Raw genomic sequence first — 128,000 nt, 5'->3', positions numbered from 1 at the left:
CCGGGGCTAGAAACATACCAGGAAAACATACACACGAACACGCGTTTAAACGTCTGACGCGGTGTCAATGAGATGATATTTCCTTGTATGGAATTTTGTTTCCTTCCACTGTCAGCTGATCGAAGATGCGTATGAAAATTTCGGGCGTAAATTCTCAGTGAGACAGTGGAACGAATGAGTGTGGGGAATAATGCAAAAACCAAATGTTCCACGTGACGGAGTGTCGGTTGCATGTAATTAAGTTTGGTTCATTTGTCATGAACTGCAGGGCCATTGGTGGTTGATTTTGATGTTGTCTCAATATCTTGCGCTGTCAGTAAAGTGAGTGTGAGATTTTGCAACTCTGCTAGGACTGTTCCCAACATGTCCTGACATGTTTGCTTTCCGAGCTAAGCGGAAAGTTTTGGCAATGTGACGCGAGCAAAGCAGAAACGTATGCCCCGCCCGTTCGCCATCTTCGTCTCAATGATAATGAAGGATTTTTTGTATGTTTATAGAAATGAAAAGAGAAAAAAAAAAAGAAAATAGAAAGTAGTCTACATAAGTTTGAGCACGCGCGCGATAATGTAGCCATGTGAAATCTGAATTGTGATAGCGATTGGAACATGGTAGAGTTTGTTCTTATTGTGGAATTGGATATGTTAGTTTCGTTGCACCCGTGGCCGAGTGGTTAGCGTCATAACTAACATGCCGGGTGTTCGGGTTCGATTCCCGTTCTGGTCGGGGGAATTTTTCGTCAAAGAAATTTCCTCCGACTTGCACTGTGATCACGCGTATTCTAGAGCTTGCCACTCAGAATGCATTCAAGGCGTGTTATTTGGCATAGAAATCTCAACTAAGTACTAATAAAAATGACGCAAGTAATACTACGTTGAGACGGCGAAGTTCCTCTAGGAACGTTAGTGCCATTGAAGAAGAAGAAGAAATTTCGTTAAAAAGAAGCACAGCTATGATTGGGGTTCGTTTAAGATCGAGGGAACGACTGTTGTCAAGTAAAGAAGGCTCAATAGCTATTTCTGAAGGATCAAGCAAACAACCGTCAGAATGAAGGGATAGGCTACAACCTGAAATTCATCCAACGGGTCAAATGTTCGATTAATCTGAAGAGTTAATAGTCTGACAATTTTGGCAGTCAGGTTACAGTGAACTCAGAAGATGCTATGGGATAGCTTGACGGGACAGCAAGCGTTTCTTCTTGAGATTTGACTGAACTGAAAGATTTGCTGTGACTTCTTACAAACATGTCCGAAGAAACTTTTGAATAGACGAAGCTAAGTGAAATAACGATATCATAAAGAGGTGATTTCATATCTGCAAATTAAATCAGTTCGTTTTTATTTGTAAAACTGGTTATGTATTAATTATTTATCAACTAGATAAACGACCAACTTATTTATTAATCACCACCAGCCAATGCAACTGGAGAGAAAGAGAAGAAAACTCTGTGTATATAGTGTGTACATATTTGCATTTCTTTGATTCATTCTCACTCCATATCCAACCACCAACAAGTGTAGATGTTATTTCATATTAAACCGTGTCAAATAAAGTTGTAAAAAGCCAAAACCATCAACTAGTTCTTTAATTAGCAAATCATCATCCTGATTCCACCGGAGAACCAGCAACCATCCAGAAGGAAGTGCCAAAAAGTGATACATTCCACTTGCGATCGAGGTGGTTTTGTTAACGTGCTTGTGGAACCAATCCGTCCTTTCAAAGAACATGAAAGTGTGCTAGTGTCCTTGCACAAGAGCTTGAGCGGAACGCTCGCTCCCCCACCATCATCTGGCACGGCCTTCACAAGTACCCAGGATGTGTCGTTTCTGGGTTGCTTTTTAAAGTGGTCTTTTAACGGCGGCCCGACTGCGAAGGAAGGATATATAAAATAATTATATTTTCAGATAACTCTATGGTTCGATGTGTGGCACCCGGATGCGTGAGCGTTCGGTCGTTGATACCGGGCTCGAGTCCAACTCGAATTATGAAAACATATACCACAAATTATCATTCCATCGATCCCCAAGGGATGTGACTTTTCAGAAGAAATGGCTTCGATTCTTTGAACAGGACCTAAACAGGAATACTAAAAACATGTACATTTGCTCGCGTCACTTCAGTCCAGATTGTTTCATTCATGGATGGAAGCTTGGAAGTATGTACATTATCGTCGAAAACTGATACAAACGGGTAAATTCGAACAAATCTATATTATAGTTGCCATTATTACACAAAAATGATTATTTTTAGCTGTTCCTACTGTCAGAAAGGCCAACGGTTCTCATGCCTTGGGAAATAAAAACGGACGGCTCGCCGAAAGGTGTTGATTGACATCGAGCAATACTAAAAAATCATAAATCATCTATAACATCCGCGGAATTGGTCCAGTTTTCTAATGGGACGAAATATGACTATTCCGAGAGAGATATTCCGTAAAATTAAAACGGGAGCAGCACTATCAACATCTCTAATGAAAAACCCAGTGATTCTGCTAGTTCTGATAGCTTAATTCAGGCACTGCAGGTATCGTAGAGCTACAGAGAGCTTCAGGAAGCTTAACTCTGAATTACCGAACCACAGTTTCCCCTAGGTTTTGATTAGAAAAAAAAAATCTAAATAGATTTTTTTTTCGCAGCAATGAATAACTGTATCCATTTAGCCAAAATACAAAAGAAATAAACTTATTTAGACAAATTAATTATACCGCTCCATAATACTTGCAAAGCTAACACGTCACAGCCTCACTGCTACTGATGCACTAGTCAGTTCAGACTACCTGGTCATAAACGCACCCTGATTTTCAACTGAATATCATTTCAGTTCTGCCGTTTTTTTTTCTCAAACATAAACACGAGGCATCTACAAAAAATTAGATCCGTCAGTGAGCATCGATCACACGGAATTCACTGGGCAAAACGGTTCACTTTAATGAAGAGTTCAGTGACCAACCGTTCACTTAAGTGAACTAGTTCTTTTGAACAGTTCACTCACTCCTTCGTACATTAGAGGGATATGCCAAAGCAAGTATAAAAAACTGTGAGATGTTATGGAGGACTGTTCTGTTCATTCATAAAATGCTCTTTTTTAGCAAATAATTATATGTCCGAATTTTGTTAAAAATATCTTAGAAGAATAGAAAATCAAACTATGATTTTGAAATTTTGATTTAGTTTGAGCCGTGATTCATTCTTTCCAGCACAAACTAGCGCTGCGCTGCTTTTCTTACGATGTTTTTCAATAACTGGTATAGCAAAACTGTACCCAAACGCAAACGGCTTTCTCGAAATTATCGAGCACAATATGATATAATATAAAAACAATTCATATCAGCGACACAAATATTTTATATGCTGTTGAAAAAGACTGTTTGAATCGTTTCGCTTTTAACTATGGGTAGATTCGCATATCTTACAGATATATTTAGCCTCGACTTAAAAATATGAAATTAAACCTTCATTTGATAAATAATCGAACAATCCAATTTAAGAACTACCGTATCCTGAAATATTGCGTTTTATTTTGAAAACGATAATACCGACATCTTATTTTTGTTATTTCATGGGACTACCGTTTGTTTCCATTCGTTAATTTGAGGACTATTTACCTTGCAGCAGAATTAATCTATCACTCGTTCGCTCGCCTTCCTCTTATAACTGGATCACCATACACGGTTCGTTCTGCACAGCTCAGCCAGCGGTCATCGTACACAGTTCGTTCTGAACTGGTTCTGAACTGTATACACAGTTCATCGTTCACCGCACACAGTTCGTTCTGAACTGAACTGTATACACATTTCAGCCAGCGGTCTTCGTACACAGTTCATTCTGAACTGGGTAAGGGGCTGTCCACATACCACGTGGACAGAAAAGGCATGATTTTAGACACCCCCCTCCCCCTCCGTGGACAAGCGTGGACATTCCTTATACCCCTCCCCCTGTTGTCCACGTGGACATTTCTCCAGTTTTTGGAAGCAAATCAAGACAATCCTATATTTTTCGCTCAAATCTAATTTCAAGTTTGTTTCAATTTTCTATTACATGTTTTGTTATTAGTAATGATAGCCTTGTTAATAGTAACGATTTGTTTTAAATTCACCGATTTTGATATCAACGCGCTGTTCAAATCGTCTAAATGTTGTAATGTACATATTCCTAGTTTTGGATTGTTCAACACACCCGAAATGTCACTCAACCGAATAAACGTTATTTGTATTGACTGCATTGAACTTTGTGCTTCGTTATTGGGAAGGGATAATGACAATGGATTGGTGGATTGAACACACTTTGAAAATAAAAATGATTAATTAAAATTTACTTCTCCGTATCAAATATCTATTCTATGTCATTTTAAATTATATTAATTCTTGAGTGGTGAAATTTTTTTATGGAAGGTTATGTCTAATCATGATTTTATATTATACATAATGATCAATTTAAGCGGTAATATAGTAGTTAAGACGGGGTCAGGAGTACGTGTAATTAACCAAGCAATCAAATAACACCAAGTCAAAATTTCCATTCATTTTTTTTAAATTCTAAAATGAACGTAATATGTCTCAGAATCCATTCATGATCGCGGATTGCGAAATATTTTCTCGTTTTACAGAAATCTTAACAGTTGATAATCTGAAGATACATTATCTGATGAGTAAGGCGGGTGGAGTCTTAGAAGTGCCCTAGAAGTGTTCTAGATCGTTGATTTTAATACGTTCAGCTGCGAGCAGTACTTGTTGGAATTAAACGAGACTAGTTGCTTGGTAGAAGCTCATAATGCAGATTTCCTTCCAGTCCTACCAGATCCAGAGAACCTGCTTCGGGGTTTTATTAACTTGTCCAATATTTTTTAACTCAACATTATTGTGAATGATTTGCTCGTCACAATTTGCTACAAATATGTATTTTTGTGCTCCCGTGGCCGAGTGGTTAGCGTCACACATTATCATGCTGGGGGTTCGAGTTCGACTTGCACCGAGGTCACGCGTATTCTAGAGCTTCACACTCCTGAATACATTCAAGGCGTGTTCTTCGGCATAGAAACCTCAACTAAGTACTTTCTACTAATAAAAATGACGCAAGTTATACCTACTTTGAGAAGACTAATGTTCCACTGGGTGCCATCCAAGTCAAGTCATGCATTTTCGTTGCGTTTATGAAACAAATCGTAGATTGAGATGCGTTCTTTCAAATGTTTTTCGATAAAATAAACCCATATTCCGGAATCCGGTCGGATTTGAAATTAGTGCAATATTGCGTTCATTCATCTGATCGAGTCAAATCCAAACGGGTTGTGCAAATGTTGCAACCTTGTAACCCACTAGAAGGGTATTACAAAAATTACCAGATATCAATAAAGAAAAACATCATTGCAAGAAACAGATGGAAGAATTTGTTGTTCGTTTCAATTTTCGGAAAACCTTGGTAGCTCTCGGAAAATATATACGAAGCCGTTTTGTCGTCAAGAGCAGAAGCTGAATCGAAACCTGCACATAAGTCGTGATTTTTCATACTACAAAAATTCCAACATTTTTTGTGTCTTTATCCTGACGGAATACATGATCCTCCATTACAGGTTGGAATAAATTGATCGATGCCAGTTCATGTGCGTTTTTTTTTTCAAAATATACATCTCCGGGAGGAAACCCAGCCATATGAAAAAATATGGATGTCTGACCGGGCAGCACTCTCAGGGAACACTGTCTTTCTATTGTTGAATACAGAGTATTCAGGGTGGGCGTATATTTAAAAATACCTTGTAAATATAGAACAGATCTTATTAAATTTTGACTTTAAATAAGGGACTCAGAATGAAAGGGGTGTAAGTGATTTGATCGATTTCTCTTCAACAACTTTCTCTTTAGTAAATAACTCAACTGCAAAAACGTTCCAATCTGAGTTTGCTTTAGAATCCGATAGGTGAGGCTCTGACACATTGTCAAATACAGCTGGGAATGTGCTTGCTGCTAAGTTATGACCAAAAGAAAGAGTCGATGTAGAGAAATCGATGATGTCACTTACACCCCTTTCAATGTACTTTACGTGTCCACGTGGACATTATCTGAACCTCCTCCCCCCTCACCGTCGACAAGCGTGGATATTTTCGTAACCCCTACCCCCCCTAAAGTTGTCCACGTGGTATATGGACAGTCCCTAAGCAGTTCATGTGAACTTTTGCCCAGTAAAAAAGAACGACCGTTCGTTCACTCTTTTTGATGAACTAGATGTACAGTTCATGAACGGTTTACCCATCTCTACACTGAACAATGATGTGAGATGAACTAAGCTCACAAAAAGTACCGAATTTTACATTTTTTTTCCAACTAATACACTTAAATTCCACTGTTGAAATTTTACCACTGTTTTCAGTTTGTTCATCAGCAGTTGTATGGTGACACGAACCGTCAGATTTTTTTTCTTTCTGTATTACTAGCGACTTTTAACACTTGGTTGGTTCGTCACTTCACTTCCATTTTGGAAAAATGTCGGGAGTGTGAATTGAACTCGTGACCTTTAGCGGGAGAGGTAAAGTGAGAAATGGCAAAAATGTTTAAAGTACATCGGAAAATTTGCAAAAAATTGTTTTTAACTGGAAAAGTCGGAGGATGTCGGTTTTATTCTGATTTCCTCTAATCTTTATTCCTACACACACTTTTCGAACGACCCTCGTATGGGGCTGTCCACATACCACGTGGACAACTTTAGGGGGGGTAGGGGTTACGAAAATGGCCACGCTTGTCCATGGTGAGGGGGTAGGGGGTTTTGATAATGTTCACGTGGACACATAAAGTGTATTGAAAGGGGTGTAAGTGACATAATCGATTTCTCTACTCTTTTGGTCATAACTAAGCTGCAAACACATTCCCAGCTGTATTTGACAATGTGTCAGAGCCTCGCCTATCGGATTCTAAAGCAAACTCAAATTGGAACGTTTTTGCAGTTGAGTTATTTACTAAAGAGAAAGTTGTTGAAGAGTTGAAGAGAAATCGATCAAATCACTTACACCCCTTTCATTCTGAGTCCCTTATTTAAAGTCAAAATTTAATAAGATCTGTTCTATATTTACAAGGTATTTTTAAATATACGCCCACCCTGAATACTCTGTATTCAACAATAGAAAGACAGTGTTGCCTGAGAGTGCTGCCCGGTCAGACATCCATATTTTTTCATATGGCTGGACTTCCTCCCGGAGATGTATATTTTGAAAGAAACGCGCATGAACTGGCATCGATCAATTTATTCCAATCTGTAATAGAGGATCATGTATTCCGTCAGGATAAAGACACAAAAATGTTGGAATTTTTGTAGTATGAAAAATCACGACTTATGTGCAGGTTTCGATTCAGCTTCTACTCTTGACCACAAAACGGCTTCGTATTTATTTTCCGAAAGCTACCAAGGTTTTCCGAAAATTGAAACGAACAACAAATTCTTCTATGAGTGGCCGCGGGCCGTATCTGTGGAGATCTGCTTCTTTCAATGATGTTTTTCTTTATTGATATCTGGTAATTTTTGTAATACGCCTCTAGTGGGTTGCAAGTTTGCAACATTTGCACAACCCGTTTGGATTTGACTCGATCAGAAGAATGAACGCAATATTGTGCTAATTTCAAATCCGACCGGATTCCGGAATAAAGGTTTATTTTATCGAAAAACATTTGAAAGAACGCATCTCAATCTACGATTCGTTTCATAAACGCAACGAAAATGCATGACTTGACTTAGATGGCACCCAGTGGAACTTTAGTCTTCTCAACGTAGGTATAACTTGCGTCATTTTTATTAGCAGATAGTATTTAGTTGAAATTTCTATACCGTAGAACACGCCTTGAATGTATTCAGGAGTGTAAAGCCCTAGAATACGCGTGACCTCAGTACAAGTCGAACTCGAACCCCCAGCAAGATAAAGTGTGACGCTAACCACTCGGCCACGGGAGATATTTGTAGCAAATTGTGAAGAGCAAATCATTCACAATAATGTTGAGTTAAAAAAGATATTGAACAAGTTAATAAAACCCCGAAGCAGGTTCTCTGGATCTGGTAGGACTGGAAGGAAATCTGCATTATGAGCTTCTACCAAGCAACTAGTCTCGTTGAATTCCAATAAGTACTGCTCGTAGCTGAACGTATTAAAATCAACGATCTAGAACACTTCAATGGCGCTTCTAAGACTCCATCCGCCTTACTCACTACTTACTCACTCATTATCAACTGTTAATGTTTCTGTAAGACAAGAAAATATTTCGCAATCCGCGATCATTAATGTATATGAATGGGTTCTGAGACATATTACGTTCATTCTAGAATTAAAAAAATTGAATGGAAATTTTGACTTGGTGTTATTTGATTACTGTTGATTACACGTAATCCTGACCCCGACTTAACTACTATAATATTACCGCTAAAATTGGTCATTATAATATAAAATCATTATTAGACATAACCTTCCTTAAACATTTTTCACCACTCGAAAATTAATATAATTTTAAATTACATAGAATAGATATTTGATACGGAGAAGTAAATTTTAATTAATAATTTTTATTTTCAAAGTGTGTTCAATCCACCAATCCATTATCATTATCCCTTCCCAATAACGAAGCACAAAGTTTAATGCAGTCAATACAAATAACGTTTATTCGGTTGAGTGACAATTCGGGTGTGTTGAACGATCCAAAACTAGCAATACAGGGTAACTTCGATAAAACGTACATTTCACTTTCAAAATTGTACGTTGTATCGAAGCATAATAAACAACTCACAAACGTAGTCTATAATACATTATTGTGTAGCTGTTTTAGCAAAGTTAATGAATAAATTCAATTAGAAGCTGTAGCCAGCCTTTCTCATGGTGTTTCCCTTCGTACTGTTGATTATTTTTTTAGAATCCGGAATCACAAAACCAGCTGTATTTCGGGATTGATTAAATGTACAAAACATGTTTTAGCATCACAATACAGATAATTTATTGTTCTTTACATAAAAAATCCTTTGCACTTTGGAAATGGTAAAATGTACGTTATATCGAGTAACGTTATATCGAAGTTCCCCTGTACATTACAACATTTAGACGATTTGAACAGCGCGTTGATATCAAAATCGGTGAATTTAAAACAAATTGTTACTATTAACAAGGCTATCTTTTCTATTAGCAAAACATGTGATAGAAAATTGAAACATACTTGAAATTAGATTTAAGCGAAAAATGTAGGATTCTCTTGATTTTCTCCCAAAAACTGGAGAAATGTCCACGTGGACAACAGGGGGAGGGGTATAAGGAATGTCCACGCTTGTCCACGGAGGGGGAGGGGGGTGTCTAAAATCATGCTTTTTCTGTCCACGTGGTATGTGGACAGCCCCTATGGTAAATTAATTATATTTTGTGCTGCTGTTAGTTCGTTTTCGTGCTAAACGTTTCTGAACATTCTGAAGAAGTAAGTTCTCTTGATCATTTTTTTTAAGTTTCACGGAAACCGTCGCAAAATAACTAGTCGACCTCTGAATAAGCTTTGGTTGCAATACGGATATCGCACCCTGTATTTCGCCCGTCTAGCTGTTAGCCCTAGGAGCGCACACCACTACTCGTACGCGGATCTGTGTTTGACGGACGCGTCAGTGAGGTTTTGCAGAAGCTTTTCACCGACGGGAAGAAAAATCCTTGGAAAACAAAAACATCCATGAAAATCCATTCAGGAAGACACTGAAGCTGCTACGTGACCACGAGCAATCCGAGCACCAGAGGATGTCCACAGGGTAAATAATAAAAACCAAAACGAGGACTAGAGAGTAAAGTGTTGAGCGTCGTGGGCGAACGAACGAACGTACAGTGTGGAAGGTTCTTTTCGGGACACGGGCGGGTGTGCGTCCACAAGCGGGAGGACAAAGTTCAAGAAAAATTAAGGAGGCAGGACGCGAGGTAGGTCTGCTTGTATCCGCCGCTTGATGAGCCAAAGAACGAGCATTTTTGTTTTGTCTCCTTTTTTTTTGCGTTTCTTAGTTCTTGGCATCGTTGTGACTAAAGTGTGCGGTGGATGTTCACTGTCGTCATCGCCGGGGAAAGGTGGGGCGACGTATCGTGACACTTTTTACGTCTTTTCATTCGCACAGTGTGATGTGGTAAACCATCCGAGATCTTGTTTTTTTTTGTTGTTGCTGTTATTGTTATTGACAAAAGCACATGCGGGGGGAAGGAAGCGGGAGAGAGATAGCGTGCCGGATATAAATAGTCCGCGGGTGAGGATGATTCAATTACCGTCGATACATGTTACCGATTCGATTTCGGTCGCCATTCGGTGACAGCACCCCCTAAAGAGAACAGCACTGTGCGTTTTGCAAGATGGAAAACTTAAGGAAAATCATTCATTTTTCCAGAAGTCAACCTGACATCCCGAATCCGACGCAACACATCCGATCGTTGAGTGGAATCCACAGAGAGCGCAGGATGTCCGGAACGAGTGGTAAACGCAAGGAAATTTACAAATATCTGGCGCCATGGCCATTGTACTCGATGAACTGGTCGGTTCGGCCGGATAAACGTTTCCGCCTAGCACTCGGTAGCTTTGTTGAGGAGTACAACAACAAGGTGCAGATCATCAGCCTTGATGAGGATACAAGCGAGTTCAGTGCCAAGAGGTAAGTGCATTATTGATACGATGTTTTCGGATGAGATTGTATATCGATTGCATCTGAAATATGCATCGCTACGGATCAATAATCGCTGTTATATATTCGTAGCACATTTGATCACCCCTATCCGACAACCAAGATCATGTGGATTCCGGATTCGAAAGGGGTATTCCCTGATCTTTTGGCAACAAGCGGTGACTATCTACGTGTTTGGCGGGCTGGCGAACCGGACACTCGGTTGGAGTGCGTGTTGAATAACAACAAGAACAGTGACTTCTGTGCTCCGCTAACCTCTTTCGATTGGAACGAGGTCGATCCGAATCTGGTGGGAACGTCCTCGATTGATACAACCTGCACCATCTGGGGACTGGAGACCGGTCAACCGTTGGGGCGAATAAACCTAGTGTCAGGACACGTCAAGACTCAGTTGATTGCACACGACAAGGAAGTGTACGATATTGCATTCTCCCGTGCCGGAGGTGGACGAGACATGTTTGCCTCTGTGGGAGCGGATGGCAGTGTGCGTATGTTCGACCTGCGTCATTTGGAACACTCGACAATCATTTACGAGGATCCCGCTCACACGCCCTTGCTGCGATTGGCTTGGAACAAGCAGGATCCCAACTATCTTGCCACCGTGGCAATGGATTCATGCGAGGTAATCATTCTCGACGTGAGAGTCCCGTGCACACCGGTGGCAAGATTGAGCAACCACAGGGCTTGCGTGAATGGGATCGCCTGGGCGCCTCATAGCTCGTGCCATATTTGCACCGCCGGCGATGACCATCAGGCGTTAATTTGGGACATCCAGCAAATGCCTCGACCGATCGAGGATCCGATCCTAGCGTATACGGCGGCCGAGGGCGAAGTCAATCAGATCCAGTGGGGCGCCACACAACCGGATTGGATCGCTATTTGCTACAAAACAGCTTGCGAAATCCTGAGGGTCTAATCATTCCCTCCGCGCCTGGGATTCCAGACAATTTTTCTTTGTCCTTTAGTGTACATACGAAGACTGATTTGGGGCTTTTTCATTGGTACTTTTTCCCCCTTTTTTCTCAATTTGGTTCATGTTTTTTCTTTCTCGTGCAAAAATTATCACGGTCTATTCTGGAAGTGAATGATATGGGAAAGTGTCTCCTTTCATTTGTACATATTAAGTGATACATAAATTATTTTGTTTACCAACCGAAGATACACACATTCTGCTATTGTAGATAACAATATCCACGAATGAATGAATTGCAACCGGGAGATTGTGGTTTGTGTGGTTTTAAAATCATTCGTTCGTCCCAAAAGAGCTGTCGATCCGTTGTAGATTTTCGGTAATTGTGCGGAGTGCGGTCGGTCAACTGATTATTTTTAGAACGGAACAAAACAAAGAACCAAAAGCATTTATCGGCCTAGCCACTAACAAAAAAAAAATAAGAAAGAAAAAAATGAAACAATGCAGCAGCAACATTTGTGTGTTCATGTATCGGTCTAACGGAAAATAAAAAGGGCAAACAAAACTGAGATAGAGACACATTGAATTCGTTGGCCGGCGTTCTTGGACAAAATTTATTCTCCGCTAAAGTTTTTAACCATTTTTGGTTTACACGTTAGGTTCGCTGAGAGGCAGGGAGCAAATTTGTAATGGCACAAAAACAAGGAAGAAAAAGAGGAGAGTGATTGCAAACTAAATAACAAGTACTTTCAAGCTAGCATGTAAGATTATAAACACATCTGAATAGAACTAATTTAACTAAGGCATAGTTTTAACCGCATCTCTCTTAGCATCACCATATATAGTGGCATATTTGCGCCAGAATAACAGTTTACTGTGGAACGTTTGTATGACTACTAACACAGAACCATAAATCCGGATTAAATTTAATCACATAACAATCAACCATCATTTCGAAAGCAGTGAGAACAGAATAAAGGTGTAACTTGTAGATCGGTGTGTTTTGTTTACTCGATGACCGTCAATTGGTTTCGCCGATAATGTGGACATAATCGAGAGAGCACATGCGACGGTAGTGGACTTGTATACCAGACTTTAAAACCGAACAGAGCTGCTCGGGTCTGAGATCGATTCGTCTGAAACTAAATACCTGCTAGCGGGAAGTGCTGATCATAACAGAACTGACGGATCTTAGGTCTTAGGAGTTGGCAGCAACATCTCAGGTAGCTTTGAAACGTTGTGGGGGTAAATACAAACCCTCCACGACCGCATAAAATTCGAAACGACTAGACGCCCAGGGAAAATGACCACGAAGGATAACTCTGCCATAAAACGAGCCTCCAAGAAAGACCCCTTCAAGGCATCGAAAAAGATCCGGGACGAACAGAACCTATCCGTGAATTCCCAGACAGTTCAGCGGCGACTGGTGGAGCAGGGGGTAGGCGACAGAAGCCCCCGGAAGGCTCCGTTGCTGACGCCGAAGCATCTGAAGGCGAGGCTGAAGTTCGCGAAAGACCACTTCGATTAAATCGGTCCGGAGAAGAAAAAGCAGTGACGAAATATACTGTGGTCGGATGAGACGAAGATAAACCTCTGGGTGCGTGAAGTGATGCGTAACAAAGGTTACACGACCAAACACTAACCCCAGAAGTTTTTTTTATCCCATCTGTTATTAGGCTCATTTAGCAAGTCAGCTGTAACCGAGCCGAATTTATCGTGTACATTTGGGACTGGAGAGGGAGCAAAAGGTCGGTACCATGCTGCTGTGTTTGTCTTAGTATCCCATTTTGAATCACTATAACAGTTAGGTCGGGTGAACATTAGGATTTCGTCATACCTGACTTTTATGAAAACAAACAGCGATTGTGAAGCAAAAAGGCTTCGAACGACATTGCGTTCAGAACGGGTCTCCCACTTTAAAGCAATTCGAACGGGGTTAACGAGTGAGAGTTTCAACTGACCAGTCACTGAGATTGTCTTGACGCAATTACGTTGTTGCTACGCTTTGATTTAATGTTCCATCTCTACAAAATCATATTAACTCAAGGAATAATGGACGTAATCATGCCAGTCGAAAAAAGCCTTGTGGGGGAATGCTTAAGACAAACCCTTCACACGCGATTTCATATACAATGATGAGAATCACTTCCACCTGAGGTTTTGAACCGCATCTACATCGGAAACCGATTCAGCGCGAGAAACGACTTTGCTTTTGAAGTTCGTATCGAACGAAACCGTTGTGTTTGACATCTGCATAGGGTGAGACTGTTGATTGCTCGTTAGTTGGAACGAAACTGAGGATTGGAATGAAGGAAGGACTTTAAACTTTTGCAGTTCATTCGTCTCTAGCCTTGAGAAAGGCCTTGGGTTTTTTTTAAATCAAATTTCGCGCATGCTTCCTCTGCTCTCGCTTCCGTTACATCATGTATATAGTGTAATAATCGTATAAAATATGCTGGAAGAGAAGTACGTTAGTAATGGGAGGCATATTTGGTCACCTGGTAGTAGGAATAAGAAGTAATTATATCAAACACGCTGAAAGAAAATAAAATGATAAATTATGTCTATCCCGGGAAGCTGAAAGTGAATTATATGGTGATTAAAAAGATATTACTTGACTTGTGTGCCATCCCCGCAAAAATTGTATTCGAATGTCGGAAAAGAGCCTTTTTTTTACAAAAAATCAAAATCTGTGTATTTTGTTGTGAGTGTGTGTCTAAGTGTGTGTGTGGGTGTGTTTGATTTGTGATATCTAACTACATATCCGTGCTCCCGTGGCCGAGTGGTTAGCGTCATAACTAACATGCCGGGTGTTCGGGTTCGATTCCCGTTCTGGTCGGGGGAATTTTTCGTCAAAGAAATTTCCTCCGACTTGCACTGTGATCACGCGTATTCTAGAGCTTGCCACTCAGAATGCATTCAAGGCGTGTTATTTGGCATAGAAATCTCAACTAAGTACTAATAAAAATGACGCAAGTAATACTACGTTGAGACGGTGAAGTTCCTCTAGGAACGTTAGTGCCATTGAAGAAGAAGAAGAACTACATATCTAACTAATTTTTTTTTTGTTTTTTGTTTTTTTTTGATTGGCAGACTTATCTCACTTCTTAACTAGGCGAACCTAGCCAGAATTTTCACCTGCCCCCGGGCTTCTGAATGCCAAAGGGGGACTAGGCTCTGCGGAATGCACGTATCTGCATGCTCGTGCTGTTTTAGTCCTGACCGAGGAATTGTCGGACAATCGCGCAGGTGCTAAGGATGACCGACTTTTGGATGCCGGCCAATTCCTTCTCGATGTTCAACACCTTTAGCGCTTCCAGAAGTGTCTTCGGGATAATTCCAGTTCCAGAGAGAACGACTGGAACAATTCTTGGGACCTCCCTTAGCCCCCACAGTTCCTTGAGCTCCACGGCCAATGGTCGGTACTTGCAGATTTTGCGACCGTGGGTCTCCTCCAGATTCTGGTTCAGTGGAATAGCGACATCGATGATGGTGACTTTGCGGTCGCTCTTGTCGTAAACCATTATATCTGGGCGGTTGTGGTGGATCGAGAGGTCGGTCAGAACAGTGCGATCCCAGTACAGCTTGAAACGGTCATTTTCCAGGACAGGTGCAGGCAGGTACCGGTAGTTTGGTACGTTGTCTTCCAGTAGAGCACATTGGAGCGCCAGTTGTCGATGAACAATACGGGCCACGTTGTTGTGGCGCTCGGTGTAGGCTGCGTTGGCCAAAACGGGACAGCCTCCCATAATGTGCTCTATGTTTTCACCTGGTTGATGGCACATCCGGCAAATGTCATCAACGTCTTGATGCCAGACGTACCGCCTGCAGTTTCTCGTCGGCATTATCCTGTCCTGGATGGCTATCATGTCGGCTTCTACTACTGAAGAGAGTTCACCACGCGTTAGCCACAGATTAGATGCGGCCTTGTCGACGTGTGGCCGGTCCAGTTGATGGGGGTGGGCACCATGCACTGCCTTCTGCTTCCAAGCTGCAATCTTCTCCTCCACTGTCTGCAGATTGCAGTTGAGTTGGTACTCCGCTTGCGCCAAGTGCAGAGCGCTGTATCCTCTGTCGGCGGCGCAGACAGCCCGGTATAGCGCGTTTTGGTTGGCGCGTTCTGCGAAGTACTCGCGCAGTTGTCGTACCTGGGCAACACACAGTGCAGAAATGTCGACGATTCCAAGTCCCCCTTCTTTGCGTGGTAGTGAAACTCTCTCCAGTGCCGATTGAGGATGGTGCATTCCGGCCTCTTTGAATGCTTTCCTCATCCTCCTCTCAAGGTCCTCTAGGTTAGTTTTGCTCCATTTGACTACACCAAAACTGAAGGTCAGCAGGGGAACCGCGAATGTGTTGATCGCGCGTACCTTGTTCCCCGCGTTGAGGAAAGTCCTCAGGACACAGTTCACTCGACTCAAGAACTTGTCTCGCAGCTCCGTCTTGATGTCGGAGTGGCGAATCCCGGTGAGCTGTCGGAATCCAAGATATTTATAGGATTCGCCACGAACCATGTCTCTTATAAACTCGCCGTCATAGACCTCGTAGCCTCCGGATTCGGTAAGTTGTCCTTTCAGCAGGTGGACACAGCGACACTTGTCGAGGCCGAACTCCATACAGATGTCCCTGCTTATGTCTTCGACAACCCGGATAGCTACACCTAGACGCTGACGTGAATCAGCGTAGACCTTGAGATCGTCCATGTAAAAGGTATGGGTCACTTCTTCGTGGGCGCCGTCGCCATACCTTATTTTATAGCCATGACCGTTTCTATTGAGCGTCCTACTGAGGGGGTTCAGTGCCAGACAAAACCAAAGCGGGCTGAAAGAGTCGCCTTGGAATATCCCCCTCTTTATCTGCAGCGTTCTAGACTGCAACACATTTTCCCCATCACTGAGGTGCAGAGACGTACTCCACTGCCTCATCGCATGCTGCAGGAACCTAACGACGACGGGATCAATTTTGTAGAGCTCCAATACCCGGACGAGAAACGAGTGAGGTATGGAGTCATAAGCCTTCCTGTAATCGATGTAGGCCATACTTAGGTTCCGCTGGTTATATACCGCCTGGCCGACTATGGCTGCGTCGATGATGGCCTGGTCTTTGCAGCCATGCGTATTTTTCCTGCATCCTTTCTGCTCTTCTGCGATGATGTGATGCTGTTCGCAGTGAGCAGAAACTTTGGCGGTAATTATGCTGCTCAGTATTTTGTACAGACTCGATAGGCACGTTATCGGTCTGTACTTTGATGGGTTCAATGTGTTGCTGTCTTTCGGGAGGAGGAAGGTGACGCCACGGGTGGCGAATTCAGGAAGGTTGTGTGGGTCACGTAGCACCTTGTTGAAGCACTCAGCTATCTTTGGATGTGCGACGGTCAGCTTCTTGTGCCAAAAGTTCTGGACACCATCGGGGCCCGGTGCTGCCCAGTTCCTCAGGTACCGCGAGGCTTCGCGGACATCGTTCTCTCCGACGATGATAGCTGGCATCTCTCCAATTTCACCACAACTCTCCTCCTCCCGTCTTAACCACATTTGCCCGTCGCGATGTTCTACTGGGGTCTCCCAAATACCAGCCCAGAAGTTCGTCACATCGCTAATATCTGGCAAACCTTCGCGGTAGTCGGGCTTCTCGTCGCTAATGTGGTCGTAGAACGCTTTCTCGTTATCTCTGAACATCCGATTTTGTTCCTGGCGCTTTGCAGAGTCAGAGTAACGTTTCAGCCGTTTAGTTAGGACGCTCAATTGCTGTACCAGTGTGTCGAGTTTTTCCGTCAGCTGGTGAGCTCCCAGCTGGCGAAGTTCAGTAGGCCGCACGATCACAGCAACTTGGCGACATAATTTCACCGATCTGCTGCCTCTTTTGTACGCCATCAGTCTTCCAATTGCGGCGCGCTTGTTTAGGATCCGTTGCTCCAATCTCCTTCGCCATGGAGGCTCACGCCTTTCACGGAGATGTTGGAGCAGTCCGCCTCTTGGCCTAATACGGTATCCTAAACTTTTGGCGGTCGCCACAGCAGCACAGTAAACTTTCAGTTGCAGCTCCTCCATGTTCTCAGCATCAACCAAGTGCAGCGGAAGAACGTGCTCGTTCATGAGCTTTACTGCACTTGTCAGCCTGCGGGAATGCTGCAACTTCGGGATCCTGGGGCGCGACAAAGGGTCCGTGTCGCGGAACTGTGAGATCGCCTCGTCGTAATGGAAGACCAGATCGCGTAGTAGTTGTTGATCTGGCTGTGGATCTTCCGGCTCAGGGGGTTGTTGTACTGTGGCCTCCACTGGTGCTGATTCGCGTGCCCCACTCGCGAATGAATTGCTCAGCCGTACTGAACTTCGTCTCGACACATCGCTTGCTCTGCTTGTTCTGGAGCTTAGTTCTCTCTGCACCTGCTGCTTGATCTCGTCGACTTGCGTTTGGGAGAGCATATTGTTGCGTACAATCGCTCTACGCCTCGCGTTCATCGCGTTTTGGTCAAGCCTCCCGACGAACTCTGGATACGCTTCCTCGAACATTGCGAGTATTCGAGGGCGACCGCTCATGTCCGTCTCCAAAGCAGTGCAGATGTAATAGGCGCGGATCACGAATTCATTCATTTCATGTGTCCACATGATCCGTCGCCTAGTAGTACCCACCAGTGTGGACGACTGTCGTCTGACAGTCGCAACACGCCTCGTAGGCGCAGCGTTTCGTTGGTGATGTTGGTGATGGTTGGTGATGGCTGCTGTTTCCGTGTGGCGGTAGCTCTTCGGGTTGAACCCGGCTGGTGGCCCGCTCTTGCACATCGCCCTCCAGCCGCTGGCCGCTCGCTCTTACGCCCGTTCCAGGACCAGCTCCAGTTCGGGGACCCTCCTCGGGCGATCGCATTCTGAGTATTCTTCGTGAACGTAGCTCCATTTTCTGGGTGTATCTCCTTTGCCCGGGAGACAGCGGGTTGGCAAGGCCTCCATGACCCGGGAGGCCTTCCCCGGGAGAGATATAGCGCTCTGACTCGCTCGCACCCCCTCACTTAGCCACTTTCGACACCCGTTCTCGGAGCCAAGACCAGGTGTGTGTTTCCAGTTCACGCCCGATCTAAAAATGTCGTCATATGATCTTCGTGGAGGCGTGAGATAGGAACATTTGAGACCAACAGGTAGGCTCCTACCCTAGTGTTGATCCCCATTTGAGAACCTTTGTTTTTTTTTTGTTTTTGTATTTTATATGTTTATTTTTTTTTTTTTAATAAATAAAAAGTGTGTGACCTAACATATGTAATACGTTGGTAACACATATATTAGCTCACAAGCATTAGGTGTTAGTATGAATGATGTGGTTAAGTCTGTAACATATAGTAAATAATTGTATAATGGTTAAATAAGCTCCAAAAGATCCGTCTCCTTCAGGAAATGCAGTAATTTGTCCTCCTCCAAGTTATCTCTTGCTAGGGCTGTCCTTGGGTTGTCAGCTATCTGAAACTTAGTTCTCATAAGGTTGTAACGTGGGCAGACAAGTAGAAAATGTTCTACGGTCAGCCTGACGTTACAGGTACTACAAATGGGTGGTTCGGTTTTTTCAAACAAGAACCTGTGCGTTAATTGGGTATGCCCAATACGAAGACGTGTTAGACATACTTGAAAAGATCTTTGGTTTCTATCCATCCAAGGATGGGTAGTGTTTTTAATTTTTCTCAAAAAAGTATCTGCAGATGTTCCATTCGTTCTCCCAGCACGTCATCAGAGATGAGTTAACCCATCTGATTATATCATCAGATGGGACGCTTGTGCTCCATAGTTCGGATGTTCTTCCTTCTTTGGCTAGGCGATCAGCCTCTTCGTTACCGCGGATTCCACAGTGGCCTGGGATCCAGCAGAATGTGATATCATTTTGGGCAGTTTTCTCTTCAATTGCGAGTACCCATGGATGTTTGCTACTTCCGCTCTCAAGAGCAAGAAGCGCGCTAGCAGAATCGGTGAAAATAACCGCCTTTCTGTTGTGTTCGCACTTTGATGTAGCGATAAGAAGTGCCGCTAATTCAGCTGAAAATACCGAACAGATACTTGGGAGTTGGAACTTAACTTGCAGGTTATTAGCAAAAATGCCGATACCTACTTGTAAACCATCAAAGGATCCATTTGTAAAGATCTTGTGGTGAAAAAGGTATTTACTGTGGATGTGGTTGTTGAAAATGGCCAAAACTATGCTGCTGTTTTCACCAGCTCGCACAGAGTTTTTAATTGACCAATCAATCTGAGGTTCCCGTTTATACCATGGTCGAAGGTTAATAATGGGAATTGGTACAATCGTTGGAAGAGTGGTTCGGCATGTATCCTGCAACCAGTTATTCACTCTCACAAGAGAGGATTCAAATGTTGGATGTTTCTCGAGCGTTCGTATCGCGCGCGTGCTGTACAATCTCGTGAGGAACAATTTGAAGGGTAAATTGCCTGACTCAGCGAGTAACGCTTTACTTGGGCTAGTTCTAAAGGCCCCTGATGCTAGTCTTATTATCTTTTGATAGCTAGGCCTCAGTTCTTCAAGCGTTTTCCAGGTGGCACGGCTGAAGAGTTCAATACCGTAAGTAAGTTTTGAATAGACTAAGCTTCTTCCAATGTTGAAGATAGTTTTGCGGGATCCTGTTCGTACAGCTTCTGCCATATCAATCACATCCCTACAGGATACCGCGCATTTGCGCTGGTTCAAGGTAGGGTGATAAGTTATCTCCACAGGGGTTTTGTCAATTAATGACTTAATACCCAGGAGTGCATCTACATATTCCTTGTTACGAATATGGGTCACGTATTGCAACTTATTGTTCTCATCACGCTGTGGTCTCGCGTCCTTGAAATCGCGATCCGTAACAGCTTGGATGGTTTTTGATACTACAAACGGGTTTGATGGTAGGGTTTTATCATTTGATGCTTTGAGGAGTAAAATTTGAAGCTCCCCGCATAGGGGGTCAGCCCAGAGAGGAGAGGTGCGTGTGGTGGGCACGCCATTATAAAGATTTGTTGACTTACCGGCACTGCTGGAAGCCATGGTAAAGGCTGGCTATACCCGGGAGGTACAGCCAGGAAGGTTGATGTAGAGATACACACTAAAAATGGCACTAATGCAGAATAAAAAAAAAGAAAAGGCTCAACAGTTTCGGAGCTTGTTTCAAAAAAGTTTTTAAATTTCACTAGAAACACTACTATAATGTCTATGAGGTTTAAAGAAAAACTGTTATAAATATCACTAACACTATGTACTGCTGCTGGGGGGGTGCGCCCCCGCACCGGAGAAACGGTAGTGTGGGTACACCACCACTCTGCAGTCCAGGATCAAACACCAGCTGAAAATAAAAACCACCACCAGAGATAAGTAACCAGTAATAATAATGTGGGGTATATATAAGTGAGCTGCAAAAAACGCGCCAAAAACAGGGACCGACGCTAGGGGCAGTGAAAACTGCCGGTATCGAAAGCCACCAACCGTCTAGGCTATTCGGTGGCCTCCTCCTTGTCCTCGTCTTGTACACCTGCGAGAAAAAACTTTATTTAGGACTGATTAGAGCCTCAAGGAATTTCCTTCAGCATAGAACCAGCTGTGTGAGGAGAAAACTTCTATTTTTCGCTACTCTTTTCAAAGGGGCGCTAAAACATGACCGTCTCGGTTGAATGTCAGAAGCACCGTGAGGATTGGAAATTCTTAAAGAAGTCCTTAAAGTAGTCCTACATCAATACTAGTTAATTCAGGTGAAATACAGTGGAAAAATATCTTGAAACTATGGAAAAATGTTGACGATACTGCGTTGAAGTATCTTGAAAAATGGAAATCTAGTCTAGTGGAAACATCTTCTTGGATGGCACTAACGTTCCCAGTGGAACATTTGCCTTCTCAACGTAGATATTACTTGCGTCATTTTTATTAGTAGTACTTAGTTAATATTTCTATGCTGAGTATCACGTCTTGAATGTGTCATGGAGTGGCAAACTCTAGCATACGGTGACTTCAGTGCAAATCGGAAGAAATTTTTTTTAGGAATCGAACCCGAACCCCTGGCATGATGTGTGAAGTTAGCCACTCGGCGACGGGATACTCAGGAGAAACATAAAAGTATTATATTAGCCACTCCCCCACGACCATGATGTATTATAATTATTTTGATTGATGATTTGAGTGAACGTCGCCCGTAAGTGATAGATTTAGAGAAATTTAACTTTAAAAAAGACTTCGTGAAAAATCTGTCAGATTTTTATAGTTTTGGATGGAAAAAAGCTGCTTTGAGTTACGACATCCTTCATCAACTGGATATTGACGGTTTGGATTTCATGAAGTGTCGTTCAAAATCTTCAAAAAACACTTCAACCATGTTCGGATCAAATGGAGGAGTTTAGGTTTTGTTGATGAAGTAAAACAACAAAGCCATACTTACCGGGTGTGTAGACCACTCTTTGAACTTACGAGGGCAGTCCGATAAGTACTTAGCTTGCAGAAGAAAACAAGAATTTTGGATCAGTGGCGATTTATTTCTCAACATAGTCTCCTTTAAGCCCGACACACTTGACCCAGCGATGCTCCAACTTCTTTAATCCATCTGAAAAATACGTTTTCTCGAGGTCTGCCATGTAGGCTTCCGTGGCGGCGGTGACCTCCTCATTCGACTCAAATTTCTGCCCGGCGAGTGACTGTTTCAAGTATGGAAACAACAAAAAAAAGTCGCACGGGGCCAAATCTGGAGAATACGGTGGATGGGGCAGCAGTTCGTAGTGCAATCCGACCAATTTGACTGTGGCGACGGTGGAATTTCCATTGTTCTAAAATCTGCGGACACGCCCGCTTCCACACACGGTCAATACAAAACTACGAGTCCGATTCGGCTGAATTTTTTAAAGTAGCCGTTTACGAGAATGTACTACACGATAAGTAATCTCTCTTGCGATACGGACACCATCGGGCGATGAGTTTAAGCACATATCGGACCGCCCTCGTACGTGGATAATATACTTTTGTTGAGAATCCACAATGCTTGACTTTTTTTAACTGTGGAATCTATTTTTTCATTTTTCGCAGTTTCAACTCATCGCTAAGATATATTTCTAACCCACACACATTTAATGGTAAAAAAGATTATCGAGAGCTCGATGTGGTACTCATTATAATCTTTTCAATCCATGCGATCTACGATGGGCTGATTACAGTCAATAATGTTTTGTGCGATCCTGCCGAGAAACTTGTTGTAGTTTTGGCGCAGTCTAATCGCCACGAGTGCAGTTCGTTGTAATTTAATACTTTCGTCGCCCAAAGCCGAGTTTCTTGCGGGACTCAACTTGCGGATAAATCATCAAATGAAGGTCAAAAAATTGGTGGGTTATATCTATGATATAACCGCAATGTTTACGTGGGACTACCTTAGCGTAGCAATCATTCGTTTGTATTGATTAAATTTTTGATTGAATGAAACAATTCACGAATTTGATTGAATTCAATATATTTTCGATGTGAGTAAAAATATTGTATAATTCCATATAAGGTCAATTCATGCATTGTGATAGATTATGTTCTTTGTTACAAGTAAATTAAATGACAGTCCTTTTACGTTTGGTATGATGTCTAGGACAAATTATGGGAACGGAAGAATTATGAAACGATTATTTTATTTTACGTTTCTTTCTGAAGTTTGCATCTCTCAAGTGTACGTATTTCTTGAACCGCGAAAATGCTTGATTTGATGAACTTCAGGCACTCAGTTTCGATTTTGACATGTACATTGAACGCATATTGTTTAATCAATAGGCGTTATCGTAGCAAACGGTTATGAAGGTATATCCTTCAATGTAATCTTGAATAACCGAGCCAAAGCGTTGTGTTCGTACCTGCTTTTGTAATCCGTGTTAGGAAAACACTTTTCGGAGTGCAAAAAAAAACATGCGAGTGCAGAAGTACCCCCGGAAGACCGTTTTAAGGAAACATATTCTAGTTTGCACAAAGGCAAGCGAGTACAAAAGTATTTATGCATTTATTTGCTGAGCCCATTTCCCCAGATATCTTGGTTTGAAGTCTGTGTTAGGGAAACAAATTTCAGTCGGAACAAAAATGCCCTCGACTTACATGTATTTGGAATGCCAATTACCCCACGCTCCATGGATTTGAAGTCTGTGTTAAGGAAACACATTTCAGTCGGAAAAAGAATACCCCCGACTTTCATGTATTTGAGATGCGGATCTCTCCAACGCTGCTTGGGTTTGAAGTCTGTGTTAGGGAACACATTTCGGTGAGAAAAAAGTCCCCATACTTTCATGTATTTGCAATGCCGATTTCCCCAAGGCTGCTTGGTTTTGATGGCTGTGTTAGGGAAACCGTGGATCGGGCCAATCAAAATGAAGCAGTTAGGGCGTTTAGATAACGCTTAACATTTTACAATTATTCATTTGTTTAGCATTAGCATTTTGATAGAAGCGTAGAAATATTCCCTATCAATTGATGCAAACATCTTTTCGATCCAGTAAGAAATGTTCGAGTTATAAGCATTCGAAATCTTTCATTTTTTCCTGCATGTTCTGTGTTTAGGTTTTCATTTTACCCCCCATATACTCCCGTTAGACGTAGTCCCACGTCAAAAAGTTTGTAGACAGCTGATCTTGTGATAACAAAATTGATATGTGTCAAACCTAGAAGATCCGTAAAACTAACCGCAATCTGAACAGAGGTCTGCAAATAAAGAAAAATAATCAACTGACCCTTTTGTATTCTCCGATGATAAAACCTAGCTGAGTTTTGCGTGCGGAAAATGCTGACGAAAACAAATAATAGATAACATCAGTTGCATCTCGTTTTGTCATGAAGATCTCTACAGCAGTGAGTCGTCTTGGTCAGGCCTTGTTGACTAGAAGTAAATCTGTTGATTCAAGTGACAATCATTTCCAAAGAAAATAGTTTTACATATTATTTTTGAGATTTGAAAATTGAGTAAAAATCCACGATGCATCCAAATTACCGTTTTCGAATAAAACATTTCCTTTGCATAAACGTATCGCAACTTGCTCTTGGTGATAAGCCTGCAATTGTGGATTGTGCACATATAGCGTACAAGTTTCTTTTCCAGTAGTACGTACATAACTGCGATATTATCCAATCAAACTTAATATCCCTCGAGATATACACAGAACTTAGATAAAAGCAATTCATCTCTGTCTTCACATTGTTGCCGAGCTTGCACTCGCTCAGCACGGCAAGCAGTGCGCCAGCAGATCAGATGAGCGAAACCAAGAGCGAGGCGATAAACATTGATATAGAAGGCAGATGCAACAAAATACTCGTGGCTCTCGTTGAACAGAACTATCATCTTACTAGTTTATTTTTAAAAAGTCGTAGCAAATAAATGCCTTGTCTATTTACCCATCTATCTGTTAGCATTTGAATCTACTTTTGCGGTTATCCACGAATCGGCCAATGTTTGACTTCTTATGAAAATGGAAGCTGTCGGTCAGGTGATCCCGACTTAGCTCCCAGTGACTTATCGCAAACAAATAATGAGTCATGAAACACCAGGAGGGAAACGATTCGAGTCCTAAAAAATCCAGGGAGCTTATGCACAGAGTGAAAAGCGCCGACAGCGGTAAGTTAATACCCCAGGGTCATATTTTGAAGACTTCCAGTTCGCTGCAATGAAATATTTAATGATTATTTTTGACGTAGGACTACGTCTAACCGGAAGATATAGGGGGTGAAATGGAAATCTAGGCACTGAACAAGTAGGAAAAAATGCAAGATTTGGAACGCTTATAACTCGAGCATTTCTCAATAGATCGCAATGGTTTTGGCATCAATTGATAGGAAATATATCTATCATATCTATATCTATCATAATGAATAATATTTAATTTTTCTTGAGATAAATAATTGAATAATTGTGAAATATCAAGCATTGTCCAAATGCACTATGTGCCCATTTTTGATTGGTCCATTTTGTGCTCCTCAAATCGTACCGACCAAAACGGGCAACCAGAGCAGCAGCGAAATAGAATGAAGCACGATTGGAAAGGAAAAAGAAAAAAATGAACGAAACATTGGTCGCAGTCTCACACATGCGTAATTCTCGAGCCAGCCAGTCAGCTTAAAAATCCCCGCTCCGCTGCCGTAACGATCATTCTCATTCACACCACATCGGTATCCACCACATCGGTTCGCATCAAAACACTTCAACAAACCAACCCAAGCAGCCATGTCTGGACATGGCAAAGGAGGAAAAGTGAAGGGAAAGGCAAAATCCCGCTCGAACCGTGTTGATCTGGAGTTCCCCGCAAGGGTAGCTAGGCCGAGCGCGTTAGTACCAGTGCACCAGTCCACCTAGCCGGCGTTACATAGTTTCGGCCGTCGAAGTGATCGAGTTGGCTGGTAAAGCTGCTCGCGACGATAAGAAAACCCGCATTCAGAACAGAACACATTCGGTTCGGTGGACATCAAGACAACAACAGGCAGTTGCAGCGAGTGGCAAACGCAATCGCAAAACGGCAGCTGGTAGCAGAAGAAAAAAGTTTGTTTATACAGACTGCTTTGGTGGCAAAACCAGCCACCGTAAAACACGGCGCTTTTCAGGGCCATTAAACCTTTCAAAGAAGAGTTATTGAAAGTTTTTCACAATACCAATGCATTCTAAAGAGACATAATATGACATATAATATAAACTGATTTATTTTGTTTATCTTGTTCTTGAACTTATTGGTGGTTGGGGTCTTTTAAATTGATCATTCAGTTTTCACAAACCCATGCATGGTTTCCGAATTAAAAATGGCTTCAAATTACAACACATTGTATGCAGGATGGCATTAACGAATTTTCTCGGTAGCAAGAACTGCTTTCTTTGGTTGATAACTGATGTTGAAAAATGAATGACGTTACATCTGCATTGTATAGAAAAATAACTAAGGAGCAACATGAGCTATGTATTTCCTTATTCTTCTTTCTTTGTTTTTAAGAGGCTTTGATTTTTGCAGTTCATTCGCCTCTATGTATTTCTTGCTGCTCTGTTCTTATTTTAAAGGGCTTTAATCCGAAGGTCATTCGTCCATGTATTTACTGTTGGTTTTTCAGAACGCTTATAGCTCGTTTATTTCTCGACAGATCGTAGAGTTCGTCTCCAAAACCTCGGTTTTTTTTCATTTTTATTTACTTTGTTTGCGGAAACTACAAATCTTACAATTCATTCGTCTCCGAAACACGGAAACAGTTTAAGGTACGGTAATGTGCTCAATAGTGAAATATATGATAGTGAATGAGCTGATGACCACCTATCACAGCCATCATTTTGATTGTACGATATGTGCATATGTCGAAAGATGCCCGGCGTTGAACATTTAATAAGTACAAAGCCTTCGGAAAAAAATCAAGAATTAACTATAAGACAGCGAGAAAAAATTGAGAAAGTTTGTAAAAAAAAACGCAAAAACACAACACCAAAGGTTCTTTTTAGAACCCCCAACATGTTCATGAAGAGTAAACAGTAAACTAATCCATTTTTCAGGTAGATAGGTAGGTATTCACATAGCAGAAGAAAATAAAACAATATATTTAAAATATATATTTAGCAAAAGCTGTCTCCTTTGTATAGTCCTACGTCACTCCGGTTATGTCCCCGACATTACCCACCCGTCTTTTTTCGTTCTGAGACTACTTCGAACTAATTTAACTTGTCAATAACACTTCACATTAGATGGCCTTCAACTTGAACTACACGGCCTCTTCAAGGTCCCAATATTGCAAAAATTAGGCACCTAAAATAGTTGTTTACTGTCGACTTCGGCATTGAAGTTTGTTTTATACCAGGCGGTGTGGTTCATGAGGCCAATCAAGAAGTACCTTTTGTCGACTTGTTTAAAAATTGTGAATTGTGAAATAAGGGGGGTATTTTTGCAGCAAATCTGCTACTAATCGGGCTTACATTCAGTTACAGTCACTTTCGAGCGAATCAAACTGATGATTGAGAGTCGCAGTTTCGCGATCGTATTCTGGACTACGAACGTGTTGATTTCATCCGCGATCTTGGAGAGAATATCGGAAGCTGTTCAACGAACATACATACATAACCACTGCTGAAGCGTTTGCATTCGGATTTGTTCGTCGTAGCACCAGCAACTTCAACGATATCCACGCGATGAAAGCGCTATATACAGTTAGGCCTTGTTCTCACTGCAACGGGGCGTCAGCGTGGCTTGGGCGGGGCGTGTGATGCTCACGATTAATCGTGTGTGTTCTTACCGATATGTTCACACCAGACTGAGCGTGGTTTCGGCGTGTGGCTGGCGTGTAAACCAAAACACTTCACGCCGGCGATATTTTTACTTCTCCGCTTCTCTCTTGCATATGTTTGTTTGTAGTAGTGACATAATTTTAATTTTTCGCGTTTTTTTTTATTTTTACATTTTTCACCGTCCGATTTTTGTCCTGGACACGTCCAACGATGTTGGAATATTTAAAAATAAACCAATTTTCATTCTTTCATTCAAAAATACACATTGACAATTTGTATAAAACACGCCGAAGACACGCCGCTGGCACGGTGCAATGTGAGTGAATTAAAATGTCGTTGCGAGAAGTGAACACGCCCCGCTCACGCCACGTTGACGCCCCGCTGCAGTGGGAACATGGCCTTATACAAACTCGGAAACAAGATTTCGATAAATTCTCTTTAGATTAAGTACATCCGGAAAAAAATTTCGCATGTAAACGGAATCGGGACAAGCTTTCCGTGCGAAATTAGAAACCCATCGATGTGAATATTTTTTGTTTTCATTCGCGGAAGGGCTTTTGCTCATGTCTCGGGTTACTTTCATATTTAAGACGTAGAACTACGTCTTTTATTGAGGGCGTCAAATCAGAAAACAGGTCACGTTTTTATGAAATAAAGTTAACGTTATTAACTATTTTTGCCGCGAACGGATTTTGGCGATTTACACACTAAACGAATCGGAAATTCCCTAAGATTTGTTTAATATGCTGTAAATTCGAATCCCCTGGTTTGTAAACAAAAATTAACAAAAATAGTTTATGTTGTTTGTTTAGTCACCAAGAAGAAAGTAAATGTCGTTCTGGAATTTTGTATGTAATTAGGTTTCGCTTGCCAGTAGGGTGACAGCTGTGTTATCTCGAGCATGAGAAAGTAATGCAACTTTTTTCGATGTCAGTAATATTAACAGAAGAATTTATTTTTTGAGAATAGCGCAAAATGATGAGAAGTGTTTATATTCCTAGTAGTTTCAAGCCACCAATGTATGGCTCTGTATGTATGTTTGGCGCATGGTTTACGTTATACGAACGATGCCTACAGGTGCGATTCCACTGAGGCAATACTAAATAACATGTAGCATGATATTTGATACTTGCAAGTGTTGTCATTGTTGTTGTTTCCATGCGGTGAAAAAGATATATTGATGTAGTTATGAGGTATGGAATAATGGTGCTGGTGCAACATGTATATAATCGAATGGAGCCGAGTCTATGTCAATTGCGAAAAAGGCCACCGGAATAGTGTTCGAGGTAAATTTTCACTGCATTGACATGAAATAAATTGCGACATAAGTTCAGCTAGTTGTTTTGCGAGGGCAAGAATGAATCATCAATCAATTATCGTCAACTGATTCTACAATGAAAAAATCATTTCAGAGATTGTTCTACTATGCAGTTGTTTCTAAAATTTCACAGCATTATAGAATAATTTCCGAAGGTATAAACGAGCGACTTATATAAAATAACAGCGTAGTGCTACGTCAACAATGCGATCGTATCTTGGACACAACCTCTTATATTTTTTTTGTCGTGTAAAAACACCCACGAAATTTCGCTAATAACCACGTTTTTTCCCGTTGATAAAATTTTTTATCTGATTCTCAAGGACTAAATAGGTTTGAAAATTATCAAAAGATCCACGTTTCCGGAAAGCTTTAAATGCATTCGATGTTTCAACATAAAGATTAGATCACTGGCCATCCCACCATGGATTGGGAGGCATTCGACGAAGGTTGGAACCTGGAGTGAGTTTCATTTGAGCGCGAACTGCGCTGCCATAGATCAAACAAGAAAGGAAGCTATACTCATCCAATGGAGCTAAGCCATCTCTGGAATTGATGGCTAGAGCAATCGCGCCCCATCGGTGATAGAAACTGTGATCACTACCGTTGGGATCCGGGAGTACATTTCACTTGCAATCTAACGATAATGAATTCGAGCAAAGCGAGAGGTGGAGAACGCTTGGTTTAGCAGGAGGTTTAGGTACACGTGTTGTTTCTCCAGTGTTCAAATGATCATATTTTAACTGTTACAATGATCATATTTCAACAATGAAACGGTTATCGTCGTAGGAAGGAGTGAGCACAGCACAGTAGAAAGGAGTAACCACAGCTCTCGTAGATCAATACAAGCTGATAATACGGAGGCCTTTGTCTCTTTTTTTCTTTCTGTATTATAGTGACTTTTAACACTTTGGCTGGTTCATCACTTTACTTCCATTTCGGGAGAATGTCGGGAGTGAGAATTGAACTCGTGATCTTTACTGTTAGAGGTACGGATGTTATGTTCGATCGCCTCACTCCCCTGATCTTTGCATGACAAGCAACAGCTTCAATCTCTCCAATAGATGGAATGTCAATTCTAAAAAAAGAGTGGCAATTATTGATCCCCGATAGCACCCCTCCGTATTGGTTATCACGATTCATGCGTATAACATTGAAATCGTGGGGAGTCATCATTTTGAGAAACAAAAACATGTTTCTGACAGAGTAAAATTGAAGTTATGAATTAAAAATTTGAATGTATCCAATTTAGGGATAATACTGCGGCGACTCCACTGTAAAAAGTGATATCTCCGACCTTTCTATTTGAATTAGAACATCGGTGAGAGAAATAATCATTACAAGAATAAGTATCAATTGTTGCAAAAGTGTTTTTACTATTGGAAGCATTGCGGTGACAATGGTTCTGATGGTGTCTAAACATTAAAAACGTGAAGATTTTATCCACAATGTCAGGCAACTTTATAAATCCCGATTAGGAAGTTACTAATGACGAGAAAACAGGGATAATTGGGGTTTACTATCAACGAAAAAATATCTCTCAACCGATGATCACTAGGCGAGAGCAAACAAATTATGCCGGTCCGTCGATTGCATCGACTTAGTTTAAAGTGTGAGACAACCGCTAAGTAGCCTTCTCACGCCGCTCGCATTCACGCGATAACAAAATAATCTACACTCTCTACTCTTTCGCATCTTTCTTCTGCGGTTGACACAAGCGCTATCTCACAATTTGCGGCTACCAACACTCAAGTCCCAGACTCGGGAGTGAAAACGTTGGTATAAATCCATTAGTAGTAGCTAGAACAGACACAGTTCGTCGGTGATTCTCGAAGGTGACCCTGCATTTCGGAGAGCTTGAATGCAATTCTCCTAAATTGAGCTTCTGGAGTGTTCTCAAGTTGATTATTAAGCGAAATTCCTGTGGATAAAATGTGCGAACATGGTTCAAAGTGTACCCACAAATATAAGGAGTGGGAGAACAATGAGGAGATTCAAATGTTTCGCGAATACTTGCGTATTCCATCGGTGCATCCAGATGTAAATTACGGTAAAAATAGATTATTAGATAAAAACGAATAACGGCGACATCCTATTCCAGTTGAAGTAATTTTTCAATTTGTGACAGAGCTTGCATTTACTGTTGTAGACGCACTGATCTGTAGCTTTATCTCATGAAATATGTGCACTCAATCAAGATAAGTGCAATCTGTCTCTGTCTGCGCTGTATTCACCTACAAACAATTGATGATGCGCAAAGATAACTCCGAATAACAACATCCTATCTTCAACCCACACAGATGAGTGCGTCGAGTTTTTGACGCGCCAAGCGAACCTCCTAGAGCTGCCAGTGCGCGTGATCGAGGTGAACCCCAGAAAACCGATCGTGATCATAACATGGGAGGGAACGGACCCGGCCGAGAAGTCTATCATTCTCAACTCCCACATGGATGTGGTTCCGGTGTACCCGGAGCGCTGGTCTCACCCTCCGTTCGGGGCCGACATGGACCACACGGGGAAGATCTACGCTCGGGGTGCCCAGGATATGAAGTGCGTCGGAATGCAGTTTTTGGGAGCGATCCGAGCGTTGAAACGGGAGGGCGTCAGCTTAAAGCGAACGATCCACGCAACATTCGTGCCGGACGAAGAGATCGGTGGTAAGCTCGGAATGAAGGAATTCGTCCACCAGGAAGGCTTCCAGCAGTTGAACTGTGGGTTCGCGATAGATGAGGGTATTGCTGGACCAGGCGAGGAATATCCGCTATTCTACGGAGAACGGAGTGTGTGGCGTAAGTTGAGATGGCTTAGGTAGATGCGGGTGTTGCTTCTAGTTTTCGAATTTTTACAGACGTTTTGTTCCACATTTCCGGAACACCTGGCCACGGTTCGTTGCTGCTGAAGGGAACTGCAGGACAGAAGGCTCGATATATAATCGACAAACTGATGGATATGCGAGAAAGAGAGGTGAAAAAATTGGAGGATAATCCAGAACTGACCATAGGAGACGTAACGACTGTCAATATAACAATGATGTCGGTAAGTAATTTAGCTTCAAGTATTTCACACTTTTGGAAGGCATACCGATGCACCGTTTTGTAGGGAGGCGTTCAAAGCAACGTGGTTCCACCAGAGCTGATGGTCTGCTTCGACGTTCGCCTTGCGGTGGATGTCAAGCATTTGGAGTTTGAGAATCAACTTCTCGACTGGTGCGTTGAAGCCGGTGGCGACATCGAGCTGGAGTACGACCAAAAGAGCCCTTTCGTAAAACCGACCACTCTCGATGGATCCAATCGCTATTGGGTTGCCTTCAGAGACGCACTGGACGAGATGGGTATCAAGGTGAAGCCTCAAATTTTTCCTGGAGGAACCGACAGCCGATATATCCGAGGTGTTGGAATCCCTGCAATCGGATTCTCCCCCATGAACAACACCCCGGTGCTACTACATGATCACGATGAGTTCCTCCATGCGGATACCTACTTGAAGGGGATTGAAATCTACAAAAAGATTATTGCCAATGTAGCCAATGCCTAACTGCAGTGATACGATGATGGTGGTCCCACCTCATAACCCTACGAAGGTTTGAGCTGGACTATTTATCTTTAAGATAATATTAAGTTTTAACAATAGACACGAAAAACCAGTATGCAATTAAACGGACCGGTTCTGTTGCGGACATAAATTGACTATCAAGAGAACACCGAAATAGGCGAAAACTGAGGAAAATAATAATCCCAAGGCATGTCAAGAAAATTTTCAACCCGGGAAGATCCTTAACTGATCGGAAATCTAACCTGATAGTTTAAAGTTTCCACTAGAAACACTAGAACTCCGGAAAAATAGTTTTTGAGCCTCGATATTCTCTTTCCACTTTGCTAACACCAGATTCAGAGCGGTCTTATTTCGTGAGGCTCACTGTTCGATTCAATAAATTGATTAATCAGTTGAACACAGTTCACAAAACAACTGTTGAGCTTTTCTGCTATTACTTTTTTATTATTTATTTATTATTCGAAACCATCCGACAATAAGTCTTAATGGTAAAAAAAAGGAACTTAGATTGGGAAAAGCCACCTTGAGCAAACGTTAAATTCGAACTCAAAGCGGCATAAAAACCCAATATCTTTTCACAATGGTATACAAAATAAAATGACATAAAAACTAGGCGAATAACAATTATGACAATACTATACTACGCATACATTTCACAGTTGCACACAAAATATTCTAAAAGGACAATAAATTTCCACGGCGATTATATTCTAACGCCATCTGACGAATAGGTTCTTGAAGACCAGAATTAGTGCGATGCGCATCAACCCGTAGCAAATGTTGGTTCCGTCGAGGCCGAAGAGGGCAGTACAGCTGAAGTCACGACAGAACAGCAGGGCAATCAAAGCATCCCGATAGGATTTTATGGACGGTCTTAACGGTAATATCCTTGCGTCGCTGCTCGAGAGGAGCTATGCCAACTAGCTGACAAAGATCCTCATAAGGTGGCAAATTATCATAATTTCTCCAAGGCAGCATGCGGCAAATTCTACGAATGAAGCACTTTTGTATCCTTTCAATTCGAAGTATCCAGTACTCATAATGCGGATTCCAAACAACACAGCTTGTCTCAAGGATGGAACGAACTAATGAGCAATAGAGAGTTCGTAAAGTGCCAGGATCGCAAAATTCTCTACCGATTCGAAAGATTGTTCCGAGCTGACGGTACGCTTTATTGATGATGAATGTATAATGTTGTCTAAACCTGAGAGTCTAAACGACACTGGGCTGTCCAAAACAACACCTAGGTCCGTCACGTTATCACTTCGCTGGAGTGACGAGCCATTAATGCTGTAATCGAAAACTATTGGTTGTTTTTTTCGGGTAAAACTGATAACAGTGCATTTCTGAATGCTGATTGTCATATGATTAAAGCTGCACCATTCCGCAAATAAATCAATCAAGCTTTGTGTAATAGTTTTATATTCGACCACTTGGTTCAAACCCACTAGCGGGCTTGATATCAGAAACAAACAACTGTTCTCGATCATTCCAATGTATTGTTTATATAACACTTAAAAGGACTAATAAAGTGGAACGGAGTGAGTGAGAAGATGACAGCCAAACTCTGAAGTTCTGATTTATAATTTGAAAGAAAATTAAAGTGGCGACGAGGATAAAAGTGGAAAGTGAAAGTGAAAGTGAAATTTGGTAGCAGTGTTTCATCTTGTCACCAGAGTTTGGGGTAAGAGTTGTTTTTTTTTGTTCCTGCCTATATTGTTTGCGCTGCCCATATTGTTTGCGGTGCCGGCATAGTGATTTTATTAAAGTTTTATTCAGCCCTATAGCCATTTTTTGTTGTTGCTTAATTCGACGGACATTGTGTTCTGTAATTTTATTGTTTTCTGACAATTCAATCAGTTCCTTTGGAAGATTAATTTTGTTTTGTCTTTCGATTTTATCAGGCAAAATTTGTCGATTGAGCGATTTGTTGATGGTTGCTGTTTGTGCTCCTGTGGTTGCTGGTATCTGCTGCTGTTGCTGGTTTTTGCTGCTTTTGCTGAGTGTTTTTGCCTGCCCGAGCCAGATTTTGGTCGGTCGATTTGATTCTCTTTGATTGAACAACAGAAAATAAGGTACGTGCACCCATTTTTGGTCAATGATAAAAATAAAAGAAGTTCCCTTAATTTATTATCAATTTTTTGGAAACACATATATTTAGAAGCATTAATATTCAGACGTTTTGGTTTTTGCACTCATTGTTATTCATTTTATTGTACTATCAGATTAACAATGCCGCTAATAGGCTCCATTGAAGCGTATATTCCTGGTTCAACCAGTTTCGCGCAATATGTTGAGCAAATCGAATGGATCTTTAAGATTAATAAAATACCAGTGGAGGAGAAAATTGCATATTTCCTTGCGCTGTGTGGAAGAGAAACATTCAGTGAGCTAAAGCTATTACATCCAGGTGTAGATTTATCTACTCTGACTTATGAGGCCATTATTGATTCGTTAAAGCGACGGTTTGACAAGGCAGATACAGATATGTTTCAGAGATACAAATTTTATATTATGATGCAGGGAGAATCTGAAACAGCAGAAGATTTTATTCTTAAAGTAAAATTACAAGCAGAAAGCTGCGAGTTTGGTGCGTTTAAGGAAACTGCCATTAGAGATAAATTGTGGTTCTGCTGTTAGCGTTATTGACGAACAGGAATATAATAGTCGATTTGGACATATAATGCTGGAATCATACAACAATCGCCTTGCCGTTGTGGATGGAGCTAAATTGGAAGTTTTAGGAAGCATTTTGGTATCTGTAAGCATAAATGGAATTAGTGAGCACAATATGGAATTGGTGGTTTTGAAAAATAATAAGAAATTGCGCAGAATTACTCCACTTTTTGGCAGAAAATGGCTCGATTTGTTCTTCCCGGAATGGCGTACGCCATTTTCTTGTGCGAGGATAAATCAGATCTCGGAGAGGGAGATTGAAAGTACAGTGGAAAATGTGAAGAGTAAGTTTAATCACATTTTCAAAAATAGCTTGATCCTATAGTTGGGTTTGAAGGAGACTTAATTCTGAAGGAAGATAGACCTGTTTTCAAGAAAGCCTATCAAGTTCCCTTGAGGCTCAGACAAAAAGTTATTGAACATCTTGAACTTTTAGAAAGAGATGGAGTGATTAAGCCTATAGAGGCAAGTGAGTGGGCTTCGCCTGTTGTGGTTATTGTAAAAAAAGATCAAGGAATTCGTTTGGTAATTGATTGCAAGGTTTCAATCAACAAGATGATCGTATCTAATACTTATCCTTTGCCAAATGCTCAGGATCTTTTTGCTTCTTTGGCGGGTGCTAAGGTTTTCTGTTCATTAGACCTTGCTGGAGCATATACTCAGTTGAAGTTATCAGAAAAATCGCAGAAATTTATGGTAATCAATACTCTTAAAGGTCTCTACACTTATACAAGACTACCACAAGGTGCATCATCCAGCGCTTCGATTTTTCAAAAGGTTATGGATCAAATTTTGAATGGTTTACCTTTAGTATTTTGTTATTTAGACGACGTTTTAATTACCGGGATTGACTATGAAGACTGTAAAAAAAATCTTTATTTGGTTTTAGACCGTCTTTCTAAAGCTAACATAAAAGTGAATCTAACAAAATGCAATTTTTTTGTAAAATCATTGCCTTACCTGGGACACATTATTTCAGATAAAGGATTAATGCCATGTCCGCAAAAGGTAGAAACTATTCGTGCAGCGAAACCACCACGAAACGTTTCAGAATTAAAGGCATTTTTGGGACTTTTGAACTTTTACGGAAAGTTCATCCCCCATTTGTCATCCCGTTTGAGTTGTCTTTACAGATTACTGCAAAAGGAAGTTCAGTTTTATTGGTCTAGCGAATGTCAGAAAGTCTTTGATGAATGCAAGAATTACCTTTTGAATGAAAATCTCTTAGAATTTTTTGATCCAAGAAAACCTGTAGTAGTGGTTTCTGATGCCTCCAGTTATGGTATCGGTGGTGTTATCGCTCATGTGGTTAATGGTATAGAGAAACCAATTTCGTTTGCATCATTTTCTCTTAATAATGCCCAACGCAAGTATCCCATATTACATCTGGAAGCTTTAGCAGTGGTAACCACTATAAAAAAATTTCATAAGTTTCTCTATGGCCAGAAATTTACAGTTTACACTGACCATAAGCCACTCATTGGCATTTTTGGTAAAGAAGGTCGTAATTCAATGTATGTTACCAGATTACAACGCTATGTTATGGAACTTTCAATATATGACTTCGACATAGTTTATCGACCGTCTACAAAAATGGGGAATGCCGATTTTTGTTCGAGATTCCCGCTATCGGACGAAATTCCTCAGTCATTATTTCCAACAAAAAGTATTTTTAATTATTGTTGACAGCTATAGTAAATGGTTAGAATTGGACATAATGCCACAAGGAACCGATTGCAAAAAAGTTCTAAAGAGATTTACAACATTATTTGCACGGTTTGGGTTACCGGATGTGGTTGTTACCGACGGAGGACCTCCTTTCAATTCATCCTCATTCATCAAGTTTCTAGAGAATCAAGGTATAAAGGTTTTGAAGAGCCCTCCGTATAACCCGCAAAGCAACGGACAGGCTGAGAGGATGGTGCGACTAATCAAGGAAGTATTTTAAAAATACTTACTAGACCCACGGATGCAAAAGATGGACACAGAGGAAAAAGTTAACAATTTCCTCTTTAATTACCGTAATACTTGTTTGGGTAATGGTCAATTTCCTTCAGAGCGAGTTTTCACTTTTAAACCAAAAACAGATTTGGATCTCATTAACCCTAAAAAACACTACAAAAAACAATTGACTAATTCACAGCATGATGAAACATACCTTAAAGATCGAACTAATATCTCAGTGCATGATCCTTTTATAAAACTGACACCAGGTGATCCTGTATATTATAAAAACCACAACCCTACTGATATGCGTAGGTGGTTGAGAGCAAAATTTATTAAGCGGCTATCTACAAATATTTTCCAGGTTTCACTCGGCGGTCGATTGTTTTCCGCCCATCGACATCAATTACGTTTGGTGGAAGAGCCTTTTGATCGAAAGTCTACAAGAATTTTATTCGATCAGATCTCACCAGAGTGCCTAGTGAACCAAGATACCGAAAATGATTATCAACAACAGCAGGCAATTCAAAGCGACGAAGAAGATTTTTACGGGTTTGTATCGGACTCCAATTTGTTCGATGCAGCCGTTCGATCCAGCTCAACTAGTGTTCCAAACAGCCCAGTTGAAATCGAACATTCTGAACATAGCCGACAGGAAAGAAAATCCGGAACGCGAAAGCGTAGACACCCTCAGACGTCTCCATTAAGACGATCGAAACGAAGTAAGATCAGTAGTAAACGTAGTGAGTTTGTTTATTTTTGAATATATTAATACTATTGAAATAAGTGATTGTTCTGAGACATCAACGAATTAAGCATAACATTGTAGTATTTTACATTTGAATTTAATCATTCTATCAGAATCTTAAGGGAGGAGAATTGTAATAGTTTTATATTCGACCACTTGGTTCAAACCCACTAGCGGGCTTGATATCAGAAACAAACAACTGTTCTCGATCATTCCAATGTATTGTTTATATAACACTTAAAAGGACTAATAAAGTGGAACGGAGTGAGTGAGAAGATGACAGCCAAACTCTGAAGTTCTGATTTATAATTTGAAAGAAAATTAAACTTTGAAGTCTCAAACAGTCTCTGGTGGACTCAATTGGCAGATAAATTTTCACGTCGTCAGCGTAGCATAACCTTGTTCCATGAGGCAATAGTCGGGTGATGTCGTTAACGAACAGCGAGAATAGCAAAGGTCCTAAAATGCTACCTTGCGGTACTCCGGAACCATTCTGGAACCACCTCGATTGGGAGGAACCCACTCTCACGGAAATTTTGCGACCGCGTAGATATGTGCTTAGCCACGAAAGCAAACTAGATGATGCTCCTCATTTGTTGAGTTTGGCAAGCAAAATTTCATGATCAACACGATCAAATGCCGCTTTCAGATCGGTATAAATAGTGTCGATCTGATTACCCTGTTCCATAGTACGCAAGCATAGCGATGTAAATTCCAATAAATTTGTTGAAACTGATCGACCAGGGTAAAACCCATGTTGTGCAGTAGAAATGTAGCTTTTCACCCGAAACAGTAAATGATCATAAACAATGGCCTCAAGCACCTTAGAGCAAGCGCACAGGGAAGTGATTCCACGATAGTTCTCCACACTATGCTTATCTCCTTTTGACGTAGGATTACGTCTTTCGGGAACATATTGAGGTACAAATTGAAAAACGAATATCGATCGCATCGTGAAAAATGTCCAATTTCAAACGCTTATTGCTCAGTCATTTCATGACGGATTGATGAGATTTTTACACCAAAACATTGCGGCACTCTATAACAAGTTTTCACCTTGAATAAAATAATATATATCATGTAATTAACTATCGAACAATTGAAAAATCTCAACCCCTATCCAAACGGTACTGATTGGTCGAAATTGACGTCATTTCTTTTTCGCCTGCTTCGCTTCTTTCGTTCCCCGATAAGTCAAATATTTGCATGGCGAGCGAGTGGGGGGCGCCTATTTCTCACATACCAACTGATATAAAAGGACGGTAGCATTTTTGGATTTCTCATTCTCGTTCAACGCTCAGATCGGCAAACATCTGGGCTTCTAGTGTGCAGTGCTCTACAAATCAACCAACACCATACGGTGCGGCAAAGGAGAGGAAGCCATCGGCAACCAACGGTGGATGCGGTGCGGCAAAGGGAGCAAAGAAGAGGAAGCAGCGGCGAGCATCGAATTAAATCTAGTGTGCATTGCTGGTGCGCTTCTCTTCACATCAACAATTTGATGCGGCAAAGGAGGCAGAGGAGCGAAGTGCATTGCAACGCATCGTATCACACCCGCTATCCGTCGTTTAGCTCGCTCGCAAACCGATGCACAGAAGCCGATGGCGCCAAAGTCATGGAAACATCAGCGAATCCGTAAAAGCTACCGCTCCCGAAACTTAACTGCTACATCCGACTGAAACGCAGCAGATTCCGTACAACCCAATAAATCGTTCCAGTCCTTCTCAGGACTATCAATTTGTTTTGAAACAAAAGAGTTTATTTTACTGTTTTCCTCTTACCACAAAAACTATATAAAACTATGATCAAAAATACTGTTTATTTTTACATTTTCTACTAACAACTAACATGGAAGGTATCACGTCAGAAACATACGTTTCATCAACCACCTTTTACTGGATTTGGCAAAAGAAGCGAAGGACATATGCATGCATGTATATAACGGAACGCTCCAGTCATACACAACCCGTTAGGGACGAATGACCTTTGGGTTAAAGTCCCTTCAAAAACAAGAACGAACGATACACAGCCCGTATCAGACAAATGCATGAAGGAATTCTATAAAATAATATTTTTGCGGTGCCTTTGCGCCATCTACACGGGCGAGTAGCACCAAAATGCAAAGCAAAAATTGTCGAAGTTCGTGACATCTGGTAGCAATATTTTTCTTCTTTTGAATTATAGAGACTTTAAACTTTACGTTCATTCGTCTCTAGCCCTGAGAAGGGCCCTTGCGAAGAAAACTAGTTCATACTCCTAACCTGATCCTAACGTAATCCTACGTCAACTATGCGGTCGTGTCTCAGACACAACCCTCCTGTGACTTTTTTAAACACAGGGAACATAAATGATGATTTCCAACTTTCAGGAAACTTGTTCTTTCGTAAAGATATGTTGAATATTGTAGCGATCGGAGATTTTAGTGTTTCACAACATTTTCTCAATAAAGCAGCAGGAATACCATCAGGCCCAGGACAATAAGATTGTTTCAATTTGGAAACCGCACAAGCAACATCCTCTGCAACAACGGAAAGAGTTCCGACTGAAAATCCGTCGCTAGCAACGTAACGCAAAGCATTATCAGGTGGTATTGATTCCATGCTGAATACACTCAAAAAGTATTCCGCAAACAAAGCACATTTACTACTGGTGGAAGACGCCACTTCATCATTTAGGAACATAGTCGACGGCAAGCCATTCTCATTGCGTTTATTATTAACAAATCGCCAAAAATGCTTAGGGTTGCCATGAATATTACGTTCTGTGTTACGCACATAGTTAAAGTATAGCACTTTGTTGAGGGTTTTATATTTCCGACTAGCCAATTTGAAAAGGTGACAATTGTAAGCACTTCTGATTGAATGATAAGCGCGAAGGCAAGCATTTTTGCGGCGTTTTAGACGGCTAAGTTCCTGATTTCCCCATACAGGTTTACGGCGTGGACGAACCCGAGGGACATGTCGAAAGATTAATTCTTGAATCATAGCGGTGAAGTTATCAACTACATCATCAGCATCAGAACAGCTCGTCAAAAATGTCCAATCAGCATTGTAAAGGTCAGTATTAATTGCATCATAATCGCCTCGCCGAAAGTCAAACGCATTGGGATCAAATTCGTCGTTAAATAAAGCACCGATAGGCTTGTCGTATCTAACCATGAGGGGGGGGATGATGAGAGTCAATATTGCACAGCACATCAAGTGCCGTTGTCACTGAGCAAGCTAGTAGAGCACTATGATTGATACTTGTTCTGAATGTTCTTCTGAACCTTCGAATGTTATGGACCGCGATAAACAATTTTGACGTGGGACTACGTCTAACCGGAATATATGGAGGGTAAAATGAAAACCTAAACACAGAACATGCAGGAAAAAATTAAAGATTTCGAATGCTTATAGCTCGAACATTTCGTACTGGATAGGAGAGATGTTTGCATCACTTGATAGGGAATATTTCTACGAATCTATCGCAACTAACAAAATGTTGTTTTTCATTAGATAAACAATTGAATAACTGTAAAATATTAGGCGTTATCTAAACGCCCTAACTGCATCGTTTTGATTGGCCCGATTTACGGTTTCCCTAACACAGCCATCAAAACCAAGCAGCCTTGGGGAAATCGGCATTGCAAATACATGAAAGTAGGGGGACTTTTGTTCTCATCGAAAAATGTTCCCTAACACAGACTTTAAAACTAAGCAGCGAAATCGGCATTGCAAACACACGAAAGAGCCTAGAGCCGAATGAACTGAAAAGTTTAAACCCTCTTAAAGCCAAAAAGAAGAAAAAGAACACACGAAAGTAGGGGGAGCTTTTGTTCCCTCCGAAATGTGTTCCCTAATAGAGATTTCTAAACCAAGGTGCCTGGAGAAATCGGTATTTCAAATTCATGCAAGTCGGGGGTATTTTCGTTCCGACTGGAATGTGTTTCCCTAACACAGACTTCATATCCATGAAGCGTGGGGAAATCGGCATTGCGAATTCATACAAATCGGGGGTATTTTTGTTCCGATTCAAATGTGTTTCCCTAACACAGACTTCAAAACCGAGGTTTCTGGGGAAATCGGCTCTGCAAATAAATGCAAACTGCGAGTACTTTTGTCCTCGCTTGCCTTTGTGCAGAGTGGAATATGTCTGTCCTAACATGATCTTCTAAACTTAGGAACCTGGGAAAATCGTGCAGACACTAGAAGCGAATGAACTTCCCAGTTTCAAGCAAATTCGAGATTCGAGAAGTATGTACACTTTTGGGATGTAAACTTCAGAGGGAAATGTAAAATAAAATAATAGTTTGATAATTTTTTTTGGTCTTTATTGGAAAGATTTTCAGCCTTAGGCTGGTTCATCAAACGTTTGATAATTCTTCCGTACATATATTTTGTTCTAGTCATCATACCAAACGTAAAAGGTCCGTCATTAAATTTACTTGCAACGAAGAACAATCAATCACAATAAATGAATTGACTTTACACGGCATTTGTTCATTTTTTTCACTCACAGAGCAAATATATTGAACTCAATTGAATTTGGAAACTGTTTCATTCAATCAAGAATTTAATCAATACAAACGAATGATTGCTAAGCTACGGTAGGTCCACGTCAACCTTGCGGTTATATCATAGATATAACCCACTCATTTTTTTACTGTTGAGTAAGCCTCTTAATATTTTTCATAACTGCTTGCTGTTATTCTGATGTTGATCGATTTTCCTCTGAGTATATTCACAACTAGTCTTTTTCAAGGCTTGCGAATACCTGTTCCGCGCGGAGGTACACCTACTCCAATCGTTCAATATGTTTCTCGCGACTAGGTGAGACATTTTGCATATTTGCTCCAGCATTTGTCTTAACTTTATTTTCTTCACGCTTGCTCTGTTCATTCTCGATATAAACAAAAATTGGCTCATGATCCATTATTTTGAATTTGGCCTCTACCAAAGAATGAACTGTACGACACTAGTAAATGAAGTCCGATTGAGCTGATATTTTGCATAGGGTAGTTTTTCGTGGGAATAAACATTTTGGCTGCTGGAGGAAACATTCAGCCCTATTCAGCAGGGCCTGACAATTTCACTTCAATTAGCACATCGTCACTCAATAATGTGTCTATCGCTTCTCAGAACAGAACCAGAACCATTCAGGCTAAAAATATATCTATTCTCTTTTCACGCACAATAAGAAAAATATCTCGTCTCTTTCGTACATATTCCTTTCATTTCACGTTGATTCCTTTCATTCTGCAAACAAAAGCAACGTTAGAAATCGTCACTTGGAAATTAATTTGAAGCATCCATGTATTCTGGCAGTTTGTATAGAAATGAATGTTTCCTTGTTGCATTCGAAACTTATTCACTGAAACTAATGACAACGGTGCAGTGAGGGTTGTGTGGTATGCCTGCAGGAGTAATTTTTTACCGGCGCTAGTTGTCAGTGTTAAATTAGTGATGAAACGGATAGTAGTTTGGTCGGATACTGGATACCGGTCAGCTTCGAGTCCGGATAGCCGAGTATTCGACAGCCCGATGTTTGTGTTTGTGCACGTGTATTTGTGTGGGTGTTTGTGTATGTTCGCGCGTTTTTTGGGTGTTCGTGTGCGTGTGTGCGCGTGCGTTTGGGCCTGTTTTTTTTTTGCTTGCATGCAGGTGTGCGCTTTTTTTATGCGCGGGCATGTGTAGGCGTGTTTGCGCGCATTTGTGCGTGTTTGTGTGCGCGTGTGTACGTGCGTTTGCGCGTGTTTTTTTCTTGCTTGTGTGCAGGTGTGCGCGTTTTTTTGTGCATGGGCATGTGTGGGTGTGTGTGCGTACGTGTGCACGTATTTGTGCGTATTTGTGTGCGTGTGTGTGTGCTTGATTCTTTTTTTCCGTGCGTGCGTCTGTGCGCGTGTACGTTTGTGCGCGTGTATGTGCTTGTGTGTGCGCGTTTGTGCGCACCTGTGCGTCCATTTGTATGTTTGTTTGCGCTCGCATTTTTGTGCACATGTTTGTGCATGTTTGCGCGTGTGTGTGCGTGTTTGTGCACCCAATGGTATGTGTGTGCGCGTGCTTCCGGCGTTGTGTATGCGTTTGTGCGTGCGCTCCCAATTCTGCGTGGGCACGCTGAAAGCGCAGACCTAGTCGAAAATCGCGTAATTTCGAGCAAATCGCATTAAAAAATCGCGTAATTTTGAGCGTATAGCGTAAAAAATATCACGCAAAAAACGCATAAAAAAGAATCCAGCGTACTTGCAAATAACATGCTTCTTCGTAACATGGAATACATGTTTGATACAGGAAATATAATAAAATGAAGACAGCTCAAATCGGATTATTCTTTTCACCCTTAGAGAGGGTGAAAAACAGAAAGTGGGTTATATCTATGGTATAACCGCAATGGTGACGTAGGACTATCGTTGATTAAGTGATCCTTTGTTTGAAGTTGAATCTGAATCCATTCTGAATGAATGGATAAATGAATATTTGGGGGACTTCGAAAACAAGAGCGTTACGTTAGAGGTACAAGGTTTTATGAATCCAATGTTGGATACGAAAATATCCTACTGATGTGGAAGAATAATCTTCAGAAGCTATCCTGTTAATTGCGATTGATTGAAAAATCACAAAACCAAATGTATTTGGTCACAGTTTTACATGGATAGAAAACATTCAAATAAACTCTTTCACATGAATGTAATTTTAAATTCCCAGAGGAACTGACAGATTATTTTCCGGATCTTTCTCGATGCTGAATGGCATACAAACGGAAAGAATTCCGCGCGTGTGTGTGGGTGTGTGTAGCGGCTGCTTCGAGATCTTCCCGGGGAACCGTTTGTGGCATCACTCTCCTCCTGATGGATTCATGTCTGGCCTAAGGTGCACAAACAGGCTCTTGGTGACACCGTTCATCCGCGCTTTCATGATATACGAAGAGCTTCACCACAACAGCGACAACATGCTCCAATCGCTTTTCAATTAGAACTGAGTGGATTTCCGAGCGGCGCTCGCTTATATACCGATTGGTGATTTCAATAGCCTGTTTTGAAAGCAATTTTAAGACTATTGAAACAAGTTTTTGGATCAAAAAGTAACAAGTATAGAACGCGTAGACATTTTATCTTTCGAATGAAGTGTTTATCATACCATTTCGTTCAGTTGTTTAGGAGCTATTAACGCTCAAAATCTCGGTCTCCGGCGTAACGCTTTCGTTTTCGAAACTTTGATTTTACACCCCGGTATAGATATGAAAGACGTAGTCCTACGTCAAAACTCGAGAAAGGAATAGTCCGATCTGTGCCGTCTTTCATTTTATTACATTTTCTGTAACAATCATGTATTCCAAATAACAGAGAAACATGTTATTTACAAGTGATTGAAGAATTTTGAACACGGTCCGCGACGATCCATTTTGGTAAAATAAAACTTACGTTTGAAAGCAGCAAGCATCCTCTAATATGCGAAATGAAAATAAATATAACCCGTTCAAGCAGTTTTAATCGTCAGTGAAAGCTTCTGCTTTTATACTTGTAAGAGAACGAAAGAGGAAAGGAACGAAACAAAAGAATCAATGTTACTGTATGCGTAGAGAATATTTCGTTTCCACTTCACCCCGATACACTGAAATTAATCCACCGAAAATGACTGTAGAAGAAGTGAGAGTTGTATGAATAAAATTCAATCACATTTATTAGCTTCGAAAATAACTAGCCCTGCTATTCAGTATTCCGACGGATTTTAAATAATATAATTCTAACGTTTAGAATCATAAAAACTGAACATTTGGCTAGAAGTGAAATTAAATTGTAATTAGGTTTAGAGAAGTTTAGATGTCAATAATGTGGTATCCTGAATTAGAGTGTAGCTCTGATGAGGGATGGTAAACAAACGAGAGTTCAGATTGATACGGTAAAAAGATAGTATGTGAGTTATTGTTAGGCGTATTTACAGGAAAGATAAAGGGTGTGTCACATCAAATTGCATCACGGAAAAAACGCTGTAGAAATTCGCCCAGTAGACCGATCCTTTTGAAAACTTTAGACAGTAAAATAAAAACTATTAAACAACTTTTGGCATTTTCTTTTTATTCATACTTCGACCCCAAACCCGTATGTATGCACCTTCCTCTTTACCCCGTCCATAAGGTTCTGTACAACGTCTGGTTGTAGTTTTTTTTTAACAGAAATTCATTTTCTCTTGAAGTCCTCCTCCGATTTGACAACTTTTGGGTTTTTCCGGAGGGCCTGCTTCATAATCGCCCAATATTTCTCTATTGGGCGAAGCTCCGGCGCGTTGGGCGGGTTCATTTCCTTTGGCACGAAGGTGACCCCGGCAGCTGACGAAAGTCCGCTTTGACGTAGGTTTCGTCGTCCATTACCAGGCAATGCGGCTTCGTCAGCATTTCGGTGTACAGCTTCCGGGCTCGCGTCTTCCCCACCATGTTTTGCCTTTCGTCGCGGTTAGAAGCCTTCTGAACCTTGTATGTACGCAGGCTCTCCCGCTGCTTGGTCCGCTGGACGAATGAACTTGACAAATTCAGCTTATTGGCGACATCCCGGACCGAACTTCTCGGATCACGTCTAAACTGCTTAACTACGCGCTTGTGATCTTTTTCACTGACGGAGCATCCATTTTTGCCGTTCTTCACCTTCCGGTCGATGGTTAGGTTCTCGAAGTATCGTTTTAGTACTCTGCTGACCGTGGATTGGACGATTCCCAGCATCTTACCGATGTCCCGATGTGACAACTCCGGATTCTCGAAATGAGTGCACAGGATTAATTCACGACGCTTTTTTTCGTTTGACATTTTTTCAAATTTACGAAAAATTGACAGTGAAGCATGTCCAACGTGAGCTAAACACTCTTATCTGATTATAAGCGAAAGCTGAAGATATAATTCCTAAAAATTAAATTTCTACAGCGTTTTTTCCGTGATGCAATTTGATGTGACACACCCTTTATATCGGTGTTTCACGGAATATCACATTGGCGATCCTGCCATCATAAACCGTGCATGGAGAAAGTGGTGTGTTTTCAATAAGTGATCTCGTTTGTTGTGTTTTTCTGCCTCCGGTAAGTTATTTGAAAACAGCAATGATAGCGCTGGCTAGAGGACATTCCATTCTGGAAGTGCTGCTAGTATGACAAAAAACATGTTTTCAAATTTCTCAATTTCTGTTTGGCTATGTGAAAATGTCATAAAAGATAGAACAAGAAAACAAATATCATTGTTAAAATGAAGAATCTTGTGAACTGAACAGTTGGGTTGAATTTTACGTCAGATTATTTTAGGATACAATAGTTGAGACGGGTAAAGCCCAAGTCCAGCTTCTAGTTATATTAAATACTATTATTGTACTATATTGAGTCGGGTTCAGCTCAAGACCAATATTTGATTGTATTAGCGCCGAGTTTCAGCTCAAGGCCAGAATCATTGCATGCAAAACAGTTGAGTCAAGGCCAAGGCCAAGGCCAGCTTATAGGAATATCAAAATCTATAGTTTCACCATATTGAGTCGGGTTCAGCCCAAGGCCAATATTCCGTTAGATCTGCGCCGAGTTCAACTCAAGGCTAGAACCATTGCATGTGAAACAGTTGAGTCGGGTAAAGCCCAAGGCCAGCTTGTAGTAATAACAAAATTCTATAGATTCACCATATTGAGTCGGGTTCAGCCCAAGGCCAATATTTGGTTAGATCTGCGAAACAGTTGAGTCGGGTAAAGCCCAAGGCCAGCTTGTAGTAATAACAAAATTCTATAGATTCACCATATTGAGTCGGGTTCAGCCCAAGGCCAATATTCCGTTAGATCTGCGCCGAGTTCAACTCAAGGCTAGAACCATTGCATGTGAAACAGTTGAGTCGGGTAAAGCCCAAGGCCAGCTTGTAGTAATAGCAAAATCTATAGATTAATCATATTGAGTCGGGTTCCGCCCAACGCCAATATTTGGTTAGAACTACGCCGAGTTTAGCTCAAGGTCAGAATTATTGCACGTAAGTAAGCTCGTAAGCATTTCAAATTCTATTTATTCACATCACAATCAAGAAAAAAAATCTAAGACAGTCAATTAGCCATTGTCCAGCAACAAACAAAAAAAATCTTAGAATCAGTTGAAAGTATCGATACGTTATTTTCCAAATTAAAACAATAAATAATCAACAGGACGAATGATAAAAGAATAGTATTTATTTTTTTCAAAATCACGCTTCAGACATATTTCGTTTATTGATCGTTTTAGTGCTTCCGGAGGATGAGGCATATCTAGCAACTGAATAAACAAACTTTGATGATACGAAAGATGCTGCGGTAACTTAGTTAACAAGAATTGGTAATACTCCTTTCGAAGGTCTGGGCATTGCATCTATTGATTAGATTACATTCTATTCTTATTATTGTTCCTGTCGGGGGAGCATGTGGTATCCTGAATTAGAGTGTAGCTATGATGAGGGATGGTAAACAAAAGAGAGTTCAGATTGATACGGTAAAAATGTAGTATGTGAGTTATTGTTAGGCGTATGTACAGGAAAGATATATCGGTGTTTTACGGAATATCACAAATAATACTGAAATTCGATTATGATTTTGCACGCTAGAATTAATTGATGAAGAAAAGTAGTTCGTTAATTTTTATTAATTCGATTAGTTTTGGTTTCAATAGCAATCCTTTTCTATGAAGTGGATTATTATAAGAAACCTAACACCCTTCACTCTCCTGATTATTGGATTCTTTTTGACAACCAGCTTGATTCCAGGTTCATTTTTTACGAATTCGTGCATGGTGTCTAAATGGAAAGTGGCGTCAAAGTAATTTTCCAAAAGCGAGAGTTGTGTTCATTGTTGTAATTACTACCAACACAATTGATTTCGGATTTTTTGTTGTCATTCTGCGAAAAATGCTGAATAGTATAGTTTTATGAGTTATCTGTTTTGGAATTATGTTTTTGGGAGCGTTGGAGATGTAACTTTGTTAATAGGTACAGAAAAACTACCCGAATATTCGATTAGTTATTTAAATTGATCGCCCTTGATGTCATCCTACATCTTTTCGATTATTTCCCCGACATCACCCATCCGTCTTTTTTGACTTAGAACTACGTCTTTCTGGAAGGGTGCCAAATCAGAAAACAATTCACGTTTTTATGAAATAAAGTTAACGTTAATAACTATTTTCACTGTGAACGAATTCTCATGATTTCCATACCAATCGAATCGGAAATTCTCTAAGATTTGTTTGATATGCTATACATTACAATTCGCTAATCTCTAAACAGTTTAAATTCATGTAAACTGGAAGAACTTCCTTTTTTCCCATACATTCGTTCTGCCGATTTGTGTGCTAACTCTACCCGTATTTCGTATGCTTGTAACTCGAACATTTCTTAACAGATCGCAAAGAAGTTTGCATCAATTGATAGCAAATATTTCTAAGCGTCTATCACAATTAACAAAATATTATTTTTCATGAGAAGAACAATTGAATAACTGTAAAATGTCAAGCGTTATCTAAACACCCTTACTGCCAAGTTTGATTGGTCCGATTTACGGTTTCCCCAACACAGACTTCAAAAGCGATGTACCTGTGGAAATCCACTCTGCAAATATACATGCAAGTTGGGGGTATTTTTGTTCCCACCGAGCTGTGTTTCCCCAAAAACGGACTTCACAATTAATGTGTCTGGGGGAATTCGCTTTGCAAATACATGCGAGTCGGGGGTATTTTTCGGTGTTGAGTACTTTTGTACTCGCTTGTCGTTGTGCAGACCGGAATATGTTCATCTAAAACGTATTTTCAAACTGAGAAGCCTGGGAAAATCGTCATTTCAGATACTAGAGGTGAATAAACTTTCGCGGTTCGAGAACTACGTAAACATGAGATGTGCAATAATTTCAGAGGGAAATGTAAAATACAATGATCGTTTGACAGTTCTTCCGTTCACAAATTTTGGTAGTTCTAGTCATCATATCAAACGTAAAAAAATCTATAAAACCTATTACAAAAATTTCGATGCATTCTATAATAATATGCATTCTATAATGAAGTGGTAAACAAGTGGATTGTATAATATAATTGCGTAGTTCTACGTCGAAAATATACGGTCGTGTCCTAGATATAACCCCTTACATTTTTTTTCTTTTTTAACAGTCTCAGAAACACTGCAAACTGTGTACTATATGCTGGATGGTTCATGTTCAATTTCAATTTATGTTCTTTATTGGCTTTTAAACAAATTACAAACTTAAATTCAGTTGACGTGGATCCAGATGTTTTATGGCGTTGTTACATCTTGAGCATTCCTCCTCATTTTGACAATCTGTGCTCTTGTGCCCGAATCATCCACATTTAAAGCAACACAGAAAATTGATGGCCTCAGCAACTGAATACTTATTCCATTCGATGATTATTTTTCGAGCAGTAATCAGACATCCATAAGTACCATGATCTACTTCAATAACTGTATTGTATCTGTGCTTTAAACGCGGGTTTTCATATTCCGCAATAATTTAACATTTCGATTCGCGATGTCATCATTTTAACTTTTCAACAGGTCAATGAAAACATCTGAGAAATATCGATCACTCATTCCATTCTTGGTTTCGCAGGTTTAGGAGCAACGGCGTTAAACTTTTACTCTCTCTCTTGGATCCAATTTTTCCTTTTCATCGTCATTATTTTTCGAAAACTCAACTGGTGTAATCGCAATAACAGGGCAAGTCTTACGTTTCTTTCCGGGATTCGGTTTACTTGATGCGCTATTCAACACACTTGCGTATATGCTTACGTTATTTTCAACCTCGTCATCATTTACATTGTCATCAGTATCTACTTATATGGGTTCTCCGCGCTTAATCATTATTATTTGTTTCTTTCCGCTAGAATAAGATAAGATGTGAAATGTTTGCTCTTCTTTATTTCAACAACTTATCTATATAAGCCCCCACAATCAAATCCTTCTCTTCTATCTCAAAAATCTTCATCATTTCGTTGGCGATAGCTGTTCCTTCCTCGACACACTGATCCGATTTCAGCACCACCTCGAACTCCAAAAAGTGCCCCAGGCCCTCCACCTCATCCAGATGAATCCGTGTCTGTTCGTGCAGGAATAGATACCGACGCTTTTTGACCTCCCCTTTGACTCCCACGCTCTCGGTTAGAATAACTTCCATCTGTTTTGGTTCATCCAAATCAATCTTGTGATACGTTGACAGCTTGGGACCACCCTCGTCGGCACGAAAGTAAAGGATCAACTCAGATTTTTTGGTCTGTAACGGAACAAAGTAAAGCACTTTCAGTACCGCAGCGAAGGTAGATTTCCGCGACAGTTCGATGAGCCGCAAAAGCATTTCACAGAACCGATTGACGGATCCGGTCTTCCTCCACCATAATCGAAAAATAGTTCTTCTTCTGGTAGAACGTCTCGTTGGGCGAAAATTCCTATCCTAGCTGGAGGTCCCTCGATGTGGACGGAAACGGTCCGACAATTTGGATCACAGCTATGATTTAGGTAGCGTCCAATGTTCCCTCTTTTCTCTGGGTCGATGAAGGTTTGTATTTTAGTGTTCTGCGTCGGAAGTATCTCGTTTAAACAAAGCACATAATTATTTTGTCCACTGGGATCATTCAACCGATTTCGTTTCTCTGCTTCAGCTCGAGTGAGAATTTCTCCGGCATATTCACAGACAAAGCCACCTTTCGGGATTGCCAGTCGGGTAAAGAGCCCCAGTTGATTCGGAATATTAAGACTAGGTCTGATGGCGAGCTGTTTTCTTGGCCCATACTGCATCAATCGATTCCAGCAGAGTGCCGTACAACGGCACGCCTCCACACACTCGAATATAACTTCTAAATTGTCTCTCACTACAAGTTCAGCACCATTAGGTTCATAGTTGCCACCCAACAGACAAGATTCCGATTTGGTAGTGCAACATTTATTCTTATCACAATTACAATGCGGTCCGTAAACATGGTTTACAAGATGTTTCAGCTTCCGGAAAGATTCACTCCCGTCATCATCCTGCAGTTGATTTTCGATCAAATACTCCAGTTCTTCATCAGGATGTTGATAATCATCTTCCATTTCTAGCAGATGACGTTCGCCATAAATCTTCACAATACCACTTCCTCGGCCAAAGGGATCTTTCAGTTCACGCACACTAGACATGGCTGACTATGGAACCGGCTCTCAGAACTTACAGATCGCTTACCTCGAGATATCGCAGCTTCAAGCGCCCCTTCAGCGAGTTGAAGAACACATCATGCTGTTTGATTATTTCCCCGCTGGAACCGGTCAACTTTTTGGCGATATCAACCTTCCGCTGGAAGCATTCCTCATCCGAAAGACGGGCTTTAATCTCAACGTTTCGTGACGGGACATCGACGCCGGTGAACATCCTGGATGGATCGACTAATAACTGACATGATTCGAACTGGGCACTGCAAATTATGCTTACCACACTGAGAGGAATAGTTAGTAAATACGACGAATTTTTGACGTAGGACTACGTCTTTCATTTCTATACCGGGGTGTAAAATCAAAGATTCGAAAACGAAAGCGTTACGCCGAAGACCGAGATTTTGAGTGTTAATAGCTTCTAAACAACTGAACGAAATGGTATGATAAACACTTCATTCGAAAGATAAAATGTCTACGCGTTCTATACTTGTTACTTTCTGATCCAAAAACTTGTTTCAATAGTCTTAAATTTGCTTTCAAAATAGGCTATTGAAATCACCAATCGGTATATAAGCGAGCGCCGCTCGGAAATCCACTTAGTTCTAATTGAACAGCGATTGGAGCATGTTGTCGCTGTTGTGGTGAAGCTCTTCATTTATCATGAAAGCGCGGATGAACGGTGTCACCAAGAGCCTGTTTGTGCACCTTAGGCCAGAAGGGAATCCATCAGGAGGAGAGTGATGCCACAAACGGTTCCCCGGGAAGATCTCGAAGCAGCCGCTACACACACACACATACACGCACGGAATTCTTTCCGTTTGGATCGAGAAAGATCCGGAAAATAATCTGCCAGTTCCTCTAGGAATTTAAAAATACATTCATGTGAAAGAGTTTATTTGAATGTTTTCTATCCATGTAACACTGTGACCAAATATGTTTCAATCAAGTGCTATTAACAGATGGTTATCGAGTTAGCATTAACCACTGGTGGGCTTCCAGTATCGAGGAATATGTGGAAATATCTAATTGTTACTAAAAATAATCTGCCAGTTCCTCTGGGAATTTAAAAATACATTCATGTGAAAGAGTTTATTTGAATGTTTTCTATCCATGTAACACTGTGACCAAATACATTTGGTTTTGTGATTTTTCAGTCAATCGCAATTATCAGGATAGCTTCTGAAGATTATTCTTCCCCATCAGTAGGATATTTCCGTATCCAATATTGGATGCATAAAACCTTGTGCCTCCAACGTAACGCTCTCATTTTCGAAGTCCCCCAAATATTCATTCATTCAGAATGAATTCAGATTCAACTTCAAACAAATGATCTCTAAATCAACGATAGTCCTACGTCACCCTTGCGGTTATACCATAGATATAACCCACTTCCTGTTTTTGGTACATGTTACCAATTCTCTAGTCATTTTCTACCCTACTAATCATTGGTACATATTACGAAAGAAAAATGGTAGGCACAAACGTCAAACAAACTACGATTTGTTGGTCCAACATTGGTGCAATATCAGTGAAAATTTTGCTTCTCATTTGTGAGAGATAATCATCAGAGATAATAAAAATGTTTTTAATAATTATTTTTAATTTAAAAAATTCTATTTGATTACATTTAACATACTTAGAATACATAATAATAATAATATATAACTTATTCTATGAGCAGCGTACACGAGGAAAGTTTCCGTTCCTCTTCCTGCTGCATCGCTCTAGTTTGCATTATTTAGGGAGTGTCGGTAGCAACAGCCCGTTTCATCCGCATTTTGTTCTCTCGTGTCTCTATGAAGAAAAGAAATACATATGTTAATAATATTAAATATGTATATATGTAATGAAACGTAACATCAACAAAATGCTTACCTCCGAATCGCTTCATCTCCAAAATAGAAATAGCGATTGCAAAGTGCGCACATCACAGATGTTAGGTATGACAAAAAAAACAAAGTTACTAATGGTATGAAGTAAAATCTACGAATCTCTGGTAGGAACGTTCATTGTGTCTGACATCGCTTTTACGCAATTTTGGTAATATTTACAAAACATTTGTATATTCTACCAATGTTTTGGCTACTAAAGATTTGGTAGCTGCTTTTACTAAACTATTTCTCCAGTGCATACCGCAATATTCGATACAGTGCTGAAGTAGTGACTAGATATACGGGTGTAGTGGCACGCGAAAATTTTTTGGAGGAAAAAGGATGACGTCACTAATGGCATTGAAAATCAAGGTAATATGGAAAGCTCGAGAAATGTCTCACAAATTCATGATATTTCGGGCCAAAACATTTAGATAATTATAGAAGTAAAAGTGGCCCAAAATATTAGTTTTTTGACGATATTAGTATTTAATGTGCGTATACCATTGGTATAGTCAAATTTTGTACCACTGGCACAGTTGGCACGGTTGGCACAAATGCATAATTGGCATAATTGGTACGATTGGTACAGTCGATGCAGATGGTACATTAGGCAGGGATGTTTCGTTTTGTTTCGATGCCGAGATTTTTGAGTGATTCTATGAGTGATGTGACTTCGTGTGGAGTCAACGCATGAAGATGTTGTATACATTTTTTCAGCTTCAACTTTCAGGTTTTGAAGTATTCTGCGACACTTTTTTTGCGTTTGTGTGTAAAATGTGGTCCTTAAATGATTTTTAGATATTTATTTCGTTGAGAAGTTGCAGCCAAAAGAACGAAGTCACCTCAAAGGATATAGTATTGCTGTACGAATTTTTAAACGCGGTTTTCTCGAAACCATGTTTCTTCAACTGGTGGTATCGATATCTCAGGATCCACTCGACCGAATCGGCTGAATTTTTTATCAGCATGTAAAAATGAATTATCCAAATCGTTACATAGTCGTTTTTTGATATCTCATTGTTTCGATTTTTTAAAAAGCGATTTTTCAGAAAAAAGTACTCATTTTTAACAAAAAAGGCTGCCATTTAGGCAATTTTTTTTTTCAAAAACCCCTCTGTAACGCTTTAGGTATTATCCTAAAGTTTCAAAATATTCATTGGAATTCGTTTTGCGCATCCCGTTGCTTCAAAACCGATACCACCAGCAAAGTACCGATTTTCTGACAACATCTACGCTATTAGCAGCGTAATAATCGTAATCTCGGGTGCGAAAGATCCACTCGACGCCATTGATACTTGGTATAAATCAAAGTTGTTATCTATGCTTGAGGAGAGGCCCAATGGAAACCTCCATTGCGGCACTGTGTAGATGTAAAGAGCATTGTTCTGTATGTTCAACAAATTATTTTTGTGATGCATGCGAAACCAGGACTGCATTTTGAGAACTGTTTCGAAAGATATCACACGCGAAGAATTATAGCATATTTTCAATATATAAAAAACACATTAGAACACATTGTTCAATAAATACTTATCTTTAGTGAAAAATTAATTAATCTTATTCATCTAATCTCACAAAGTTATACATCACTGTTTTTCAAGTAAATATAATCCCAACCAGTGCGACATCCATGTCCAAATTTAATACGACCGCAAAAGGTTAATGGGCCCTATTATAGAAATCGAGGCGATAAGAATTTTGCTCGTTAGCTCTATTTTACTATTATAGAAATCGAGCAATTCGATAGCACCGAGCGAGTGATAGCTATCGATGCAAGTATCAGAAATTTTCGAGTTGTTTGGTTCGCTTTTTGCATATCTTTAGAGAATTATTTTATTTTGGTTTGCGTCCCTGATACTTTCCTTTGGGAAACATTTCAGAAACGCTTAAATATATGCAATTTTCAACACATGTTCGTTTGTTTTGATCAGTATTTGTTTTACGGTGTTGCCAGAATAGTCTATACAAGGTAAGTGTTCAATCCATCATTATTTATATTAACCATGTTGTAAATTACAATGCAGAATTTACTTCCAGCGCATATTTCAGTGGCTGAAAATGAGTGGACAGATAAATCACCACCAGTACGACTCGTTGAACCAATGAAAGCGAATGTAAACATTGCTCGAGTTTTTTTTTGGAGGCAGTTCAATTAGAATCCCTGTTAAGGAAAAGTGGGAGGAATTCAGTGAGGAGATTGATACACTGAGACCATCAATGTGTCTTGGTTCAGAATGGCAGAAAGTAAGTATTTCTTCTAAGATACTTATAACTTCATAAGCAAATTTTATCATATTCTTTGAATTACTATCAACCGTATTTCCTACCTAAAAATTGCTTAATCCTGCTAGCGTACATTAGTACGTGTTACTTTTGTCAGTAATTTTCTTTTTTATTGCTATTTTATACCAAACTTTCTATACCATATGCTAAAGCTGAAATGTCTTGCAAAATAATAATGATTTTTTTTAAAGTACAGATTTGGATTGACATGAGATGAAAGGTAAAGAAAACACTAGCACACAACAAGCGAAAATTTAAGGCCACAGGTGGTGGCCCAATACAATAAAGCTATTAACGCCGCTACAACGAGAAATCGACGCTAAAAGAAAATTACATGCAAAAAAATTGTTTTGCTAAAAAAAGTGGAATTCATGCGTGACTCTTTACGGAATTCATTTCATTTTCTAATAATTATATTTTTTGTAAAGCAAATTGTTCCATGAAGTCATTTTTATTACACATCCATGCATGCATTACACCCATTAAGCTTCATTCGTAGAGGGAATATCAGTTTTCTCCAAAACATAACCATATTAACACTTTTGGAAATATAGATATTTATAATTTTCATAGCCGATGTCTCAAAAAAAAAGATTTTGCATCCTTTCTATAGTGCTTTGTGAAACATTTCAAACTCATTTCAAAAATTTTCATTACTGTCACTGACATTCGAGCAGAGTAACGAATCGAGCTGTTTTCCTCGATTTCTATAATTCCTGATTTTACTCGGTGTGATAGTGATAGTGATTGTATCGAATCCTCGACTGATTTCTATAATAGGGCCCAATAATTAATATCTACGTTCTATTAAAATTGTCCATGTAACACTAACCGTTAAATTGATTTTTTGAGTTGAATAGATAATCCAATATATTTTTAATTTTCAAAAAAGTTGATTTATTTTATAAAAAAACATCACTAAGCATCGTATTTTGAACAGATAACTGGCTTTCGGTTTTCGAAAAAAGGTCAATGATTGTAGATACGCCCTTACAAAATAAATTTGAAACAAAATATCGGAAGTGGTCCGAGCAGCGACCGGTTGGTTTTACGTGTAATTGCTCTAAGTAAACTGTACATAAAGGTGATATTCAGCCATTCCATGCCAAACCGATATAGTGGCTCCCAGATTTTCGTCAAAATTGGTAGTTTTGTTCCTTATCGCAAAATATTAGATCCATATTTAGAATCGATTTAAATTATAGACATATCCAATTGAAGTCGATGTATTAGTCTTCTTTAAAAAAATATTACATTTGCCATGAAAGTGGGTTTGCTCTCGTAATAATTTATTGTATATGTTTTTTATGGCTTATGGCACTATATTCTATTATATTTTTGACGTAGAACTACGTCTTTCAGGTAGGGTGCCAAATCAGAAAACAGGTCACGTTTTCATGAAATAAAGTTAACGTTAATACCTATTTTCACTTTGAACGAATTCTCATGATTTCCAAACCAATCGAATCGGATTGGTAAGATTCGTTTGATATGCTATACATTACAATTTGCTAATCTCTAAACGGTTTAAATCCATGAAGACTGGAAGAACTTCCCTTTATCCCATACATTTGTTCTGCCGATTTGTGTGTAACCCTACCCGTATTTCGAATGCTTATAACTCGAACATTTCTTAACAGATCGGAATAATGTTCGCATCAATTGATAGGATCAATTTTGGCATTCCATACAGAGTGATCAAACTTTCTGGTTCAGTATGGGATGAAGGTGGTCCCAGTGTTCGTAATGGTTCTCAATCATGTTCTATATTGATGAGTCGAAAATGGGTAACAGAACAGGTGCTGGAGTGTATGGTCCCAGAATACAAATTTCTGTAGCTAAATCGAACTGGCCAACAGTTTTTCAGAGAGGAATAACTGCAATAATAAAATGTATAAATGTGTGCCTCAAAAAAAAATTATCGACATGCTAACATTTGCATCTTCTCAGATATCCAAGCGGCACTTTACACTCCTTAGGCCGATTACACATTATCCGGTTTCTGCCGGACCGGTCTGAAACCCGAATGGCAATTTTCGACCGTATCAACCTCTTCACGGCGCCGTGATGCAGCCGTCAACTGCGACTGCATTGTCCGATGACCGGACAAGTATTATTCGCGATGACAGTAGCATAGTATCGACGGCTGGTGGACACATCAGTTTGGGAAAGCAAATCATCCTCTATAAGATTATTAGACCTTAAGACAGTTTTAAGTTGCTCAATTTTTAATGAAAATTTTTACATCATGTTATTTCATTACTTTAAACACGTAGTACTGACCCTTACTTAACCATTTCTGTATATTTTTCTTGACATTTTCACAAAAACTCATCATTATAATATAAAACCATTATTAAACACAATTCTTGTTCAGGGGTTTTCCCTACTTGCAAAAGAACGTTTACTTCATCACATAAATAACATATTTGTTAAGAAAAAGTTTATTTTCATTCATAATTCTTATTTTGTATATGAGTTTACTGCACCTGAAAATCCATTATCACTATCATTTCCCAAAAGCGGAGCACGAAGTTCCATGCCATCAACACGAATTGACAGTTGTTTGCCATGTCTGTTAGTATTAGTACAATTCAGGCAATTTTTCGTCCCATGTAATAGTATGTGTGCGCTATTGACGTTTGTTTATTGTTTTTGAAACCAATAATAATTTTGATAATTGATAATTTGCAAGTGATATGAATGCTGAAATTTTTATTTCACTTCTTCAGCAACTACCAGTGCTGTGGAACAAATTCTGTGATACAAGTTTCTGTTCAAAGAGAAGCAATGGTCACAGGTGCACGATGTCATCATTGAGCATATTGCCACGGACTGTGTTATTAACGGTGAGTGGTGTCTTTCGACAAGCAGATCGAGTTATTCAATTAACTTCTATTTTTTTGTTCACAGGCAACATCCCTTATTTGAAATTATTCCTGAATTTCTGGGTATTCTAGTTTTACCTGACCCGGGACGCGATCAACGACGAGACCGAGGCACTCAAGTTCAAAATGTTCCCATGCCCGATGCCAAAGCATTGGTTCTGTCAGAACAAAATTCCAGCTTATCTGATTTGGTAATTCTTTGCCCCGGATCCGCGTATTGATAGCTGTGATGCGAAATGGGCTCGAGAAGCTGCCCCTGCCCCAGGAGGCATATGTTGAGCGCGTTCTTGGACGAGGATCTGCGGAAGCAGCAATGGAATAGTGTTTGAACGAATTATAATGTTATTTTAATCGTATTTTTTTATTGTAATAGTGAAATAAAAAACACTCTAGAATGTATGTATGACATACATTCTCTTGCAGGAAAATTCCATGATAATTACAGGAAGTGAACAGATTATTGATGTAAATAAATAGTGCTCCTGGCTTGTTACGGAATGTTTTTATTATTGGCTCATCAAATTGCACTTTTATCTAACCGTGTTTCTGAGACTGTTGAAAAAAAAAATGTGGCAACGTGTGAAATAAATCATGCTATTTGTGGAAGCATGGAAACAAAATAATTATGCGTATGAATGAGTAAACCACAACTGGATTAAAGTTAGTTTTTGTAAAAGTATTCTGAAGTGGGGCGGAAGTATTTACGATAGGTAAGGTATAAACGCCGATATGATGCAGTATATGCGTAATATCCGTGAGGCCTGGTCTCACTTTGACCATGCTCCTGGTGTGCCACTCCAACATTTGTCCCTATGTGCTCACCAAGGTGCACATGCAGTCAGCTGCCTGTAACCGGAATATTTGCAGCAATGTTTACCTGTTAATCCACTATATAAATAAAAGCATGTATGTGTTTGTGAGAGATGTACGGTTTTGTGTAGTGAGAAGTGTCTTTCACATTGTTATCCGGTTATCCGTCCAAACCCAGCGGCGCTTTTTGAAACCGGTCCGGCAGAAACCGGATAATGTGTAATCGCCCTGCATCATATCGGCGTTTATACCTTACCTATCGTAAATACTTCCGCCCCACTTCAGAATACTTTTACAAAAACTAACTTTAATCCAGTTGTGGTTTACTCATTCATACGCATAATTATTTTGTTTCCATGCTTCCACAAATAGCATGATTTATTTCACACGTTGCCACATATTTTTTTCAACAGTCTCAGAAACACGGTTAGATAAAAGTGCAATTTGATGAGCCAATAATAAAAACATTCCGTAACAAGCCAGGAGCACTATTTATTTACATCAATAATGTGTTCACTTCCTGTAATTATCATGGAATTTTCCTGCAAGAGAATGTATGTCATACATACATTCTAGAGTGTTTTTTATTTCACTATTACAATAAAAAAATACGATTAAAATAACATTATAATTCGTTCAAACACTATTCCATTGCTGCTTCCGCATATCCTCGTCCAAGAACGCGCTCAACATATGCCTCCTGGGGCAGGGGCAGCTTCTCGAGCCCATTTCGCATCACAGCTATCAATACGCGGATCCGGGGCAAAGAATTACCAAATCAGATAAGCTGGAATTTTGTTCTGACAGAACCAATGCTTTGGCATCGGGCATGGGAACATTTTGAACTTGAGTGCCTCGGTCTCGTCGTTGATCGCGTCCCGGGTCAGGTAAAACTAGAATACCCAGAAATTCAGGAATAATTTCAAATAAGGGATGTTGCCTGTGAACAAAAAAATAGAAGTTAATTGAATAACTCGATCTGCTTGTCGAAAGACACCACTCACCGTTAATAACACAGTCCGTGGCAATATGCTCAATGATGACATCGTGCACCTGTGACCATTGCTTCTCTTTGAACAGAAACTTGTATCACAGAATTTGTTCCACAGCACTGGTAGTTGCTGAAGAAGTGAAATAAAAATTTCAGCATTCATATCACTTGCAAATTATCAATTATCAAAATTATTATTGGTTTCAAAAACAATAAACAAACGTCAATAGCGCACACATACTATTACATGGGACGAAAAATTGCCTGAATTGTACTAATACTAACAGACATGGCAAACAACTGTCAATTCGTGTTGATGGCATGGAACTTCGTGCTCCGCTTTTGGGAAATGATAGTGATAATGGATTTTCAGGTGCAGTAAACTCATATACAAAATAAGAATTATGAATGAAAATAAACTTTTTCTTAACAAATATGTTATTTATGTGATGAAGTAAACGTTCTTTTGCAAGTAGGGAAAAACCCCTGAACAAGAATTGTGTTTAATAATGGTTTAATAATGGTTTATATTATAATGATGAGTTTTTGTGAAAATATCAAGAAAAATATACAGAAATGGTTAAGTAAGGGTCAGTACTACGTGTTTAAAGTAATGAAATAACATGATGTAAAAAATTTCATTAAAAATTGAGCAACTTAAAACTGTCTTAAGGTCTAATAATCTTATAGAGGATGATTTGCTTTCCCAAACTGATGTGTCCACCAGCCGTCGATACTATGCTACTGTCATCGCGAATAATACTTGTCCGGTCATCGGACAATGCAGTCGCAGTTGACGGCTGCATCACGGCGCCGTGAAGAGGTTGATACGGTCGAAAATTGCCATTCGGGTTTCAGACCGGTCCGGCAGAAACCGGATAATGTGTAATCGGCCTTATGCTTTCAAGTGCGGTTCAAAAATTTCCTGGGAATACATTTGCCTTAAATGAGTTTGATACAACTGTACTGGATTCCTGATCATTGCGGTATAGAGGGAAATGAACAAGCAGACGAACTTGCAAGGTGCGGCCCAAACTCACCCTTCACCGGACCAGAACCATTCTGTGGAATTCCTGACTGTATCAACACACATGTGAGCTAAAGAAATGGGAAGATCGGGAAGTGACAGCCAATTGGATGGCTGTACAACTTAACCAGGCAAAACAAAATTATCATGCCGAATATTAAAATTAATCAACAATTGCTGAGCCTTGATAAGAAAGACTTTAGCACATTCACTGGTGTTAAAATAGGACACTGTCCTAGCAAATGCCTTCTTAAGAGCATAGGTTTAGCACAATATTTGTCGCTTCTGTAATGCCGAAAGCGAAATCTTGGAACATTTGCTCTGTAGCTGCAAGACGCAGACTTTAACACCTTGATATAGTTATTCTGGAGCCCCATTTTATCAAACAGAGTATTCCTGATTAGCACCTATCTCGCCATAAATTTCATTCTACTCCTTCATCAATAAGCAGCAGATAAGCTTGAAGTGCAGTACAAAAAATGGGCTATACCGCAATAGTTCATCATAGTGAATTTCTCGATTTAAAAAAAATGTTACAAAAATCATAAAAAGTGACAAAATTGCAAGTCGAGCCGACGATAAACCCGATAGTGTACCGCATTTTCACTGTTTTATGTGATTTTTTTTATTGATTTCATGCTGAACAATTTTTGTTTACTTCAGCAAAATGTCGAAGTGCCACGTCCTGCGATGACGGAGCAGAATAATTTTAAAAAAGTCAGTTAAATGTTCGCACTTTTCAGACCACCAAATTGTTGAGACGGAAATGGATACAAAAGCTCGTCCGATACGCCAAACATATTCGTTTGTTTGCGTCAATTTTCGCCGAATTCTTTTGGGGATACTGTTTTAACCGATAATCAGCAAAGAAGACGTCTTCGTACTGAAGGTAAGTATCGAGCATTGGAGCATGATAAATGATAATAAAATGAATCGGGACGATTCGTCTTCAAAAGGGGGAGTAGTTAAGATCCCTACATTCAGACTCGCCGCCAGGTATACAACCATAGAAGCAACATAGAGCATGCTTTCCACGTGGGTACGCATTGAACAAGGACAATGCTAGGAAACAGGGTAATATACAGGTAATCCGCCTATGCTGAAAAGGGTAGATAAAGTAAAGTTTCAAGCCGTGGATAAAAATGAGAAACAATGTGAAATAAACTAGTTCTAGTCTAGAGCTCAAACTCTATCATTGTTTCATCGAACCTGAAGTCCTTAACTGGCGCAGTCGGTAGTTCCGGCTGTGGGAGTCAATGGTAATTTTGGGGTCTTAGAATCTTCGGCTTAGTCTTCGAGGGCATATCGGAGCTATGAGGAGAATCACCATGACTGTCCATCTTCCACACCTGCCGGAGTTCGAGGGAATATCGAACTAATAACACCCGGAGAAACTTACGAACAGCACCAGGCGGAACCATCACCAATTTCTCAACACGCATCGGCGTTCGAGGGAATATCGAGCATGCATATCCATCTTTCAGTTTTTGTAGGTTTTTGATTCAAGCCTGAGCACGTCAAATGGAACCATCGGTCGCATTCATCGCACGCGACTAAATCGTCCCTAGAATCTGGCTCATTGCACAAGCGGCAACTGCCATTTCTATTGATAACGAATTGATAAGACATGATAAAACTATGGAAATGGAAAATTCACACCTGTAACAATCCGGTCCTATGTCCTACTTTACTGGCTTGGGTGGTCTTAATTTTTGTTTTCCTGTAATCGTAAGCGGCTGCCTCTCCGATTGTTATCTTCGTTTTGTCGGGTCTGCTGCTGCTACTAGTACTGCTGTCAAGCGTTGGACGAATCGTGTAGCGCCGGTATTAACTACGTGAATACATGTCTCGAATGCGTGATGTTCATGAAATCGAGATACTCACCCCGATTCTGTATTCCGAACGATTCGAAATATTTCGAACGACTTGAAAAATTTCATTCTGTATTCCGTTTGAATTGTATAACATCTTTCGTTCGACGCTACTCGAATGTCGAACCCTTTCTTTATTTCGTTCGAGTGGTGGTTTTCAGTCGAATTTCTCCCGATATTTTTTTACTGCGGATTGCTAAAAAAATGTAAGTAAAGTTTTACATCGGTTGCTTTTAATTGATTTTTTATTCAAATTTCTATTCACAGGGATAAAACTAAAAACATAACAACAACAAAGAAACAGTTTGAGCGGCTGGTGCAGCTTTTGGAGAAGAACCCCGACATCGCAAAAGGATTTATACGTGGTAACTCCGGACCATTTTGGAACGATTGTGCTGCTGAATTAAACAGTTTGGGACCACCCATCCGTGACGGGTCTGGATGGAAAAAGGTATTTACTGAAACTATTCCGAAATAATACATATGTATTTCACTTTTAATGTCCGGCAGGTGTGGGCGGATTATAAATCAGCGTTGAAGCGCAAACTCTCTCACAACAAAAGAGAGCAAAGGGCAACTGGAGGAGGACCCAACAGAACGATACATTTGTCTGAGCTAGAGGAGCAAGCGGTTCAGCTAACTGGACTGTTGGAAACCGTAGAAGGAATACCAGGTTGTTCTTCACAAGGAACACCTAAGGGAAAAAACAACGAGGTTAATGCAGATGTAAGTTGCGATTCAATTGACGAGTCCGACGATGCGAATGATACGGCTATTCCTCAATGCTCCCAACCAAAGAGACCTAGGCTATCTGCCCTCAATTTAGTTCAAATATAAATTGAACAACAACAGAAATTTCACTCGGAAATGGAATCGCTGTTGGGTACCTCAAACAAAATCGACATAACCGCGAAATGGAAAAAATCGCTCGAGAGAAGCTGGAGGTTAAAAATGAATATTAGAAATGCAAATAGAACATTTTTCCGAACATTCAAATATTGCATTATAAAAATAAACACAAGATTTAGACATTAGATCACCAAATCGTATTTTTTTATTTATCGCATACAAAAAGTAACAATAGATGATAGTTGCTAGTATTGGAGAGGATGAAAATTTATTGATATGACTCATCAAAATATGCCCCCTACTGAGAGCATCCGTATTCCAAACATATATTATGAAGTGCACAGCACACATTTACAATTTGAGCACATTTTGTAGGAGTATAATGTAGTTGTCGCGCTCCAAGTAAACATCTAAAACGATTTTTAAGAACACCGATTGTTCGTTCGACTATGCCTCGACCTAAAGCATGCCTCTGGTTGAAATCGCTTTCCAAACTGCCTTCTTCCGGAGCTCTGAATGGCGTTACCAGTCATGATTCCGATGGGTAGCCTGCATCACCTGTGGCAAACAATTTTATCATGCACATCTAGGAAATTTAAACAATTTTGTTTACCCAGTATTTTAGTTTGTGTTCCGCCGTTTCGATGCATCTGCTCGAAATACGTTCGTACAGGGCTTATTCGCCATATATGGGCATCGTGATTAGATCCGTGAAAGCTAGGATCAACGAAACGGATCCTCTGCTGATCGTCACAAACCTATAATGCCAAAAAAAATTAAATACAATTTTTTTATTTATTGCATGCTGTACTTACAATGAGAACGTTCAGACTGTAGAACCCCTTTCGATTATAAAATAAATTTCGATTCTGATTAGGGGGGATTATTTTTATATGTGTTCCATCAACACACATGATTATTCCTGGAATTCCAGATTTCTCATAGAAATAAAGCTTGGCACGTCGCTGTTCATTTTCCGACATTTCCAATGATATCCACTTAGAATATAATCTTCGCTCCAGTATGTTCAGCATTTCAGATAACACCTTAGAAAAAGTGGACTGTGCCATCGCAATATGGAAATCTTTTCCCGCTCCAAGCTGGTAGTTTCCCTCAGCGAAAAATCTCAAACACGCCGCCAGCTTTTCCTTAACATGAATGCCACTTTTCTTTGTGTTGGAAAAATCGTGTTCAATTTCCCCCAAAACGTATCGGAATGCCTCTTTATTCAAATGAAAGCTTTTAATGAATCTGCATAGTAGAGGAAAATCGATAATAAAAAATCTAAGAAATTCAGAGACAAATAAATTTTACTTACGCATCGTCTGAAAGCTCCATTAAATTACCGGATGTGCACAGATTCCGTCGATTATAACGAAGTATTCCGATTTCTTCATACACTGCCAATACCGACAATAAGGCGGAATCCATTTGGCAAATTTATTTTCTCACTTATTTTCTATTCACACCGAAGAACAATTCAAATAAATTTAAATTTCAGCACCCGGCACAACTGTCTTTTAGGTTTATTTTGCTTATTTTGCCATTCGACGACATTGAGTTTTGATGTTTGGTATTTGTGAGGAAAACATATATGAAAATCGATACTTTTGTATCGTGCAGTTTTGTATGATTTTGGTGATACAAATAATAAAAGTAAGTATCAAACGAAAGGGTAATCTTCTCCAATGCTAATTATGTCAAAACATATAGGATAGTTGCGTAAGTCACCTTATGCTGAACAAAATGATGCATTCGTAATGAATATAAATTATCGAAACAAAAATTATGAAAGAAAATTGAGTTGGCTGTATTAAAAATGTATTTTACACTATAGTTTGACAAGTTCTCTACGAACTAGTGGAATAAAATTTTGCATAAATAGCGATTTATGATGGTTCCTAATATTAATATAAACTTTTCTTTTCATTTCGATTATATTGTATATGAAATAGATGTAAAGGAATGGCAATGCATATTGCAATCATTTAAAACACATATGGTAACAGTTTTCACTGACCACTTTTGAATTGAAAACAGTCTTTTGCCATAGTAATTTAAATAGTTCACAGCAATCCCACAAACAGAGCAATTGATTGCAGGTGGCAGCATCGGTGAGTCGTCAACGCGAACTGTTCGAATTTCTTTCGAACAGTTTGAAATAATTCGATCGAAACCCACACTCCGTTTTGCCTGCCAAGATCGGGTCGATGAAATGTCAACAATCGACCTCAAATGCTGCCACCTTGCAATCGAGTTATCGACCTTTCATATGGATTCATCGAACAACTTGACGCCACTTTTTCGCCAACATGTGCAAGGCGTCGACCTGCTTGCAGCGCTGCTTCCAGCACTGCTTGCTGCTTGTTTGTATTGGTTTGTTATTGAAAATGAAAAGGAAATACATTGATCGATTTTAATCATTTTATTGAAAAAAAAAAATAATAAAAAAAAACCATGTATAATAAAAATAAGGTATATAATGGAATCGGTGCATCCGGGTTGTCTGGATTGACGATTCAAATCCGACTGAGTACATTGATGAATACCTCCTTGCCCTTGATGACACAGATATGTGGCTGAGGAGGATTCTTCAATGTGCGTGAAGCACGGGATCTCCGATGGGGAAAATTGCTCGAAATACTATCGATGGCCAGGTCCTGCTGCTGTTGCTGTTGATGCTGTTCCCCGGAATAGCACCCTGGACTTAAAGGATACTGCTGCGGGAAAGCTGATGCTGTTGGCTGGTGTGACAGAAGTGGAAATAAGCAATGTGGTGATGAGGGGAATCATCTTTCTCACTCGCCGATTGATTGAGTCGGATATATTCATAGCTGAAACAAAATAAAATTATTAGTAAGTGAAAAGCAGAAATGAATTCCCTACTCACCAGTTGTATGATCCGGATAAAAATGCGAACATTAAAATATCATGCGATTACGTTCGCTAACCTCGCCTATTTTCATTCTACTATACTACGGAATCAGTGCATTCGGGTTCCTCCGGGGTGGCAATTCAGCTGAGCAAGTTGATAAATACCTCCTTGTCGTTGAGTTTTCGTATCTGAAGAGGATTTTTGAATGTGCGAGAAGCACGGAATGGGGAAAGTTCTGTTGCTGCTGTCGATGCTGTCCCCCGGCATTGCCAACAGGGGTTGGAGGTTACTGCTGCAGGAAAACGGATGTTGTTGGCTGCTGTGATAGAAGTGGAAATCCGCACTGTGGTGATGGGAGAAATCATCTTTCTCACTTACCGATTGATGGAAGCAAACGAGTCGAATGTATTCATAGCTGATAAGACAAGATAAAATAATTAATAATTAAAAAGCCGAAATATATTTCATACTCACCAGTTGTATGATCCATTTGTTTTTGTTTGAGATGACAGTTTAGCGGAGTGGAAAAAAGAACCACCAGTGATGCCATTTGGTTTGTTTAATTATTCAGTATTTTCGACTAACGAACTATCCGCGTTGGCGATATTGGGGAATAGGCATGACAGTATGGATTTGCAGAAGGAATGAATACACTTTTAAAATGAAAATTATGAATGAACATGATTTTTCCTTAATCAAATTAGTACTCTATGTAAGTGAAAATCACCATTTCCTGCAAGTGGTGAAAAAACGTCATAAAAAATATGTTTTGAGATAATTTTATATTATAATGACATGTTTTTTTGAGAATATCTGAACGTCTATAGAAAATAATTCAAATTAGGGTCATGACAACGTACTTTAAGTAGAAAAAATCATGCCAAGAAAAAAATTTCATACAAATTTTAGCAAATATAAACTGATTCGGGCCGACTAATATGATAGAGAATAGTTTGCCTCATACAAACTAATGCCGTATCCAGATATCGATACCTAATCGTCGTCATCGTGAATAGGTAACAGCGTTACGGTCGTTGTTAGGTCGATGTTTTTTTCGTCGATTGGATTGTGGGAATGAGCAATACGCCCACTCTACTTTGTTGTGCCTAATCGGTCCCAGAAAATGGTGTCGACAACGGTGCCGATATCGTGCCACTTTGCAATAATTTTGTCGATCTATCCTTTCCCACAATCCGTTTTGCCTGCCAAGATCGGGTCGATGAAATGTCAATAATCGACCTCAAATGCTGCCACCTTGCAATCGATTTATCGACCTTTCATATGCATTCATCGAACAACTTGACGCCACTTTTTTGCCAACATGTGCAAGGCGTCGACCTGCATGTAACGCTGCTTCCAACACTGATCGTCTCTTGTTTGTATTGGTTTGTTATGAAACATGAAAAGGAAAAACATTGATCGATTTTAATCATTTTATTCAAAAAAACACAAAATGCATATAAAATATAAACAAGATATATAATGCAATCGGTACATTCGGGTTGTCTGGATTGACGATTCGAATCCAGCTCCTTTTTCTCCTTGACACACATATGTGACTGAGGAGGTTTCTTCAATGTGCGCGAAGCACGAGATCTCCGATATGGAAAGTTGCTCGAAACACTATCGATGATCAGGTCCAGATGCTGCTGCTGTTGATGTTGTCCCCTGGAACAGCCACCATGGCTTGGAGGATACTGCTACGGGAAAGCCGATGCTGTTGACTGCTGTAATAGAAGTGGAAATAAGCACTGTGGTGATGGGGGAATTCATTTTTCTCATTCACCAGTTAATGGAAGCAAAAAAGCCACATCATCCGAACGGGTGTATTCATAGCTGAAATAAAATAAAATAATTAGTATTTTAAAATGTCTGCTATCTAATAGTATACCTGGTAAGAAACCACTTTGGGAGAATCTGATAATGTCACATCTTGCGTTTGTGATTAATTTCCACTTGTGGCGAATCTACACCATCAGTCTTCCCACACTGTTGATCTGGCTTAGCATCATTCAATTCAATACCGTTCGTGTCCTTACTTCGTTGGTAGAAATGTCTCAGAACGGAATAAACTTTCACTGATATGCATCTGCTCAGTTGTTCCGTATCGAAATTCATTGCTTGTTGTGCCTGCTTCTGGGCAACGTTGTCCGGATGCATATGAACTAGTTTAGCTTCCGTGTTGGACCCAATTGGGTTCAGGAATGCCGCCGGTGGCAATCTTCCAGATTCAAAAAGTAAAAACCTATATATTCCACAAACTCCACTAGAGGAAAATCTGTTGAGATGGGTCTGAAAAAAAATATAAAATGAAAAACAGAAAAAGATTCCATACTCACCAGTTATATGATCCGGTTGTTTTGGTGTGAGATGACAGTTCATCGTTGAAGAAAAAGTGATGCCGATTCGTTTTGTTAACCATTCTGTATTTTCGACCAACGAATTTTCGATGTTACGTATTTGGGGAATAGGCATGACAGTATGGATTTTCAAAAGGAATAAACACACTTTTAAAATAAAAATTATGAATGAACATTATTTTTCTCAAATGAAATTAGTACTCAATGTAAATGAAAATCACTATTGCATGCAAGTGATGAAAAAACGTCATACAAAAATTATGCCTAAAGATTAATTTTATATTATAAAGGTAAGTTTTTGTGAGAATATCTGAAAATTTATAGAAAATAATTTAAACTAAGGTCAGGAAAACGTACTTCAAGTAGATAAATAAAGTCAAGAAACAATTTTCATACAAATTCTACCAATTTAAAACTGCCTTCGGGCCGACTAATCTGATAGAGAATAGGTTACCTCATACAAACTAATGGCGTATCCCGATGTCAACATCGTACCGAATAGGCACCAGCGTTACGGTCGGTGTTATGTCGATGATTTTTTCGTCGATTGGATTGTGGGTTGTATTTGACATCTAATTACGTGCCAACACTCTGCCAATCTGGCACGACGTCGACCTATTGCAACACTGCTCGACCGGTACCGTTACATTGTATACAAAGGTGAAACATAAGAAAACAAAGTAAATAAACATTGAACCATTTTATTTTTAATTTAATTTGTACATATTTATACTGATACTATCACTATGCAATATGACTATACTATGATATACATAACTATACTACAGAATCAACGACTATACAATAAAATGTTATAGCATTAGTAAATTTCCTCTCAGCTCATGTTTGTATTGGTTCGAGAATTTACAGTATACTGATAAAACATTTCGAGCCATCATAATTCTATTCCAAGTGATTCCATCCAGTTCAATACTCGTGTAATGCTTTTCTGATTTAGACGAGGTAAATTCACACTGAAATATAAATGTATTCACAAATTGGTTCTAAAAAATTTTGTAAATAAATATTACATGTAATGCATTCGCTGAATTGGTGACACCGGCAACTGACGAAGCAGTTCAAATGTGAAAGTTAGGAAGTGGCAGAAACAATGCGGTATATTCTGAAATAAAATACACGTTAGTCCATCCTTTCATTGAATATATTTGATTGCTGTTACCATTGTTTTATGATTGTTGCCGATTCAACCTATTTTTTGTTTTCACATATGAAGAATATGTGTAACTGTTGCTTAGAGACAATCTGTTCTAGAAAAAAACATGCTGTCAATGCAATCATTAGCATATTCTTAAATATACATACCTGATTAAAGACGCGCAACTCAAAGCCACCTTATTTGAATTATATAGTTTCCTTTAATTCTTTATCCTGAATGTATCCATAGTTCCGTACAAGACGCTCGAGGTGTAAAGCAGCACATTTTCACAGCGACATAGCCGGAATAGCAGTATCGTTACGGCAATCATTGGCAGCATTACATGAAAAATATCAAGTCTCCTTATTCCTTTTATTTCGTAGACACCAAATCACGAGTGGATAACCAAATGTTGTTTAGAATTCAGTTAAAATTCAAAAAGGCGTTAAAGACAGAATACTCTTGTTTATTGTGAAAATTACTTGCTTTTAATAATTTCCCGTCCGCTCCGCTCTCATTTGTTTATTCAAATGACAGTCCAGCGTGAAAGAGAAAAAGCAAACGCCAGTGATGCCGTTTCACTCAGTTAGAGTTATCTTCCAGTAATTATGGCTGAAACTTTAGGTAGTGCCTAAGACAAGACCAGACAACTGGCTTCTTACTCTTCTTCGTCATCCAAAAACGAAGCCATGACATGAAGATGCCAGAGCTGCCAAATATTATAAAATATCGGATTTTTCAAATTTCTATTTTAATGAATCGTAACATTTGGTTGGTGCGAATTCAATGATTATTGCATATTTTCAAATAGACAATCTCAAAAATATGCTTTAAAAGGATAAAATAAGTCTTTTAAATACCCATATCTATAATATAATCGTTTCCAAAACAAATTTGGGATTTTTTTTTAGCAAATAAATCTAATCTGACAACCGTTACAGCGTTATGCAGATTCTCATTGTCTGAACCAAAACATTCTATCTTATTATATGAGCAGGAATACAACCAAAACAACGTTAGGAAGCCATTTTATTCATACAAAACGTAATTCAAAAATAAAAATGAAGTGTAAAGCCTTAAATTGTGAGCGAAGGACGGATACTCATCCTGAGTATAAATTTTATCGGTTCCCTCAAGACAAAAATATTCGGAAAGAATGGATTCGATTTTGCGTGAACAGTGAATTAGAAGTTCCATTCTTTGAAATCAAATCAAGCACAAGAATATGTAGCGTAAGTATTAAAAACTAATTCTAAAACATATCCTAATACTAGTATATATACAGGCTCATTTTGTTGATGGGAAATACAATGAAAATGGAGTTACGAAAATTCCGACCTTAGCTGCATCCGCGAATGAGGAATGGGAAGAGATACAAAGTATTGAGAACAATTATGATTTGGTTGACGTATATGAAGGAGATAAACAACTACAGGAAGAAATATTTCGTTTGAAACATCAAATTTCCAAGCTGAAAAGGTAGTGTGTCAAAAAATATGTTATTTTCTAATATTTTATATTGATGTAACCGTTAATAGAATTGTAAAACAATGGAAGAAAAAATGCGGATATCTGACCTCGAGAATTCGTGGAAAACAACCCTTGAAGAAGCTTTTCAGAGAAGATCAAATTAAGCTATTAACAGGAGAGGTTAAAAAAGTGAAACGTTGGTCCAATGAAACGATTACGGAAAATTTACAAATTCGGTTTGCATGTCAAGGTGGATACGACAAGCTTATTCAAAAAGGCTTCCTGTTCCCATCCACGAGGACTCTACTACGCCAAATTGAAGGAGTTCGTTTCAGTCCTGGTATGTAATTATAATCATATGTCTCATCGCATGTTAATATATGAAATGATATTTTGTAGGTATTCTTGAAGATATATTCGAGCTGCTACAACATAAAGTCTCCACAATGTCGGTTGAAGAAAAGGACTGCGGATTGGTTCTAGACGAAATGAGCATAGACGAGGCAAATGAGTTTTGCCAAAATACGAAGCAGTTTGTTGGAACAACAACGCTTCCTATGTCCCAAACTTTAGCCTGTAAAGCTTTGGTATTCATGCTAGTTGGAATCGCAGCGCGCTGGAAACAGGTGGTTGCTTTCGAGTACACCGGCAACTCTATACAAAAAGAGTTTTTGAAGAATGCTGTATTGTCTGCAGTTTCAAGAGCAGAGGGAATCAGTTTGCGTGTCCATTTTATAACAACAGATTCCGGGTCCGAAAACCAGCGCATGTGGAAGGATTTGGGGATCGATATTCGTCGCAAAAATGAGACATTAAATGCTGCGATACCTCATCCAAACGCTGAGAACAGAATGCTAGAGATCATACCCGATCCCGTACACGTATTTAAAAATACAGTACATGGCTGGTTGAACAATGTCTACCTGAAAGTTCCGGATTGGTATGTTCGTGAAAAAAAGCTAACATCCAATATTGTTCATCGAGACCATTTAACCACAATCGTGAACTCCGAAATAAACAACACGTTGCGGCTTTGTCACAGACTAACGGCCTCGGATGTGTGCTTTGACAACAGAACATCTTCAATAGATAAAATGAAAGTATGCAACGCAACAAAATATTGCAACAGGACGGTGGCTGCAGCATTGAAGTTTCATGCGGAAATACGAGAATTACCGGAGCTTCTTACTACCGCATGCTTCATAGAAGACTTTGCTCGATGGTTCGAGCTTATCAATAATAGGGCAGAAGAAAAAGTATTTTGTTTGAATGATCCTATGAAATATGACGAGGATATCGCTCATCTGAAGACCATGGTGCGGTTAATGTATGATCTCCAAGTAGGACACGGACATTGGAAACCATGGCAAACAAGTGTAATCGTTTGCACGAATGCAATTGTGAGGTTGACAGATCGGCTTTTGCATGAAGGACACCCACAAATATTTACATCGCGGTTCGTCCAAGATTGTCTGGAGAGTCTTTTCTCATTGATTCGTGCAAAGCAACGACGCCCAACTCCATTGCAATTCAGCAATAACTTGAAAATTGTGACTCTTTCGCAATACATGACCGTAGTACCGAATGCTTCGTATACAGCCGATACACAACAACATCTTATTGGATTGATAGATTTGCTATCAAAGCGGCGTGAAGAATGTTCAGCCCAGAAATTGATGGACAATGAAGCAGCATCGACATCATATCGAATTTCAGCTTCATCTAATTCTAGTGATAATGTGGATGATATGAATATTGAATTCGACTATGAGTACACCGTCGATGAAGCGAAAACTTTTCTCGACAGAACAGAACAAAATTCGTTGTTCTATATAGCTGGTTTCATCATCAAAAAAATTATTCAGCGGGAAAGAACATGTCAGCAGTGTAACAAGAGATTGGTAGTCAGCAAAACACAACCTGTCGATCATCTCAATCAGTTCAGTAGTTCAATGTAATAAATTTTTGCAAAAAATTATTTTTGGATAAGAGTGGAAAAATGATTTTACGGACGACCGGTTAACTTTGAAAAGTCACTCAAAAACACAAAAAAGCCTATCTGATATCGAGATATGTTATGTAATAAATCCTCAGCTTTCAAGAAAAAACATAAAATATAAAAACATAAAAACAAAAAACATAAAAATAACAAAAAACAACTACAATCAATAGTTATATATATATACAATAGTTATATATATATATATATATATATATATATATATATATATATATATATAAATTTTTCAATTCAATCAAAATATAGTAACAAAATAATTTTAGGTAAAACGTGTATACAATTCCTTCACATTTCCTCTAAACTAAGTATCGTAATATCAATTAAATTCATTTTTTTTCTAAATTCAATACAAACCCAACGTAATTTATTTTTATTGGCAACACTGGAAAAATCGAATTTGTTTACAAAATTTATCGAAATCGACCAATCAGAAATCAGAAATCAGAACGACTGACAGAAATTTGGTCCGTATCTGACAGAAATTTGGTCCGTAAAAGACCCCCTATTGTCTGATCTTATCTTAGGGTAGTGCTATCTGCGGGGGACAAGGCGGGGTTGGATTCCATCACTTTTGTAGCACTTTTCGTCGCTCGGTCGACGTGGTGTCGATAACTACTCGAAAATAATTTAGAGCGGGCGTTCGAAATAGGGAAAGCAAAATTATAACTCGTTCGAGATCGCAGTTTCGAACGAAATGCAAATCCGACGGAATGCAGAATAGGGGTGACTAGTGTTCCAATCAACAAGGTGCTATGTAATGATTGTACATCCGGACATCCCTAGTTGCATTGACACTTCATCGAACTGTTTTCTTCCGATCGGGTTTGTTTTGCTTTGCGTAAATGTTGGCTTATCCTGCCACCCATCCTGTCCGATGAGTTGCTCAGACGAACCCACTTGCAAGCGGCCAAAAATGACTGAAGATCAGCCAACGCGATGTAAATATTTCGTGCAGCGGAAGAAGCGGTACTGTAAAATGACAGTCGGCAAAGGAAAGCAGTATTGTGGCGAACATCTGATTCATGCAGGAACAACGGCGAGTGGCAAAAACTGTGAAGATGAGCAAACCTCCCAGATTTCGGATAATCGTATTCCCTGTCCGTTGGATCCGAAACACACCATATCGGCAGCTAAGCTTGAGAAACATTTGAAGATTTGCAACGCTAAACCCATGGAACGCCCGGCGTTCATAGAGCCAGGAATTAATGCGTTGTCTGAGGAGGAAGATTGCGGTTCGGATAAGTCTGCCAGCATCCGGAAGCTGTGTGACATACCGTCCGAAGATTTACAGTCTCTGATCGTAAAAATATCCACAATATACGAGCATACTAGGATAGGCACCATCGAGGATTTAATGTTGGAACACTCAGCCTTCAAGGTTGAACTATCGAACGAATCTTACGGACCCCAAACGCTGAAGCACCTCGTTCAGTCCGCTTCTTTGTTGGGAATTGTGGAACATGAGAATTTTCTCCAGAATCATACCGCTTTTGTCGAATTTGGTGCAGGGAAAGGAGGTGTTGCATTTTGGTTAGCGACAATCATTCAGAGCACGAAACTGACGAACACAAAAGTATTTTTGGTGGACAGAGCTTCTCATCGACACAAGAAGGATAACAAAATCGAAGACCGTGACATTATCCAGCGAGTGAGGGCAGATATCGGTGACTTGGTGCTCAAACGGTTGGATATCCTGCAAGGAAGCAAGAAGGTGATCGGTATTGGGAAGCATCTTTGTGGAGGTGCGACGGACTTAGCGCTCCGATGCCTAATACGAGCCAATCGCGAACAACAGAACAATTGTCCGGAGTTCCGTGCGGAAGGGTTCGTTTTTGCTTTGTGCTGTCACCATCGATGCGATTGGGGAACATATGTGGGAAAGAAATTTCTACTCGAAAAAGGAATTGCCAGAGAAGATTTTGATCTGATCGTGAAAATGGTCAGCTGGGCTGTTTGTGGCACTGGAAGTAGTCGAGAGCACAGAACGGAGGAACCAAATGATGGTGTGAAATATGGATTAACGAGGGTTCAGCGGGAAGATGTGGGCAAAAGATGCAAGAGAGTGCTTGATTGGGGGCGAATCAAGTATTTGGAGCAAAACGGGTTTAGTGCCAGCCTCAAATTTTACGCTAAAAGCGAGATTACATTGGAAAATGTATGTTTGATTGGACATAGCAAATAAACTGCATTTTATGGACAAAGCACTCATAAAATCGGGACTTTCTTTCCTAATGAAATTGATGAATTTCAATAACTTGTATAACATATACTAACATCAGAAGAAGGTACTCACATTACTCCATCTTAACACCACAGTTCTTGCTGCTGGATTGCGACACATAACTCGATGTGATGTTCGTCAGTGTTCGATTAACAACATCCCGAAGCAGATGAGGTTTACAGTGTTCTTCCAGCCAAGAAATGACTCCAGAAGTTAACTCGGAGAAATCATTCATCGGTAGCTGATCGAAGGTGACAAACATCTCATCCATTATGGCTTTGAAAACCTGAAATTTTACGTCATCACTCAATCTCGTTTCGGTCCTTCCCGGCGATTGTTGCTGATGCTGTAACATATGTTCGTAGTTTTTCTGGATAATACGCAGAGCCATAGCTTCCTTCTGAAGAGAGGCTCTCTCCTCGTCTTGCTTCTTTTTGTGTTGATGAAGATAACCGATGTAATCGATGGATTTCTGCAAAACCGACGCCTTGCTCAGTTTGTATCCGGAAGCATCGGTCTGCTGACATGTGGGCACCAATTCCTGCAGCGAATCGTAACCCTTCTTGATCGCATCACGTCGTTTCTGCTCCGCCTGGGTGTGAGCTTCCCTTCGGCGTTCTTTGTAGCTAAGCGTCGAGCTGCTCTTGCTGTTATCACCACCCGAGTCCTCTTCGTCCTCTGTTAAAGAAAATTCAAGGTCATCTTCGCGAGATGCCGTTAGTTACGCTGTCTTCTGTGTACTTCTATGCGCACGCAAGCACATGGAACCGTTTTTTTTTTCTATGTCAATTACCGGTGTTATGGGCCGATGAAGTCGGAGTGTGGACACTCCCCGCGCTGGAACATCGCGAATACATGCTGCGATCTTTCTCCGGCGGACTGGACGGCTCCATCTTCATGTCCATCTCGTACTTTATGTTTTGATTAGCTGAAGAAGGAAAAACATTATAATGTGAAAAGCTCGTTCCAGGGGAAGAGATTACTAACTTTCAGACATTGATGCTTCTGGTTCTACTGGTTAACGTTGCCCACAAAACATTTTACACAATTGATAACACTGAATCTCCTCAAATTAGGCTCCTATCGCTTTTTGCACGTTAGGTTTGTTTGGTCTTACTGATAACGTTCTGATAGAGACAAACTATTAACTGTAGAAGACAAACACCTGATTGCAGGCGCAGTAATAGCAGTCGCTGAAAACAATTTTTTAAAGTAAACATCATCTGACAGTTCAATCGGTCCAACGCCATAGGGGTTCCCATTTTTATATTTTTGTGTTTCAAGGCATCACCAAAGATAGAACAATTTGTACCAAGGCGGTATAATAAGGTGGAACGTTATGTTAGAATTGCTGTTCAGCCATTACTTGAGTTCGAATTGACAGCGGCCAAATGAACGGCTAGAGTTTCCGAGAAAGAGGATAACAAATGGCATGCAATGAGGAGTGCATACCGCTGTGTTTGCTTGTTTACGGCATCATTGTTGTGTTTCGGTGACTGGTGCCTTCATTGCTGTTTTACGGGACGTGAGGGTTGTTGCCGTTGCTGTTTTTTTATTTTTTTATCTTCGCTTATTTTTCGTCGGCCTATTTCCGCCACTTTAGTGCCAATCACCGACAACAGGGAGGCGACTCCACCTGTTCCTACCTATCAGACTCAACAACTCATGAGCCGGGCCAACCTCTTTTACTTCCCCTCCGAAGGAAGACGTAACCAGAGATTTTTCGCCTCAGAAAATCCCAACGACGCCAGCTGGGATTGAACCCAGGCCGATCGGATTGTGAGGCTGTTACGCTAACCACACAACCACTGGCGCCGTCGCCGTTGCTGTTGGGATTGGCAATTCAGCGATTGTTGGAGTTGTGCTAGTGGGTATATGAAAGAGCCACTACCGGCGGGCTTGTACCGTACTGCTCTTAGTTCCATTCACTTTGATCACATTAGTCATTGACGACCCAGTGAGCGCAGCGGTACGCTGTGGATATCCAGGCATGTCGTTTCCCGGCTATTGCTGCTTCATCTGGAGACTCACCTGATCGTGCGGGTTGTGAGACACAACAGCTAGTTCGATTGAAACCGGCCCAGCGTAGGTAATTGTTGGTGTGCAGAAAACGCAATGTAGCATGAAAATTGGTCCTGGTTTGTTTATAAACAAAAATAGTCGCTGTCATTTTTCATCCCCTCTCGCTTCTTCCATGCCTTATCCTCATACTGTCGAAAACGAACCACCTGTCAATTCCAGTTCCATGACGTGAGACGAGCAGCGAGATGTAACTTTCAGAATTATTTACTTTTTGTTTGGGTTTGTGGATATGGTTTCATATCAACTCGCTGAGGAAAATAACTGAAGGAAAAAAATAAGCAAATATATATTCGTAAAAAATAGTGCACAACCTCCTTTAGCCATCTAATTGTAAATGCCCTTTTTGGATCTTTTGGATCTGGTAATCCCCTTCCCGGTATATACACAGCTTTCTCCTCCTCCCTGAGCGAAATCGCTGGAGCCACAATCAGCGTTATTTCTTGTCACCATCGCCGTAAGCTGATAGTACTCCCCAGCAAACATTAAGTCGTATGAATAGCTATAATTGGAGGCGATATACATACAACCAAGACACATTTGTATGATATATGATGCAGATAACTAGCATATACACACAAAAGTGGAGGCGATATACGTATATGCCATATTTTGTACGCATATAAAGCCGTATATAACGATATGCGATGCTTTTTGGACTGATATGCGATTTGATACGACAACTTTACCACTCAATCCATCGATGACATGGAAAATCGTGTTTTTGCATTTTATGCGATTTTAGATATATATGATCGATATTTTGATTGACATTTTATGCGATTGTGATTTGATACGAAATTATATGTGACTTATCATGTGCAAAGTTATACGATTTAATGTTTGCTGGGTCTTTTCTCCGCCGATGGAAGCCAAACAGAAGTACAGGGTTTTCCATTTCGGGCTTCCGAAAGTATACAGCCCTGCGCTGACAACCGTTTGACATAGCTGTCAACCAAAGCGTCATATCGTTAGTTGAATGTCTGCCATTTTACAATATGGATCGTTTTTGGCATCGCACAACGTGTTAATTTTGTTAAATTATACTATAAAAATGATGAAAAACCGGCAAATGTTTTTCGAGCATTTTGGTTTTTGGTCGTCATGGACGGCCTACAGAGCACACAATCGCTAATGTAGTGCGTAAATTCGAACAAACTGGATCCGTAGCGGATATTGTGAAACCTGTACATCATCGTAATGTGCGTTCGGCCGAAAATATTGCTGCTGTTGCTGCCAGTGTGGAGGATGACCCGAATGTTTCGATTCCACGGCGTGATCAGCAATTGGGCTTGTCAAACACATCATTGTGGCGAATTTTGCATTTGGACTTGCACCTACATCCATATAAAGTCCAACTGGTACAAAAATTAGAGCGTGGTGACCATGGAATGCGTCGGGCATACGTCGATTGGGTGAACGAACAACAGCAGTAAAATGCTGAATTTTCGCATCAAATTTTCTTCAGCGATGAGGCACATTTCGAGCTCGGTGGCTATGTGAACACCCAAAATTTCCATATATGAGGCTCAGAAAATCCACACGTGATTGTTGAGAGGCCATTGCATTCGCCAAAAGTCATTGTTTGGTGCGCATTATGGTCTGGTGGAGTCATCGGGCCGTATTTCTTTGAAAATGAGGACGGCGAGACGGTAACTGTGAATGGTGAGCGCTATGGCCGCATGTTAACCGATTTTTTTTTGCCACAAATTGAAGATATGGATACGGATGACATGTGGTTTCAGCAGGACGGCGCCACGTGCCACACAACACGACCGAACATGGCCATATTGCGAACGAAATTTGAGGGACGCCTAATTTCGCGTTTTGGTGATGCCAATTGGCCGTCCAGATCATGCGATTTGAACCCGCTAGACTTTTTTTGTGGGGTTATGCGAAAGACCGTGTCTATGCCAACTCTCCGCAAACTCTTGAACATTTGAAAGCCAACATTCGTGAAGTTATGACCGAGATACCGCCCCATATGTGCCGAAAAGTCATCGAAAATTACCTGTTCCGAATCAAGGTGTGCGAGGAAGCCCTAGGTGGACATTTGAATGATGTTGTATTTCACACATAATGGCATAAACCAAACTTTAATTTGAAATAAAAGTTTCATCGAAATTCGAATTCTAAGTGTGTTTTATTTCAATTTACTTTCGGAATTTAAAGTTGGAAAACCCTGTACATTTTGCTTGAAAAAAAAGGCATTGATTGTGCAGCTAGAAGCGAAAAGATATACTAAAAACATCCTTCTGCACTGTTATTATTCGACAGTAAAGAGCGAGCAGCTACTTTGCCAACGAATGCATTTGTCACCAAAAGATACGATTTGTTTTGTAAACAAATTTGTTTTTTCACGAGCAATGGCCGAACAACAATTTTTACATTGCGGTCCACCTATAGTACAACGCCTTGCTGTGAGCTAAATGAAAGAATTCGAGAAAAAAGTTTAAAAAAAGTATTGACGAATTTACGTTGGGTTTACAACCAGATGGCGCAGCGAGTAAAGTGAGGATGTTTTGTTTTTTTTTTGGTATGAACTTCGTTCAAATTTTCTAGAAAAATCAGAATTTATCTTCAAATTTCCCGGTTTCATGTATACTTTCCACGCTGAAAAGGTTAGAAAACCATCATTTTGCAATGTACTATGTATATTACGAGGAATGGTTTGTTATAAGTATTGTAACTTTAATTTTTTTCAACTAAGTAAACGATGAATAGGGTGTTTTGCGCTAAAAATACTGCAAATCCTTCTCGTATCGGCCCCTACATAATCAATGATGTCAGCCAATTTGATATGGTATCGATTTCATCGCATTTATCCATAGTATCAATAACCGGTATGCATTATCAAACATAAAATTTCCGAAGATTATCTATGACTTTGATCAAATCGCGTGTTGAAACCACCGTAAATATACAGAACTCCAACTTTCTTACCATATACTGACGACATTCATGAAATGAATCTAAATTGAAATAAATGAATAATCCCCACCGAATATTGCTTTTCAGTGCGTAAAATAAACAAACACCCTCACTGTTGTGGTTCTGAGCTCTAATGTAGATGTCGCATGAGCTGATTCAGCTTTACCTAAATTCGTCAATAGAGAATGGAGTTAATCCTTCGTCACTCGTCTGTCTAGTTCTTTTTCTCTCACATTAACCATTCTTACTGTAGATAATCAATTCAGATTACAAACTTGTTTTCACTTGCATACATCCGACAAAACGGCAGTAGACAATTGAACAATTCGGTTAAAATTCTTCGATTCGGTAACACCGTAGACAACGCGTGCGCGGTGTTTCGGTCAAATTGAAGCATTCTATTTTCATGCCAAGAATCGCATTCAGCTAAAAAAACTCAAACAACTGCACAGGAAATTTGAAAAAATCTATATTTTTTCGTATCTCTGAAATTTAGACATTCAAGAATATGGCTTTGGAAGTATTTTTCCAAATTACCACAGCGGTGTCTTTCACTGATTAAGAACCTGTTTTGGTCTGTTGTTTCGGACGAGCTGAAATCGTGTACGCCAGGGCACAACAGACATACACCCCGATTCTGTACTCCGACGGATTTACGTTCTAGAGTGATCGAGTTTGAATTTGTCATTCCTTATTTCATAAGATGTTTGAAAACAAAACAGCTCGAAGGATAGATATTCGAATTTAAAAACAATTTGAACGAAGCAAGAAATGGGATTTACCAAGTCATGAGTTCAGCTCATGGTTTTATTTCCTCTCGGCCTGATTTTGAGCAGCATGTGGGGTGAGAGAACAATTGTCACATATGTTGCAAAGCGAGGCAGTCGGATTTGAAGGAATGGTTTAATAGGAAATAGAGTTAATACTGAACAGCCTAAGCGTCTCTCCCGAAGGAGGCCGTTCATCACTGTTTCTGTGCCCACTCAGCAAACATTAAATCGCATAACAAGCGTATATATAACATCATATGCCCTAAAATTTGGTTGGCATATAATGCGCCTAACTGGCATATGCATGCAAAAGTGGAGGCCATATACATGGCAAATGCTTACCGAATTTGTTTGGATGAATATGCAACTTTGACCGGCTATAATAGCGATTATGTTGAAATTGAATTGCGATCGAATATGAATCTATATATATATATATATATATATATATATATATATATATATATATATATATATATATATATATATATATATATATATATATATATATATATATATATATATATATATATATATATATATCTATATAGATGGGGCTGCCGTACAAATGAAACAAAAATTTTTGCATTACCCGAGAATTAATCAAGCATATATATATATATATATATATATATATATATATATATATATATATATATATATATATATATATATATATAATATATATACATATAAAAATGGAGTGATGTCTGTCTGTATGTCTGATTCTTATAGACTCGGAAACTATTGAACCGATCGACATGAAAATTGGTATGTAGGGGTTTTTGGGGCCGGGGAAGGTTTTCGTGATATTTTGAGATCCCTCCCCCCTCTCTAAGGGGGGGCTGCCATACAAATGAAACACAAATTTCTGCATTACTCGGAAATTAACCAAGCAAACGAAACCAAAGTTGGCATGTGAAAGTTTTAGGGTGCAATAAATGTTTCTATGATGGTTAGACAGTCCTTCCCCCACTCAAAGGGGGGGCTCCCATACAAATGAAACACAAATTTCTGCATTACTCGAGAATTAATCAAGCAAATGAAACCAAATTTGGCATGTGGAGGTTTTAGGATGCAATAAATGTTTGTTGTGATAAGATACTCCTTCCTCCTCTCTTAGAGGGGGCTGCCATACAAATGAAACACAATTTTTTGCATTACTCGGAAATTAATCAATCAAACGAAACCAAAGTTGGCATGTGAAAGTTTTAGGGTGCAATAAATGTTTCTATGATGGTTAGACAGTCCTTCCCCCACTCAAAGGGGGGGCTGCCATACAAATGAAACACAAATTTCTGCATTACTCGAGAATTAATCAAGCAAATGAAACCAAATTTGGCATGTGGAGGTTTTAGGATGCAATAAATGTTTCTATGGTGTTAAGATACTCCTTCCCCCTCTCTTAGAGGGGGCTGCCGTACAAATGAAACACAAATTTTTGCATTACCCGAGAATTAATCAAGCAAATTAAACCAAATTAGGCATATGGAAACTTTAGGGTGCAATGAATGTTTCTATGGTGGTTAGATACCCCTCCCCCCTCTCTTAGGGGTGGCTGCCATACAAATAAAACACAAATTTCTGCATTACTTGAGAAGTAATCAAGTAAATGAGCGGGACGAAGTTTGCCGGGTCAGCTAGTATATTCATAAATTGTCAAAGCACCAAATACGCAAAATATTTTCGTGAAATGTTTATTATAGCCTCACGAATCGCCATTTTTATATATGAGTATTTATGTTTGTAGAAATAATAATTGTTTGATTGACTTGTGTTGGAAGTGAAATATGAATGTTGGAGTTTGGTGAAAACTGCTCCGATGTGGGTTCGACTTCGATCGTCTGGATTATCATCCACCAGCTATCTCGTGCGGCTATCTGAAATTCAATTCAACAGCGGTTAAAACTTTCGAGAGCATCAGCATTTCATTGACATTTCAATATGATGTAATATGTTCTTTATTAGGACCTATATGATTTACTGTTTCATGACTTTCTTCAGCATGCAACACGATTTATTACAGTACTGAATCGATTCAAATTATACGCTTATACGACACACAAACTGCATCAGCGTAATATACGCATATGATGGGGATTAAATATATTTTACGACAATGTGCATTATAAAATTGATGTTTATTATACCGAATTGCGACTTAATTTGATAATGGTATATAAAATCGAGTTTTTACATTTTTGCGATTTCAAATATACACGACACATACTTTGATTGATATTAAATGCGATTATGATTTATTCGGATTGCTTGTAAGACTTGGCACGTGCAATATTATACGATTTAATGTTTGCTGGGCAGTTTGACATTCTGCCAAAGGGCGAGTTTTGGACCGAAGACCCGACAAGATCAGGCATAAGGGAATAAAGGTGAATGGCCTTAACGATTGAGACAATTGTTGCGCGCAATAATCGCCTTTAGATATATTATGTACTAGCGTAATTCTGTTGCAATTACATAATTTAGACAAGGTCGACCTCGCGCCTGGCTGATGTGAGGATTATTGAATTCTAATCAGTCACTTCCCCGTGGATCGTAGACGAGGCAGGATCCGGCGGACATCACCAAGACCCTCAGTTGTGTTAGCGTAGGTCAGTGAACCACGTATTTCCTTTTTTTTGCAAACCAGATTTAGACATTATAATTTTAGGTAAACGTTTAGTAGTGACAAGATTAGTGGTTCTTTCAACAGAATAAGGAAGTGATTCCGTGATTATATATGTGCTGGAATATCAGGTGTGGGGAGATATATATGGTATGTTCCTCAGCTGCAATTTCTCGACACTTCTTCTTCTTGAATGGCGTTAACGTTCCCTGTGGAACTTTTGCCGTCTCAATGTATGCATTAACAAGCGTCATTTATTAATACTTATTTGAGATTTCTTAAGCCAAATAACACGCCTTGAATGCATTCCGAGGGGCAAGCTCTTGAATACGCGTGACCACAGTGCAAGTCGAAGGAAATTTCTTTGACGAAAAATCCCCCGGCCAGAACGGGAATCGAACCCAAACACCCGGCATGATAATGTGAGACGCTAACCACTCGGCCACGGGTGCACCAATTTCTCGACACACCGTTTTACAACAAGAGCCGTTCTTGACCCCACGTTGCAGCGATAAGGTGCTAGAAAACCGGTGTATGTGAATGTTTGCATAAGAACTGCTTGGAAGAATAATTGACGCAACGTGACGGGACGGAACGTTAACGTGACGTGAATGTTGTATGTGAATCGCACTTTAGACGGAGGAGTTTCCCAGCAAACATTAAATCGTATAATTTTGCACGTACTAAGTCTTATAAGAAATCTGAATAAATCATAATCGCATATAATATCAATCAAAGTATGTATCGTGTATATTTGAAATCGCATAAAATGTAGAAACTCGATTTTATATACCATTATCAAATTAAGTCGCAATTCGGTATAATAAACATCAATTTTATGGTGCACATTGTCGTAAAATATATTTAATCCGCATCATATGCGTATATTACGTTGATGCAGTTTGTGTGTCGTATAAGCGTATAATTTAAATCGATTCAGTACTGTAGTAAATCGTGTTGCATGCTGAAGAAAATCATGAAACAGTAAATCATATTAGATACTAATAAAGGACATATTACATCATATTGAAATGTCAATGAAATGCTGATGCACTCGAAAGTTTTAACCAAACATCAATCTGTGTCATTTTAAACATTCATATTCCACTCCCAACACAAGTCAATCAAACAATTATTATTTCTACAAACATAAATACTCATATATAAAAATGGCGATTCGTGAGGCTATAATAAACATTTCACGAACATATTTTGCGCCATTTGTTTTTTTTTCTATGTCTGTAATAAATCGTATATGAGTATGGCAAAAGTCGCTATTATAGCCGGTCAAAGTTGCATATTCATCCAAACAAATTCGGTAAGCATCTGCCATGTATGTATATGGCCTCCACTTTTGCATGCATATGCCAGTTAGGCGCATTATATGCCATCCAAATTTTAGGGCATATAACCCAGCAAACATTAAATCGTATAATTTTGCACGTGCCAAGTCTTACAAGAAATCCGAATAAATCATAATCGCATATAATATCAATCAAAGTGTGTATCGTGTATATTTGAAATCGCATAAAATGTAGAAACTCGATTTTATATACCATTATCAAATTAAGTCGCAATTCGGTATAATAAACATCAATTTTATGGTGCACATTGTCGTAAAATATATTTAATCCGCATCATATGCGTATATTACGTTGATGCAGTTTGTGTGTCGTATAAGCGTATAATTTAAATCGATTCAGTACTGTAGTAAATCGTGTTGCATGCTGAAGAAAATCATGAAACAGTAAATCATATTAGATACTAATAAAGGACATATTACATCATATTGAAATGTCAATGAAATGCTGATGCACTCGAAAGTTTTAACCGCTGTTGAATTAAATTTCAGATAGCCGCGCGAGATAGCTGGTGGATGATAATCCAGACGACCGGAGTTCGAACCCATATCGGAGCAGTTTTCACCAAACATCAATCTGTGTCATTTTAAACATTCATATTCCACTCCCAACACAAGTCAATCAAACAATTATTATTTCTACAAACATAAATACTCATATATAAAAATGGCGATTCGTGAGGCTATAATAAACATTTCACGAAAATATTTTGCGTATTTGGTGCTTTGACAATTTATGAATATACTAGCTGACCCGGCAAACTTCGTCCCGCTCATTTACTTGATTACTTCTCAAGTAATGCAGAAATTTGTGTTTTATTTGTATGGCAGCCCCCTCTAAGAGAGGGGGAAGGAGTATCTTAACACCATAGAAACGGCAGCCCCATCTATATATATATATATATATATATATATATATATATATATATATATATATATATATATATATATATATATATATATATATATATATATATATATATATATATATATATATATATATATATATATATATATATATATATATATATATATATATATATATATATATATATATATATATATATATATATATATATATATTGATTCATATTCGATCGCAACTCAATTTCAACATAATCGCTATTATAGCCGGTCAAAGTTGCATATTCATCCAAACAAATTCGGTAAGCATTTGCCATGTATATGGCCTCCACTTTTGCATGCATATGCCAGTTAGGCGCATTATATGCCAACCAAATTTTAGGGCATATGATGTTATATATACGCTTGTTATGCGAGTTAATGTTTGCTGGGGATGTTATATATACGCATAAGAGTAGTGTTAAGGCGAAATTCGATTTCACACTGAACAGCAGTATGCGTTACGATTAGTTCTCAATACAGTCAGAGAAAGAACTTAGCCTACAAATAAGGTTCAAACACCACTATTCTGTATTTCGAACGATTCGAAATATTTTGTACGACTTCATAAAATTCCATTCTGTATTCCGTTTGAGTTGTTTTTGCGTTTCGTTCGATCTGTTTCTCTTCGAACATTAAATGGGCAAAACGTTCGAAATAGGGAATGCGAAATTATAACTCGAACGAAATGGCAATCCGTCGGAATACAGAATAGGGCTGAGAGATCAGGCTGAATCCCTTTTCTCATTACAATCGGCAATGCACATCGCGAGCCAACCTGGTCACACCCGGAACAACTATGTTGCCCGAAAATTGAACGTTCGAACCACCAAAAATGCACAACAGGATTTCATACAATGTGGGAAGAGAACAAAAATGTCACTTATTCAAGATTCCAACCAAGAAAGCGAAGACAAGAGAACCAATTAAAAAGTAACGTTTGTTTTTTTTTAACTCGAATGATCATTCCAAGAAAGGCACCCCCCAAAAATGCTCTCGGCGTAGCATTCGTGGGCTGAATGAACACTTTCTTTTCTATTTATTTTCAAGCACTTTAGGGCGTCAATCTTATGTTTATAATTTTCATAACTTTAATTAATGCAATCAACCTCTCTTTCTCTTTTCCACCCCTCCTGTTGTTTAGGTGTTTAACATATCTTTTGATGGGCAAGCCGCTTGAAGGTGTTTGTTATTTTCATCCTCCAACTGAGGTGGGGGGGGTTGCACATCACATCCAAACCAAGCGCTTCGATCAAATCCTTAGGATTCAGAATGTTGCAGATGGTCAGTTTCGGTTTGGTGGGTGTGTGTGTTGTCCTCCTCTCAGCGGGGGGATAGCTTGACCGGATCAAAGAGGGTGGTAACAGGGGGGGGGAGTATTCTTCGCATATTTGAAAAGTATCTTAAATAGCTAAAGTAGAAAAGCAAATGAAAAAAATACAATCATAAATTAATTGACTTCTGCGCCCTCAAAAACAAATATAAATTAATCGCTAATAAATAATTATACTCAAGCTTATGATTTAACTGTTAAGCTTGCGCGACGAAAAAAAAATAATCATGGAAGTAATCATTCGATTGGTTTTGCTTCGACTCTTGCGCGCGTATTTTTCGCTTGATGTCAATTTTTAATTTTTTTTTGCTTGATTTTCTATTTTTTTTTTCTCTTCACAGTTTTTTTATCTCGATTACAAAAAAATGGAATTCCTTTTTTCCGTTCATCATATAATACGTAGTAGTAGTAACTTTTTTGGTTCTCTCTCTCACTCGCACTCTTGCTTCTTGGAATTTTTTTGCGCTTTCATCTTGGGTTCCTCTTTCTCTTTCAGATGCGCGTGTGTGTGTGTGATAATTAATGCGTGTGTTGTGATTAATGAACAATTAATGGGAAAGGCGACTAAATTTGCTCTCTCGCTCTCGCACTAATCTAACTGGCTACAAACAAAAAAAAAATGTATCGTTTATATAAACGTGATGATGCGACTAAATGGTAAACAAAAAAAAACTATTATAAGGAAATACGGGACGATTTGAAGAAATTGCGTTCGATTATTATAAGTAATAATACAGGAATTGTCTTTTATTTTTAAGTTTTTTTTTAATGTGTTGTGTGTTTTGACTCGTGTTTCAGTGAGTCAAACGAACAACACAACAAGATCATTTCCGGCAGCAAGATGGGAGTGAAACAGCAGCTTCTCGCTGGAAATGAGCTCCCCTGGTCGAGATGTTGGTGACAAGGGCGAGTTGTGTTGTTGCCGTTGCTGTTGCTGTTGTTGTGGTTAGTGTAAATAAGATAACGAAATGCTTAGAAACACTTTCTGTGGACAATGGATGGGCCGGATTCGTCGTATTCCTGCTTGGAGATCCACATCTGCTGGAAGGTCGACAGAGAGGCCAGGATGGAACCACCGATCCAAACCGAGTATTTGCGCTCTGGTGGGGCAATGATCTTGATCTTCATTGTGGATGGGGCGAGGGCGGTGATTTCCTTCTGCATACGGTCGGCAATACCTGGGTACATGGTGGTACCACCGGATAATACTGTGTTGGCGTACAGATCCTTACGGATGTCGACATCGCACTTCATGATGGAATTGTAGGTGGTCTCGTGGATGCCACAGGCTTCCATTCCCAGGAATGATGGCTGGAACAGAGCTTCCGGACAACGGAAACGCTCGTTACCGATGGTGATGACCTGTCCATCGGGCAGTTCGTAGGATTTCTCCAGCGAGGAGGACGAGGCAGCGGTGGCCATTTCCTGCTCGAAGTCAAGCGCAACGTAGCAGAGCTTTTCCTTGATGTCACGAACGATTTCACGCTCGGCAGTGGTGGTGAATGAGTAACCACGTTCAGTCAGGATCTTCATAAGATAATCGGTCAGATCGCGACCGGCCAAATCCAGACGCAGGATAGCGTGTGGCAGCGCATAACCTTCGTAGATTGGGACAGTGTGGGAGACACCGTCACCGGAGTCGAGCACGATACCAGTGGTACGACCGGAAGCATACAGCGACAGCACGGCTTGGATGGCGACATACATCGCAGGTGTGTTGAAGGTTTCGAACATGATCTGGGTCATCTTCTCACGGTTAGCCTTTGGGTTAAGGGGGGCCTCTGTCAGCAGCACTGGGTGCTCCTCGGGGGCAACACGCAGCTCGTTGTAGAATGTGTGATGCCAGATCTTCTCCATATCGTCCCAGTTGGTGACGATACCGTGCTCGATTGGGTACTTCAGCGTGAGGATACCACGCTTGCTCTGGGCCTCGTCACCTACGTACGAGTCCTTCTGTCCCATACCGACCATCACACCCTGGTGACGTGGGCGTCCGACGATGGACGGGAAGACGGCACGTGGGGCATCATCTCCGGCGAAACCGGCCTTGCACATACCGGATCCGTTGTCAACAACGAGCGCAGCAACTTCTTCGTCGCACATATTGATTCTGCCGGGGGAGAAGAGAAAACAAAATTTGGTAATGATTCGTTTCATGGTTGTGGCTTCATTTAAGAACTGTAATCTTATCGGGTACATGTAAGAAGATAAGACGACCTTTGAAATAAGGTGAGTCAATATGAGATGATCACATGACCATTGGATTGGCCTTATTTCCGTATAAACTTCACGGTGAAAACGAAATCAACGGCACGCAATTGAATTACGTTTTACGAGTTAGTGAAGCGTCAAAAAATGTGTTTTCAGACAGAATAAACATCTTTCAAACAGAAATTGTGAATGAAAATTAAGTTCTCCGTATCAAATTAGTGTTCAATGTGAATGGAAAACTTTGTTTTCTTCATGTGGTAAAATAATCTCTTACAAAAATTGTATCTGAAGATTCAATTTTGTGTTCACCGTGAAGTGGATACGAAAATAAGGCACATCTTTTGGTGTAGAGAACTACGTGCCCAACTCAAAACATTTACACTTTTCGATAATCATAGCAGACAACGCCCACGATTGAAACTAAAAACGGAGAAAATACAAATTAGTGCCGAAAATCATTCTGCGGCGAAGAAGCTCTGCGCTTATCTCCTCCATTAACTGTCAAAACTTTTTCATTTCTATTGCTCTTTTTTCACACCGTCCAGTGGAGAAAAAAAGGCTGAAAAAGCCGCATCCAGAAATATTTCAAAGTTCTTCGCTTCGTATCCGCGAACACTTCACGAACACTCACGCAGGCGGCGACTCACCCCGGCAAGTGGTTGTGCGAGTGTGAGTGAACCCACATTCAAAGGGGATGTTGAATAGAAGGGAAAAAAACGATGAGGCTGCTTGAAGTATCTTTTCATTAATATTAGAAAATTGGGTGCAAAATTAGCAGACACTTTGTTCAATATTGATTAAAAATAAAGTTCTGATAATCACAATACGCCATCCATTTGGCAATACTTTTTCGGAGCAATGAAAAAAAATGCGATAGGAACCGGCATTTTGTCCTCGAGGCCAATAACACTCTGCTGAAGAATGTAGATGAGCCGCTACTTGGTGCTACTGTTGCAGCAGCAGCGAGCCACACAAAATGCCGGCCAACGCCCAAGTCTTGCAGACACCTCTATAGGGTTAATATTCGGTCTGGAAGGTTCCACTGTTTTTTCACCACCATAATTGATTTATACTTGCCAGCCGTAGTAATTCAATAAACTTCCTAAACAAATTGGTATATTTCGATTTTCACGCTAGGTAACTTTGTGGCAAACTGAACTGTTCAAACGTTACTTGAAAGGTTTTACACGCACCGAAGAGCTTTACGGTTCCGAGTCGCAAAATCAAGCCAGAAGAATCCTCTTCACACAGCTTACTACTATCAAGTTAGTTCCAGAGAGTACTTTTGATGGGTGCTGTTGCTGCTGCCAACACGCGCGACTACTTCGATTGAGCGACCACGAACGAATGATGGTGGCTGAAAAGTGACGCTAGCCTATCGCCTCCTCCTCTGCTCATTGCTAACGGCTCTTTTTTTTTCGAGTGTGCAATCAAGAAGAGCCGGGAGAGCGGAGCCTGAAAGCTTTCAGACTGTTCCGATGCCGGCACAGGCTTGAAAAGCTCTCATCGCAACCGTTAAAAGCTGATTCTCGCTCTCGCAATCGCGCTCGCTCCCACATTCCTCTCCCGGATTGGACCAATCGCGTGAACATGACCATATAAGGCAATGTTTGAAAAATGCTTAATTTCCACGTAAAGCCGCGTAGCAAGCGGCACTCCGCATTGTTCACCCCGTGTAAAAAAAAAGATCTAACCGGTGTTTCTGCTCTACTCTGCTCGTTCAAAGTGTGCGTCAGCCGGAACGACGTAATTGATGTGCAGGGCCCAGTGAGGTGGTCGCGAGGAAGCGCTTGGACTGTGCGAACTTGAAAAAGCGAAGAAAAAAAACCATGGTTGTGTTGGAGTAGGTACATATATCCGGTCGGGCTTTTTGGCACCAGGAAGAGAGGTTGCCGTTGGCGAAGAAATTATGGGGTGATCATCAGCTTACAGTGCCTTTTACAGGGTGAGTTATCTACACGCAATTTCAGTGTTGCCAACCTTCCGGATTTTGCTGGAACTTCCAGACTGCTACGGTATGTCATAATTGATATTACTGTTTATCAGACTGTTGATTTGATTTTGATAACAGATAAAAATATGTGGGTTTCTGGTTTTTGCAAGCATTCATGTTCATTCGTGTAATCGATTTAGACATGATGCTGTTAAGAAAAGAACTTTTTTGACGTAGGAACACGCCTTTTTTTCTATGTATATTCCTTGCGAATCTTCTTTACGATGTTGTCAAAATGGGATAAATATGATAAACACTATATCATCAGACGAATAATAACAGAACCTTTTTGACGTAGGTTTTTGACCCATCAATTTTCTGGCGTGAAATAATAACAGAGGCTATAGTTAAACACATTGAACACAACAGCATTTGCAGGAAACATCTCAAAATACGCCAAGGATTGAGAGGCTAGACAAAGTACAGTCAAGGATGCTGTCTTCAATTTGGATATACCCGCATGGACAATGCTCGAAGAGGAATCACAAGAACTTGGTGTTTTCGAAAGTCGACTGTTCCGAACAATGTACGGTGTGGTGTACAGGAAAACGAAGTATGAAGAAGGAGAATGAACCACGCACTGGCGCAATTCTCCGGCGAACCCAGAAAGTTCAGAAAGTCGCCAAAGCTACACACGAGTGCGATGGGCAGGGCATGTTGCAAGATTACCGGACAGCAGCTCTGCAAAGATGGTTTTCGCATCGGATCCGGTAGGGCGAGGTGGTTGGACCAGGTGGAGCAGGAATTGGCAAGAATCGGTGCGGTTGGGGGTTGGAGAACTGCAGTCATGGATCGGGTTTATTGGCGAAACATTGTGAAGAAGATCTAATCTATCAATGGGATGTAGTATCAATAAAAATAAAAAATCCTTTCTCTGTGGAACGGATGTTGATCCACGATGTCAATGGCCACAGAACATTAACGTTGGAATTGTAGACAGTCCAACGCTGAGACGGCTACACTACAACTGTGTGCTTGGGGTCTTCACATCATAAATTGATTACGGAAATTGGCTTATTTTTGAGGCAAGTATGTGCTGAGTCTTATCCATTGATAAATTTGAGAATCTTTTATAATGAAGATGTTTCTCTGTTGAAGATTATTTGCTGAAGTAACTTAATTACGACATACAGAAAGCGAACACAATATAATGACATTAGAAACATTAATTGGTGCTATCTTGGAGAGAGCTTGCGTTCACTTTTCATCCTGAAATGTATGTTAATACATTTGAAAAAATATTCAGACAAATCCAGACTTTTTGTTCTTCAACATTCAAGCTTTGCTGAAAAAACACTTGGCAACCCTGCATGCGCAAATTAATATATGGCACATGATCTGATTCTCTTCAGACACCTGCTGATCTGGATCGGATTCTGGAAGCGAATCTTCTGCTGCAATTGATCATGAAATGAGGGGAGAAATCATGTGTTTACGAGCACTTGATTTGATTCTGACATTTGTGACCCTCTCTGAAGGGATCACGAAGCAGTTCAAGCATATTCAAATGCTGCGCAGTTTTACTTCCGATGATTACACTTCAAAGAGGGTCGGGAACATTGGCCCAAGAAATTCACTCATCAGCATTGCACTTATTTTCACCACACACTTTTACCAGCGCGTTAATTGTGAGAAGTCCCGTGTGAGCAGTTGTGGCTGGGAACCAGATTAATTCTAGATTATGCCGAATGCCGCATGCCGCACCCACAAGTCACAGTGAGTGGGAATATGAATTTGACGGCGGAGAAGTGCACTCTTGAGAAAAAAAACACACAACGGTATCCCACATTCCAGGAACTTCTGACACTAAGCAGCTAAGCATGTTGTTTCCGTTGCGGCTGCTCTCTTATTCAACGCATTTGATTGGAGGAGAGCAGATTTCGTCGCTTAATCCATTTTCCCAGCACAAGTCACTTTTCCGAGTGGAAATCAGTTGCTTCAATTGCAATTGTTTAAAGTCCTTCAATTATCACTGCTTCTGTTATTCGATATCGTCCTTTTAGTCCCTTGTTTTGCACTTGTTGAACAATTTACGATTTAACACTTTTATTTTTCTGTATCCGTTGAACTTTACTTACATTTGGTTTTGTTTAAATACGAAAAGACTAAATTAGTAATAAATAGAGTTGTGTGCGGTGCGTTTTGGTTCCTTTATAAGGAAAAGATGATCCGTAGCTTCTAGTTTTCACAGAAAATGTTAAGCTACGACTGTGTTGTGTGTAGAGCACTGTTTCTCTTTGAACTGCTTTAAACTAAATGATGTTCACAGCACGATTACAAGAACTGTTGTGATACAATTTTAAACAACACTCGGATTATAAATAGTACCCCACCAGTCGAGTCATCGGTAGCATGCCCAGCTGCTTCGCTTTTGACCATATATGGTATTACTGGATGCACGAGGTACCACTACAGGCGCAGATTTTCCGGCTCGCTGTGTCTATCGCATGCTGTCTACGCGTAGCGCGGAGCGCACACTCTCTCGTCTGGGTTGTAGTTGTGTGTGGCTCAGGCGTATAGCAGCGCGTGGTTCACGGGTTGTGGATCCGCCCGGGGTGGACGCAAGAGAGGGCACAACGTGGAAGTCAAGAGCGGAACGACAACGACGGACGGAGGCACAACATACAGATAGTTCTTCGTTTTGGACTTTTGCGTGTTCGACAGCTTCACTTGTAGGGATTCAAACAATTCGAGGATGAAGAAGACACCCTCTCACCACTTAGGCAGTCAGTCAGTGCAGTGTGTGGCTGCAGTTTGCTTTATACATATGCATGTCATGTGTGTGCCACACGCTCTGTGTGTAAAAAGCATATCGCATTATCATCCCCCTAGCCACCTCTTTGAGTGGCGAGGGCGGCGGCGAGAAAGCCGCTTTATCCCATCCCACACGTAACCGCGCTGGCCCACGAAACGGCCACACCGGTCGCCTAACAGTCACACAAACTCGCAATCCGTCACCAAACATTTGTTTTATTATTATTGTAAGTCGAATTGCATTTAATCATTCATTGAGTGTAAGTCGCTCTTCAGTGATAACACTTTTGTCGTTAAATTATCGTCACGTTGAGTCATTCCCATTTCCCAGTTTCTAAAGCCCGGACATTAGTGGTTTATTTCCCTGCGCGATAAATTTGCTCAATTAGCGTGAATTATTTTCGCGCATAAAGTCATGAATTTTTCGATAGCATAACGTTTCGGTTGTGCCTTCCAAACGTTGGATCAAGAATAAATTTTCGAACAAATATCCTAGAACTGTGTGCAGAACAGACCAATGCATATTCGTCACAGTTTGGGCTTCGATCATGGTTGGACGCTGAATGAAGCTGTCCAACCTTTGCTCGACAGTCAAATTAAGAACATGTCGAAGACTGCGGAAAGAACGTGTCCCAATTGTCAACATGCTGTTAATTGTGTGACTCGTGTGTCAATTCTGTTGATGTTTTGGTCGCTTCTCTGTTGTTTCTGTTGTTGGTGTTGACTCGAACAAATAACACGTTAGGAATGCATGCGATTACACAAAACATGATCACGTTTTGGGGAAATAGGCCCAGCAGCTCTAGTGGGACTGGTTACTTCTCAATCATAATTTTTTGCTCGGTCCTTTTCATGAACGATTGTTCTATATGCCAGAGAATGCGTTTGTGGCGGCAAGTCAAAATGTCTGCTCATAGATGCTAGTAGCTCAATTCTCGTTAGACTCGAGATTCCTAGCAATCTTTCGAAAATTTCCTTCATTCAAACCTCAGCTCCTCACTTAAAATACACACACGACATTTGTGTAGGCGGAGTATTCTAAATTTTGTTAGTTTAATAAGCATAAGGTGAACTACATTAATCTTTTTGATAATGTTTTTAGCCTGAAGAAGAAATTTAAATACTCGTACTGTGGTACTCCCTTATTCCAATCAGTGTCTAATTTTGTATGCACGACATAACATACTGTATTTCATTGATTTACTTTGATAAATTATGCTTGTGTATACTTGCAACACTATAGCTAAGGTTTGATTTAGTTAGAATACGAAATCACTGTTCATTTTATAGCAGCTGTCGTAGTAGGCGCATCTGAAATCTTTTGACAACAAATTGTTTGGAAAACCTGTATCTTTCTACGGTGAAAATTTCACGTCGATCCCTTTTTGTTTTGAAAATATTCTGCAGAATGCAAGCCGAGAGAAGAAAATTTAATTTGGACACCCACATTGAAAATCCGGTGTGTATGATCGTCTCAGAACACGTTTCCGTGAACGTACAACTGTTGTTCGGGTGCATTAGAGAACGCGTCATAGTGGAACTTACTTGCTTACGTGTTTATTTGTTTAGATATAACATTCATCTGACAACATCGTCTTAATGAATAAAAACTTGTAAAATAGTCGAACAAAAACATGGAAACATAACATTGAACACATTGGGATTCTCAATTCGGTTTCTAAAGCGTAGTGATGATTCTCCAAGGTCAAAAAACTGCTATAGGGACGAAAAGGTTCTGATCATTTCCGCGATCGGCTTATGTTTACCAAACGATGAACGATGTGGAAGCGGTTGCAGCAAGAGCGAGGATCGTAGAATTCTGCTGGGAGCGCCAATTCCATGCCTGCAAGCAACCAACCTTTGCTGAAGCAAAGTTTGGTAACCAAAAGACGCGCTCGAAAATTGTACAACAAGGTTTTGTCGAAGTACGAAGGATGCATATTGAAGGATGGCTAAACGTATGTAAAGACGAATTTTAGACAGCTCCCAGGCCTGTAATTCTATAAAGCTACTGCCAGAGAAGATGTCCTCAGCAAATTTACGTTCGTTTCGTCGATAAATTTGCCAGCAAGTTCTTGATCTGGCAAGGGATTTGCCACTGTAGACAGAAAATTAAGGTTCTTGTCAAAAACAACAAATTGGACCCGAAAAAGTATAGGGAAGAGTGCCTGAAGAAACGTCATCTTGTTATGAATCTTCGATGTCGTGCGCATCTACAGGGTCTTTCATATTAAACGCTCACGCTACAAATTTTAATAACTTCTACAAAAGTGAAGCGATTTTTATTTAAAAAAAAAACTAAAATAAAGCTTATTTTAGGACATTTTCGATGTGATCATCCCTTTTTCGATAACGCGTTTTAAACGGTGAACAAAATTCTTCATGCACAACTCTAGCATTACGACTTCGATGCTGTTGAAAATCCGAGTTATTTCTTCTTTAAGTTCCTCCAAATTTTGTGGCTTATTAACATAACAACGGTCCTTCACGTACCCCCAGAGGAAGAAATCGACAACGAGAAATGTTTAAATTCTTATCATAAGAGGTTAAAGTTTCATTAAAGCTTCGGTTGCTCGAGTAATACGATTTCACTAAAAATACAAGTTCTTGTAAATTGTACATTTTGACGAGTAGCCGAATATTATCATTCCGAAGTGGGCAATGCAATGTTACCACCGACGGAGCGTAAAAAATATATATGGAGTTTTTAGATTTTTTGAGTGAAAGTTTAATCTGAAAGACCCTGTATTACTTGCGTCATTTTATCCGTACTTAGTTGAGATCTCTATGCCAAATAACACGCCTTGAATGCATTCTGTGTGACAAGCTCTAGAATACGAAAAATATCTCCGACTAGAACGGAAATCGAATCCGGTAGCTTGGCCACGAGAGCACCGGAATACAATTATGAGAAGAGATTAAACTGTTAGGTTTAATTCCAAGTCCTGCTCCACCTGGTTCAACCATCTCGCTCGCTGGGCTCCTCTCCTTCTTGTTCCTACCGGATTCGATGCAAACACCATCTTTGCAGGGCTGCTGTCCGACAATCTTGCAACATGCCCTGCCCATCGCACTCGTCCAGCCTTGGCGACTTTCTGGATGCTGGGTGCGTATATTGTTCTGAGCACTCGGCGTTCGAAAACTCCGAGCGCTAAACTGTTAGGTTTAAAGCTTCTTAAAAAGAAGAAGAAGAAGAAGAAGAAGAGGAATACAACTTGAATACATCAATACTACTACGAAAGCAATCGTAGCTATCCATCGTGCATATCGCGTAAAGGAAATACCAAAAACAGAGAAGCGAAACATTGCATCGCAAGGTCCACCCCTGTGTGTTTCTCGAGCTAGTCAATTTGAATATATTTCGCGCTCCGAATCGATCTGCCATTTTCTAACCGGAAAGAAGTTCACATCGAAAGAATTGGTAGCGAAGCAGAAACAGTAAGACTCCTTTCATTCCTTCGTTTACCAAGTTGTAGGAGTTGGGATTATTGGTGGTTGGTGATTTTCCGATCGATCATTTAATTTTCGCGCATTGTTTCCGGATTGAAGGTGACGTCAAAGTGCAGCTTTTTTTGTATGTGGTAGTTTGTGTGAAGCAAGTGATTCACTGCGGTGAAAGCTGTGTTCTTCGATTGAAAGAAAACTGGAGGTGAACATTGTTTCGCGCACATCAGATTCGATTCGTTTCCGTAAAATATCAGTGTAATTTGTGGATTATTACTTTGAGAATGATGTTTTTGGAAGCGTGAGAGATATAATTTTGCCAAATGATGCTTGAACTACATTTAAAGTTCCTAAAATCAATTCCTTAAGGCCGGGAGATCAGAGTTGAGGTTAAGTTTTCCAAATTGTCATGATAAGTAAGTTATAGTTAGAATAGAGGTTATAGTGAAAAATCATAGAAATGAACTATTTTCTTACAAACTTTTTTTTTTGTTTCCTTGCAATCATAATTAATTGAATTGTCGACTCGGATTGTTTGAATAGTTGTGTGATGGATAGACTGAAAATACTTTAATGTACTTTTTTATTTAGCACCTATGTCTGGATGCTAAACCACGGTGCACCAAAATGAGAGACTTTTGGTAGGAGTTATCCCGTCCCTTAGAATGCCGTTGTTTCTTGCTGTTATGTAATTATGATGCCCGTAATCTATAATTTTCGCCGGGAACAAATTGCCACCTACATATTCAGAAGCATATCGTCGTTTACACTTTCCAGACATTATGTTGTTCTCATAAATAAACAAACTGCGACTGCGAGGTTGGGTTGGAATCGTTGAGGGTGAAGCGAGCGGGTCGGGAGATGAATTTGCCGGTTGTGAATCATCCTCGTGTTTCTCTCCTAAGAAGGCGCCCGCGGATTGATGAATGAGCACAGGAACACACGAACACACGTACGCACAGGCGTTTGAGTCATATGCAAACAATAATCATACAAATGGTTTGCATTAAAGTCTCTTTTCTACTCTCATATTTGAAGAATGCAATGCTCGTTTGTCATTCCATCGTTTGGTTGTTTGGTTCGGTATCATTCCTCCTGCTGGGAATGTTGTGATCAATGCGGTTCATTATCACTGTAGTATATTACGATGTACTTTTTTTTACTTCTCAATTACCATATCGTTTGCTTCATCCACAACGTTCGCTAAAGCAAGCTTCCGTTTAGACTACAATTTTTTGTGGCTTTATGATGACGCGTAAATAAATGACTTCCGATGATTCCCCATAAAAAATTCTTCACACTTGAATCTTAATCAACAACTGAGAATATTAAACGTTGATTCTGCTAATGGAATACTAATAATTTCTTAGCTGTTTGTACAAGACCTCATCCAATAAATCCTTTTCCTGTGCTGCTTTCTTCTTACAACGTGGCTTTCGAGACGGGGACATCGCCTTGAGCACCTATGCGGAGAGGCGAAATATGCACGCATATCGACTCTCCGGTGAACCGACTCGTTGCGTTTGAAGGCCTCTCTAGAAGGGAGGATAGAACCGGCACAAACGAAGAAATGAACAATAAATTGGGTTTCCAACTCATAAAGTCTGCACCGGTGGAGCACGAAAATCCATCGGTTCTTTTGCTGCTTCACATGTGGTACCATGTGGTTTTCCGGGGTGTTACCAAGGTGCGAGCCTCGGAGTGGTTCCGTATGCTTCGGCACTACACGCACACGTTGCATTCTCTTTTTTTTTTCCGTGCGGATTAGCCGGTGCTGCTGAGTCACTGACAAATTCCATAAATATATAAAGCATCAACAAGATAATATATTACTTTTCGCCATAGCTCGAAAGTAAATCGGACTCATTAGAGAGGGTGAAGATTAAATTATCGCTCACGGAACAATTAAGGTAGATTTCGAAATAAAATTCGATTGGCTGTGTTGAGAAAAAGAAGACTTTCCAACCAGCTGGAGAGTTGAATCAGTCCATGTTTCGCAGCAGGTTGGGAGAAATCGTTTTTCCCGATACAACTTTTCAATCCTATCGCGTTGCATCACAGACCTAGAGCGAAATCTGACAGAAGAGAGAAAAAATGGCGACAATGATCGAAGAGTGTGACAAAATGTGGTGCGCGTGGGAAACCCCACCGTTTGCTTGGCCAAAATTATACGTCGAGTTTATTTTGCTTACGAATGATGCGTGGTTTGTGTGTGGAGCGTAGAAACCGGTCGCCATCGAGGAGCCCCACACGATAGGGTTAAGTGATAAAATATGTTGTAAACAAACTTCAATGTATGACTTCATCGGATCGGTTGTCACAGACCTGTGCGTCATTAGTCAGAGTAGGCCACGAAATGTCGTTGATTGAAAAAAAAAACTGAACACAAACGCGAGTTATGTTTTTTTTCTGATTACCAAAGCATCTCCCACGCAGTCGAATGCTTGTATACATGCCCGAGATGAAAGCGATGGAGCAAAACAAGCTGCGGCGATGATAACGCACCCGAGTTCACAGGTGTGCTTTTAATGTGTCAACCCGGCTATTGGGATTGTGTAACAACCCAGAACAACGTCAGTTAGACAGTAGCAGCTGCTCGAGTACACTTCAAATGTAACTCATTCTTGTTCGAGTCGACGGCTCGAGTCGTATTATGTCATGATAATAGACCAACCCATGCCCCGGAGGTGTGTAACGAAGGAGCGCGCGTAATTTAGGGCATGCGTTCGCTACCTTTACCCAGGCCATTTTTAGAATAGTCGGTACATATTTTCACACAATCCGTGTAGCCGGGCCGAGGCCGGGTGGCTTTGTTGCAATCGGGGGCCTGGGTTCTGCTACCTCGTAGACAATCGATCGCGTCGCGAGAAGGGCGGATCACCCAATCAGGTGAAATCACATCAGACGAGATCTCTGATCATATATGGGCAATGATTATCGCGACCCGGAATATCGATCGACGATGGGCAATTGCTGGAAACACTTACCGGATGAGTTACTGTGAGTTTGGTCGATTGTGATGTTATTGGAATGCAAATTTTATATTGGCTGGTCTTAGAAGTCAGAATTCGTTGCTCGACCTTGTCGATATCTTCAAATGTTAGTAGCATCTTCTGTTATCACTCTTCGGGTTTTATCGCTTTTGTTCTCTTCGACAATACAGTTATAAATCTTTCAATCGAATCACTGAATTCAGTAACCATAGTGTTACGATTTTTTTTAAGTACCCAGCTATAAACTGATATAACATTGGGTGTTTGAACTGTAAGTTGGCAGTACATTTAGATATGTGCGCCATTTTGACAGCTGTTACTTGTTTGGTGTTTAGTTTGATTTGCCATTCAACGCCTGAACAACGCTTGCAAATTGTTCAAGTTTTTTTCAAGAAACTTATCGCGCGCTTCAGAAGCAAATTTAGTTTCACGATAAAGCTTAATTTTGGTTAAATGGATGCGTAAATTAGCAAAATAACCGCATTTGGAGTGAAACGAATATGTCGAAGCACCGTTGCGACCTGAAGAAGTAACTAGAGTGCTCTATTGACCAATAGAATCATTGGTCCGTTTTGCTTTAAAAAAAAAATTCTGGTCAGTATGTAGTATTTGTTGGTGACCAGTACAGGGTTATAGTAACCGACAACTGAGTGCGCTTAATCTTTAAAAGCGCAGGTTTTAGTGATATATAGTTATTTATTGAAAGAAACATTCGGCGAACGGATGTTTGGACGGACGCGTAATGGACCCGATAATGGCCTCCAAAATCATGCGACTTAATACTGTTGGACAATTTTGTTCGGATTACGTGAAGTTTCAGCTAACCGATATGTATGCACTCAAGTCGCTTTTTTGTGCATTAGTGCGTAGCATCTTAGAATATGCTGTTCCGGTTTGGGCACCTTAGCACGCGTACCAGATAATACCAGTATCCGTACAAGTATCCAAAAACTTAACGTTTCGCACTTCGGAACCTGTCATGGATGATTCCCTCAATCTTCCTGATTATCAAGATTGTTGCCGTCTGGTCATTTTTGAGCTCCTGTCGGTACGAAGGTTGATACTACAACAGCTCTTCATATTCGACGCCCTGACGAACAACATTGACTGTCCTGATCTGCTTAGGGGGACCATCTGTCCCGATTTAGCAGGCATGTCCTGATTTTGAGATGTTGTTGGGGTTTTCTGATTTATTTTACATAGCCTAATTTTACCTTGAGAAATTACCTGATTTTTATAAGAAATTCAATTTTGTTTACGAATCATAATCAGAGGCCGTTTTTTCCCCTGTTGGGTGTGAACCACTGCGTCCATTATTTTGAACTATTGTGGTATACCCCTTTTTATACTACACTTCAAGCTTATCTACTACTTATTGATGGAGGATCGGCGACGCAGACCAGATTTCCTTGGGCTCCGGAATAGCTTTATCAAGGTGTTGAAGTCTGCGTTTAGTTAGAGCTTCGCAGTTACAGAGCAAATGTTCCGAGGTTTCGCTTTCGGCATTACAAAAGCGACAAATATCATCTTGTGCTAAACCAATGTTCTTAAGATGGTATTTACTCGGACAGTGTCCTGTTACAAGACCAGTGAATGTGCTGAATTCTTTCTTATTAAGACTTAGCAGTTGTTGAGTAATTTTAATACTCGGCGTAATAAATTTTTTCGCCTGTTTAAGTTTTGCAGCCATCCAATTGGCTGTCACTTCCCGGTCTTCCCATTTTTTCAACTCGCTTTTCAACACACAGTCGGAGAGTCCATCAGAGGCCTTAACATTTCGCTTCAATTGACACATTTTCACTCACTAATGAACCTATCGTCTTTCAATTTGCTGCAAACTCATGCAGACTCTTCACGCTCAATAACAATCACTTCACCTCTTGTTTCGTTTCACGTTTATTTGTTTCATTCTTCACGCCGAAGCGAAGTTATCAAATCATCAAATGAAAGTAAAAGTGTCTTATACCCGAATGAAAAATTCGTGAGTTCGAACCGTATTCACTGAAAGTAATGAAAATGGCGATGTGGAAGGTTTTAAAGTATTCCAGCAGGCATAATCAGTTGCTGGCGCTGGTTGTGGAACATTCAATTGAAGCAACGGTCGTCCTTTTATACGTGAAACTGGAGCTGACATATAGCCCATTCAAATAATAATAGTAATGAATTCGAGCAGTTTAAATCTTCAAGAGAAAACGTTTGCTTTCAAATTCAGAGGAAACGACAACAGTAAAGAACGAAATTGAAGAATCGATGTTTCAGTGTGAGTAGAGAATACTCACAATCGAAAATGGGTCTGGCTAAAGAGAAAGGAAGAAGTTAGAAAAATCCTTTTCATCTTCTTGCTACAAATTGTCAATTCGTTTACTTTTATTGTATTTTGTTTTTGAGTAAAAAGTTTTGACGCCAATCAATCCAACTAATTCAACTCGGCTCTAACTTCTGTTCAATAAATTTTTCGCTCAACAATAATCCGATTATAGCAATAGCAATTCAAATTCTCATATTACAATATCTTTTATCTGATTGTAAACAAATATGTCAGTCTCCGGACTGTACCAATTCATCTCTGTCAACTAAAGTGCGCGTTCGATGAGTTTGATAAGTTATCGTGTCTACACTGAACACTAAACGTAACATTGGGGTTCATCAAACCATTTCTTCCGGCCGATAGACACTTCTTGAAGTGTTCACGTCACATGGGCCATGGTGGTATTGTCGATTCTAACCTTCTTAGCGTTGAATCGGTGAAAAACTTCTGGATTGCTATGAAACGTGACAGATGAAAACAATACACTGTCAATTAGTTTTACTTACAATCTAGATTTATTCTACTCACACGGTTAAAAAGGTACAGTCCAATTTGTGTGTAAAATTGTTCTCGGATACAACAAGAAATGGCATGAGATGTCTTGTCACAAATAAAGGGTGTATCACATCAAATTGCATCACGGAAAAAACGCTGTAGAAATTTAATTTTTAGGAATTATACCTCCACTTTCGCTTATAATCAGATAAGAGTGTATAGATCACGTTGGCCATGCTTCACTGTCAATTTTTCGTAAATTTGGAAAAATGTCGTCGAACGAAAAAGAGCGTCGTGAATTAATCCTGCGCACTCATTTCGAGAATCCGGAGTTGTCACATCGGGACATCGGTAAGATGCTGGGAATCGTCCAATCCACGGCCAGCAGAGTACTCAAAACGATACTTCGAGGCCCTAACCATCGACCGGAAGGTGAAGAACGGCAAAAATGGATGCTCCGTCAGTGAAAAAGATCACAAGCGCGTAGTTAAGCAGTTTAGACGTGATCCGAGAAGTTCGGTCCGGGATGTCGCCAATAAGCTGAATTTGTCAAGTTCATTCGTCCAGCGGACCAAGCAGCGGGAGGGTCTGCGTACATACAAGGTTCAGAAGGCTCCTAACCGCGACGAAAGGCAAAACATGGTGGGGAAGACGCGAGCCCGGAAGCTGTACACCGAAATGCTGACGAAGCCGCATTGCCTGGTAAAGGACGACGAAACCTACGTCAAAGCGGACTTTCGTCAGCTGCCGGGCCTGTTGTTCTTCTCCGCAGAGGACAAATTCAGCGTTCCAGAGGAGATTCGCAAGCAGAAACTATCCAAGTTTGCTAAAAAGTACATGGTGTGGCAAGCGATCTGCTCTTGCGGAAAGCGGAGCGCCTCCTTCGTGATGACCGGCACGGTAAACGGGCAGGTTTACTTTAAGGAGTGCCTACAGAAGCGCTTACTACCACTATTGAAGCAGCACGAGGGCCCGACCATCTTCTGGCCGGATCTCGCTTCGTGCCACTATTCAAAGGACGTGTTGGAGTGGTACGAAGCCAACGGGGTCACCTTCGTGCCAAAGGAAATGAACCCGCCCAGCGCGCCGGAGCTTCGCCCAATAGAGAAATATTGGGCGATTATGAAGCAGGCCCTCCGGAAGAACCCAAAAGTTGTCAAATCGGAGGCGGACTTCAAGAGAAAATGGATTTCTGTTCAAAAAAAACTACAACCTGACGTTGTACAGAACCTTATGGACGGGGTAAAGAGGAAGGTGCGAGCACACGGGCTTGGGCTCGAAGTATGAATAATAAGAAAATGTCAAAAGTTGTTCAATAGTTTTTATTTTACTGTCTAAAATTTTCAAAAGGATCGGTCTACTGGGGGAATTTCTACAGCGTTTTTTCCGTGATGCAATTTGATGTGACACACCCTTTAATATAAGCGTGATAAGCGTATCATATATCTTGTGAGGAATTCCTAGTGAAATTGCTGTATATCAGAGGTGTATTTCCATCAAGGAAGGTTCGTACAACTTTCACTGACAAATGCGTAATTGTTTGAAGTTGTCATTCATAAGTAAATTTGTAAACACTAACTGTACATTTTCCTTTACGATATTCTGGCATCTCAAAATGTGTCGCTTATCAGTTTGTTTCATGTCTAAACAGCGCGCTTCCATTAAAAAAGGGAGAGTTTTCGGAAAATCAGATCAGAGAACAGGTCATTTTTTAATGAAATAAAGTTAACGTTAATAACTACTTTCACAGCGAACGAATTCTGATGATTTGCATACCAATCGAATCGGAAATTCTCTAAGATTCGTTTTCGTTTAATATGCTACACATTACGAAACTGGAAGAATTACCTTTTCCCCATACATTTGTTCTGCCGATTTGTATGCTAACCCAAATACATTCGTTTCTGCCCGTTCTCAATTTATTTGGTATAAATACCGTTTTGTCTCAAATTCTTAAGTATTCGATGTCCATTAAACAGTGTCTCATTACTCAAAATGGTACTCTTTCGCAAAATTAAATTGATTTTTGGATACAATAGTGCCTTGTTTTTTCATTTGACTACAATAAAATTGATTTACAAATACATTTTCATAGTGAAAAACTAAAAATATGTTTAATCACATTTGTCTCAAATTCCGAACACCATTTTTGCCACTGACTCATATTCCGAACACTTTTGTCTCAAATTCCGAACAGCAAAAATGCATTTTTTTTAAATCATATCTTTTGAACTACTGGACCGATTCATATGATCGCTGTATCAAATGAAAGTCAATTAGCTAGTCTTATGTTACACTCGCAAAAAATTGGATTTTGAATTCGTAATTATCGATTGTATTTGTTTTTCATAGTTTGCATGGTTATATTCATGGCATGGCTATATCGGTATCAATACCTACAAATGATGTTAAAATGAAGTAATGTCAAGGTTTTGATTATGTAATTATTTATAACATTAAAGCTCGGTAAATTAACATTGAAAAATGAAGTGTTCGCAATTTGAATCATGCGTAGAAACTTGATTCATATTCCGAACATTAGTTTTAATGAAGATTTCTGGATAAAATATCGTTTTTTTTTCATCCACTTATTGTAGATTCGTACAAATTCTAGCACTTAACATGAAAACAACAAACAAAATAGTTGAAAAAACTAAAAAAACTGAAAAATTAACGATGCTTGTTTTTTACAGAATTTGCTAACGCAAAATTTAATCATTGGTTTTGACTGTCACTTTTTTGCAAATGTCATTATTCAATTATTTATAACCTGAAAGTTTAGTAAATTTATAATTAAAAATGGAGTGCTCGGAATTTGAGACTGTTCGGAATATGAGACAAAACGGTAAACTATCCGCGATTTGAAAATACCAGCCGAGTGCTATGATTGATGCTAGGATCGTTAGCAAAATCTCAAGCAGAACTGTCAGTAGAATACCCAATTCATGTGAAAACAAAGGGAAAATGTCAGTGCGATACTCGATATGTTGGCTCTTGTCAGTTTAATAAGGGTTCTCTAAAGACGTCACCCAGGTGGAAAATACACTACTTCTCGTTTGCTGGTCATCGAAGCAACATCGTTGCCGGTGAGCGTCGAGTGAGACTGGATTGTTTTTCACAAAAAAAAGAAAAAGTATGAAGTAGAGTTTCTTTCCACAAGGGCCCTTCTCAGAGCCAGAGGCGAATGAACTGAAGAAGTTTAAAGCCTCTTGAAAACAGAAATGGAATGGAATGAAACCACAGATGCGAACGAATTAGCAAGCATAAAACAACGAGTGGACATCATTCACGCCTAATGCTGATTTCACACACATTTACACTCAGCACGATACAAGAATGGGATGAATGGAAAATACTGCGAAACACATTCACTACACATCCTAGAGAAGAGAAGGAAACCTTCTGTATCAAAGTGTGCTACGACAAAAAGTTTCCAGTAGCATACGAAAAATGTTTGTGCTAGTGCGGATATGGAAGAGTATCCAGAATTTTGGAATACGGGCATACACTGCATTTATTTACATACAACGTATCTTTCATGGAGGTGTGCTCTCAAATTCCAGCACGAAAACCGTACTGTAGCATGTTCTGGGGTTCGATCATACTTCAAGCAGAATATAGGAGTAAAAGTGGTTAAGTGTTTATGTTAGTGGGAAGAAGAAAGTTTGGTGCGAGTTGGCAGTGCAGTTCAATCATAAAGTGAGGTAAAGTGAGGATGGTACCAAATAAACGAAAAACGCTGCTAGATTTCGACGATTCTCTTCATCAGTAACCCAAAGATGGGTTCTTCAACAACGAATCACTGATGACATATACGTGATACACGAATCAAATGGAGTGTTCGTTGTACCAGGGGTATGACTAAAACGTCAAATCCCTCATATTGCCAGTGTACCCAATATTGCTGTGGTTTACTGACATTTTGGTTCTGTCAATTACTGTTGTTTACAATTCGGTCCGGTTATATAGTCGAATAGTGGCTAATTTAAACTCCATGTTAAATGTGAACACCTCCATGTGAAACCGAAATATGAAAATCGCTCAGGCAGTTAGACATAAAGCATACTATCTTCGTGATTTCAACGATTTCAATCCTCGCAAATGATATGTTGGTAAACAAATGACGCCATATTGATTTTGATTTTGGGTAGCCTATAATCAATTCATGTCTAACCCCTGTGTTGTACGGGCAATGAGGGAGGAGCGAGGAACTACCGCGATTAAGCTTCGCCATTACTCGATAGTTCGCAGAGATATTTGCATCGATTGATAGGACATATTTCTACTTGCGCAGCTCAGCGCAAACATTATGTGCAAAAATTGATGATTGTTGAGTGGAATAAGGGTTTACTTTCAAGTATGTTGTGCACAGAGAGCAAACACGGTTTTATCAGACGCATATCGGCACGTGCAGACAAAAACATGATGTGTTTATATTGTCAGACAGAGCGAGTTCTCAGCACGGACCGGCTGCACAGACGCAGCGGAGATCATTGTTTTTGAAGTGAGAAGGCAATTTTCTTCGCTTTGACGACATTAAGTTTTCTATCACGAGTTGGGTAAGCGACAAAGACTATAATGGGTTTCCAGGTGGAATTAACCCACTTTCAAGATGAAAATTATGAATGAAAAATAACTTCTCTATATCTAATATGTTCTACATCTAAAGCCTGTCCACGATAAATTTCGGACACCAAGATGATGCCAGTAAAACAAAAATTCACGTAATACAACAAAACCGATTGTTTATTTCAGTAAAAAAGACTTATATCTAAAACAAGGAAAGCATACATCGATGTTAATTACGTTGTCTGTAAAATTCACGAACTTTCTTGGGAACATCTACCATTAGGTTCCATACAATATCCTCAGATATGCTGACGGTGGCGCTTTCCCATCTCCTCTTGAAATCATTAATGCCATTCGCTTTCTTCTTAGTTTCGAATAGTTTTCGCTTAATCAGAGCCCAGTACTTTCCCATTGGGGAAGTTCTGGACAGTTCGGTGGATTTGCTGTTTTTGGCACATATTTGACCTCATGTGCATTATACCATTCCAGGATGGATTTTGCATAGTGACAAGAGGCCAAATCTGGCCAAAACAACGCTGGAGAGTTGTGGCTTCTTATGAATGGTAGCAACTGCTTCTGGAGACATTTCTTCTCGTGAACATCTTTGTTGACAGTGCCGGTAGAGACGAAAGATTTGGATTTTCGACCACAAGTGCATATGGCCTGCCAAACCAAGTACTTTTTGGGGAATTTAGACTGCTCTTTGGTCCGGAAAAACTCGGCTACGGCATTCCTTCGCAGTGCAGTATAAAAAGCTGTTTGAAGTCTTTGAGAACATAAGTTTCATCGTCCATTATGGTGCATGAACATTTTTGCAAAAACTGGGTGTAGAACACCTTAGCACGTCTTTTTGCAGTGAAATTTTGCTTATCATAGCGATTGGGCACCCTTTCCACTTTGTACGCCCTCAGTCCATGCCTCTGCTTAATTTTTTGTACATATTATTTTGATTTTCCAACCTTTCGAGCCACATTTCTAACTGAAAGGTTGAGATGTTTCTCAATAATGGCAACCACCTTTCGGTTCATCTGTCGGGAGCACACTTTTCGATTTGTTCCGCTTCCAACCTTCCGATCCACAGTTAAGCGCTGGTCAAACGATTTGCACACACTAAACACGGTACTCTTCGGCAGTTTTAGTCTTTTTGCGAGACCAAAACGCAAACGTAAAATGCTTTTGCGTATTTCCACTTGATTCGACGCCATTTTACCAAACTGAAGAAGAATGTAAACATGTTGGACATCGAAATAAAGAGGAGGGTTTCAGCTGTCATATAAGTGAAATATTTCATTGATTAGTAAAATATTTCATAAACTACACTGAAATAAAAGTGTCCGAAATTTAACGTGGACATGCTTTAATATTTATCTATCTAATATGTAGTTTTACAGTGTCGACGTCTAGTAGCGATATTCTTTCTAAATACATATCTATTTAGAGAGGCATATTATTCTCTATCACTTTACCAGACCCGAAGGCAGTTTTAAATTGTTCGTATTTTAAACGATAATGTTTACTACTGAAGTAGTAAAAGCAATTAAATAACTAAAAAGTTATATCAAAAATTTTGATGGCTTCTATAAAGATATCCGAAGCGATACACAAGCGGATTGAATAATATAATTCCGTAGTTCTATGTTGAATATGCGATCGTGTTCAAGATACAACCCCTTACAAGTTTTAACTGTCTCAGGCTTCCGCTCAATGCTCTCATTTTTCTCTAGAAGTGTAAGGATATAATAGATACTGGGACGGGCGCATCCGGCGGACTCAAAGTACTTGACCATGTCCACTCTCCCCGCAACGGGATTTTCCTCCCAGTACCCACGAGTCATGAAGCGGAGTTACTTTACTGTTTTCACCATAGCATTCGCAGTTGAACTGATAACGTTGTCAAATTTTGTTTGGAAACTCATTGGCTACTATGATTAACGATGCATTAGTGGTCTCCAAAATTGAATTGAAATATCCTTTATGTTATTACTTGGATCAACGCGTTCCACATGAATTCAGTCCACCCGTTGCAGTGAGCCCATGTTCTATCTAGGACAACGGTAAAAGAACTTTTACACCCTGCCATAAAACCGTCTGGCGTTCTCTTATTTTCTTTCGTTTTTCACCGGCAAAATCTCTCTAACCTCATTTCACGTTTCTGGGCGTGATTCGAGGGCGCCACTTTGGGGTGATAGCGCACTTTTTTTTTCTCGCATCTTCTTACATTGTCTCACCCGCGATGACAACAATAGTGGTGTACTCTCCTGGTTGGCTGCAATCAAGGGGGGTGTGCGCCAAGGGGCGAAAGCTCTATTACCACCTTAGGAGGTTTCACAGCGCAACTACGGCCCCGAAGAACCTCAGCCAACTCTCATTGAGGAAGGAGATGCGAAACGGCGGACAGAGAAAAGTACAGCGCGTAGTCGATTATCAGAGCACCCGCTCTCTTCCATATATGGTAATGTTTTCGCTTTTATTTTCATGTTTTCAACAAACGGTTTTTCATGCTCCACATTTACGGAGAGCTCCAATACAGTTACACAGCTTGGTTGGTTGTGGATGCACGGTTGCAGTTTTGCGTCACCATCTCACTCACTTCCATCTCGATTTCCAATTTAATGCGTTATTAAATGAGTCTCCCCCGGTTGGAGGCACTGTCGCAGGCAGCTAGCGAAGGGAACATTGGTTAGACCAATTTGGGCAGTTGACTGCTTTTGGTAACATGCTTCTAATTAACTATTTGGATTGTGTTGGATAAAAGTGTATGGTGTACAGTGTGAAAGTAAATCAACGAACTCCACTTTTTGACAATCTTTCCAAAATTATTATCGATGTCCAGTGTTTGCGTACTCTGGTCACGTCCCAGCGATCGTAGTGTGGACCAATCGGGAGTGTGTTACACTCGAACGAATGTCGGCACAACTTGGGGATCTGTCCAATTGGCGAGAGAATCATTACTATTTAAGGTTCGGTGCAGAAGCAATCGTGTTAGAAAGGAATCGACGCACACAGTTTGGTGACTATTTTTGGCTTAAATATCAATATTGACAGCTCCAAACGCGGGTGTATCAATGTGCGGACACTGCAAAAAAGGACGATCTTATGCAGGCCCCATCTATGGCTCGGAAATTTGCTAACCTCCCGGTGTCCAAAAGGGGAGACAGCCCTCCCCGTATTCGGAACAACTCGTACAAGAGTTGTAATTTGTAACATTATCTGCGTTCTCGAGGAAGTTCAACAAGCGTGTGCTTGTTCGACAGTCACCAGTCGCACTTTTCCAACCATTCAAGGCAATACTTCGCATATGGGAATAATTTTCCCGTGCGCATGTGTGTGTTGGTGGGCACATTCACAAAGTGGGGTGTGTGTCCCATGCGCTTTTCCGATCCCTCACAGCACCACTACCAATGAGGAGCCAAGTGAACGGTCGGAAGAAGAAAATCAAAAGTTACCCTAGGTCATTGAAACAACAGAGTTGATGTAGGGTGTGGTGTGTTTGCACCCCTCAGTCTGTTACCCTTATTGTATTGTGCATGCTCGCCACAGAACCCCCAGAAGTGACCAGCTCGTTCCATTTCGGGTGAAGATATATAAACCATTCGCCGAAATCCATTCCCTCCGTTGATTCGACCCTCAGCCACCCTTTTCTTCTATAATGCAATTAGATCGAGACAAACTTGTCAGACTGAAAGGCAGGATTATTTTTCCAATCCAAAGCTCTTTTTTTTGTTGGTTGCGTTGATGACTCAGCGAATAAATTTGGCAAACTTCTGGCGGGAGGGTGATTTTCTCCCATTACGGTCTCGGAAATTTGTCGGCGTGATGATTCATGCCGATTGGGAAGCAGTCTTTTCGGCGTGAGGGTGTTATTTCCGATGACGACGGAATGATTGATTTTCGTGCTCGAATGGTGCTCGCTACTCGAGACGGCAGAATAGCGGTGAGGGATAAATATGTGTTTTAACATCAATACTCTATAACTCTTTCTAAGACACTATTTCGGTGCGATTCATAGTTTTTGAGATATAAATTATCAAAGATTTCTCTTACCAAAATCGATACGCCCTTTTCAAAAGTTACACTTGAGTCAAAAAATTCCCAAATGCTGTGGAAAACTCACATTTCCTCCAATCCAAACGGAATACAAACTTTCATTCGAATCAAAAATACTCATGTTTTGTCATTTGTCGATTTCATTTGGAATTGCTCTATATTAAAAAATATCGAAGGGTGGGTATTTTGAGATTCAACAGGTTTTACATTAAATAAAATTTTTATTGTAATATTTATTAACAGTGTATTTAAAATATTATTTTTCCTAAATAGCTCAATGATTTTCCAAGTTACGATTTTTCTAAAAAGTTCAATCTTTTATGAAAAATTCTTGCTCTTATAAAAAATCAGTCGTAATTAAAATTGGGATTTTGGGTGACTGCCACCATATGGGCAAAATTTCAAAAACAAAATCGGAGATGGTCGGATCAACGGCTGGCTGATTTGGCGTGGAATTGCTCAGTAGCTCAACTTCTTGGTTTTAAAGATAGCTGTTTTTAATATAAAAATAGTGCATTTTTCATTTTTAGAAGAAAGTTGCAAAATCGAACATGTTTTGTTTGGGACTCAAGTGGTCATCTGGTGTGGGTGAAATGACACTTGCATAATGGGATTAATTCATGCGTTGTTCTTGTCCAAATTTGTTTACATCATCATTGATATAGTAGGTACATGTATGGAATAAGCTGGGCCTATTCATACAAATTGGCAATTGGCAACATATCACTGACCAGGCTTGGCTTTGATGGAGGTGGCTTTTTTAACAAGGGCCGAAACCACAAAAGTGAACCCCTCAAGATAGGCTGACCAAACGTACCGTTTTGAACGGGACAGTACCGTATCTTTGAACATTTTGGATTGTCCCGTCTTTTTATCAACTTGTACCGTATTTCGAGTATAAAGCAAACATATTTGTTATAATGCCCTGTTCTACCCATGTTTGTATAGGAGACGTAAACGACAAAATGAACAAAATCGACTTTTTCGCTGTTTCGCATTCTACACAATGTAATACGTTTGCTCAACATGAGTTGCAAGCGCCGCCGCGAACGTTAGGCCTCGCACAAAAATAGGTTGAACTGACAGTATGGTAGGGAAGGAGAATAAACAAAAACATCATAAATTGTACGTTATTGTCAAAATGCACGCTCCTCATAAGTGAACTTTAATTATTTCACAAAATCCAAATTTTACCTCAAATTCTATGCTTATTATTATATTCATTCTCATATCCGGTATGGTTCAATGAAATATTATTAAATTAAAAACTATAGATGAATATCATTAAAATCAACAGATACAAAAGGATACATTAAAATCAAATCGCCAGATATATTTGAGGATGTATTGGAGGTTATCAATCTTATAGTATTCATTCGTCATGTATAATTCTCGCTTTAAATTATTTTATTAAGGCCTTAAAAAGATACCTTTGTACTTAGGGTCAAGTCTTGTCGGAAAACGAGTATAAAAGTTGAAGAGGATTACTAAATGTAAATCAAAATTAATTTATAAGAAAATGAACTTAATCAACACGAAATGTATTCTAGGAAATTTTTATCGTATACTACAAACGGATTAAAAACACAGAATTATCTTCTTCATCGTGCTGGTTGCGTGCGGACGCAACAACATGCAAACAAACATTTTTTGTTCGAAAACATTTGAGCAATTTTGAAAAAACGTTTCCGAAAATTCTATAATCTATTAAATTTAATCTATAAGTTAAATCTACAACATGCAACATTTGAATCACATTCTTTGTAGAGTCCAAACATGTCTGTCACGATAGTGTCTAATTACTTAGCGTTTCCTAACACACCCATACCTCGCTTTACGGCGTAGATACGATCCACAAAATTTGGCCGCAAAGCGAAAAGCCGTAAAAGGAATCAATTATTCTAATACAAATTCATACAAATTCAATCAGATCGGATCCAACTTTGTTAAATTTGTAACATGGTTTATCACTCGAAATGCATTTAATCTTTTTATTTTTATTTAATTTGAATTAAAAATTAAATTCATTTTAATTAGTTTTATTAAAATCAAAAATACATACTTAACATAAACATAAAACATACATAACATATAATACTACATACAGGCAAACCTTTTTTTTTGTGCGGGAGTTAGGACCGCACAAAACAGTCGCATAAAAAAAATCGTGCAAAACTTCACCAGCAGGTTGAAAAAATCGTGTTCGGTACACATTTTGAAATTTTTTTTTTGGTAGATAGGAACCGCATAAAAAAGGTTTCCCCCCAGAAAATATCTCAAATCCATTCACCGTTCAATTTCCTTTTGTTTCCCTGCATTGCGATGGAACACTTTGCCTTTTTGTTGCCCGTGGCTGTTTTGTGCTTTTAGTTGCATGTCGAAACGTGTTGCTGTTAGAAATCATGTCATGCAAAAACTTAGAAAAACTTAGAGCATTTGATGAGAGGAGAAGAATGATTTCAGAAGTGGATAATTGTATAATATGCTTATTTAATTGTATTAAATATGGTTTTTTTCGCACTGAAATGCATATAAACCATAGAAAAAAACTAAATGGACGATAACTTCGTCAAATATGCTTCTTTTCATATACCGTACAAAAAAATCGCACAAAAAAAGCGCACAAAAAAAATCGCACAAAAAAAATTTGCACAAAAAAAAACCACACAAAAACAGGTTTTACTGTACACACATAAAAATCAACAATAATCCATGGACAAAAATGAAACAACTTCATGTTACATAGAATATGTGTATGTATACAAAATAGGTGCGATGAATAACAATATATTCATATATGTTAGATAGTTTGTGTTACTTACCGCAGTGAATCCTGATTTCTCTTAACCATTCCCACTAACAACTATCCCTTCCACGATAAACGCTAGGGAACCACGCTATAGAGGCGACCCTTCTGGCCTTCGGGCGGCGAATATCATACTAACATTCCTTCCCTTCCCCTGGTGACTGTAAGGACGTGGCCGGCGTCGTTATTGACCATTTAGAGCTCGAATAACCGAAAATTGCACAACGAGAATGATTTGCTAGTCCCAAGCGTCATTCTGTGTGTTCTTTGTGCAATTTGGTTGGTTCAGGTCAATCACGGAGAGCAACTACGAAATTGTGCTCCCGTGGCCGAGTGGTTAGCGTCAAACCTAGGATGCCGGGGGTTCGGGTTCGATTCCCGTTCTGGTCGGGGAAATTTTTCTTCAAAAAAATTTCCTCTGACTTGCACTGTGGTCACGCGTATTCTAGAGCTTGCCACTCAGAATGCATTCAAGGCGTGTTATTTGGCATAGAAATCTCAACTAAGTACTAATGAAAATGACGCAAGTAATATTACGTTGAGACGGCGGAGTTCCTCTAGGTACGTTAGTGCCATATAAGAAGAAGAAGAAGAACTACGAATTGTACAGTCTACCCAAGCTCAAGCTCATAGAATATGTGTATGTATACAGACCCAATGTTTTTGTTGCTTAAGTTATTGTATCGCGAATATTTTTTCACTTCTTTGCAAAAGGAATTTTTGAACCAATCCTCAAAAGTTTTTTTTGCCGTTATAATGAGACATTTTAGGCCGTGAATCGAAAACGTGCCTTTATTGAAGAATGCCGTATAAAGAGTGGCCGTATAGTGAGGTATGGGTGTACATGAACATTAGAAACCATTGAAACACTGCTCATATAATTACTATTTTCTGTACACTGCTCTGCGATGAACAAAGAGAAGCAATTGTGTTTTTTAATGTTATAAGCACTTTAATTTCTGCATTTGAATCTTCAAGTAGATAATGAAACAATCAGATCAGTAGTAAAATTAAAATAATATTGGGTTCGATTCCATTTGTTTGATTAGTTTTCGAGTTGTTCAGCCCCTTCCCCCCTCCTCTTTAAAGAGGGGAAAGGGGCGTCAAACCACCATAAAAACATTTATTGTTCCCTAAAACCTCCATATGCCAAATTTGGTTCCATTTGCTTGATTAGTTCTCGAGTTATGCAGAAATTTGTGTTTCATTTCTATGGCAACACCCCCTTAGAAAGGTGGGAGGAGTGTTGAACCACCTTAGAAATGTTTCTTGCCCCCTAAAACCTCCACATGGCAAATTTGGTTCCGTTTGCTTGATTAGTTTTTGAATTATGCAGAAATGTTTGGCAGTCCGACCATTTGACAGTTGAAACGATGAAAATTAAACATCACGAGAATTACCGTTTATGGAAAATGGTTTCTCGACTCTCGGTCAAAACCGTCAACGAAGCTAAGAGCTTGTTGCATCAGATCAGAACCGATGCGCACGGTGGCATTCCAGTCTCTTAAACCTGTAATACGGTTCCGGTCCCGGTTTGTTCCCGTTTGTCATATTTGGGGCCTTTCTTGTGAAAAATTTTACCACTGTTTCTCCTCTGTTGATCCTCTTCGCTATCGCCCGGTTGCTTAAGCCGATATCGTTCAATTCGCAGAATAATCTCCGCTCAGTTTCGTCTAAGAACTTTCCTTTAGAACATCGTAATTAAAAATTGTCTGAAACGCTACACCGCCAAACTGATTCTGACATTAGTGTACACTTGGGTGGCAATGGATGTATAGAAAAAAAAGACGGGTGGGTAATGTCGGGGACATAACCGGAGTGACGTAGGACTATACAAAGGGAACAGCTTTTGTTAAATATATATTTTAAATATATTGTTTTATTTTCTTCTCCTACGTGAATACCTACCTATCCACCTGAAAAATGGATTAATTTTCTGTTTACTCTTTATGAACATGTTGGTGGTTCTGAAAAGAACCTTTTGTATTGTGTTTTTGTTAACAATCGATATCCCCATCTTGTTCGGTTAAACCTTCCTGTTTAGCTATTGAGTTTGCCACTCGCCACAGCTTTCACAGCTGGAAAATTTCTTCCCATCCAGCTTGTGACATGTTGTACAGTAAGTTACATTCAGTGCGACGTGTCGAAGCACCACTCAGTATCGCATTGGAGACGATTTTAACCTGCAATTGAACATTTCCGATGACTCGAGTATTACGCATGTGTGAGACTGCGACCAATGTTTCGTTCATTTTTTTTTCTTTTTCCTTTCCAATCGTGCTTCATTCTATTTCACTGCTGCTCTGGTTGCCCGTTTTGGTCGGTACGATTTGAGGAGCACAAAATGGACCAATCAAAAATGGGCACATAGTGCATTTGGACAATGCTTGATATTTCACAATTATTCAATTATTTATCTCAAGAAAAATGAAATGTTATTCGTTATGATAGATGCGTAGATATATTTCCTATCAATTGATGCCAAAACCATTGCGATCTATTGAGAAATGCTCGAGTTATAAGCGTTCCAAATCTTGCATTTTTTCCTACTTGTTCAGTGCCTAGATTTCCATTTCACCCCCTATATCTTCCGGTTAGACGTAGTCGTACGTCAAAACCATGGGTGAGTTATACCTAAAATATAACCGTTAGGTTGACATAGGATTAGCGTTGGCTTAGTAATCATTTGAGTGTATTCAATAAATTATTGATTAAACCAGTGATTGAATGAAACAATTTCTGATTTCAATAGCCAACAAATCCCAATTTAGGTAAATTCATGCATTATGATAGATTACGTTCTTCGTTGCAAATCTGACGTATGTCATGATTCATTGTAAATTTCATTAATTTATGGTGGACTTCTAAAATATGTGAATGGAAGAATGGCTAAACAATCAATGTACTCACACCATACATAAAATTGCAATGCCGATCTCCTCGGACTCGTTGGTTTTGAAGTCTGTATTGGGGAAACTCATTCCGTTCTGCAAAATACATGCGAATACAAACGTACCCGCACCTAGTGATCCGCGATAATCGTTCGATTAATCGATTAATCGAATACTTCCTATAGCAATCGATTATTAATCGAACAAATATTACACAACCAATAATCGAAGCGAACGAATAATTCACGTCGATTAATCGATCCAAACCCAGCGCAAAATAAAATAAGTAAAAAAAATTTTTAAGTTAAACGGTTCCTTTGAGATTAAACATAATAATAATACAGATAATCTACTAAAAGCTAGAAAATAATTTAGCAGTTATCATACACCTTCTTTCATTAATCAAGGACATTGATGAGCTTGGACGATTCATGAACTAGATAAACATAAAATTTGAATTTGAAAAAAGTTTTTGCGTTGCTTTCAATCCATTGCTTGGTCTATCGCCTGTACGTGTTATCGTGATTGTATTGTATGACTGTTTGTGAAAACTGAAAAAAGTCGTTACTGGATTTTTTCTCTGATGAAACCATTATGAAACATGATCTTTCATGAAACCTTTGTTTAGTTCTAACAGAAAATATGAAAAATTGCAAATATTCTATGCGAATCAAAATACATATACATACACTATTGTCGGCTGATAAACATATTTTCACATACAATTTGCGACTTTTTAAGAAGTACCTTTTCATTTTCCCGTAATTTCAAAAATATAAATTCCATACAAAACAAAAAAATGTCCAACGCTATCAATGCTAGCATATAAATAATTTTCTATGTATGTTGGGTTCCAACTAACATCCTATGTTGTTCTTGATACCCATATTGATACCGCAGAACGAAGCAGCGAAAGAACGGATCAAAAGAACTGGTTCACTTGGATGAACGGATAGCGACTGAACCGTTCATCAAAGTGTACTACTCTGCCCATCTCTAATCTATATTGCAACGCTGATTTTCCCTGACTCATTGGTTTTCAAATCTGTGTTAGAGGAACACACAATTCCCAGCAATCGTACATCAACCGCTGCGCAAACATAACTAAGTGTATTAAAGCAACTTTTTTTAAGCTATTGAAACAATTTTTAACAATCATACAACTCTTGGACATTTTGTGTTTCGAATGAAGTGATTATCATATCACTCCGTTCAGCTGACAAAGAGGTATTAACGTTCAAAACATTGCACCCCAGCGTCACTCTCTCGTTTTCGAAACTTTGAACTTACACCCCGGTACAGAAATGAAACACGTAGTCCTACTTCAAAATTTCATCATCGAATTTATTTGTTTACCATTTTTCGTGAGCTTCGAAGCTTCAAAAGAAACGTGGGTATAATAAAGCTTAATTCATTTAGAATTCGGATCACATTCGGATCAAGTTGTATCTCGGGATTGGTAGAAGGTGCAAAAAATAATAATTTATTTAATTTATTAACTATAGATAATTTATTACTCTTTTCAGAAAAAAATATGGGAGGTTGTGTCCAAGACACGACCGCATTGTTGACGTAAACCTACGCTGTAGTTCAATTCAAGTCGCTTGTTTATAACTGCGAATATTATTTTATAATGCTACGAAATTTTAGAAATAACCATTCTACCAGTTTGGTCGCCTTGAAATATTTTTTTTTCTTGTAAAATCATTTCACGATTGTTTGATGATTCATTATTGTCCTCGCAGAACTCAATATAGGTCTTAGCATTATAACTTTCCGGATTCAACATTGTATTATTCCACATACTCAGCATTTACTCATACCATTGGAGTAAGTCACTACACCATCTTTATGCGATTGATGATGATATCGGTAAATTATGTTTACCAACATTGCAGATTGCCTTTACAAATTCAATTAATTGAAAAAACACGAACCTGCTGTTCTTATCATATCCCAGAGTATTCTTCAGGAAAAAAGTACTGTCATATACTCGCAACAAATCAAGAGCACCTTTTCCAGACATTTCACTAAATTTCTTCCAAACCTTTTTGATTTTATCCGATAACAACTGAAACTACCGACAGAGACGTTTAGACTTTTATCAGAATTGTAAATACTAACACTACAAACAGAGCAACCTGGTGATTACGTCTAGCTATGCGGACAAATGTTCATTGAATCGATTGATTGTCCGCATAAATAGACGCAAGCGTTTTCTAAAGGGAAAACATATGTTTTAATCCGCTAAATCACCTAGGCCCTCTTTTGCCGATATTATCCTCCAACTGGACAGATCATTTCATAGGAAATTTGCATGGTTATGCTTGTAGGCCAAAAAACTACAAAAATGCGTTTTCCCAACACTAATGTTGTTTTTTTTTTCCAAAATATATATTTTTATCAAGGCTCATATGGCGTTAGCCTCACGGGGCCGGGAGTTCAATACTTTGACAATTTTTCTTATTATCTATGTTAGTAATATGTAACCGATTACTCGCGGTTGGCTCGAGGTTAGTATTACAAGTGTTTTCGTAATTCGGATGTTGCTGTCTCCAATGCTCTGTACGTGTGCCCGACACGGGATACTTCCTATTGGGATGCAGCTGACCATTAATCAGCAACGCCCCCCTAGTCTGTACCCCATATCTAGCGTGGTGCGTCTTTCTCGACTCGAGGAATCCAGGATAGAATGGTCACTAGCCGGCGCAATCATCAGCTCGTGTAGAGTTGTCATGAGCGGTACAATCTTTAACTCTTGTTGAATGATCAGTGGACTGCACAACCTTTGGCCCGTGTATCTGTAAGAAGTGTGTGTATGTATTGCCGCGACTAAGTAAAAGTTTATCGATCGGATAGGAGGGATATAAAACGGGGACACAACGAAGGAAACATCATTAAACGTTGACATCGGCGTTTCTGAGGTATAGATGAAGCAGAAGATCAGGATCACGGCTACCTAAGATATCCCGGACGGGGATCTCCGATTGTCTGCCTTGTGCTCTCAGTGCTCTAGAGAGCTGAGAGCGAGCAGCATGGAACCGGATACACGACCAGACAACATGCTCGATGTCGTGGTAGCCATCGCCACAATCACAAAGATTGTTTGCTGCGAGCCCAATGCGATAGAGATGCGCGTTTAGGTTGTAGTGATTGGACATAAGCCGAGATATCACGCAGATGAAATCACGACCTACATTCAATCCCTTGAACCATGCACTCGTCGAGACCTTAAGGATAATCGTGTGTAACCAACGACCGAACTCATCTCCACTCCACATGCGCTGCCAACTTACGAGCGTATACTGACGAGGGATGGGGAAAAATTCATTATAAGCAATTTGCCTTTCAAAAAGTGTGCCTTCTAAAGCGCCCACCTTAGCTAGCGAGTCCGCTTTCTCATTCCCCGGAATCGAACAATGAGAGGGAACCCATGCTAAGGTAATCTTGAATAATTTTTCGACCAAAACACTCAATAGTTGTCTTATTCTAGTTAGGAAATAAGATGAGCGTTGTCAATAATGTTGTTGTCAATTACCTCTCCTATGCAAGCATGGGCAGTGTTGTACTACGATTTATTTGAAAACCCATACCTTAAGTTGCTTCTCATCTGTGATTGAGGTTGCTGGTTGGACACGAGAATTTCTCAACATAAAAAGAAGAAATATTTTCGACTAGTGAGATGCGAAGTGTTCTTCAAAAATATATAGGGTTGTATACAAGTAAAGACCGCGTTGTTGACGCAGAACTACGAAATTATTTCATTCAATTGGCTTGTTTACCACTTCGGCTGGAGATGTGGTAGAAAGGCCGGTGCCATGCCGTCTTGAGATTCATTTTTGAATTTCATTAATAGTTTGATGTTGACTCGAGCTTCGTCATTTCTGCCTTTTATGAAAACAATCAGTGAATGCGAAACTGCGAAAAATCCCCGCTCAGAACCGGTCCACGATTCTTGAAGCAATTCGAACGGGTTTAAACTGTGTGATTGCTACAGAAAGCACAATTCTGACTGCACAATTGAAAGGCATAAGAGTTCAAGAACGCCTAAAAATGTGGAACGAGCTGCTACGCTTTGATTTTCTTCCCTACAAAATCATATTAATTTAAGAAATAAATGGACGTGATCATACCAGACGTAAAAAGCTTTGCGAAGAGATGCTTCAGACAATCCCTTTACATGCGTTTTAATAAATAAGGCGGCGGTTACATTGCTTGCAGCTTTGTACGAAAATATGCCAGCGCGAATCGTGTGCAATCGTCCTTGTCTCGTTCGAAATCGTCTGCTTGGGGCGAACAAATTTTTTTGTTTCTTTTTGTCAGTTATCGTACAACCAGTTGTGTGTGGCATCAGCACTAGGTGAGACAGCTGATTGCTCGCTAGTTGGAGCGAGACTGAGTATTAGAAATCGTGAATGGCTTTTTTATACCCAATAAGTTTCGAACGGGCGAGGTTAATTTGCAACATCTCTTCTCTCCATAGTGTCCGTACGAAAGATCACTGCATTTACAATTCTAGCGAGAAATTTACGCACGTCTCATTTGCAGTGATATATACAAATTATATCTCATGGCTACACCTATTCCTCGGAAAAAGGTAAAGACAGAAATCTACAGAACAAATGTATGGAAAAATGAGTGTGCTTCCAATATTGATTAATTTAAGTCTTTTGAGGAGAAACATACTAGTATTGTATGAACCACTTGCCCTACGATTTCATTTCCAAAAGTACGGACCATACACGAGCATTAGGGTGCCAATGAATGTATGGGAAAAACTCGACCCTAAAACTTCAAAAAGTTACCCTATACAAAATGTTCACCACATCGAAGAAACACCCTATGCCCTAATTTCAGCTCAATCGGACTTAAGGAAGAGCGGGGCAAAGCGGTCAAAGTTTGAGTTTTTTGAAAATCGGAAAATCACCCAAGGGGGGAGTAGAGGAAATCGGGGTTTTCGAAAAAAAAAATATGTCAAATGTCTTAAAATTGCATGAAACGTCGAGATCTAGTGTCATTTTGAAAAAAAAAATTGACATAGGACTATGTCTTTGATTTCTATTATAGGGTTACTCTACGAAAAATATAACGATTCATTAAGAGTTTTCAAACGCATATTACTCAAAATCGTTATTGCTCCATATGTTGTGTTGTATACCATTAGACAGGAAATTTATCCACAATTTTTTGCTTAAGACATGAAAAGGTACTATAGTAAAAAAAACTAACAATTTGACAACTAAAATGGGTAGGTTTTTTTTATTTTACGACTCGTTTTCTACCACAACGAGCGATCTTTTTAGCTACAATTCGGCGTTGACTCACTAATTGATTAGATGTATGTTATGAATTATTCTCGATTTGCTGATAATGAGCATTTATCAGTTGTCATAATCAATGGAGAGATGATCTAGGAATGATCTTGAAGATGATATTGGATGAATTCACCCCAAAGATTTGACGATAGGCTGGCTCAAAAGGTTAAACGTTGATAGAGATTTTATTAGATTGAAGTTCAGATTGTTGTCCAATCAATTCGTGCTCCATTCACGTTTTATCGTGTAGGTCTTGTTACTAACAATTTATGTAATTGTGGTCCAGGATGTCATTACAGTCAACCCTCCCTAACACGATGTTCTGTATCTCGATATTTTCCCTAACCCGATGGATTTCATGGCACCTTCGATTGCTTTACAAGTATTCTTCTCTCCATAACTCGATATCTCCATAAATCGATATCTCCTTAAATCGAAACCACACGACGATATCCAAGTTGGATTACCACTGGTGAGGTCCAATCTTAGATCGAAGCGCAGCGAAAGCAAAGTGATCTGGATTGCTCAACAGTCCAATGCCGAATAAAAGTTTGCCTTTTTTTTTTTTTTTTGCATTAAATTCATTTTATTTATAAACATTTAGAACTATCTATATATATATATATATATATATTTTCTTTTAACATTGTAAGTGATTTAGCTTGTTTGCTTTTCAACTCTGGTACTGTTAGATTGGAAATTAGTTGTAAGTTAAGCACATCGCATATTTTTTTGTTTTCATTACACTACTGAGTAGTTTTGTTGATTTTAAATATAAATTTGATAACCTACATAAAATTTAATATCCTACTTAACCTAGTCTCATTACCTATAAAGGTTGTTGATAATAGTATGTTCAGAGTGCAAGCAGTCTTCTCGAAACTTATTTAATTTGGTGGCGAATCTACTTTCCAGTGTTTCAATCCCAGCCAGATCATGGACCTCTGATGTTCTTGTCCAGGGAGGAAGGTTGAGTATCATTCTAAGGAGTTTGTTTTGGATTCGCTGGAGCTTAAGCTGATGCGACTGGGCGCAGCTGCTCCAGATCGGCATACCATACTCAATCACCGGATAAATGATTTGTTTGTAGACAGCAAGTTTGTTACTCAGACACAGAGTGGACTTTCTATTTATGAGTGGGTATAATGATCTTATCATTATACCACACTTAGTCACGATTTTATCAATATGTTGTCTGAATAACAGCTTGCTGTCTAAGGTGACACCAAGATAAGTTACCTCGTTTGACCAATCCAAGGCATTGTTTCCCAAGCTGATCCTGAGGTCATCAGGCGGAACAAGTCGTGGGGATTTACAATATGGAAATATAATGGTCTGGGTTTTAGCCGCATTCACGCGAATCTTCCAGGTGTTATAATACTCAGACAGGACATCAAGGCCCCGCTGAAGTTTTGCTGTCAGAGCACGTGTTATTCGTCCCTTATAGACAATGGCCGTATCATCTGCGAACAGAGACAACTGGCCATCGCCTGGTAAGGGAGGAATATCTGACGTATATATATTAAATAGCAAAGGACCCAGGATGCTGCCTTGGGGCACCCCTGCAATGATATTCAATTCATCTGAACAAATATTATTCAGCGAGACCCTGAATGTTCTATCTGAAAGGTAGTTCATGATTAGTTTAATCAGGAACACTGGAAAATGTCGCTGATGCAGCTTAAAAACCAGACCATCATGCCAGACATTGTCGAATGCCTTTTCGACATCCAACAATGCCATTGCTGTTGTTTTGGCGACTGATTTGTTCCGCCTAATGGTGTTTGTTACCCTAACCAGCTGATGGATTGTCGATCTACCATTCCTGAATCCGAATTGCTCGTCAGGGAAAATATTGTTTCGGATGGCGAAAACCGTGAGCCTGGAGCTAATCAGTTTTTCAAAAACCTTGGAGAGAGCAGATAGTAAGCTGATTGGGCGATAGCTCTCAGCTGATGTTGGTATTTTCCCCGGCTTCAGGATAGGTACAACTTTAGCTGACTTCCACCGCGAGGGGAAGTAGCCAAGTTGTAAGCATCGATTAAAAATTGATGCGATATGTTGATATAACCTGGAGCTAACATGCTTTAGCTCCAGGTTGAAGATGTTATCGAAGCTGGGGGCCTTCATATTTTTTGATGTTTTTATTTTAGCTTCAACCTCCTCAGCAGTTACTCTCTGCTCGTCATCCAAAGTTATTTGAGCCCGATCTACTTCAGCCACGGCTTCCGCGACATCAGCTTCTCGGGGACTAAGCATGGTATGCCCTAGACTATGTGAGGTACAGAAATGATGGCCCAGTGCATTAGCTTTCTCTGCGGGGGTAATAAGGAGATCAGAACCAGGAGAACTGGGAATTAAGGGTGGGATTGGTTTGGGTTTGGTCTTGAGTATTTTGGATAATTTCCAGAAGGGACGGGAATAGGATGGGAGTTGACTCAATTTTTGGGAAAAAAATTTATTTTTGAGGTCCAAGATTCTGGCCTGGATCACTCTGGAAAGCTGATTCGCCATCAGCTTCTTTTCCTGTAGGTAAGTTCGCTGGAACTGCCTCCGGAAAATATTCCTTAGTCTTATAAGATATTTAGTAATATCGTCAATTTCGAGAAGACTACTTACACTCGGAACAAGTGGGATGTGCTGCTCTCGTGCTTTGCGTAATGCCTCTTCCACAATACCCAGCGAATTGTTTATGTCTTCTGGGCACTGCAAAGGATGGTTGAATTGCACTTCAGCGTCGACCGTTCGCTGAAAGCCTGACCAGTTGGCACGATGGTAGTTCCTACGCTGCAGACTCCTAGGAATCACCTGTTCACCTAGAATTAGCACCTCCGGATAATGGTCGCTGCTCAGGTCGTGCACCACCATCGGCTGCTGAATGTTCATCATGTTGGTGACGAAGATGTCAAGGATGGATGGAGCTCCGGCGGGGGAAACGTACGTTGCTTCCTCGGGGCTCAGGATGTTGCAGTGCCCACAAGGAAGATCGTTGAATATGATTCTACCGATTATATTTCGCCGGAGGTTCCCCCAGGCTTCATGTTTGGCGTTCAAATCACCAGCCAAGACGAATTTTCCTCTGTTCCGGGTAAGCGCGATGAAATCTCTTCTAAACTGCAGACTAGAGCCATCTCTTTCATTCACTTGGCGGGGACAGTATGCTGAAATGATGTTAATTGGCCCAGTTGTTGTTGTTATTTCGATGCCGATGGCCTCAATAATTTTGAGGTTGAAACTCTTCATTGTGAGGAACCTTAAGCCTCGCCTCACTGCTATAGCGACACCGCCCTCACGTGAACTAGTGCGATCCAGTCGAATAACGGAATAATTAGGAAGG

General features: G+C 39.8%; 8 protein-coding genes and 5 long non-coding RNA genes across 17 annotated transcripts; 4 read left to right on the top strand and 9 right to left on the bottom strand.

Moving 5' to 3' along the window:
* Positions 1-9,576: 9,576 nt before the first annotated feature.
* LOC129773175 (DDB1- and CUL4-associated factor 7) lies at positions 9,577-12,553 on the top strand. 3 transcript variants are annotated; one of them, XM_055776765.1, is made up of 4 exons: positions 9,577-9,906; positions 9,988-10,223; positions 10,362-10,622; positions 10,725-12,553. In XM_055776765.1, the coding sequence occupies exons 3-4, from the start codon at positions 10,432-10,434 to the stop codon at positions 11,566-11,568; spliced, it is 1,035 nt and encodes a 344-aa protein (XP_055632740.1). In that variant the 5' UTR covers positions 9,577-9,906; positions 9,988-10,223; positions 10,362-10,431; the 3' UTR covers positions 11,569-12,553. The 3 variants fall into 3 exon arrangements, with proteins under 3 accessions (XP_055632740.1, XP_055632728.1, XP_055632734.1); XM_055776753.1 differs by lacking the exon at positions 9,988-10,223 and having other exon boundaries at positions 9,577-9,743; XM_055776759.1 differs by lacking the exon at positions 9,988-10,223.
* An 18,280-nt stretch (positions 12,554-30,833) lies between these two features.
* LOC129773166 (aminoacylase-1A-like) lies at positions 30,834-33,047 on the top strand. The gene is made up of 4 exons (XM_055776744.1): positions 30,834-31,131; positions 31,382-31,870; positions 31,930-32,117; positions 32,181-33,047. Exons 1-4 carry the CDS (start codon positions 31,014-31,016, stop codon positions 32,613-32,615), a joined length of 1,230 nt encoding a protein of 409 aa, XP_055632719.1. The 5' UTR covers positions 30,834-31,013; the 3' UTR covers positions 32,616-33,047.
* A 17,791-nt stretch (positions 33,048-50,838) lies between these two features.
* On the bottom strand, positions 50,839-52,392 carry LOC129773225 (uncharacterized). The gene is made up of 2 exons (XM_055776821.1): positions 52,172-52,392; positions 50,839-51,229 (listed from the first exon to the last, which is right to left on the bottom strand). Exons 1-2 carry the CDS (start codon positions 52,355-52,357, stop codon positions 50,876-50,878), a joined length of 540 nt encoding a protein of 179 aa, XP_055632796.1. The 5' UTR covers positions 52,358-52,392; the 3' UTR covers positions 50,839-50,875.
* Positions 51,236-52,165, bottom strand: LOC129773198 (probable histone-lysine N-methyltransferase set-23). The gene has a single exon (XM_055776789.1). It carries the CDS (start codon positions 52,126-52,128, stop codon positions 51,256-51,258), a length of 873 nt encoding a protein of 290 aa, XP_055632764.1. The 5' UTR covers positions 52,129-52,165; the 3' UTR covers positions 51,236-51,255.
* Positions 52,393-58,895: 6,503 nt separating the features above from the next.
* Positions 58,896-59,678, top strand: LOC129773255 (uncharacterized). Its single transcript, XR_008742672.1, has 2 exons — positions 58,896-59,146; positions 59,211-59,678. It is a non-coding gene; the product is annotated as an uncharacterized LOC129773255 (long non-coding RNA).
* Positions 59,679-60,467: 789 nt separating this feature from the next.
* Positions 60,468-61,383, bottom strand: LOC129773259 (uncharacterized). Its single transcript, XR_008742673.1, has 2 exons — positions 61,000-61,383; positions 60,468-60,935 (listed from the first exon to the last, which is right to left on the bottom strand). It is a non-coding gene; the product is annotated as an uncharacterized LOC129773259 (long non-coding RNA).
* A 3,705-nt stretch (positions 61,384-65,088) lies between these two features.
* LOC129773239 (putative nuclease HARBI1) lies at positions 65,089-65,739 on the bottom strand. The gene is made up of 3 exons (XM_055776835.1): positions 65,549-65,739; positions 65,347-65,491; positions 65,089-65,291 (listed from the first exon to the last, which is right to left on the bottom strand). Exons 1-3 carry the CDS (start codon positions 65,714-65,716, stop codon positions 65,263-65,265), a joined length of 342 nt encoding a protein of 113 aa, XP_055632810.1. The 5' UTR covers positions 65,717-65,739; the 3' UTR covers positions 65,089-65,262.
* Positions 65,740-67,192: 1,453 nt separating this feature from the next.
* LOC129773246 (uncharacterized) lies at positions 67,193-68,304 on the bottom strand. Its single transcript, XR_008742669.1, has 3 exons — positions 68,083-68,304; positions 67,624-68,023; positions 67,193-67,567 (listed from the first exon to the last, which is right to left on the bottom strand). It is a non-coding gene; the product is annotated as an uncharacterized LOC129773246 (long non-coding RNA).
* Positions 68,305-69,092: 788 nt separating this feature from the next.
* LOC129763287 (uncharacterized) lies at positions 69,093-69,963 on the bottom strand. Its single transcript, XR_008740875.1, has 3 exons — positions 69,500-69,963; positions 69,395-69,444; positions 69,093-69,335 (listed from the first exon to the last, which is right to left on the bottom strand). It is a non-coding gene; the product is annotated as an uncharacterized LOC129763287 (long non-coding RNA).
* Positions 69,964-70,653: 690 nt separating this feature from the next.
* Positions 70,654-71,916, bottom strand: LOC129762539 (uncharacterized). Of its 2 annotated transcripts, none has more exons than XR_008740657.1 (4): positions 71,292-71,916; positions 71,149-71,236; positions 71,000-71,091; positions 70,654-70,942 (listed from the first exon to the last, which is right to left on the bottom strand). It is a non-coding gene; the product is annotated as an uncharacterized LOC129762539 (long non-coding RNA). The 2 variants fall into 2 exon arrangements; XR_008740658.1 differs by having other exon boundaries at positions 71,149-71,231; positions 71,292-71,915.
* A 3,361-nt stretch (positions 71,917-75,277) lies between these two features.
* LOC129770461 (tRNA:m(4)X modification enzyme TRM13 homolog) lies at positions 75,278-76,814 on the top strand. Its single transcript, XM_055773305.1, has one exon. It carries the CDS (start codon positions 75,372-75,374, stop codon positions 76,794-76,796), a length of 1,425 nt encoding a protein of 474 aa, XP_055629280.1. The 5' UTR covers positions 75,278-75,371; the 3' UTR covers positions 76,797-76,814.
* Positions 76,815-76,859: 45 nt separating this feature from the next.
* Positions 76,860-78,062, bottom strand: LOC129770469 (max-like protein X). 2 transcript variants are annotated; one of them, XM_055773319.1, is made up of 3 exons: positions 77,823-78,062; positions 77,629-77,763; positions 76,860-77,537 (listed from the first exon to the last, which is right to left on the bottom strand). In XM_055773319.1, the coding sequence occupies exons 1-3, from the start codon at positions 77,830-77,832 to the stop codon at positions 76,909-76,911; spliced, it is 774 nt and encodes a 257-aa protein (XP_055629294.1). In that variant the 5' UTR covers positions 77,833-78,062; the 3' UTR covers positions 76,860-76,908. The 2 variants fall into 2 exon arrangements, with proteins under 2 accessions (XP_055629294.1, XP_055629300.1); XM_055773325.1 differs by having other exon boundaries at positions 76,860-77,513; positions 77,823-78,060.
* Positions 78,063-89,553: 11,491 nt separating this feature from the next.
* Positions 89,554-92,409, bottom strand: LOC129761205 (actin-5C). Its single transcript, XM_055758942.1, has 2 exons — positions 92,242-92,409; positions 89,554-90,947 (listed from the first exon to the last, which is right to left on the bottom strand). Exon 2 carries the CDS (start codon positions 90,938-90,940, stop codon positions 89,810-89,812), a length of 1,131 nt encoding a protein of 376 aa, XP_055614917.1. The 5' UTR covers positions 90,941-90,947; positions 92,242-92,409; the 3' UTR covers positions 89,554-89,809.
* Positions 92,410-128,000: the final 35,591 nt, after the last annotated feature.

This window comes from Toxorhynchites rutilus, chromosome 1 (assembly GCF_029784135.1).
Source record: "Toxorhynchites rutilus septentrionalis strain SRP chromosome 1, ASM2978413v1, whole genome shotgun sequence".
Classification (NCBI taxonomy): Eukaryota; Metazoa; Arthropoda; class Insecta; order Diptera; family Culicidae; genus Toxorhynchites; species Toxorhynchites rutilus.
This window is presented reverse-complemented; position numbering and strand designations above follow the sequence as displayed.

Coding starts and splice junctions, on each gene's coding strand:
- LOC129773175 (XM_055776753.1), top strand. Junction 10,623..10,724: donor AGCGAGTTCAGTGCCAAGAG/GTAAGTGCATTA, acceptor ATATATTCGTAG/CACATTTGATCACCCCTATC.
- LOC129773166 (XM_055776744.1), top strand. CDS start 31,014: ATGTGCGAACATGGTTCAAAGTGTACCCACAAATATAAGGAGTGGGAG. Junction 31,871..31,929: donor CGGAGAACGGAGTGTGTGGC/GTAAGTTGAGAT, acceptor GAATTTTTACAG/ACGTTTTGTTCCACATTTCC. Junction 32,118..32,180: donor TCAATATAACAATGATGTCG/GTAAGTAATTTA, acceptor ACCGTTTTGTAG/GGAGGCGTTCAAAGCAACGT.
- LOC129773198 (XM_055776789.1), bottom strand. CDS start 52,128: ATGTCTAGTGTGCGTGAACTGAAAGATCCCTTTGGCCGAGGAAGTGGT.
- LOC129773225 (XM_055776821.1), bottom strand. CDS start 52,357: ATGTTCACCGGCGTCGATGTCCCGTCACGAAACGTTGAGATTAAAGCC. Junction 51,230..52,171: donor TGAAGCTGCGATATCTCGAG/GTAAGCGATCTG, acceptor GTTCCGTTACAG/ACCAAAAAATCTGAGTTGAT.
- LOC129773239 (XM_055776835.1), bottom strand. CDS start 65,716: ATGTCGGAAAATGAACAGCGACGTGCCAAGCTTTATTTCTATGAGAAA. Junction 65,492..65,548: donor ACAGTCTGAACGTTCTCATT/GTAAGTACAGCA, acceptor TTGGCATTATAG/GTTTGTGACGATCAGCAGAG. Junction 65,292..65,346: donor AACACAAACTAAAATACTGG/GTAAACAAAATT, acceptor TGTTTGCCACAG/GTGATGCAGGCTACCCATCG.
- LOC129770461 (XM_055773305.1), top strand. CDS start 75,372: ATGATTGTACATCCGGACATCCCTAGTTGCATTGACACTTCATCGAAC.
- LOC129770469 (XM_055773319.1), bottom strand. Junction 77,538..77,628: donor TTCATCGGCCCATAACACCG/GTAATTGACATA, acceptor CATCTCGCGAAG/ATGACCTTGAATTTTCTTTA.
- LOC129761205 (XM_055758942.1), bottom strand. CDS start 90,940: ATGTGCGACGAAGAAGTTGCTGCGCTCGTTGTTGACAACGGATCCGGT.